Consider the following 144,179-nt stretch of genomic DNA (forward strand, 5'->3'; position numbering starts at 1 on the left):
TCTAAATTGTCTCAGGATTGTTCCACATTCATCCAACAAACCTAAAGTTACATGGCAGTTTACCATGGCCAGATATTACCAGATTTTAATGCAGTGTCAACACCACTCCTGCCTCATAATCAGGGACGCCGCTCGCAATTTTGGGCCCTATGACAAAATATGAGGTTGGGCCCCCCCCTACCACACAAAAGCAGATCTCTGGGGGCCACTAAAAGGCGTGGGCCCTTAGAATTGTCCTAACTTAGCGGCGCCCTTGCTCATAATCAATTAGATGTTTACAGCCAGTCAACTTCAATAAGTTGAATTCAAATAAGTGAATTGTTTAAGTTTGTAATTTTCAATTTCTATATTTATTATAGTATTCATCAAATCCTTGCTCCAACCTGATCTCATGAAGAAAATGTACCTGTGGGAAAGACGTGAAATACGTACCAATAAGTACAATTCACTGCAGTTTCCAACAGAACTAAACACTAGAGGGGGTAAAACAGTGAGCACTTGTAATCGTTTTCGTACATAGTTATGATTACAGCTCCATATGTTTCGCTTTCCAGACATAACAAGCTTCCAAAACACGAGTTTTTTTCAGGACCAATTGATTGTTTTTATCAATGATAATTGGCGCTTAAAGTAAAATTGGAGGCATAAGCATCAAGGATTATTCAGCAAACTGTTAATGCCTGCGTTCAGTGATCTTCACAGACTTTGAAAGGAGTCGCGTAATGCCGAACACCCACTGCCTCGTGCTCCGGTCGCCCACTTTGCCAACCGTCTGTCCCTCCCACCCTCCTCCATCACATCACACCGCACATCTCCTCACCCAGCCTTTCATGGGGGTACGATCCAATTAGTCCAGATTCATGAGGAAGCAATGTCAAGCGGCATTGCAACAAGAAGTCTACAAAGCCGAAGAAGGGGGAAGGGTGGGCAACAGCGGAAAACAGATAATGAAAAGAATGCACATGTAGGTGGCGGGTGACTCAGACGTGTCCTTAAAGCCTCAAACTTGGATGGAAGTCGTCCTCTATACGCTCAGATCTGAAAGCCATTCTTTATGTTGCTATGGCCACTGCTGTGCCGCTGTTTAGGCTTTGAATGCTGGTATCCAAACAGTTGATGATAGCCATTTTTTTTCCATACTATGGAAGTCAGTTGCTACCACTTTTTCACAAGACGAGAAATACGCACCAATAAGTACATATCACTGCAGTTTCAAAAAGAAATGAACACTAGAGGTGATAAAACAGTGAGTAATTGTAATCATTTTAGTACTCAGTTATGATTAGCTGTTATGATTTAATGGACATTTCAACTTTGAACTTCGGCGACACATGCCATTCTGCATCTACGTTCATCTTTTCCGGGGAAAAGACAGAGTTTGTACAAAGTGCTTAAAGTGCTTGAAGTACTTGAATTAGATTTTTTTTTAAATTTAAGGCCTGGAAAATAGCAATATTCCTGAAGAAGTACTTGAAATGTGCTTGAATTATTGAAAGACAATCTATGTATCTTAAATACATGTTTGATTTAGTCAAGAAGCACATATCTTCATGCAAAAATCACGAAATTCAAAAAACAGCATACCCTTTTCGTTTATTCCAGTTAATGTCAAAAAACAATTAAGCTAAGCAAGTATTACGGACAGTGGTGTGTAAACATGGCTAAAGACAGGAAAAGAGTAACAGGTGAACTGAATCAAGTTATTTACGCTGGAACTGCTCCGATTGATTCAAACTTGTGACTTCAATCATTAATTTCAAGCAATTCACTAGCAAAAACCAGATCAAAGCCATTCATTTTTTTAATTTTGTCTTCGCTTGTAACGATTTTAAAAAGCATGAACTTTTCGAAACTGAATCAGTTAAACCATTCATATTGTGAATCATTTGTTTCAGATCGGGACGTCACGTATCGTGAATCATTTGATTCAGATCGGAACTTCACGTATCGCGAATCATTTGATTTAGAATGGAACTTCACATATTGCAAATATTTTGCTTTATATCGGAACTTCGGAGCGGATCACGAATCATTTGATTGAGATCGGGACTTCAGTGCAGGTTTGTGGATCTGAGTGATTTTGTGAATCTTTTTTATGATTTTTTTTTTTACTTAAAACAGTAGAAAACATCTACTTTTACTCTTTACTATACACTGTAAAATGTTTTCACCTCAAGTTTAGCAGCTGCCTTAAAATTTTAAGTTAAATCAACTTAAGTCACTTAAAATCACAAGTTAAATCCACTCATTTTTATTGTAATAAGTTAAAATTACTTCTAGTTTTAAGCTGATTTAACTTAAAAACTTAAGGCAGCTGCTGAACTTAGGTTTTTAAGTTGAATCTGGTGAAAACTTTTTACAGTGTAGTAGTAATACTTTGCATGTGCTTTATTTTTGCCATTTTTATTACTATATTTTTATCTATTTCTCTTTTTTAGAATTTTTAAATAGAAGACATTGTTCGATAAGTAAGAGCTCTGATTAAAATCCTTGAAAATAAAAATAAAAATCAAGTAGAGCTTGAAAAGTCCTTGAAAGTCCTGGAATTTCATTTTACAGTAACTGTATGAACCCTAAAAAATAAAAAAAACTAACACTCTTTTAGCCCCACCCAGTGGACATTTCACATCAAAAATGTCACAAAATGCACATGGCACTACGTAGTTCGCGTCTTACCTTTTTTTGCCATGAGATCAGATTGTATTTGGAACAACTTGAGGGTGAGTAAATGAAGAAGAAAATTTCATTTTTGTGTGATGAAAAGTTCAAGAGTGAATCATCGGAGCAAAATTTAACATGCAAGTCACTTTGCTGCAACTCTAATACATGTGTATCTAAAAGAGGCATTCATGGTCTCAAATTGATCCATATTGCATGGACTAGAGCTGCAAATTACACTCCCAACTCCCTAACTGAATATATAATACAAAGAGGACCTCCTGGCGTCAGTGCGAATTTACAATTTCCTCTGCTGTGATGTTCTGACCTGAGAAAAACTCTCATATTGTGCAGATATTCAGGCTGTATCTCTCCCCTGTGGCCGTATCTCTAACCTTGACTACAAAGATTTCGTTTAAACATGCGTAACCATGGTTTCCTTTGCCCATTAGATCACGGGGCCTCTCTCGCGCCTAGCAATCAATAGTTTGCCGGTTTTAGGATATTTAGATGTGAGGGGGCTGCTTTCACATCACTCACACCGAACAACCCCCAGAACCTCTGAGCTCAGAGTTTTGCAGTTTCCATGGCAATGTGCATGTGACTGAAAAAAGAAAACAGATAGTAATGGAAGGAAGAGAGACGTTCTATATGCGTATACATGTGAGAGAAAGCAGCAGAAGAGATGAAAGCAAGAAAAAAAGAAAGTCTCCATGTGCTAAGGGGAAGGCAAGGTGAGGCCTGGATCATTCACTTGTCCTCACTATCGATGAAACACTGCTTCCTTCCATCAAACCTGTGGCAGACTGACACAGCATACTGATGGACTACAGATGACCCGTGGTCTTGAGAGAGTCTTCCAAAGTGGCTGAGAATGAATAATGTCTGCTGGGAATGTGGAGTGTGTACGACTGGAGTGAATGAATGTCATAGCAGTGGATAAAATATCCAAACCAAGTGGATTTATGTTATTTTTCATGCAACATTTCACAAAAAAAAGTTTGTTTTGGGATCCTTTAAATGATTAAAATATACAACTTATCCTCAAAAATGCAATGGCTACAAAAAAAAGGTCATAATGCATCTACCAGGACTGAAGAATTTGTGGATTTTTACTGACACTTTTTGCAGGTTTACATTGTCACACCAATAGATTATTTAAAAAAAATATCATTATGAGTGAGTCATGAATCATCACTTTACCAATTCCTTCAAAAATACTGATTCATTCAGTATGAAAAGAGCGACAGTACAAACAGATGCAAAACTGTCCCAGGTCTGAAAAAATGGCAAATCTCAGTGCCCTTAATGCATATACAGGTCCTTTTCAAAAAATTAGCATATTGTGATAAAGTTCATTATTTTCTGTAATGTACTGATAAACATTAGACTTTCATATATTTTAGATTCATTACACACAACTGAAGTAGTTCAAGCCTTTTATTGTTTTAATATTGATGATTTTGGCATACAGCTCATGAAAACCCCAAATTCCTGTCTCAAAAAATTAGCATATTTCATCCGACCAATAAAAGAAAAGTGTTTTTAATACAAAAAAAGTCAACCTTCAAATAATTATGCTCAGTTATGCACTCAATACTTGGTCGGGAATCCTTTTGCAGAAATGACTTCTTCAATGCGGCGTGGCATGGAGGCAATCAGCCTGTGGCACTGCTGAGGTGTTATGGAGGCCCAGGATGCTTCGATAGCGGCCTTAAGCTCATCCAGAGAGTTGGGTCTTGCGTCTCTCAACTTTCTCTTCATAATATCCCACAGATTCTCTATGGGGTTCAGGTCAGGAGAGTTGGCAGGCCAATTGAGCACAGTAATACCATGGTCAGTAAACCATTTACCAGTGGTTTTGGCACTGTGAGCAGGTGCCAGGTCGTGCTGAAAAATGAAATCTTCATCTCCATAAAGCTTTTCAGCAGATTTAAGCATGAAGTGCTCCAAACTCTCCTGATAGCTAGCTGCATTGACCCTGCCCTTGATAAAACACAGTGGACCAACACCAGCAGCTGACATGGCACCCCAGACCATCACTGACTGTGGGTACTTGACACTGGACTTCAGGCATTTTGGCATTTCCGGGGGTCTTCCTCCAGACTCTGGCACCTTGATTTCCGCATGACATGCAAAATTTGCTTTCATCCGAAAAAAGTACTTTGGACCACTGAGCAACAGTCCAGTGCTGCTTCTCTGTAGCCCAGGTCAGGCGCTTCTGCCGCTGTTTCTGGTTCAAAAATGGCTTGACCTGGCGCCTGTACACGGTGGCTCTGGATGTTTCTACTCCAGACTCAGTCCACTGCTTCCGCAGGTCCCCCAAGGTCTGGAATCGGTCCTTCTCCACAATCTTCCTCAGGGTCCGGTCACCTCTTCTCGTTGTGCAGCGTTTTCTGCCACACTTTTTCCTTCCCACAGACTTCCCACTGAGGTGCCTTGATACAGCACTCTGGGAACAGCCTATTCGTTCAGAAATTTCTTTCTGTGTCTTACCCTCTTGCTTGAGGGTGTCAATGATGGCCTTCTGGACAGCAGTCAGGTCGGCAGTCTTACCCATGATTGCGGTTTGAGTAATGAACCAGGCTGGGAGTTTTTAAAAGCCTCAGGAATCTTTTGCAGGTGTTTAGAGTTAATTAGTTGATTCAGATGATTAGGTTAATAGCTCGTTTAGAGAACCTTTTCATGATATGCTAATTTTTTGAGGTTTTCATGAGCTGTATGCCAAAATCATCAATATTAAAACAATAAAAGGCTTGAACTTCTTCAGTTGTGTGTAATGAATCTAAAATATATGAAAGTCTAATGTTTATCAGTACATTACAGAAAATAATTAACTTTATCACAATATGCTAATTTTTTGAAAAGGACCTGTACCTCCACACTGTTTCTAATACTGCATTGGGCTGGATTTGAGGCAAAGCATATCTCAACATTTATCATTATTTATTTATGTTCAGGAACTCACATGCCCCACAACTATAAACTAGCTAATTAGATATAATCTAATTAGATGTTACATAGAATTTTTGTCAAATGTAAAGTGTTGCACAATTTAAAGGAGTAAAGATGAGTATGTCTAGGTTGCTACCTGATCTCATGATGAAAACGTACCTGTGGGAACTTTTTCACAAGACGCGAAATACGTACCAATAAGTACATATCACTGCAGTTTCTAACAGAAATGAACACTAGATGTGGTAAAACAGCGAGCACTTAATCGTTTTCGTACACAGTTATGAGTACAGCTCCATATGTTTCACTTTCTGGTGTTGTGAATACTTACCCCTGCCAGATTTCTACCCCCCTAGTATTGGTAGGTTTAGGGTTAGGTGCGGGGTTGGGATTAGGCAATCATGTAACGATTTCAATGAGAGGAAGAAATAATTTGGCAGGGAGTCAAAAATGGCCACAACACTGTTTGTCGATGTGCAGCTCAAGAAGCTATCTGTGCTGCACGTCGGTTTTTGAAGTTAATGTGGAGGGGAAGGTCGGTTCATAACAATAAAATAAAAGTCTATCTACCGGCACCTTTTCCATTTTTTCTTGTTGTTCTTGTTGTTGTTATGGAAATAATAGCTAGCTACTCATTTGTTATTGGTCAGCTGTCAAAAAGGAGCTTGACGCGTCCTACGTGTTTTCTTCAGAAAAGTTAAACTTTTTTTCAACTTGAAAAGACGCTCTGAGCTGCAGAAAAAGACGTTGATGGTAACGTTTAAAAAAACAATCAGGTCTTTTTTGAAAACACGGTTTACTCTATAGGATTATAATGTAAAACAGACCATAGCAGTGTTAAAAAAGATGCCAAGTGTGAACATAGCTTAAGAGTTACAGCGTCACTCAACAGACATTTTAAGTTAGAACTGCGGTGACACGTACAAAACCAACGTCACATAAACATACCATTTGTATGTTCATCTGTTCCAGGGGGGCGGGGGGGGGGGGGGGGGGGAAGTCAGTGGACATTTCACATGAATTATGTCACAAAGCGTACATTACGCTACGTATTTCAGGTATTTCAGGTTCAGATCAGGTTGGTATTTTGTAAAATGTTTACAACACAATGTCGGTGTCGTACATAAAGACTACTAAATAGAAATTTAGAAGTTAAAGTATTAGTTCACTTCCAGAATAAAAATTCCATGGTAATTCCCTCACCCCCATGTCATCCAAAATGTTTCTTTCTTTCTACAGTCAAAAAAAAAATTAAGGTTTTTGAGGAAAACATTCCATGATTTTTCTCCATATAGTGGATTTCAATGGGAGCCAAAGGGTCTTATCTAGCAAAACGCAATTTGCCATTTAAAAAAAAAAATGTATATACTTTTTGTTCTGCCCTACCTTTTTGAAACAGAGTACACAGACAAAGAACTAACCTTGCGTGCCCTTTCCAACATTATTACATAATGTGTGAAGTTGTAGACGCACATTGTAGAGCTAGTGCAAGACGAGCATTTGTGGTTAAAAAGTATATACATTTTACTTTTTTTTAAAAGAAAATGGCCAATCATTTCGCTAGATAAGACCCTTATTCCTTGGCTGGGATTGTGTAGAGCCCTTTGAAGCTGCATTAAAACCGTAGTTTGGACATTCAACCCACTGGTCCCAGTCCTCCATATGGAGAAAAATTGTGGAATGTTTTCCTTGAAAACCTTAATTTCTTTTCGACTGAAGAAAGAAAGACATGAACTTCTAAGATGACATGAGGGTAAACTGTGGAATTGTACTGATCTATTAATTTTAAAGTGCAGTTTTTAAAGTATTACATATACAAAGTGTGAAAATAAAGCTCTGTGAAAGTTTACTTAAATTTTTACAGCACTACGTTACTACATGTAAGAAGATAACTAGTCAAGTGCAACCATAAGTGTGGGTATTGGGACAAGCCCTGTCTTTCATAAACATTCATTCAAGAACGCCTCTAGTGTTGTTCATTCTGCTGTGGCTTTGTTTGAAACTATTTGAGTAACAGTCTTAATATGAATGATTTGATTAATTAATCATTCAACCGATTTATTCAAAAACTGATTAATTTAGCAACACTGTGTTGTTCACAGACACTTGGTTCATTTTGTTGTTGGAACAATTTTCATTCCTGAAGCAAAAACAGACAAAGTGACTGCAACATTGTTTCTAAAATGTGAGAAAATACTAGAATCACATATCTGCTAGAATTGCATTCATTGAATCTGCTATTGTAATTTTTGACCCACAAAACCAGTCTTAAGTAGCACAGGTATATTTGTAGCAATAGCCAAAAATACATTGTATGGGTAAAAATTACCTAACTTTCTTTTATGCCAAAAATCAGACATCAGACATTAAGTAAAGATATTTTGTACATTTCCTACCATAAATATATCAAAACTTAATTTTTGGTTTGGTTTTTTTGGCACCCTAAAATTTCTGATTTTCAAATAGTTGTATCTCAGCCAAATATTGTCCTATGCTAACAAGCCATACATCAATGGAAAGCTTATTTATTCAGGGTCACATTTTCAGATAATCAATTCTAAATAGGCTACTTTTTGAGACCACTGTATGTACAGTATGCTACAAGAGAAAGCGTCTAGCTTAGATCACCAGCTTTTTGCACTTTGCTACTGTAGTGTGAGAATTACTGCCTTTCATGTAGGACATTTTAAAGAGTGCTTTAATATAGTTTTAAATGAACTACAGCATGTCACACCATAGGAGACTGCTGACACGGCTTGAAATTTCATGTCGACCACCCGCATGCATTGATAAAGACTTTTTCTCTTTAAAGAAGCTCAGAAGCGCATCCACGTACACACAGGAGACTTGGCTCGTTAATTCCATCCTCCCCTGTATCATCCTCTTAAAACAAATTGCTCGGGCTTATTTCAATATCGACAGCACTTTGCCTGCAGAGGACTTAGAGAGAGAGTGTGTGAGTCTGTATAAGCAGCGTGTTGTGCATGAGAGGTCAGAGGCGTTTCCGCTGCCTCTGCTCACAATTTACGGTCTGCCAGCTAATTCTGAACCAAGGTTATCAGGCGCTCGGTCTTAGGCGGCATTGATTTGAAGTAATGCTTTCCTCTCCTCCACACATAAGTCTTCATTAGCTGATCCTTCTGACCTGCACTAAACCCTATGTCATTACCCGCTAGCCATCATCAATATCCTCCCCCGTCCTAAAGGCAGGGCCCTGCTCTTCCACCTTCTGCCCAGCTTTAATCTCAGCCCTGTCAGGTGGCATTAACATTGGCCAAGCTCAATGCCATTCACAACACAGAATCCTCCCTTTCCCTCATGACGGCTCCACTTCCATTAGAGATGAAGTGTCCTTACTCGAAAGCAAGGGAATGGAGGGACATTTTGCTGCCGCCATTGTCATTTCACAATTACCAAGGTGACCAAGTGAAAAGAGATAAGAAAACAAAAGTAGGTAATATTAAAAAAACTAAAGAAACCATGAGTGGAATTTAAATAAATAGAAAAGTTCACATTTTTGCACAACCCAACCATTTATTCTTTTACTCAGCAACCTTGTTACTTTGAACTTTCTACTGAACTTTAAAAGAAAAACAGATCACAGAAAAATATGATATAGCACAACTGTTTTCAGCATGGATAATAAATGTTTGTTGAGCAACAAATTAGCATATTACAATGATTTCTGAAGGATACTCAAGACTGGAGTAACAATGATGGAAATTCAGCTTTGCCAACACAGGAATAAATTACATTTAAATACATACATAAGTTATTTTTCATTGTGCCTGCAATGCTAGGAGAGTATTAGGAAACTTCATGCGGCAGGTTTTAGGTTTAAAATAAATCACTGTTCTGATGTGCATCTCTAAAATAAAATAATTGTGCAATTTCATATTGATCTGCAATTGACACATCCAACCCCAATTTTCCTCAATCAAGAGCATCAAATTTATATAAGACACAGTGCAGTGCCTATGTTTTTTTTTTTAAGTTCTCCTCTTTTGAGCATTTACTAAAGAAATAGGCAATAGAGTTCATTTCCAGTTCAGTTAGAAAGTATAGGTAATTGCTGCAATTGCAAATGGATTCAACTTCAAATCATGTAGCTGAACTAAACTGGTTCAATGCAGAGCATTGGCTTTATGTTTGAATGTTCTGCTCAATACATATATTATTTTCAGGTCCAATTTTCAAAACCTGTTACAGTATAAGAAAATTACAGCTGTAATAGTTTTCCAACATAGGTGATACAAGACCCCATTCAGTCACCCTAAAACTCGCAATTATTTTGAGTTTTATGTTTGAAACTTCAAGAATGATCTTACCCTTCACAGGTCAACCAAAACAAATGGCTGCTGGAGCCTGAAATCTTAAAATCACCCATTCTCCAACATAATGTTATATGCAAATTATTCCAACTAAAGTGTCACACATGGTTTGAACTTGTAGACAAAAAGGCATAGCAGCCTTATGCCAATGGATAAACCAATGTTTGCGAATCATTCCTAAAGTCACCTTCTAAAGCATTAAAATATACATATACAGTGCAGAAACAAACTATGAATAAGAATTCAGCTTATTTTGTATATGGTTCCATGAAGAACCTTTAAAGGAGACCAATTATCCCCCTTTTACAATATGTAAGTCTCAGATATTCACAGAAAGTGTCTGTGAAGTCTTAGCTCAAAATACCCCACAGATAATTATGTCATTTTGAAAATGCCTATTTTGAGTGGAAACAGAAGCATGCTGTTTACATGCATGCCTCTTTAAATGCAAATGAGCTACAGCTCCCCGCCCCCTTTTTCAGAACAGGGCTGTGCCCTTGCAGCTCCTACCTCAGATACTAAAAACACCTGTTTGTTTTGATTATCATGTCTATCGCACTGAAATCATGTGTTTTAAAACATATCAGTTTGAACGTCTAATATTGGGTTTTCTGGGAGCACACATCCAAAGCACGCACACAGAAAGTGGCTGTCACACGCAGCAGCACACGTCAAATACACACAAGTTTATGGTAAAAACACACAAGTTACAAAAAAGACTATTTGTTGCAATTCTGATTTAGTTTCTTAGAGTTGTGACTTTATTTTTGAGAATTGCATTTATCAGAATTGTCAGTTTATTTCTCGCAATTCTAGCTATTTCTCAGAATAGCAACTTTATTTCACAGAATTGCGAGTTTATTTCTCAGAATTGTGGGTTTATTTCGTGTAATTCTAGCCATTTCTCAGAATTGCGACTTTATTTCTCATAATTGCAAGTTTATTTCTCACAATTCTGACTTTTCACGGAATCCTGACTTTGTTTCTCAAAATTGAGAGATATAAACTTGCAATTTTGAGGGAAAAAAAATCTGAATTATGAGTTTATATTTTGCAGTTCTGACTTTTTCTCAGAATGTGCTACAATTTCTCAGAATTGCGAGTTTATTTCTCTCAATTATGATTTAATTTCTCAGAATTGTAAGTTTATTTCTCAGAATTGCGAGTTTATTTCTCACAATTCTGACTTTTCATGGAATCCTGACTTTGTTTCTCAAAATTGAGATATAAACTTGCAATTTGGAGGGGGAAAAAAAATCTGAATTGTGAGTTTACATTTTGCAATTCTGACTTTGTAGCGAAATGGAAGAGGTCCATTTCAGCTTTTCATTTTTTCTAATGGGCGGAACCAAACCAATGAGGAAATTGAATATAAAAGAGCGCTAGAAACGGAAGTGAGAGGAGCGAGTAAAAACAAAACACGTGTAGGTTGTTATTGGAGTGGGACACACGCTACCTGAAGCTGAAGGTCGTAGGCTACTATTCTTTGCTGGAATCTCTGTGCATGCGCTGACTGGGTGCGATCGCCAAAGTGACGGAGAAATTGCTCTACTGCGTCTGCATGGTTCGTTCGCCTGCCTGGTGCAACATAATCCAGCCTGGTTTGCTCGCCTGCCTCAGGCACTAGTGATGATGTCCATCATCTTTTAACCTCACGTTAAGTCTCCAAACTCTTTCTCCGGCCCGGGATTTGCGGCCGCTACACAGACTGCTTCACGCAGCCCCCACCACACACACACATACACGCTCATTGCACACGCACACACCCATACACAAACACTCGTTTGGATTATTTATTTTTCTTTGTGGTTGTTTTTTACATGTTTCTTTTTGTTGAAAACTGAACACTAAAAACTGAGTTTGAAAAAAAAAAGAAGAAAAGAACGAACTTTAAGACATTACAGTGAATCAAGGACTCTCGTGATTTTGTTGTTGATTGTGTGTGAAATCTTGAACTGAAATTGAACGGCAATCTACTTGCTGTCTGTTTACTTTAGTTTTTTTATTTTTCATGTGAAGAAAAGGAAAAAAGAAATACAAACTCTGTGAAAATTTAACTTTGTAAAATTCTTTTTTGTGTGTGTTTGAAAAATGATTTCTATTCTATACTGTTCTATATTAATGTGGGTATTTGAAGGAATTTATTTTCATTTTTTTTGTGTAACCGTGGTTTGAGTTATCTTCGGGGAAATTGAACTTCATTATATGTAATTTTTTTTACTTGGCAATTTTTACTTGTCTGGCGCCCGAACAATTAAAAATTAAATTTATTCAGTCAAATTTGATTTGGGGGCAGCCACCGTTACAACTTTTTCTCATAATTGTGACAATTTCTCAGAATTGCAAGTTTATTTCTCTCAATTCTGATTTAATTTCTCAGAATTGTGAGTTTAATTCTCAGAATTGTGTTTATTTCTCACAATTCTGTCTTTTCACAGAATCCTGACTTTGTTTCTCAAAATTGAGAGATATAAACTTGCAATTTTGAGGGAAAAAAAAATCAGAATTGAGTTTATATTTTGCAATTCTGACTTTTTCTCATAATTGTAACAATTTCTCAGAATTGCAAGTTTATTTCTCTCAATTATGATTTAGTTCCTCAGAATTGTGAGTTTATTTCTCAGAATTCTGACTTTTCACAGAATCCTGACTTGTTCCTGTTTCTCAAGATTGAGAGATATAAACTTGCAATTCTGAGAAAAAAAATATATTTTTCTCAGAATTGCAAGATAGTTTCTCTCAATTATGATTTAATTTCTCAATTATGATTTAATTTCTCAGAATTGCAAGTTTATTTCTCAGAATTGTGTTTATTTTTCACAATTCTGACTTATATTAATAATATAAGACATTCCCTTCCTACATCACAGGGCGAGCAAAATCTGAGCAGCTCGTTTTTCACATGTTTGCAGAGACTGCTTACCAAAATTACTGGGTTGTTCTTTTTCATGTTTTCTGGATTGGTATATGCACAAGGGATGTGATTATAGCACTTAGACATGGGAAAAGTCAGATTTTAATGAAATGAAACCTTATCAATGCATAAAACTTTCTTAAGATTATAAAATGTTCCTCACACTAACAACAAAAAAAAAAAAAAACTCTTTTAGAACTTTTTTTTTTTTTAAGAGGGTGCTGCAGACATTCGTGACCCTGGACCACAAAACCAGCCAAAAGCAGCACAGGTATATTTGCAGCAATAGCCAACAATACACTGTATGGGACAAATTTATCAAATTTTCTTTTATGCCAAAGATCATTAGGATATATTCCATGAAGACATTTTGTAAATTTCCTACTGTAAATATATTAAAACTTAATTTTTGATTAGTAACATGCATTTCTAAGAACTTCATTTGGACAACTTTAAAGGCGATTTTTTCTCAATATTTTTATTTTTTTGCACCCGCAGATTACAGATTTTCAAATAGTTGTATCTCAGCTGAATATTGTCCTATCCTAACAAACCCAATAGGGTCTGGCTGCAGACATGCACCTCCACTGTCAGACCTGCACTCTCAGTCACCAAAACTTCCTCTGCAGGTGACGTCACTTGCAATCGACACCTGCACACTACGGTACCTGCGCTATTTGCAATCTGTGTGTAGTGGGACGTGTTGGATTGAGATTAACTTCTGAATTCTTTCAAGAATCATTGCTGTAAGTACATATGTGTATCTGTGTGTGTTTATTATACGTTTTATTAGATTGTATTCTGATATACAAAATTATGTTTGCCAACGTGTTCGCTGCTCACTGGTTGTGTTTAAAAAGTTGCATTAGCTAGGACTGTGCAATTAATCGAAATTAGATTTCGATTTCTGCTTCAAACGATCATGAAAATGCAGTAATCGAGATGAAACGATTATTGTTCCCCACTCCACCCCCTTTCCAGTGGTGCGCTTTCGCTCTTCCATAAAAGCCTAATTTCACATGCAAAACAGCAAAATCATGTAACGTGACTTTCATAAAACGGGACTTGCTTGATTTATTCATGTTTCTTTGATGTTATGTTTTTAATAGCGCGTAGGAAAAGTTGCGGTGTTTTTTGAATGCGCTCAAAGACGGAGCCGAACATGGACTTGTAAAGTTATATTTTAACTCAGGAGCGCGCCTAAACCGTCAAATACACGCAAAAATATTTGAAAATGAGGCGCTTGTTGATTATTCATGTAAACGCTTGTCAGTTATGTCTTAAATGACCATAAACAGTTGAGAATAAAAATACGTGTGTAACAGTAGCCTATATTGTGTCCTTGTGGTTAAGCGCAACACATAAGATTCCTTCTGCTGTCTGTGTTTAATATGAATAAAACTTAAAAATACAAAAAGAAAAATCAGTCACTGCTTTTGAATGAAGGACGTTTGTAGTTTTAATAAGAAACAAAGCTTTTTTAACTATTACAGTGAAGATGCTGTTTTATTTTATACTCAAATAATTACATTTAATTTCTGTAGTATTGTTAGACTACTTTAGACTTGCATAAAAGTATTCAGTATTTTTTTAAGCACTGTTATTCTTATTTTATTTTTTTGTATCTTTTTCGCTGTATTTAAATTAATTACTATAGAAAGTTTTGGACCCTGTCATAATCGTTTAAATAATCGTGATTACAATATTGACCAAAATAATCGTGATTATGATTTTTGCTGAAATCGTGCAGCCCTAAGCTGTATAGCCTAATTAGTCAACCACTCAGTCACTGACTTAAATACAGCTAAAGTAAGCTAAACTACTCAACAGAATGGTATATGCTTTCGTAAGTTAATTATATAGCTTACACGTAAACTACTGTATAGTTTAGTGGAAGTGATTGTTGTGTTACTGATATTATAAGTAGAATGAGACAATTAAATGTGGTGTTTATTTATTAGCAAAACAGGTAGTGTGAAACATTGTAAAGCACCACATTTGATGTTTTGTTCTGCTCCTACTCTTCTCAATTCAGATTACTTCATTTGAGTGACATTTTATATATTATAAATATATGTATGTGTGTGTATAACTGGTTTCTTCTATCCTGCTCTAAGGCAGATGAAGCAAGTATAGGTGTACTGATGGAATCATCACAAGAGGTACATTATTTTGTTACAGGACTGGTCACAAGTAATTGTTTCTTTTTTGCACAATACTGAATTAATGTTTTTGGTATCTTACCTTTGTATCTCTCTTGTTCTTTGTGTTATTTTATAGAATCAACTGATGGGAGATTTAAATAAAGCCAGCAAGTGGTGTTTGGAGCCGTTGATGTATGCCTCATTAGCGACTGTTTCTATGGGCCTTTATACATAAGCCGTCCGCCATTTTGCTGCGGTCCACTTGACGTCATTCACCCATAGATCTAGGTAAATCACCATAGTAATCACTGAATATTCGAAATATAAAAGTCCTTCACAGCCGTTGGTCTGCGAACCTACAGTATGGTGAATGACGTCAAGTGGACCGCTGTAATATGGCGGACGCATCTACGTGCTTGGAGCGGGCCAATGGGGTATCTATGTATATATGTTTGGAACAGCCAAGTGTGCTGCTTGGTTCTGTTCACCTGCCCAAAGTACTCTGCATGGAGGATGAAGATGTTGATGAGGCTAGGGACAAATTACAGAAGACTGAATTTTCAGAGGACAGACTTGTTGCTCTGGAACCTTTCAGCTTTATCTTTACTGCGATGAAGGACATGGACTTTTTCCTTGAACATGTAGTTGATGTTATGAATCTGAAAGTATTCTGTCAAACTGAAAAGGAAGGAAATGCATAATGTGCTTCTTTGCAGAAATAAAAGAAAAGACATAATTTGCCTCTTTGCATTCTTTCTGTTCTGTTTTTGTTTGTTATGGAAGTGTTTTAAGCTTTTACTTATTTTTATATTACTATTTAATAAAACTATTGCTAGTTTTCCAAATAATAGTAAATAGTCTGTCTCTTTGTAACTAGCTTACAATAAAAAAAAACTAAAATTAAAAATAGCATCTGCTTAATTTTTGTTAATGTTATAGTTTGGTAATGTAATATAGTTGTAGCCTACTTGAATGATAAAGTACAACATTATACTCCTATGATAAACAAGCAGCAAAAAATGGGGGCAAAGTTTCTGTCTGGTTATACTACTAAAGTACTTTAAACCATTTAACAGCAGCTTCTTTACTGGCAACGGGTACTTTAAACTATATAACCGCTTCAATACAGCGTCTTTGGCAACGCGAACGAACGACTGGAAACTTATTTCCGTTTTTTTTGTGTCGATTGCAAGTGACGTAGCAGGTACCGTAGTGTGCAGGTGTCGATTGCAGGTGACGTCACCTGCAGAGGAAGTTTGGGTGACTGAGAGTGCAGGTCTGAGAGTGTAGGTCTGACAGTGGAGGTGCATGTCTGCAGCCAGACCCTTCTCAACAAACCATACATCAGTGGAAAGCTATTTATGGCGCTTTTCCACTACACAGTACCAGCTCGCCTCGGCTCGACTCGGCTCTGTTTGGTTTTCCACTGTGTAAAAGTTGTACCTGTACCTCCACAATAGTACCTGGTTGTCATAGCGACGCTGCAAGAAACTGCCGTGACGTAATCTTCTACGCGACACACACCCGCTGTCTGCACCTCCTCGTTTGACCACGGCGTATTCTTCCGAGTTGCCATAATATGTAATGGATTGGATATGTCACGCAATCTCTGGCCAAACTTTTTAAAAATGGCGGGGTTATTCTGGATACTATTGCTGGCGCGTGCAATGATGACGCAGTGAATAGTGACGATTCTCTCTGACCAATCAGCAGTCTGCTGTGTTTTCACGTCACATTTTAGTATCGCCTCAGCTCGCTTGGAACCTCGCCGGAGGTGGTACGAAAAAAAGTACCTGGAAGCCGGTACAGGTACAACTTTTACACAGTGGAAAACCAAACAGAGCTGAGCCGAGTCGAGCCGAGGCGAGCTGGTACTGTGTAGTGGAAAAGCGCCATTATTCAGCTTTCAGATGATGTATAAGTCTCAATTTGAAAAAAATGACCTTTATGACTGGTCCAGGGTCACATTTAACACTTAATAAATCAAAATAAACAATTTATCATGCAGTCCTACCTAAACTGAACCAACTAACTTGAGCTAAATAATGACACTTGTCTTTTAGAGTCGCTTTACAGCACAATCTGAAATGTCTTCATAGTTGAGTTTCCATAATTTATTCTGCTATTTTCCTCTTTATCATTGTTAATCTGTTATGCCACAATCTGTATTCTATAAAGCACTATAAAAATAAAAGTGACTTGACATCTGCATGCATCATACAACCCGACAGTTGTGTGTTTTCACTGTAATTCACAGTGGTGTATTTACATTACAGCTACTATGACCTCATAACTGCCTCCCAGTAACTAGTGTGTGGCTTTACCGGCAAACACATCACTTCTTATTACCATGAAGCCAACCAGTAGCACAGGATTCTCCAAAAACTACTGTTTTTATCAAATTTACAGTAATAGGCCCCATTTTTAAACACATAAATGTGACTGAGAAATTTATTTTTTCTTTCAAATTTAGATAAATCCATGGAGTTGAAAACATTTGCCTAATTCACCACATGCCTTTATTACCTCTATTTTATTTAATCTCATGCAATGTCTGAATTCCATTGGAAATTTAATTTAAAAAAAACACACACACACACACACACACACACACACACACAAGCAGAAAGAGAAATTCATGAAAATTAAGACAGACAACTTAACTATAAAGTCAATTCGGCTTGTAGAAAGTTCCATATAAAACTTCACTATCCAAAGATGAAAAAAAAAAAAAAAAACACAACTGACTAATTTCGTAATTTTCTCATTATAAATGATCTGATCAACTGCAGGTGTTAACAGTTGTGATTGCAACTTTACTTCACATTAGAACACATTAATTTCCATGTGAAGCACATGGAGGAGCCACAGGCACAGGGGACAAATACAAACACGCATTGACAGACAGAATCTGTCACTGACCTGTCAATAAAAGGCCAGCAGCAGCAATGCAGAGGATGAGCTTTAATGAATTAACAGTAGAAAGATTTGCAGGGATGACTGGAAGCCATTTAGCGTAGCTGTATCAATTTATAGTGAGTGCACTATTAGTAAGTTTAAATGGGTTTCAGGTTAATAGCATTTGCAATTATTTACCATAGACCATAAATTCTGACCTCGCTTAGTCTGTATTCAGCCCGCTACTATTTCAAGGCTATTGAGAGCTTTTTTTCCTTCACATTTCATTTTAAATAATAAGGTCTTTTAATAGTGGGTTATTAAATACAGGTGTTCCCCGATAACAAGCACTCAATTAAAGGGAAATGACATTTACGAGCACACGTAATTTGTTAAATTCACGTAACAAGTTTAAAATTACCTTAATGAGAAACACCTGACAAAAAGAATATTTTCCAAACAACGTGAAGCATTGGCTAACACAAGTATGGAACTGTCACATCAGAATTTAATTAGCTAATAATTTCCTGGAATTAATTTTTGTCCTGAGACATGTAGGCTATACTGAATAAATGAAAGAATTTTATATATACTACCAGTCAAGTTTTTGTACAGTAAGATTTTATGTTTTTTTAAGAAGTCTCTTATTTGATCCAAAGTACAGGAAAAACTGCAAAATTCTGAAATATTTTTACTATTCAAAATAAATGTCTTCTATTTAAATATATATTAAAATGTAATTTATTCCTGTGATTTCAAAGCTGGATTTCTGCCTCCATATAATCTGATAAATTATTAAATGTGAACTCTTGTCTGACTGAACTGCACATGTTGGTGTCAAAGTTCATATTTTGTTGTCTAAGAAAGCAGGTGCTAATGTTTAAACCTGATTTCAGCTGTTTCATCGCAGATGCTTTTCACCATCTGCCTTTGCGAGACCCTCTGGAGGCTGCCAGTAACTCGGTTCAAGTGTTCTCCCCATCTTGCCAAACAAAATAAAGAGAAGCTTTTGACAAAAAATGCTGGAGGAAAAAATCATGGAAAAGTGTGAGTTATCAAGACTGAGTATATAAGTATAGACAGGTACTTATTACAGAACCTATATTAGAGTGGAAAAGTAGGAATTTCCTGTTTATAGAAGATTGTGGTAACCATTGTACCGGAGCAACGGATAGCTACTCTCAAAAAAACAAAAAAAGTTTCAAGGGCTCAGTTTGCATTTGAGCTTTTAGTTCGAACACTGGCAGCCCTGCATTTATGTGGGCTCTGTGTGTCATCAAAAGGAAGCTGAGTGACCATTGTGGTTTCTAAGAACATCTTGACATTGCTTCCTCCAAAAAATATTTTTTGATGACGTCCTGTCTAAAATGCACCACTCTTCTGACTTCGTGGGAATCAAGGACTGAGCATTAACAGGTTAAAAGCTTAAAATTGTCTGAAAACTATTTAATTGATAGTTCCATCCTCCAAGAAGCACAATTCAGGATAAATTGATTCGGTAAGTTAACGTTACCCCCAGATGCGCGGCCTACTGGCGATTTTCGGATGTAAACAACAGCATGGATTACACATAAGTTTTGAGAATGACACAAATATTAGTTTTCACAAAGTTTGCTGCTAAACTGCTTTTAGATCTTTGTTTCAGTTGTCTCTGTGATGTACGGAAGTATAATTACAAGCACTTCATACGTTTCAAAGGCTTTTATCGACAACTACATGACATTTATGCAAAGAGTCAGTATTTGCAGTGTTGGCCCTTCTTTTTCAGGACCTCTGCAATTCGACTGGGCATGCTCTCAATCAACTTCTGGGCCAAATCCTGACTGATAGCAACCCATTCTTTCATAATCACTTCTTGGAGTTTGTCGGAATTAGTGGGTTTTTGTTTGTCCACCCGCCTCTTGAGAATTGACCACAAGGTCTCAATGGGATTAAGATCTGGGGAGTTTCCAGGCCATGGACCCAAAATTTCAACGTTTTGATCCCCGAGCCACTTAGTTATCACTTTTGCCTTATGGCACGGTGCTCCATCGTGCTGGAAAATGCATTGTTCTTCACCAAACTGTTGTTGGATTGTTGGAAGAAGTTGCTGTTGGAGGGTGTTTTGGTACCATTCTTTATTCATGGCTGTGTTTTTAGGCAAAATTGTGAGTGAGCCCACTCCCTTGGATGAGAAGCAACCCCACACATGAATGGTCTCAGGATGCTTTACTGTTGGCATGACACAGGACTGATGGTAGCGCTCACCTTTTCTTCTCCGGACAAGCTTTTTCCAGATGCCCCAAACAATCGGAAAGAGGCTTCATCGGAGAATATGACTTTGCCCCAGTCCTCAGCAGTCCATTCGCCATACTTTTTGCAGAAGATCAATCTGTCCCTGATGTTTTTTTGGAGAGAAGTGGCTTCTTTGCTGCCCTTCTTGACACCAGGCCATCTTCCAAAAGTCTTGGCCTCACTGTGCGTGCAGATGCGCTCACACCTGCCTGCTGCCATTCCTGAGCAAGCTCTGCACTGGTGGCACTCCGATCCCGCAGCTGAATCCTCTTTAGGAGACGATCCTGGCGCTCACTGGACTTTCTTAGACCCCCTGAAGCCTTCTTAACAATGCAGTGGAAAGTTTTTTTCGGGATTAAGTAAATTTTCATGGCAAAGAAGGACTATGCAATTCATCTGATCACTCTTCATAACATTCTGGAGTATATGCAAATTGCTATTATAAAAACTTAAGCAGCAACTTTTCCAATTTCCAATATTTATGTAATTCTCAAAACTTTTGGCCACGACTGTATATATATATATATATATATATATATATATATATATATATATATATGGGATTACATAGTTAATGTACTACTGAATACTTGTTCTGCTAATTTATGCTGTATAAACCATTGAAAAAACGTGTGGAAGTTGCTAAATCATATAGTGAACGACTTAGTAAGCAGGAATGGACGCAATATTTTGACAAGCTAAAGATAATAAGGCGTAAAGATACTTACTAGCAGTACTAATTAAGATATTAGCCAAATATTTCACCTACCTGACCGGAAATAAGAAGAACAAACACAAATGTTGCCAAGATTCTTGCCCTGGAAATCCTGGTTCAGTTTGGGCACCCACAAACGAAACTATGTTCCTCAGACAGTTTTTGAACTCTTCTCCTCAATTTGTTATACATTTCGGCAGTCTATAATACTCCAAATGTTTTTTCCCGGTCCGATTGATTAGTAGAGCCTAAAACATGACAATAATTCATAATATATAATCGCAATAATCAGCAAAATATGCGAGTTTCGTTCTGTTCAATAGCATTTACTTTCATGCCGCCAAAATAGCCCATTGACGCGTTGTGATAACCCTATAGCGCTAAATAAACTGAATAATTACATTTTCTGCGTTATTCGCATTGATCTGTTCATAAACAGCAGAAAGGATTATTGAAAATTTACATTCTTTCTCTGGATTTCTCTTCTCATCGAAGCATTTCTGAAAACAGTCGGCTCTCTTCAGAAATTCATTCATGAAAAACACTCGCACCTTGTTTTGACTTTAAAATATGCAGCGCTAATATTTGATCAATGAAATCAGCCTTTTAAAGTTCAATCGTCACAATAATCCGTATTCTTGTCTTTCCGTCCCCAAATTTGAAATATAATTAATACTTTTCTTATACCATTGAAGGTATTTAAGACTTCTCGTGGCCTTAAATTTGATACAGCTACATTGAAGACTGTTTAAAGACCCACGGGAACTTCGCATTAAAGATAGCACGTCGGTCGGGGAGGGTAGTGATACATTTTGGTAGCCCTACTAGTCTGGAAGACACAATAAACCCGGAGTGCTTATAAAAATTACATTTCATATTGTTTCCTACTGCTTATGCTACATAATAATTAATCTTACCAATTCTTAGTTTTTACAGCAAAAACGTAAAAAAGTAGTGGTAGTGGTATAGTGTAGGCTATTCATAAAAAGTGACAGGAACTGTTAAACTGAAGCGCAGACTTCTTACAGTATTACCTTTAAAAATAGGTGCAACTAACACAAACATCAAACAGCTTCTTCTGCTGGCTTGTGGAGCAACGTCCTCGAAAAGTGTGGAAACAAGTGGGACTTCATCAATAATAGAACAAAAGCTGTAGCACCTCCGGCTTACCAACCTAAAACAAACACAATGAAAGTGTTCAAAGAAAGCTCCTAATGAGCCAACCCCGCTACTACTGCTTCTCAAATCAATGTCTTCTAAGCCTCCCACTCTCTCACACACACACATACCCAGATCAATGAGGCTTTAGGGAGAAATTCATCCCTCCATTATTGCAGATTTAAACACAGCTCATCACCTGTGAGGAGTCAAGTTAGCGAAACTCTAGATTAACCGGCAGGGAAATAAACTGGCCTTTAAATGAACTGAAATCATGGAGTAGGTTAAATCTGGGCAGTTGTCAATTCCATGAAATGAGGAAACTTTGTTGTGATATAATGAGAAAACTTCTCATTAATTCTGAATTGCACATTTTTGGAAGAAAAACATGGAATTTATGTCTATAGACACACAGGAAAGAGTCTTAGAAAATGTTTTTTCTGCAGTCAATAAAAGTTGCTATTAAAACTCCGACCGTTTAACCATTTGTATTACTCTGCTTAGGGTATTTCTCACAGCGAGTCATAGCCACTAAAATTATAAAAATAGTACTGTTTTTGTGTCACGGAATGTAGCTTTAAGAGTTTTTTTTTTTTTTTTTTTTTGAGCAAAAATGTAGTTGTTTTGACTTCAAATACGCAATTTGTTAATATAGATAACGTCTAAGCTCATGAATACACCGAGAGCAGCCTTACCTTGCTCAGATCTTCGGGAATTTGCTGCTGACTCTGATGTCTCTATAGTGGATAAACATGAGATATAATTTGTTTTGGATAAATCTAATGGACAGACTTTAGTCTCATTACCTATTATTTGTTCCACAGCAAACAGTTTTGGCTGAGGGCAAATTTCATTAAACACTCAAACTTATGTTTATTGTGAATATGAGATTGAGCTGAATAATAAATGCTGTATCAGATGCAGGTAATTGCTCTTGCTCAGTCTATCTCTCTCTCATAATACTCATAATACAGTGAGCTTTTAATACAGTAATACAATGTTTTCAATGAAGCAACTCAACTTTCTTTCATTAGTTTTAAAGTGAAATTTTAGAATTAGTAACAGAGGCTTGGGCTCAGCTGTTAAACTGTCAAAATAAGATTTGGATTTGTGGCGGAAGGAAGAAGTTCTCACAAAAGAGGGTTTTTAATGACACTCCGTTGTTGTCTGATGCATTAACACGCTCGTGCCGTCTAACTGTTATGCAATATCACATGAGTAGCTGTGCGATATGGCTGTATATCGGCACGCTGTAATTACCTACGACCGAATCACAGCCATGCCGATATACAGCCATATCACACTGCAATTATAGGAGCAATATCACATGAGTAGCAATGTCCCTGAAATAGGTCAGACTTTAAAAATATATCTATAATTTAGGTGCCTGAAACGACATAAGTCATGAGACCTCTGACTTACCTTTTTCTTTTAAAGATGAACATGAATTTATGTCATTAACCGTCTTTTACTTCAACAAGCAAAATCCTTCCCGATTCTATAAAATGGAATAATTTCCATCATCACAGGATACAGTATTTAATTACAAGGGCATAAAGTCTGTACTGCAATTACTATAATTCACCTGCAAAAGGTGACATGGAATGTATCTGGAGGTAGAAAAGGACATTAAAAACTAGAACTTTTTGCATTTTTAGTTTTCTTTTCATGCAGCTGGATTTTATTGGCACATTCCTCTTTGAAAGGCTGGGCACGTCGTGTTGTGTCAAAAGCTCATCGCTGCAATTACGACTCAAACTCTTTGCAATCATCCATCAGGGCGGCTGAAGTTCAAGAGTTTTATTGTCACGGTTTATCTGCTTTAATCACCTGAAGTGAAGTGGAAATAAATTTAAAAATACATTCTGTGAAGGCTAATGACTAGAGCGGGTAGCTTGTGGGTGGACGGCGGAGAGGTGGTGGGCGGCAAACGTCACGCAAACCCCAGTGTCACTCTACTATAGGGAACAGTGGGCTGAAATTAATGTCCAGCAGCAGACTCCCGGTGTAAACTGACAGGAAAGGGGGCAGCGTTACAACACGGTGCTCTAATTATAAATGTTACCATCCATATTTGACTAAAAGAACACAATGGACTGTACAAATTGACTGTTTTGATCCCTAAATTGCTCCTTTCCAATTTAACATGATTAGAGTGAGATTTTTGACTAAATTTTAAGAAAAAGAAAAATCTCAAGACTCCCCTGCTGATACAACTCCTGTTCCTGTTCATAAAATAAAACAGAGATATTGAGATGAGTAAGATACAGATAAAAATATAGCTGCAAGCAATGATTACCATGGTTTAGGCACTTTATGGCATTTAGGCACATAAAAAAGCACATGTAATGACCTAAATCAATGATTTAAAAAAAGCATTTTTAGCTAATCCAGGTCATTCATCATAGAAATATGATGTTTTTAACATGTATGACTGTTACAGCACCAGCTGTGTTCCCATCTCACTAAAACTTTGCATAGTTATTTAGAATCACCTGTTGCATGTGCTCACCAGGTTTTGTGAAGTTTTGAGTTTTCATTTAGGCTTTATAGGCTTTTGGCGATATATGGAAAGGCCCCTTTTCTATGGCCTTTTATAACGACCTTGTTATATCTTTTCAAATGGTAAATTTAAACTTTTATTTTCAATTATTGACTTAGAGAGTCCAGAGAATTTTACTGCAGTGTTTTTTCCAGATTGAGCCAAAAACTTAGGGCTAGTTCGCGAAAGTAGTTTTTTTTTTTTTTACATTTTCTCAATTATTTAACAAACTTCGAAAGAAGTTGAGAAGTTATAGCCATTTTATTAAAGTCCTGCCCTTTCGAACATTTTGAAGTCCCTTTTCAATGGAGAGTCGAAAGTTCAACTTTTTTTGAATAATTATTGATATTCACTGTCCAGAGAATAATTCTGCACTGGTTTGCTTCCGATCAGGTGAAAAACCTAGCACTATTTCTCAAAAAAATTTCAAAAAATGCGAAATACCAGAAAATTACGTTGCATTTGGACAAATCTGATTTTGATCCGGCGTGAGCCAAGGATTCCAACAACATAAGACACTTGAACCTGCGGCAAATGTTTTAGAAGTTTTGAGCGATTTCGTACTTTTGATCACTGTAGCGCCCCCAACAAGCTGATTGGGGCAAGCCTTGGTGACGTTGTAGATGGTGCGAGTACTACCATCCCTCCGAGTTTCAAGTCTATACAACTTACGGTTTGGTCTGCCCGATCAGTTTTACGTGGAAATTGCTGATTCTTGGCCATTCTAGCAATTACAATTGGGTTTCAGCTCCACTTACTACCCTACAAAAGTGTTTTTGAGGCTTTATAATTTCTTCTTGTCCTTCAGTTATGTCATACGCATTTATGCTGGAAATAGGATGGCACATCTCTCTCTGGAATGAGCATCTGAAAACCATAAAGCGGACACGATCCAATTTATTATCAAATTTTCGACATCCCTTTTCACACATTATTGACAGGTACATTGGGTTCCTCTCAGAAAATCACTGTTTGGTACGTGCTGATACACATAATATGCTTTTATACTGTACATGCTTAAATAAAATGACCTCTTTAATGGGAATTGAAACACCTATAAGATTTTGGTCTAGAAATGGGAAAAGATAACTCTAAAACCAATTGAATGGTACATTATAAATATTAAAATGAGCCACAGAAAATGTCATAAAAAGGAAAAAGATGACTCTTGACCATAGGATTATAGTTGGCTCAAGTTTAACTGCTTGTTCCTTGAAGAGCTTCAGCCATGAAAAGCTTGCCCAGGTTTTGAGACGTGAGCTCCTTGATGGTTTGGCAGTAGGTGTTGATTTGACCTAAAGTAGATGGAGAAAAAAAAATGTAAATATTGAAGAAGGTACAGAATACAAAGGTTGCGAAAGAAACAAAGAGCAACAGAGGCAGGGTGGGCTGCCCACTGAAGTGGCTCAGTTAATGTTCTCCATTATGTACTGAAGGCTGGCAGTCGAGCTCTCAGGTGATTGTCTTTCCGCTTGGCAGCGTTGCTGCTCATGCCACCAAGAAGTTTGGAATTTAAAAGACGTTAAGAGATGGTGAGAAATGAGGTGCTCCCCTCCACAGCACCTAAATGCATTTAATTCAGCCATAGACCTACCCATTACTCCACAGCACTACAAAGAGCTGCTCATGGAAACAAATAGTCTTACTTGATGCCATTTTGTCTGCATCTCTTCTGATCTTGATGTTAAATGTTACAGCTGGCTCCTATTAAGCTGGGATTGTTTTAGATCTGAGTTTGACTGTCTTGACCTACAGCAGAGTCATATATAATGCAAATATTAGATAGATAAATTAGATCCAACTTCTGATTGTCAGTGATTTATAGGGAAAAATGCCATTTTGTTTGATTGCAGAAATGTCCTCTAATATAATCAATTTCGAAGTGTGAACGATCAAAATTGGAAACCGCGTGTTGCTGAGTAAACAGCACGACTGTAAAGTTGCATAAGATAGAGTCCAGCAGTCTGAGGTACAAGATGACATGACAGACGTATCACCCTCCTCCAGCTATTTTCTCTCAGACAGCGGCTGATCTATAATATACTACCTCCATAACAAGTTAGAAACAATTGCTTTAAATCAATCTCTGGCAAGGCCTCTGTAATGTTCCTCATAAATTACCTCTCCTCCCTTCCTTCCTCCCTGCCATCTCAACTCCGCAGGACAGAAAACGGGACAAGTCCAAATCTTTTCAGATCCAAATGAGATGAAATGAGGAGGAGACGGTTAGCGCTGTGTTGGGAGACCTCACATCGCTCAAGAGCAGAGATTTGGCTTCCATTACTGAGCAGACACTAATCATCCACTTAAAGCTTGTAAACACAACTTGTAATGTGTAAACATTATATATTTCTACTTATAGTGTTAAAGCCTGACAAAGTGTTATGAAATAAGTTGAAAAATCTTTTTTTTTTCTCTCATATTTGTATGGAAGCCTGTTTCTGAATAAAAAAGGTAACTGCGACTTTATCTCACAACTTTTGACTTTTTTCATTGTAAGTTTAAATCTCACAATTCTGGCTTTTTTTTCTCAGAATTGTGCGATACAAATTCAGTTCTGACAAATAAAGTCAGAATTGCATTATACAAACTTGCAATTTGCTTTTTTTCTCAGAATTGCGTCATATAAACTCACAATTGCAAGTTATAAAGTCAGAATTGCGAGACAAAGTAGATATAAACTCATAATTCTGACTTTTTTCTAAGAATTGCAAATGTGTATCTTGCATTTCTGCCTTATAACACGCAATTGTGATTAAAGTTGGAATTGAGATAAAAACGAATAATTCTGATAATTTTTTTCCTCAAAATTGGACTTTATAACTTGCAATTGCGAGAAAAAGTCTGAAGTTTATATCATGCAATTTTGTGAAAAAAACTCGGAATTGTGACTATCGCAATTCTGACTTTATAACTCGCAATTTCCAGTTCTAAGTCAGAATTGTCAGTTCTGACTTTTTTTAAATCACACAAATTTGACTTACAAATGCAAGTTTATATCTCGCAATTCTGACTTTATTTCTCACAAATATGAGTTTAGATCTCACAATTCTGACTTTATTTCTCGCAATTGTGAGTTTATATCAGGCATTTCTAATTAAAAAATCTGAATTGTGAATATATCACAATTCTGACTTTATAACTCGCAAATGCAAGTTTATATCTTGCAATTCCGACTATTTCTCGCAATTGTGAGTTTTTATTTTGCAATTCTGACTTTATAACTCGCAAATGTGAGTTTATATTTAGCAATTCTGACTTTATTTCTTACAAATATGAGTTTAGGTCTCACAATTCTGACTTTATTTCTCGCAATTGTGAGTTTATATCAGGCATTTCTAATTAAAAAATCTGAATTGTGAATATATCACAATTCTGACTTTATAACTCGCAAATGCAAGTTTATATCTCGCAATTCCGACTATTTCTCGCAATTGTGAGTTTTTATTTTGCAATTCTGACTTTATAACTCGCAAATGTGAGTTTATATTTAGCAATTCTGACTTTATTTCTTACAAATATGAGTTTAGGTCTCACAATTCTGACTTTATTTCTCGCAATTGTGAGTTTATATCAGGCATTTCTGATTAAAAAATCTGAATTGTGAATATATCACAATTCTGACTTTATAACTCGCAAATGCAAGTTTATATCTCACAATTCTGACTATTTCTCGCAGTTGTGAGCTTATATCACACAATTCTGAGAAAAAGTCAGAATTGTGACTATATCGTAACTCTGACTTTAAAACTCGCAAATGTGAGTTTATATCTCGCAATTCTGACTTTATTTCTTACAATTGTGAGTTTACATCAGGTAATTCTGAGAAAAAAAGTCAGAATTGAGGCTATATTGTAATTCTGACTTTATTTCTTGCAAATGCAAGTTTATATCTCGCAATTCTGACTATTTCTCACAATTGTAAGTTTATATCACACAATTCTGAGAAAAAATGTCAGAATTGGGACTATATCGCAATTCTGACTCTGTAACTCACAAATATGAGTTTATATCTTGCAATTCTGAATTTATTTCTCACAATTGTGAGTTTATATCAGGCAATTCTGAGAAAAAAGTCAGAATTGTGACTATATCGTAACTCTGACTTTATTTCTCGCAACTATGAGTTTATATCACGCAATACTGAGGAAAAAAGTCAGAATTGTGACTTCATAACTCGAGTTTATATCTCGCATTAGTGAGCTTATAATCACACAATTTATATTTAGCAATTCTGACTATTTCTCGCAAATGTAAGTTTATATCACGCAATTCTACGAAAAAAAAGTCAGAACTGAGATTATATTGCAAATGCGAGTTTATATCTTGCAATTCTGACTTTTATTTCTCACAACTGTGAGTTTATCTGGCATTTTTCGCAGAATTGTGAGTTTGTATCACGCAATTATTTAAAATATAAATCAAAGTGCTTGCAGAAAAGATTACATACTAGCAATGAGCAGCGTGTCCATTCGTGGAGGCGGCTGAGGGGGCTTGAACATCTTGCTGAGGTCTTCCTCAGCAAGCGGAGGCTCCCCTCGGCTCTGTCTCTGCGCGTTCTCCTGCTGCCGTCTCTGAACGTACTGTAGAAGGATAGAGAACAAACGGTTAGTCTGAACTTGATGTCCCTATCTTTTGTTATTAACCTGCAGGGTGCCTGAATTAAAGCAAATCTTCTGAGAGCCATGACAGGCCAGGAGAGGTGGCAGAAAGGGAAGACTGAAGGTGTATTTAAAAAAAGGTGAAGATGACAGCTGGAACAATAGACACTGATGACTGTGTGGTGGAGAAGCTGTTTAAGATGGATGAAAAATGAAAAAGAAACCTAAACTGAATACTTCCCATACCATCAGAGTAAACATTCAACTAATCACTGATAATGCAAGTGCATTGTGTCCTTTGTGCTTTCTGGTAATCAATCACATTTTCTGCATCAGGTATTAGATGTAAAGAAATGAGTAAACTATGTCATTACGGTATCAGAGGAATTTGGGAGGTCACATGTACTTCAATCAATCACAAAGTTCAGGGCATCAGAGTCCAGCACCGAGGAAGGCCATTACCACCTCGACTCTCCTGTCTCATACAGACCTTGATACACAGCCATGCAATAAATCTCTTTTAACTTCACTGACTTTATAGAGTCGGTCGGGCTGATTCTGAACGATGCTAGTGATTGCCTTGGTTGGCTGCGTGGCACAAAAACCCTAGACACACTCACATGAATAGGAAGATTTGCAGCCTTATATTCGAAAATGAACAAAAACTCTTGAACTTGGATGAACCTCATGAAGAAACATCAAGGTCAGACTAAAACCTGGCACAGAGACTATAAAAACTATTTGTAGGACCATAAAGATTTCTTAGTAAAAATCAGCTTAATTTCAGTGCATGATGTATCCTTGCATGTGTACCAGCTTCTGAATAATACCATTCATATTTGGGGGTTTTTAAGAAAAAATATAAAATAATAATAATAATAAATACATTTGATATAAATATACATTTAAAATAATACATTTATAAAATTGTAATTTATAAAAACACATTGTTATATGATTAATCAAATTGTTACACTTACAGTATGCTCAGCAAGGCTCCATTTATATAAAAATACATTCAAATCTTTAATAGTGAAAACTTTTTGAAAATAAATTTAGATTTTTAAATGCAATTTATTTATTTATATTAATAATGGCAAAGTTGAATTTTTAGCAGCCATTATTCCAGTCTTCAATGTCACATGACCGAGACATCAGTCTAATATGCTGATTTGGTGCTCAGAAAACATTTATTATAAATGTATTAATTATTTATTATTATAATTTTTAGAAAGCAGGTCAATTATACACTACCAGTCAAAAGTTTTTAATGTTTCTTAAAGTCTCTTTTGCTCACTAAGCCTGCATTTATTTGATCCAAAGTACAGCAAAAACATTTAGAATTTTTTTACTATTTAAAATAATGTTTTTCTATATAAATGTATTTATTTATTTATCCTTTGATTTCAAAGCTGAATTGATCCTTCAAAAATCAATCTAATATTCTGACTATTGTGACAGGTTTCTTTAATGAATAGAAAGTTCAGAAGAACAGCGTTGATCTGAAATAGAAATGTTTTGTAACATTATAAATGTCTTTATCATCACTTTTGATCAATTTAAAGTGTCCTTGCTTAATCAAAGTACTAGTTTCTATCATTTCTTTCTGAAAAAAGAAAACTGACTCCAAGCTTTTGAATGGTATAGCGTATAATGTTACAAAAGCTTTTTATTTCAGATAAATGCTTTTCTTTGGATCTTTCTATTCATCGAAGAATCCTGAAAAAAATTACTCAACTGTTTGAAATATTGATAATAATAAATAATTCTTGAACAGCAAATCAGCATATTAGAATGATTCCTGAAGGATCATGTGACACTCAAGACTGAAGCAATGATGAAAATGTAGCTTTGATCACAGGAATAAATTACATTTTAAAATATATTCAAATAGAAAACAGTTATTTTAAATAGTAAAAATAGTTTACAATATTACTGCTTTTGCTGTATTTGGATCAAGTAAATGCAGGCTTGGTGAGAAACATTAAAAATCTTACTGTTCAAAAACTTTTGACTGGTAGTGTACATATACATTTTTTAATGTTTTAATGTTTAATTATTTTCCTTTCAGTTACATAAATTGTCTGTTTTTGCTTTTTGGAGTGAAATGTGATCTAAACATTTCTTGACAGTTCATGCTCATGAGAATCACACTTTCCTTTGTCTATACTGTGCATTAACAAATAAACACTGATTTAAGAGTAAGATCTTTAATTGCTAAAAACTGTACTAACCCTCCCAAGTGCACCCTGTGTTTTCGAAACAAAGCTTTGATTACAGCCTCAGAGCTAATTCCTGGGTTTCGAGTTGCACAGTTTCATCAATTACAACTGTATTATAATTATATCTTACAGAGCATAACATCAAGAGTGAAACATCAAGCCTCGTCAGACGCTCATTCAGCGCAAGCCCCTTATTGTGATCTTTGTGGTGACAACCTGTTTTCCCATGAGCACACATCACGCTAGCAAAGCTACCATTAACCGTAACTAGCATTTACATGCTCATGATAGCTCTCATCCCACCAGCACATCAAAGCATGTAAAAGTGTGCGTTCCCCCTATATCAGCGTCACAATCGTCCACAGCCCACTCCCACGTCCCTGAAATATTCTGCTCCCAAGATATCACTCTGTTCCTTTCTTAACTCCTTTCCACCGTCTGCTAAGTGAAAATCTGATCACTTGAAAGTAATAGCACACCTTTTCTGAACAAGCTGGATGATTTGAGGTATCATTCACGTCAGTGTAGGAGAGAGTGTGGGAAAATCTCGATATGAAAAGACAGGTGTAGCCGTTTGATGGATTACCTGATGTTTTTGTTGCTGTTGCTTGCTGAGACTGCGGCAGTAGTTGTTGTACTTGACAATGTCCTGACTCATGTCGTCCACACGGTCCATCAGCATTTGCAGGCTCTTCTCCAGATGAGAACTGCAGAGGAACGACAAGGTGAAGACATTTGAATACTGGAAATAATAAATGTGCATTTGATTGCTTGTTAATTAGTGAACGCTTCTTCTCCATAGTGTCTTACGGTACACTGAGTCTGAAATACATTTATTTTATGAACAACATGCTATGGAGAAATTCAGGTTAAACCAAAAGAGTATCTGGCTAACTCTTGTGTCCACAGTTCATCCATTTATGAAGTCGTCCCAAATTATTTAGCAAGGTCACAAGCATCCTAAATGTTTAATGTGGAGGGGCATTACAACAAAGAAAGAAAGAAAAGCAAACCTATGCTGAAAATCTTTTTTTTTTTTAAATATACATTAAGAAAATAACAACAGGCTTTTCTTAATCACAAATATACTACAATTTTAAATTTGAATGCTCACTATGTATTTATTTGATTAAAATATCTTAATGAAATATAGTTTAATTTTAATATATTTTTAAAAATTATTCTTGCGATGACAAAACTAAGGAAATATACTGAACCAAAATGTTAATTTCCCCCCTTGTTTTGAGCACAACCCTCACTTGGTGTGGAAAAATGAGCTAGAAAAAAGGAACTCACAATTGCAAGATATAAACTCGCAATTCTGAGGGAAAAAAAAATCACAATTGACTTTAGAACTGTGTTTATTTCTGATGTAATTCTGAGAAATAAGTCAGAGCTGCAAGCTTATATCTTGTAATTCTGACTTTATAACTCACAATTGCCAGTTTACATCTCAGTTCTGAGAAATTCCAACTGTATTTCTCAGAACTGTGACTTTATTTCTCAGAATTGTGACTTCTGGAATTCTTTGAAAAAAAGTCTGATTTATCTTGCAGAGTTTATATCTTGCAATTCTTACTTTATAACTTAGTTAATATCTAATTTATTTCTAACTTTATTTCTTAGAATTTCAACCTTTTCTCAGAATTGCAACTTTATATCTTGCAGTTCTGACTTTATATCTCTCAATTCTGAGAAAAAAAGTTTTTCTTACTTTCTTTCTTTATTTTTTAGAATTGCGACTAGTCAGGTTTGCAAATTCATTTCTTGCAATTCTGACTTTACAACTCAAAATTGCAAGTTTATATCTTACAATTCTAAGAAAAAAAGTTTACTACTTACATTATTTCTTAGAATTGTGAGTCTCAGAATTGCAACTTTTTCTCAGAATTAAGACTATTTCTTAGAATTAAGACTTCATATTATGCAATTCTTAGAAAAGTCATATTTACGAGTTTATATCTTGTAATTCTTACTTTATAACTCACAATTGCGAGTTTATATCTCAAAATTTAGAGAAAAAAGTTAATTGCTTTGTTTTTTATTTCTCAGAATTAAGACTTTTTCTCAGAATTAAGACTTTATATTATGCAGCTCTAAAAAAGTCAGATTTGCGAGTTTGTCTTGCAATTCTGACCTTATAACTCGCAATTGTGAGTTTATATCAAGCAATTCTGTGAAAAATATTTTTTTTCTTTATTTCTCAGAATTGCAACTAGTCAAAATTTGCGAGTTCATATGTTGCAATTCTGAATTTACAACTCAAAAAGTTTATATCTCAAAATTCAGAGAAAAAAGTTCATTTCTTTATTTTTTTTATTTCTCAGAATTAAGACTTTCTTAGAATTGCAACTTTATATCATGCAAATTCTAAAAAAGTCTGATTTGCGAGTTTGTCTTGCAATTCTGACTTTATAACTCACAATTGAGTTTATATCTCACAATTCTGAGGAAAAAAGATTATTTTAATACTTTGTCTTTATTTCTAAGAATTGCGATTTATATCTTGCAGTTCTGATTTTATCTCACAATTCTGAGAAAAAAAGTTTATTTTTTTATTTCTCAGAATTGCGACTATTTCTCAGAATTGCAACTAGTCAAGATTTGCGAGTTGATATCTTGCAATTCTGACTTTACAACTCACAATTGCGAGTTTATATCTCACAATTCTGAGAAAAGTTTATTTCATGCTTTATTTCTTTCTTGATTTCTCAGAATTGTGACTATTTCTCAAAATTAAGACTTTATTTATCAGAATTGCGACTTTATATCATGCAATTCTTAGAAAAAAGTTCAGACTTTATAGCTCACAATCGCCAGTTTAAATCTCACAAATCTGAGGAAAAAAGTCAGAATTGCAAGATATAAACTTGTAATTGTGAGATTTAAAAAAAAAAAAAATCATTATTGCCATATAATTTCTATGGCAATAATAATGATGTTTATTAAATGCTAAGGAATAGAAGGATTTTTGCTCACACCACATTTGTATTGAAATTTCAGTATGCTTGAATCTGAAATGTAAAACTCTTCCAGTATCTTAGATCAAAATCTTCTGGGAAAGTCAAATGATCAAAGCACCTCTTAACCATCAACAGAGTAACACAGAATTTGAAAAAAAGCAGATAACATAGATTCCTCATTAATAATTCATCATTCCGCATACATCAAGATCATTTGCATGTACCACACGATATGCAAAACAGGTCCCACTGTAACTGTAGTAGAATGATATCCATATTTTATAACAGGACAGCAGCCCATAGGAGCAAGGATTGGGAAAATGTCTTCAAAAGCAGTTTATCTGTTCTTGGTAAACCCCATTAACAACAAATTAGCCTCGCCAGCACGTTCCATTAATCTTGAAGAAAAATGTTGGACGTATGTGGGGAAGTGAGATCCCGGGGGTGCGGACAAACCAGGAGCAGCTCTCTATCATGCAAGAACATGTATACCCTGGTGAACATCCACACACAGATTTATGTTAACACCAAGTCATCTTGTAAGGTCTATGTGCACTATAAAGAAATCTCTCATTATCCCTCTAAAAATCCAGATAAAACCAGATTAGTCTTTTGGAACAAGATAGCTGGTTTACAACTTCTTCTCCAAGTTCACCAAGTCCAAGCTAGTAGATCTTGGACCAGAAACAAACCAGCTTTATGACCTGGTCAACAAGCCTGGAACAGCTAATGAACTCTTAAATAAAGTCGTTATTTTTGTTTTCTTTGCCCACAAAAAGTATTCTCATAGCTTAATAAATGTAAGGTTGAACCACTGATGTCATATGGACTATTTTAACAACTTAATGTAGGTAAAGGAAAAAAAATGTATGAGGAAGTATATTTAATATCCAATACCAACCAATACTAATAAATTAAAAACATTCCTACTACCAATGTGGACCATGCGGCTTTAGTATACACAGATCAGTTCAACAAATTCATGCCAAAATGGGTCTGTTAACAGGTGACGTGACAGGCAAACTTACTGCATCCTAAAATAAAATGTTTTACAAAGGCAAGCCTCTACTCCTGTTGATTTACAGTTGATATACGATGTTGTGACACTTCAGAAGTACAGCGGCAAACCGTAGACGCACCCTCAACTACATTTCCAAAACACAGAGAACAAGACCCAGAAGACTGTGGATTGCAGAGGAACACAAATTCAGATTAGAACTGATGACCATAAAAACGCCAGAGAACAAAAAAGACGACACAACTTCAGGGAATCTGCTCACTGTATATTTAAAGGGAAGAATGTACTGTAAACCACAGCTTAACTGACCTCCAAAGCAAAAAAAAAAATAAATAAAAAACACATACACAGATTTTTTTGTTTCTTTTAACTGCCCCTACAGGGCAAGTTATAGAGTTTGCTGGCTCTGCAAGTTTGGCAACAAAGCAAGCTTGTGGAGAGAAAAGAGAAAGAGGGAATGTGTGTGTGTGTGGCCCTGGAAGCAGTTTTTAATGTTTCTGAAGAGTCTTTCTGTGGAGGCGCGCCAGCTCTGATGAATGAGGGCAAGCATCCCTGTATGACCTCCATCTTTTACCATGCACCTCATTATTCAGAGTCCAATGAGCTCTATGGATCTTCCCCTCTCCCGCTATCTGAATCTTACACACACACACACACACACACACACACACACACACACACACACACACACACACACACACACACACACACACACACACTCTCTCTCTCTCTCTCTCTCTCACTGTATATGCCCACATACAACACACACCTGCAGTATGCATTTAAAAAGACACAACAATATACAGTAGGATCACTTACACACGCGCCTACAAGCCAAATTTGCTGTGCATAGTTATTTCTGCATTTTGAATTATTTGTATTACAAATATATTTTTGTTCCATTGACAATGGAATTACTTCTTCAGTTTTTTAATGCAAAGAGCAGACAATAATAGTTAACTTCATTACTATTAAAGCTAATTATAGTTTCAACAAACGAACCATGACCAATAATGTTCAGTAACTTAAAGGACTAATTCACTCCAGACTAGACTTCTAAATTTCTAGAATTAAAATTTACTCACTCCCACGTCATCCAAGATGTTCATGTCTTTCTTTCCTCAGTCGAATAGAAACTAGGGTTTTTGAGGAAAACATTCACAATTTTTCTCAATATAGTGGACTTCAATGGGGATCATGGGTCCAAATTGCAGTTTCAATGCAACTTTAAACTTTAAAATATGGTTCTTATCTCGTGAAATGATTAGTCATTTTTTACTAAATAAATAAAAATACAAATTTAGGGTGTGTTCACACTTGTCATGTTTGGTGTGGTTGTCATGCTGTTAGTGTGGTTTGAGTAAGTGTGAACGCTGCCATCAGAACCCTGGTGTGCACCAAACAAGCAGACTGAGACCGCTAAAAAGATGAGTCTCGGTCAGCTTCCAAACAAACTCTGGTGCGGTTCGAATGAAATGTGAATGCAACATGGACCAAATACTTAAAAACAAACCAAAAACAGGAAGTAATTAAAAGATTCGATGCTATGCAACATGATTTCACGAAGGGAACATGAAACGTGAAGCAATGAGGAGGTAAAGTGCCTTTAATGAGCTCTTTGTAAATTCGCAGATGGCATTAGGTGTATTCGACTTAAAGCGGCGTTTTAAGTTGAATGAACTGTTCCCTTTTGTTTGGAGTGTTTTGGTAAGTTCTGCCACAAAATATACGTCATTCACCCCAACCAGAACCAAATGTATTGTTTTCCTTTTTGGTCCAGGCCAAATGAACCAAACAAACCAAACTATAAGTGTGAACACAACCTTAGATACTTTTCAACCACAAATGCTTATGTTGCACTAGCTCGACTTACGTAAACACGCCGGAAAAGTCATGTGCGACGTAGAAATGGAAAAACTTTATCTCATTGGATACTCCAACAAAATTGTCTGAAATCATTGTTTTACCTTTTTTTGTAAAGGGCGTTTGACTTTCTTTGCACATTTGCTTTGAAAACACTGGGTCGGCACTTTTGTCTACTACTGTAATTTGTAAAGTCATGGACACAGAGCTAGTGCAAGATGAGCATTTGTGGTTAAAATGTAACTACATTAAAAAAGATTTTTAGAAAATGACTGATCATTTTGCTAGATAAGACCCTTATTCCTCATCTGGGTTTGTGTAGAGCCCTTTAAAACTGCATTGAAACTGCAATTTGGACATTTAACCCTTTGATCTCCATTGCATACAGTGGGGAAAATAATTATTTGATCCAATGACAAAGAAATCAGTCTATAATTTTAATGGTAGGTTTATTTGAACAGTGAGAGACAGAATAACAACAAAAGTATCCATAAAAATGCAATTCAAAAAAGTTAAAAATTTATTTGCATTTTACTGAGTGAACTAAGTATAAGTAGGAGCACTCTCTTAAAGGGAGACCTGTCCACCGAACAATCAATCAATCAGATTTCAAACTCTCCACCATGGCCAAGACCAAAGAGCTGTCCAAGGATGTAAGGGACAAGATTGTAGACCTACACAAGGCTGGAATGGGCTACAAGACCATCATCAAGCAGCTTGGTGAGAAAGTGACAACAGCTGGTGCGATTATTCGCAAATGGAAGAAACACAAAATAACTGTCTGGGGCTCACCTCGTAAAGTTTCAATGATCGTGAGAACGGTGAGGAATCAGCCCACAACTACACGGGAGGATCTTGTCAATGGTCTCAAGGCAGCTGGGACCATAGTCACCAAGAAAACAATTGGTAACACTCTACGCCATGAAGGACTGAAATCCTGCAGCACCTGCAAGGTCCCTCTGCTCAAGAAAGCACATGTACAGGCCCAATGAACATCTGAATGATTCAGAGGAGAACTGGGTGAAAGTGCTGTGGTCAGATGAGACCAAAATCAAGCTCTTTGGCATCAACTCAACTCACTGTGTTTGGAGGAGGAGAAATGCTGCCTATGACCCAAAGAACACCATCCCCACCGTCAAACAAGGAGATGGAAACATTATGCTTTAGGGGTGTTTTTCTGCTAAGGTGATAGGACAACCGCACCACATCAAACGGACGATGAATGAGGCCATGTACCATCAAATCTTGGGTAAGAACCTCCTTCCCTCAATAAAAATGGGTCATGGATGGGTATTCCAGCATGGCAATGATCCAAAACACATGAAAAAGGCAACAAAGGAGTGGCTCAAGAAGAAGCACATTAAGGTCCTGGAGTGGCCTAGCCAGTCTTCAGACCTTAATCCCATAGAAAATTTGTGAAGGGAGCTAAAGTTTCGAGTTGCCAAACGTCAGCCTCGAAACCTTAATGACTTAGAGAGGATCTGCAAAGAGGAGTGGGGCAAAATCCTGCCTGAGATGTGTGCAAACCTGGTGACCAACTACAAGAAACGTCTGACCTCTGCGATTGCCAAATTGCCACCAAGTACTAAGTCATGTTTTGTGAAGGGGTCGAATACTTATTGCGTTTAACTTTTTAACTTTTTTTTTTTATTTATTCTGTCTCTCACTGTTCAAATAAACCTACCATTAAAATTATAGAATGATAATTTCTAAAATCAGCAAGGGATCAAATAATTATTTTCCCAACTGTAGATAAAAATCCTGGAATGTTTGGAATTTCCTCAAAAACCTTAATTTTTTATTGTTGCCCTTAAATTACAGCTAAGTAAAGCCACAAACACAGCAAAAGCTCAGTAACACAGAGACACTTACATCCCTATCTGCATCTCCTGGCTTTCATTAGCATATTTAATAACATTTCACCATTTCAGTTTCTCGCTCTGTCTGAAACACACACAAACAAATCAAAACAAAACTCTGCCGATCTAAAATGGGCTTCATGAATAAACCGGCAGTGACTGTAGTCTCAAATGACTCAGTGGATATTAACATCCCCTAAAAAAGACGGTTGGAAGTTGTTTATCTATTATTTGATTAGGAAAGAAAACACCATCCATGACAGTAAGTGGAACCTGTCAGTGACGGAGTCGCATGAGGTGAGCGTCAGACTGGTGAACGTGGTGTCCCAGTAAAAGCTGAACCGCAGGAGAAAGGTGACTCATTAAAATCACACCGTCCTATTTCAGAGCACTATTGACGGAAGGTTTAGGTCATCTGGAGTCATCGCAAACCGCGACAGCATAACGCAGCACACGCTGGCCAAAACACACATTGAACCAGTGCAAGTCAGTCTAAACCACTTATCTTAACACATGACAGTAATGTGTCACAGACAATGAGAGATACTGATCAACCGTGAAAACTTGTACTTTGGGAAAACAATTACAACAAAGCAACGGATTTCAAAAAGAGAGTTGACACAATATCCAGACGCGACATGACAAGTAATTTGTCTGTCCGCAATGAAACAGACAATTTATCCTAACAAGACAAGACGAGCGTCACATAATTTGTCTGTCTATACTAAAAGAAACAATATATTAAGGCATGGTTTATCCCAACAAAATAAAACTCATATTTACTCAACCTAACATTGTTCCAGACCTGTATGACTAAATTTCTTTTATAGAACCCAGAGCATTTTTAAATAATATATTGGTTACTTCTCTACAATATAAAAAAAGCTACTAAATAAAAAAAATAAAAAGGGTAATCGCAACTTTTTATTCTCAGAATTGCATGATATAAACTCACAATTGTGAGTTATAAAGTCAGAATTGCAAGTTATAAGTCAGAATTGTGACTGAAATTGCAATTATGAGAACATATCAGTTTTTTCCCCCTCAGAATTGGACTTTATAACTCGCAATTGCAAGTTTTTCAAAAAAGGTTAGAATTGCGAGAAAAAAAGATTCGCTGACACTCAATTCATTGTAGTTGCATGAAAAAAAAAAATCAACCAGTATCTTTTTCAGAATTTTTCACTTTTTTAAAATTAAATATCAGATGAATAAAATAAAAAAAATAATAATCAAAATAAATATTTTATGGCATTTGGTGTCTATTTTGAAGTATATTAATCATAACTAAATAATAGGTGAATAAAGAAAATAAAATTTAAAGCTTGTTAAGCTTGAACCACTCTTGTGTGATCCACTGTAATTGCATTTAAAAGGAACCAGTATATTATTAAGAACATCAGGTAAATAAAATAAAATAAAATAAAAAATAAAAATAAATAATAAAAGAAAAGAAAAGAAAAGAAAAGATAAAATTTAAAATAAAATAAAATGTGGTGTCCTTTTTGAAGCATGAACCATTTCTGCGTGATTCGCTGTAATTGCATAGGAAAAAGATATATAAGATATACATTATTCAGAACTAAATATTAGGTGAATAAAATAAAATACAATAATAAAAAATTAAATAACTGAAAAAATTAAACTAAATAATAAAAATAAAATAACTGAAAAAATAATACTAAATAATAAAATTAAATAAAAGATAAAATTAAAAATTAAAAATAAAATTCAATTTGATGTCCTTTTTGAAGCATGAACCATTTCTGTGTGATTAAAATAAAATAAAATATTAATCAAAATAAATATTTCATGGCATTTGGTGTCTATTTTGAAGATTATTATTTAGAACTTAATATTAGGTGAATAAATAAAATTTAAAAAATTTAATAAAATTTGGTGTCCTTTTTGAAGCTTGAACCATTCTAGTGTGATCCACTGTAATTGCATGGAAAAAACACAACCAGCATATTATTTAGAATTCTCAGTGTGTGATTCACAAACTAAACTAAACTAAACAAAAAAACAAAAAAAAAATAAATAAATACAAATAAAATGAAATGAAAATTCAAATCAAATTTGGTGTCCTTTTTAAAGTTTGAACCATTCCTGTGTGATTCACTGTAATTGAAAAAAATATATATTAATCAGAACTAAATATTAGGTGAATAAAATTAAATTAAATAAAATAACTGAAAAAATAATAGTAATAAATAATAATAAAAAAAAAATACTGTTCTTTTTGAAGCTTAAACCATTCCTGTGTGATTTACTGTAATTGCATGAAAAAAAGCAGTATATTATACTATTCAGAATTTGTCATTGTGTGATTCACAAAAGAAAATAAATCATACGGGTGACTAACAAAACAGGCTGAATAAGACAGCACCACAGATAAAAACTAAACAGATACCTTTTATCACTCACTGCGTTATGGCGTCATGTCTGGTTAGGGTAAGTACAAAAAAAACCCTGGGCTCACAGACACCCCTCTTATTCTACAAAAGCAACATCGATCTTGCATTACTGGAATCTACCAGAGTGACGACTGGTTGAATTTATGTGGAGGAAATGATCAGAGGCGCCCGCTCTCATTCCTGGCCAATTAAAGAGAGACTCGAGGCCAAACAGATTCCAATGATGTGTCCAGATCATTGAGTAGAGTCAATGAAGTCCACCCCGAGTGCTCTGGGATAGTGGATCATGGAGTTTAGTGGTTTGGGAAGCCACATTCAGGCCAGATGGAAGTCTAACACCACTCTATTGACAGCCATGATGGATTTGGCGCAACCCAAAGGGGCTGATTTTGTTTTCAGATTAAGTAACTCCTGCCCATGAGCCCCATCCTGAGTATCCAAGCTTTGTGCAACAACAAAGATATATATCTGGGAGGTGATATATGGCAACTAAAGACATTGATGTGGATCTGGGCTGCAACACACACAAACACACACTATTTACAGGAGCCAGAGAATCAGGGTGCCAAGAAAAGGTAGAGAAAAAGAAGAAAATAATAAAAGGAATTCGAGAAGGGTTAGCACTGGACCCACCAGAGGGTTGAGCTCATTTTAAATTGGGGCTGTTGCCGCCCCAGACTTACAGATTCTCACACACCCACCCAAATCACAACCTCAAGCCAAAATACTGTAAAACTCATAATTCTTTTTTCATTTAGCTAAAAAAAAAGAAAAGAAATGCAATTCAATTTCACCCCCAGATGAGGAGTGAGCCTGCTGGGAAGGATGGGAGAGAGCAAGAGAAGGAGAGAGAGAGGAAAGACAGGGAGGTATTGTGTTAGTAAGGCTGCAGTGGTTCAGTGTTTGCTTTAGTTTCTAGGGTAACACCAGACTGCAAAGAGATAACTTAAACAGATGTGGAGAACCCGACGGAGGGAGGGAGAAAAAGACCAAAAAAGAAATCAGGAAAAATAAGGAAACAGAAAAGCCACAGATAAATCCGCCTTGTCTGTGAGTGTCTCTGGTATTTTGGTGTTTAAAGAAAGAGCAAATCATGTCCAGAGAGAGAGAGAAACCAGAGAGATTAAAAGAAAAGACTGAGGGGGAAAAAACTGGAGAAAAAAAAATCATACGAAAATAAAATTTGGTGTCCTTACTAAGTAAAAAAAAGGGGGAAAATTGTGTTTATGAACATTGATGGTAGGGATGCAGGTTGTTGAGCTAGTCACATCAGATAAAAACATTTAAAAATATTTTATAAAACTTAAATAAAATCAAATAAAATTTGGTGTACTTAGTTTTTTTTGGTTTGTTTTTTTAATGGGCAAAAAATCATTAAATTCAACAAACCATTAAAAAAATATAAATATATATATAATATTTTAATAAAATAAATACAAAAGTAATAATAAAATAAAGTAAAAGCTGGTGTCCTTATTGTTTTTTTTTGTAAAGAAAAAAGTTGTTTATGAACATTGATGGTAGGCATGCAGGTTGTTGACACTGTCACAGCAGATAAAAACATTTCAAAATATTTAATAAAATAAAAAATAAAAATTTGTAGTTATTACTGATTTAAAAAAAAAACAGGGAATATTGTGTTTAAAAACATTGATGGTAGGCATGCAGGAGCTTGTAACAGCGGGAAAAAAAATTTGCATAACATTTTAATAAAAGTACAAAAGTAATAATAAAGTAAAAGCTGGTGTTCTTACTGTTTTTTGGGTTTTTTAAGTAACAATTTGTTTATAAAAATGTATGTAGGCATGCAGGTTGTTGACACTGTCACAGCAGATAAAAACATTTCAAAATATTTTAATAAAAAAAATTTGGTTTTCTTATTGATTTAAAAAAACAGGAAATATTGTGTTTAAAAACATTAGCGGTAAGCATGCAGGTTGTTGAGCTTGTCATTGCGGATAAAAACATTTAAAAACATTTTAATAAAATATATACAAAAGTAATATTAAAATAAAGCAAAATAAAAGCTGGTGTCTTTAATGATTTTTTAAGGAAAAATTGTGTTTATAAACATTGATGGTAGGCATGCAGGTTGTTGAGCCTATCACAGCCGATAATTTTTAACTATATCTTTATAAAATTTAAATAAAATAAAAATTGGTGTACTTACTGTTAAAAAAGGGCAAAAAAATCAGTTCAAAACATTAATGGTAGGCATGCAGGTTGTTGAGCCTGTCAGGGCAGATAAAAACATTTTAAATATTTTTATAAAATGTTAATAAAAAATAAAATAAAATAAAATAAAATAATCTAAAATTAATTTTGGCGTCTTTATGGATTAAAAAGAGGGGAAAAACTGTTTATAAACACTGATATTTGGCATGCAGGTTGTTGACACTGTCACAGCAGATAAAAACACTTTTTGAAAAATTTAATGAAAGAAAAGAAAAGATAAATAAAAAAAATTGGCATCCTTACTGAAAAAAAAAGGAAAAATTGTGTTTACAAACATGGATGGTAGGCATGCAGGTCGTTGACACTGTGACAGCAGATAAAAACATTTAAAAATATATTTGTATCAAATCTTAACAAAATAAAATAACAAAATTAAATTAAATTTGGTGTCTTTACGATTTAAATTTTACAGTTAGCGCTGTCAGAATTTTGAAATCATGCTACAATTAATAAAGATTACACAAAAAACAGTCTACTTTGTATATGTTGCCTGCAGTATGAGTGTAGTACACACTGATGATTTCCTTTAAAAAAAAGTAAACATAAAAAAATTGTTGATACAACAGGAATGTAATATTCCAAATAATTAATAATTGATTTATTTTAATGTTATAAATACTATTATATAAAATATCAGTAAAATAAAATAAAAAAGACAACCTGGAATATGTGCACTTGTAAAAAAGTAGAATGTAAAAACATTAATAAGTGCAAAATAAGTGCATTGGATCAAATGAATAATTAAAATGTAAGTACATAGTTGTTAAGGCCACCTAATATAAAGTGGGACCCTTTTTCTTGCTGGTAGATGTTTTTTTTTTTTTGTGAGTGCTTATCCATCTGTGTGTATGCACGTGTGAACCTCTAGTTTCAGAGAGGGAGGTAATTATGAATGTATTCTTTCAAGTCCTCAGCAGTGTGACGAAGGTTTCTCCTTTCATCTGGAAAAACCAAATCTGGCAGGCCGAATTACGAGAGACAAATTAAAAAGATAAAATTCCCTTTCTAGTCAGCTGAGAGAGACCTTCAAACCCCTCTTGGACCTCTGACAATTCAAAAAGCACCAGCAAAAATGAATGTTTCTGTCCCAAAAAGCATCATCTCAACCATAGCTGCTCCGAAAATAATTAATAGATTAAAATGATAATTGGAAACTCAAACCTTCCTCACACATCTGTACAAGCTGTACATGGCAAGCGAATTTAAATTAAGAAAAAATGAGAGTGAAAAGAAATGAAATAATAAAAGTGTGTGAAATATTGATAGCGTCTGATGTATTGTCTCATCTACGAGATCACTGAGGGTCGACCGTGACAAACAGGGGAATTGAAGAAGAAAATTGACCAACACAATGATCTATAGAAAACGATCATTCATAAAGCGAGCTGGCTCCTCTTCAAAGCGCTCATATTAACATCTATTTCTCAACATTGTATTTCACTCTTTTCCCCAGAAAAGAGCTGTTTATATGGAGCAAAGCAGAACGAAACAAGCCTCACTAAAAACCGCTCAAATCGATGTAAGATCAAGGCAACCATGCAAAATAGGAGTTAAAATGGTGTTGCTTGCATCTCATGTATCTTTCCCAAAACCTGAGTAGATTATAACTGTCATTTTATCATTTAAACTAATTTAGACTATATTTAAAGTGTCAATTATTATTCCCAAACCGAGTGCTTGTTTTAGCCGTCTGACCTCATGCGCACTGATTCAACAAGCGCTGCGAGATTGCCCTTTGTTATGACCTATGCAAAACAGCGCTTATCTGTTTACACAAGAATACTCAAACCAAGCATCATTAAACCCTCAATGTCAAGAGTCACAGAAAAGTGCAGGGTCTACAAATACATCTAGCATTAAGGTTAAAATAACAGACAGGTTCTTCACGACAACCATCTCTTTGAGGGTCAGAGGAAACTCATTTAAATTTTTTTCTAGAATATTCTTTGCCAAAGCTAAGCTATCTTGATGTTTTTCAATGAATTTTGATGTTTTGGTCCTATCTTATGCTCACCAAAGATTCATTTATTTGTTAAAAATACAGTGAGATTTTACTAAATATTAAACAGTAATATTGGAAAATATACAGTCAAGTCCGAAATTATTCATACCCCTGGCAAATTTTGACTTAAAGTTACTTTTATTCAACCAGCAAGTTTTTTTTTTTTTTTTTTTTTGGACCGGAAATGACACAGGCTTCTCGAAAAAGATAATAATACGATGTACAAGAGGCATCATTGTGGAAAAAAATATTTCTCAGCTTTTATTTACATTTGAACAAAAAGTGGCATGTCCAAAATTATTCATACCCTTTGCAAACTGTCAGAGTCTATGGGAAAAATCCAAAGTTCTATACCATTCTAAATAGTCCAAGCTGTTCTAAAGCATCCTAATTACCCTGATCCATTGGGAGAGATTCAACAGACACTGCACACCGCTGGGTTCCACGGACGCTAGAGATGCTCCGATCAGCATTTTTGGGGCCGATCACCAATTACCGATCACCAAGATCATGATCTGCCGATCGCCGATCACTGCCGATCACAGAATGGCAGGGGAATGGGAATCTTTTATCTATAATCTAGCAGAGTTTGCACCATTCGTAGAAATGAAACTCTAAATTAACTATATTGAAGAAAAAAAACAACTGTAGAAATAGGCTACAGTCAAGATCTTGAAGAACCACCAAGTTAGGGTTGTAGACGATAGACGATAGTATCGTGTATCGACCATAGTTAGAGATAACACATAGTTAGTGTTTTTTAAAGTGCACCTCGCACTAGACTAGGCAACACTAGTTAGTGATGAAGTTTTGAAGTTTGCAAATGCTCATCTGGATAAAGAAGACTTTTGGTCTTCTGTTTTATGGTCAGATGAAACAAAAATTGAATTATTTGGCCACAATGATGTAGTCGTCATTTGGTGTAAAAAAGGAGAAGCCTTCAATCCTAAGAACACCATCCCCACTGTCAAACATGGTGGTGGGAACCTAATGTTTTGGGGGTGTTTTTCAGCTGGTGGACCAGGGAACCTAATCACAGTAAACGGCACCATGAAAAAGGAGCAATACATCAAAATTCTCAACAACAACATCAGGCAGTCTGCAGAGAAACTTGGCCTTTGGCACCAGTGGACATTTCTGCATGATGACGACCCAAAACACACAGCAAAAGTGGTGAAGAAATGGTTAGCAACGTTTTGCAGTGGCCCAGCCAGGGTCCTGACTTAAATCCAATTGAGAATCTATGGAGGGAGCTGAAGATCAGGGTGATGGCAAGGAGACCCTCCAACCTGAAAGAGTTGGAGCTCATCGCTAAAGATGAATGAGCAAAAGTAACAGTGGAGACATGCAAAAATCTGGTCAGCAATTATAGGAAGCGTTTGATTGCTGTAATAGCCAATAAAGTCATTTTTAACAATAAAAAAAAAAAACTTGCTGGGTGAATTAAAGTAAGTGTTTTTGCAGAGCTGATTTTGGCAAGGTAAAAATTGTGTTTTTTATACTACCATTGAGAAATTTTAACCAAAGTATGTTATAGACTTTTCATTAAGACCCATAAAGAATCATACCAACTTGTGGAAAATTAGCATCTGATGACCCCTTTAATAATTAATTGCAGAAATCTATCACAGCCCACACAAACACAAGAACAGGAGCACTGCAAAACATGATTTAACAACCATCAGTAAACGTTTTCAGATGTTATTGTTGAAGACAGAGAATGTGCTGCAATTGACATTTTGGTGGCTGCAGCGGTGCTGAAAAAGGAATGAATTTAGAGAAAAAGAAGGTTTTAGTGTACGGTAAAAACCTAGAAATTGTGTCTTTAAATTCATCCCCACATTTGTTCTGTCAGATAAAGGTAAGAGATGTCTAGCTTCTGTCAGAGTGAAGAGTAAAGCTGCTTGTGAACTGTCATATTTGAATGCTCACTTCAAGTTCAAGAGGTAAAAAGTCTGAGGACTGTCTAATGAACACTTTCACTGTTAGCAAAAGCCTTTTATTTTAGATAGTCTAGCATGAAAGCCATTAAAAGCCCACATCCTTTAGGAGCAAATCACCTGGGCGGCACTGACCTATTCATTAGTCCTCATCAGAGATGAGTTACTGCTAATGTGAGCAAGCATCATTAGGGATATCTCAGCACTAGTAAAAACTTACACACATCCTCATACGCGTTAGAAAATACTTTACTTGTATAGTAATGTGTGTGTGTGTGTGTGTGTGTGTGTGGTCAGACCTGCTGGAAAGGTTCAAGAGCTCATGTTTGTCTACAGCAGTGGATTTGTCCTCCAGCTCCCACAGCAGAACGTTGGTGAGATGAGAGTTCTTGATGACAATAGGCACCTCCTCAAACATGTTCTCATAGCCCACGCTAGCCTTCTTCAGCCTGCACACACAGAAAAGTCATTTCAGAGGTCATTGCCAGAATCTGGAAGTGACAATGTCAAAGATTGGACATCACATTTTTGATAACAGTAAACAGCTACTTAGGCACAACATGTCAAGTTTCGAGCTATTTGTCAGCTCATATTGAAAGTGAAATGCCAGTGCGATTTGACATAATCATAGCCAGTCAATAGGACAAGGATTATGGCCCAATCAGATTTTGAAGTAACCAGGGCCACCCAGCTTGACACTGAAATAAACAGAAACCAATCAATAGACTAAATGTTCTGTTGTTTGTTGTGTATAAAGACAAAACAACACTAAAATGCTTTCTCTTGCTACCTTTCTTTTGAACCCCCGTCTACTTCCTTCCACTCTTTCCCAATCAGTTTCTGGCTTTATCCCCCTCATTAAGATCTGCTTGTGGTCGAGTCTCATGCAATGTGGGAGTGAGAGGCACTATGTGAACGGATCACTAATTAAATGATTGGATGATTTCAACTCTTCTCCATTACTAATCGCTCCATTAGACAAGCACTCTAGGCTGATTAGTCAACTGATTTCAAAAGGCAGTTTTTGTTTTGATCTTTTTTTTCAGATTATACTTTTAAGAGAATATCTTAAGCCAAATTACAAGGCAGACTGAAGTAAACAAAGGAACGAACCCTTTAGACTCCCGGCGAACCCATCATTCACCAATACAAAAATGCTAGATTTTGTCTGCAACACTATATAACTTAAAAGTAAAATTCTTGGAAGAATATATAATAATAAATAAAAAATAGCCTTTTAAAGAAAATTCTATATTTATTAATAAATAGTCAAATAATGCAAAAAGAGATCAAATATATAAATAAATATGTGATTTCTAAAATAGTGCATCTGTACAATGTCACTAACTCATTCAAGTACCCCCAGAAAGGCTGGTCATCCATGGAAGATAAGGACAGGATAATTGGAGACTAAATGGGGAATCGGTTCAGCACTGCAGCTGGAATTGCTATTAGAAATACATTTAGAAATAATATACAATAATAAGTAGTCTTGAGTAGGACGGGTATGTTTGCAGCAATAGCCAAAATGTTCCATAAAGATATTTTGTACATTTCCTACCATAAATATATCAAAACTTATTTTTTGATTAGTAATATGCATTGCTAAGAACTTCATTTGGACAAGTTTAATAGCAATTTTCTCAAATTTATTATTTTTTTTTTGCATCCTCAGATTCCAGATTTTCAGCAAAAAATTTACCTTTATGACTGGTGTTGTGGTCCAGGGTAACATATAATTTAATATGTAATGCACTATTGTATTTATTGCTGTCAAATCAATTAACCTACCATTTCAATTATCAAATCAATTATCAATTAACAAATCAATTATCCTACCATAAATATATATATAATATATCAATTATCAAATCAATTATCAATTATCGAATCAATTATCCTACCATAAATATATCAAAACTTATTTTTTGATTAGTAATATGCATTGCTAAGAACTTCATTTGGACAAGTTTAATAGCAATTTTCTCAAATTTTTTTTTTTTTTTTTGCATCCTCAGATTCCAGATTTTCAGCAAAAAATTTACCTTTATGACTGGTGTTGTGGTCCAGGGTAACATATAATTTAATATGTAATGCACTATTGTATTTATTGCTGTCAAATCAATTAAAAATATATATATATATAATTACATTTTTCTGAAATTACTCATGATTAATCCCATCTAACATTAAAGTTTTTAAATATACTTTTATATTGCAATAATTTCAATTCAATTCAGTCTTGAAATGAATGTAGAAACAACAGAAACAGTATCTTTTCTATCACTGATACCAATATCACTGATGTCCCTAGAAAATTGTTATTTTTTCCCTAAACTTCAAAAATAACTTCTAATTTAATAGAACTTAAAACAATCTTCACATAAACCCATTATAATAAATGTCATATTTACCTGTGCCCTTCAGCAAGTAGGAAATACACAGATATTGAATAAAGTTATCAAACAGGAACATTGAGGAACATTTGTTTTTACTGACATACTAATTATATTTTATTATACATTTAAAATGTAAAATATAATTTAAGAAAATTTTATATGTAATATCAGTCCAACTGCAATAAAAACACCACACACACACACACACACACACACACACACACACACACACACACACACACACAGTTCGTCTGTATTAACTTCATTGAGTCCCATGGATTTAAAGGCTTACCCCTCTGCTGAGAAGTCCTTCTCCTTACAGATCTCCATGAGTTTGGGGGTCAACCTGTAGGCTTTCAAACACAAAGAACCCTGGGCTGTCTTGATGGGATCTACAGAGAAAAAGAACCAAAGAGAAAACATGGATGGCCTTTCTGAAGATAGCAAACAAACCAAAGTGTTCCGACTTGCTCAACACAGGGGACTATCTATAAACTTCAAAAAAGATAAACATCTTTGGCAAGACCAAAAAACAAAGGCAGTAAAGGCTGTTACGACAACTGTATGAAAGATAAAACTGAAGATATGAAGTTTGAAAAGATGCAGTATATGTTAATCTACCAGGGGAACACAACTGTCAGCCTGTCAGAGTGGATTAATCTCACTGTCAGAAGGCTGACATTTTGAGCTAAAAAAAAAAAAAATCATTAATGTTCTGTTGAAGATGGGCAAAACTTGCCAGTCAGCTGTGCCCGTTATCCATTATCCAAAGACAAGATTTATAGCACAGTTCTGTTCTGATTTTAGATGCATTTAGACACCGTGGAAAGATGATCATCTGTCTTTTCATACTGCCTTGAAACTTCCCCAATGACAACCTAAAACAACTCAGGGAGATCTCAAGATTTGCTCAGACACAAGTACTATTCAGTTAGTCTTCTTCAAGTACCTGTTGAAATGGAGTGGACTGAATCAATATCAGGTTTGAGGATGTATTTATGCACCACTTCTAAATGCATTTACAATGCCATTTGCAACAGCAGTGTACACAACTTGAAATGATAAAACAAAACACAAATACAGAACTGCATGCTAATGTAATGTTGCTGTGATGCTCAAAGAGGTTTTTATTGTGTTGCATTGTGCTTTCTAAGGTGTTGAGTGGTTTTTAGTCTATTGCTAAGTAGTTGCTAGAGTGCTGCTACACTGATAAAATGATTCTGTGGTAAAGTAAATACTACAGAAAAATAAATGTAATTATTACATGAAAAAGATAGTTCAGGCAATAATAAAAAAGTAGATTCTATATTAGTACTTAATTTAAGCTTTATAAAATTCAGTAAAATCTACTCAACATTTCTGATACTCGTGTTCCCATCAGGTTGAATTTTTTTTTTTTTTTTTTTTTTTTGCTGTTTTTCAGCTATTTACATTGTTTTATCATTGCTTTTGCTGTAAGGTTTGGTAACTTGCAATTTTGTTACATCTAGAGTTAATTTTCTACTCAAAATGACACATTCATACTCAAAAACGAACCACAGAATGTTACCATCATGATCATATTCATCATACCATCATGATTTCGGTCGGAAGTAAGTTGAAAGATTGAAAGAAGAAGAAAAAAATGAGGGAACGAAGTTGTTCATTCGGAAGGAAGGAAGTTGTTTATTCAGAAAGAAGGAAGTCTGAAAGGAAGTTCATTCGTTCGTTCTTTTGGAAGGAAGGAAAGAAGGTTTGGAAAGAAGAAAGGAATAAAAGTAGTTCATTCAAAAGGAAGTTGTTTGCTCGAAAGGAAGGAAGGAAGGAAGTTGTTCATTCGGAAGGAAGGAAGTTTGGAAAGAAGTCCATTCTTTCTTTCGTTCGTTCAATCAGAAGGAAGTTTTGGAAGGAAGGAAGATTGTTAGAAAGGAAGCTTGAAAGGAAGGAAGAACGTAAGGAATGAGTTGTTCATTTGAAGGAAGACAGTAAGTTGTTCATTTGGAAGGAAAAAATGAAATTAGTTCGGAAGGAAGTTCTTACGTTCGTTCTTTTGGAAGAAAGGAATAAAAGTAGTTCATTCAAAAGGAAGTTGTTTGTTCGAAAGGAAGGAAGGAAGTTGTTCATTCGGAAGGAAGGAAGTTTGAAAAGAAGTCCACTGGTTCGTTATTTCGGAAGAAAGAAAGGAAATTTTGGAAAGGAGGAAGGAATAAAAGAAGTTGTTAGTTTGAAAAAGTTTGTTCGTTCATTCAGAAGGAAGAAAGTAACGAAGGAAGTTTGAAAGGAGGAAGGAAGTTGTTCATTTGAAAGAAAAGAAGTCCATTCTTTCGTTCGTTCAATCAGAAGGAAGTTTCGGAAGGAAGGAAGTTTGTTAGAAAGGAAGCTTGAAAGGAAAGAAGAACGTAAGGAATGAGTTGTTCATCTGAAGGAAGGAAGGAAGTTGTTCATTCGGAAGGAAGGAAGTTTGAAAAGAAGTCCACTGGTTCGTTATTTCGGAAGAAAGAAAGGAAATTTTGGAAAGGAGGAAGGAATAAAAGAAGTTGTTAGTTTGAAAAAGTTTGTTCGTTCATTCAGAAGGAAGAAAGTAACGAAGGAAGTTCGAAAGGAGGAAGTAAGTTGTTCATTTGAAAGAAAAGAAGTCCATTCTTTCTTTCGTTCGTTCAATCAGAAGGAAGTTTTGGAAGGAAGGAAGTTTGTTAGAAAGGAAGCTTGAAAGGAAGGAAGAACGTAAGGAATGAGTTGTTCTTTTGAAGAAAGAAAGTAAGTTGTTCATTTGGAAGGAAAAAATTAAGTTCATACGTTTGTTCGTTCATCTGTTCGTTCATTTATTCGTTCATTTGGAAGTTTGGAAGGAAGAAGGGAAGTTTGTTTAGTTTATTCGAAAGAAAGTTAATTCGTTCGTTCTGAAGGAAGGAAGGAAGTTGTTTGTTCAAAAGGAAGAAAGTTGTTCATTCCAAATAAAAGGAGGAAAGGAAGGAAGGAAGTTTGTTCAGAAGGAAGGAAGGAATATTAATTTAGAAAAAGGGCAAAACAGAAGCTTTTTCTACTGGTGGTTCACTGGTGGACTTTTGACCCACCAATACTAAAATGTGTTTGATACACACACACACACACTTACACAAATCTTAAATATACACAAAACTTGGGACCAAAAATTTGATTTGACACTTTGACCTGACAATGTTTTTTTATACCTTTCTTTCAAAGTTCAAAACTGACACAGTTTAACATTTGAGTTCTTGTTATATTTTATTACCATTTTCTAAACTATAACGAATAAACTGATAATGTGAGAAATTTTAAAGGTGTCTGAATACATTTTGGTTTGACTGTATATACTATAAATACTAGGAACTGCATAATGAATGACATAAATGTGTGATAATGTGTGAATGTGTGATGACACATTTGATAATTAGTCAGAAACATTTCACTAGTGATCTCAACCCCACCACATGTCCATTTGTACACCCAAACCCTAGTATCTGACAGCCAGAAGAAAATATGAAACCACGTCTATCGAGTCTCACAGTTTGTGGACCCATCGGCCCTCTGAATGCTTTCATTGTTCATGTGGAGAGTGCGTTTGGTGCAGGGTGGGGTTTCTGGCAGCTGCTAGGTGTCTGATATATTTTTAGTGAGGAGCGCCTGCTTGCCACCACAAGGAGGAGACTGAACAAACACTCTGATAGGGATCCACATCTGGCCTAAGAGGGAAGTCTGAGGAAAGTTACAGACAGCGTGGACCACGGACCACGAGACCAAGAACAGGACAGGACAGGGGGCGTGAATGAAGGAGGGTTGAGAAGAACAGTTAAAGTTGTGTGTTTACATTTTCCTCCAGATCCGCGCTGGAATCAGAGCGTGTTTACGGCACGGCTGTCCCAGTTAGGTGGGCGAGTGGAGGTGTACAACATTTGTTTGTGCGAGTTTAGGGAAACAGATCTGTTGTTAATGCAGCTTCTCTGAAGGTTCCTCCGCCCTCGTGCCGCCATCGGCCCATCGACATCTGGGATGGGTGGCGTCTGTGCCGGTGGATAAGGGGGTGTCCGGGTCCTGAATCCACTCCTGAAGGTACACATCAGCTCTGCGATAGCAGGCTAAATAAACAGAGGGGAGGAAACCCTGTCTAGACGAGGCTGCTGCCGGGCCTGCTACGCACACCAGCCTCCTGTTTACACAAGGGGGGAATGCTGTCCACAGCCAAGAAACGATGGGGTAGTGAGACGGAGAGAGAAAGAAGGGAAAGTGGTCGAGTAAAGCAGTGCAGTAGGAAAGAAGTGTGTGTGTGTGTGTGTGTGTGTGTGTGTGTTTGAGTGAGGGGTGCTGAAACATGCTACTCTCTCTCTCTCTCTCTCTCTGTGTGCACAAGCATGTACAACAGAAAAATAGATAGAGAAGTCCAGAGAGAGAGAGAGAGAGAGAGAGAAAAAAAAGAAAAGAGCAAGGTGATACCAGAAAGGACAGCTAAATGCCTCAGACACCATGTTTATATAGGCACATCATTTTTTCCATTAAGGTCCATTTTCTGGTTACGCCTTTTATTCAGAAGATATTTACATGCTTCACAGCTATTGGAATATTTATATATACATGTAATCAGCATAATCTGAATAAACTACATTTTCTTCTGGAAAAGTTCTTAACATTTTAGTCATTTTGGACAGTAAATGTAATCATGTCCACCTATAAAATGAAAGCATGCAAAGAATTATAAAAGTAGGTAATAAAATTCTTAGAAATGTCTTGGAACGACCAAGAGACTTTTTCAATGTTTGGTAAAAGTTAGTAGAAAACTAATTTGAGTGTCTTTCTCCGTTCAAATGTGTTTCTCGTCAATAAAATTGACTTTTCACAGCTGATGTAATATCACTAAGAATTACCTTTGTTTCAGTATCACATGCCCCTTCAGAACTTAGTAAGTTCTACTGTTAATAAAGGGCTAAAGAAATCTTTCTTGATATTAGTTGTTATTATTATAATAGAAACAGTGCTGCTTAAAGGAGCAGTTCACTTTCCGAACAAAAATGTACAGATAATGTACTCACCCCCTTGTCATCCAAGATGTTCATGTCTTTCTTTCTTCAGTCGTAAGGAAATTATGTTTATTGAGGAAAACATTTTAGGATTTCTCTCCATATAATGGACTCCTATGGTGCCCCCGAGTTTGAACTTCCAAAATGCAGCTTCAAAGGGCTCTAAACGATCACAGCCGAGGAAAGAAGGGTCTTATCTAGCAAAACGATCGGTTATTTTCTAAAAAATAAAAATAAAAATTACAATTTATATACTATTTGACCTTAAAATGCTTAGCTTGTCTAGCTCTGTGTGTACTCTGTGTAGATGTTTTTAGAAAATAACCGATTGTTTTGCTAGATAAGACCCTTCTTCCTCGACTGGGATCATTTAGAGCACTTTGAAGCTGCATTTAAACTGCATTTTGGAAGTTCAAACTCGGGGGCACCATAGAAGTCCATTATATGGAGAGAAATCCTGAAATGTTTACCTCAAAAAACATCATTTCTTAACAAATGAAGAAAGAAAGGCAAGAACATCTTGGATGACAAGTGTGAGTTGAAGATTATTTTATTAATAGAAAGTTTTAAAGAATATTTCACTTCCAGAACAAAAATTTACAGATAATGTACTCACCTCATTGTCATCCAACATATTTGTGTCTTTCTTTCTTCAGTCGTAAAGAAATTATGTTTTTTAAGGAAAACATTTCAGGAATTATCTCAATATCGTGGACTTCTATGGTGCCCGTGAGTTTGAAATTTTAAAATGCAGCTTTAAAGCGCTCTAAATGATCCCAGCGGAGGAATAAGGGTCTTATCTAGTGAAACAATCGGTAATTTTCTAAAAAAAAATTATGCAACTTCAAAATCGTCCTACATCACCATTTTACCTTTTTTTGTAAAGGGTGTTTGACCTTCTTTGCACTATGTAAACACTGGACTGGTACTTCTGCAGCGTGTAGGACAATTTTGAAGTTGGAGGAGAAAATGAGATGGGAGTTTTTCAACATACCCTAACTATATTGAACCTGATTACACAGAGTGTGCATCGCAGAGGAGAGCATTTTAGGTTAAAAAGTATCAAATTTTTTTTTAAATGACCAATCGTTTCGCTAGATAAGACCCTTATTCCTCGGCTGGGATCGTTTAGAGCTGCATTTAAACTGCATTTTGGAAGTTAAAACTCGTGGGCACCATATAAGTCCACTATATGAAGAAATATCCTAAAATGTTTTCCTCAAAAAACAATTTTTTTCATGACTGAAGAAAGATGAAGATGAAAAGATGAAAGATGTCATCTTCAATGACAAGGGGATGAGTACATTACTTGTAAATTTTTGTTCTGGAAATGAACTACTTATTTAGAGCTAGTAATGCACTGATAATACAGCAAAAATGATTTGATAATACAGCTAATAATGCAGTCTAATGCAGTTATTTGAGAGAGAAAGATTAATTTATAGCTGTTTGAAGCTTGTGTGAATTACCTGAATCTGAGCATCTCTCAACAATGTTCGGTAGCAGTGTCTCTATTAATAGCGAAACGGTAAGTTTAACTGCTTCAAAAACAGCACTTTACCACTAAGAGCTGCTTTTCAGCTGTGGAACTATTTTATTGACAAGGTTGTGGGGAAGAGTTGACAGTGTGTTTGTATGAGGGAAAGAGCAGGAAAAAGAGAGTATGCTTTCTGTGAATAATAAAGTATAATTTAGTGGGAAAAAACATGGAAATAGTTTGTCATTTTTAACCTATAGTTTGTTTTATTGGTCAGTTTCATTGTGGGTTTTGGTTCTTTTGATGTTGTAGGACCTTTAAAATACAAATCATTTGGCAAAGTCATATGGACAAACGTTTTATATGCACATGCTAAGTGTGAAACCTACCATATATTAGCACAACTGACTCCTCAATGGCATGCTGGTAGCTGAACTGAGAGTCCAGAAGCGCCCGGCTGACAAAAGAGCCATAGAAGGTTGACTGGTACCAACCCACGTGAAGATGATCAATGTTTACATGGCGCAAACTTCTCATCATCTCCATCTGATACTGAACTACAAAAGAAAAGAGAGGAAAAGGGAATCAGGGTGAGAGAAAAGGCATGTGGTGATTTCTCAATGGCGCATTTTGCTTGACGATTATTGTCCCTCTCATTATGTGGAGCTCTGAGCAGCTATTCACCTGAAGAATAGGTCACAGCAAACAGCAAGGACATGCAAAGTTCCTTGAGAGGGAAAATATCTTACAGATAAAATCATGTTTGCCTTGTTTCATTGTCATTTACAGTGCCGTTAAGGGTTATACTTCGCCTGTTCTACAGTCTAGGGACCAATATTGAACCTATAGGGGGTTTTAGCTGCGAACATCAATATTTCTTAAGTGAAGATGATGTTTTGCTTAATATGCAATTGCTATGAAAATAAAAAAATGCAAAAACAAATACTAGAACTCTAAAATAAAGAATACTCCATTATACACACACACACCATTTAAACATAAAGCTGATATGCGCTTTGTTCTCACAGTGCAAAACATATTTTTCTTAATTGACATCCTTTGTCCTGTTTTCCAAAAAAACTATCTAAAAAAATTATATTAACATGCATTAAACATGCTTAAAAGATACATTTATATTTTAAGCATAAATTAGGGTTGTGCCCATAGACGATAGTATCGTGTATTGACGATAGTCAAAGATATCGCCTGTTGCTGACGCCTTTGACGATAGTAAGACGATTATTATTATTATTATGAGTCAAAAAGGCATCTAACTTTAGCGATGCAGCGCGGAGAGTCGGTTCTAGGATGCCTCAGAAACTTGCCGCAGTATAAACACAAGCATAGAGTAGATAGCGCCGCAAATGTGTACAGTGAAAATGGGTAAGAGATTTATTCATCATACAGTGTACATAGATTAAGTGTAGACTTGTGTAGACAGTCATTAGGATAAAGGTAGTAAAATGTGGTTTAGGCTGAATTAAATACGATATATGAGAATCCGTCTGTATATAGTAAACATAAACATTCACCTCAGTAACATCTGTATGCGTTAACTAGAATTACGATGCGATCAAATGGTGCTAAACATATGCACGTGAATTACACGCACATCGCTTCTCGACAATCAATATGAACTGAACTACAACATGAACTGATGACAAAGATCAGACATACAGCGGTAAAATTATCGCAATATGACGGGTATAGAAAGATACATTCATTTACATTCACGCACGCACATTTACCGCTCCCTGAAGATAGCAGAGAATGAAACCGAAAGTAAACTTGAACCTCTCCGACAGAACTACCTTCAGCGCTCTGTACACGCACAACTGTGTCACAAGTCACATGCACTACCCTTACAAAACGAATAAGGACTTTATTACATATTGACATATTTACATATTATTAAATAAATTAGCACGATAGTATCGTGTATCGGCGATCTCACAGGCTGATGATATGAAACTTGAGCATATCGCCCAACACTAGCATAAATACTGTCAGACATTCAGAAAATACATAGATTTAATCTTTGCTGTCTGCCTGTAGTCACTGTATGCCTCAGCGGTATAAAAAAAGCAGCATCAATATCCTTTTAAACTTATATTCACAATTTAGCACAATATCATCTGGATATCCTAATATTCAAAAGGATTTTAGGATAAAGTTAGGATAACTGAGGACAACCAAAGTAAGATCAAGGTAATCTTTTTTGAATCCATAAATGATTAAACAGCAGTCTGTTCATGGCATGCTCAGTGCATAAAGCGTCTGTGCTTCAGTTCCATGTAAAAACGCATCATTTTCTTTTCTAGCATATGCACTAAGACCTTATGAGCGAAAAACCCTTTCTGACAGAACTCAGACAACCTTGATGGGGATTTTAATGTTTAAATGAGATGGATTCTAAGCCTTGGATATTCAAGACTTCTGTTAGCAGTCCAAGCACATGCTATAGTATTGCCAGTTAGCACCGTTTACTACTGTAGCTTAGTGAATTGATATTAAACACTGCATTTCTATCTGGATGAAAAAGTTACACTCTGTAATTAAACTCTACAGCTTATACAGTACGTGGTCAAATGATCAACAAAGTGGAAAAAAAAGCCTGTGTAAAGCTTCTAAACACATTATAAATGTTAGAAATGTACTGCTGAAAACACATTACAAAGACTGTGAACTACGTAGTGCTGAATTGTGGAGTTAGACCATTAAACAGTTTTTACTTTAGTGACATACTGAAGCATGAAATAAAGGTTGAAATAAAGATGCTAATTAAACCTTTGTAATTTATATAGTATTAGACACAATTTTCTATGAAATACATAGGCCTACACTTTATTGGCTGAATAATATTTACCTTTTGAATGTTGAGCGTTATTAACTGTTGAATAAATGCTGACGCGGGACAAAATGCCCGATTTCCCAACACGTTGAACTGAGCAATGCCATTGTACCATTTTAAAAGGCTACTTCTAAACGCATATAGCTCAGTAATGTCAGCTTTATGTATTTTCTGAGAGGGGGTGGGATTTTTGTTGGGAAAGTCGGGGGAGAGACGCACACTTCGATTAGACTGGATAAACACATGCCGCAATCTTAATTGTTAAGAAAATGGTATTCCTAATAAATGTCTCGAATATTTTGATTATGTCCAATGCTTCTCTTTCTTTTTGGAATTATTAGACACATTTCACTATATCTTTTCAAATGCCTAGGTCTGTTTAATTTCCTTAATTATAACATTTTTAGCACTATTTTTAAACGTTTATTCAAGCAATAATATATAAATTATCTCATGTATATGCTTGTTTAAAACCAGGGATTAAAAACAAATTCCAAGTAAAAACGGTATTTTTTCTTTACATTTCCAGAGAGCGAACCGAACGAAATTAAACATTATTTAATAAATTCAAGGCACTATAATTTCCTCATTTGCCTCATTCCTCATTCCATCATTTGATACAACTATTATAGCTAAACAATTAACATATATATAAAATAATATTATTTTCTCATATTCGTGATTCCTGAATTTATATATGAAAACTTCGTTTTGAAGTGCATTCGTTATGTTTGTATAAGAAAATTTGTTAACCTAGCCTATTAAGTTGATTTAATATTCTTGATAATTTTTAGAAGTTAAAAGTTAAGAAAAAAGGAATTAGCTTGTAGTCTATATATATATATATATATATATATATATATATATATATATATATATATATATATAGACTACAAGAATATTATCAAGAATATTAAATCAACTTAATAGGCTAGGTTAACAAATTTTCTTATACAAACATAACGAATGCACTTCAAAACGAAGTTTTCATGTATAAATTCAGGAATCACGAATATGACAAAATAATATTATTTTATCTATATATATTAATTGTTTAGCTATAATAGTTGTATCAAATGAAGGAATGAGGAATGAGGCAAATGAGGAAATTATAGTATATATATATTTAGGGCTATAGGCTAATCTTTTTTTAACTTTTATTACACTGTAGATCGAAATAAAATAATTCTTGATCATATTTAACATCAGAGAATCACTGATATTTTAGAGTACTTCGAAAACGAAACTATTTAAATCTGTATAAAGGAAAGACAAAATAAATCACAACAAGAACAATATGTATTTTTATTGTAATCAAGAACATTTCTTTTGACAAAATTACCTAATTAATGCTGAATGATGTTTGACAGTGAACGCATCTCCTCCAATGCATAGCCGCATATAATCGCTGGTGTCAGTCGCAAATATTAAACATGCGGGTCGGGTACAATATTTTCTTTCTTTTTTGCGGTCTGAGTTGCAGGCGGGTTAGTTGAAAACGTCGGTCGGGTTCGGGTTGTTTATACATTGACCCGCGCATCACTGGGGGAGACTGTCTTGACTATCTTGGAGGTAATATGTGTGATATTAGTGAGTTTGACTGATGGCCTGTTGACAATTGGACAAAGATTGTCACTGATGTGTCCTTTGAAGTGTTTTTGAAGTGAATTTTGCAACTTAAACAGTTATCAGAACAAATGACACTGAATTAAGATTTGTACAGAATACCCAAACCCTTCCCTAAACATTAGCCTACTCTCAAGCTGTGTGGTTTCTCATTCTTCTGCATGGACCTGTGACAAGCTGCTCTGACACTGACAGTACCGGTCAACCTGTCTTTGTTTGAAACTGGTGGACAAGAAGATACAGCATTCAGTCATCACATTTGTCATTATTCTAACAATGTTTTACTATTGTGAAACACCTAAGAACAGCAGTCTACCTAAACATTAGACCTAACTTAGTCAGATGGATTACCTAACATAAAAGGTTGACTAGTAGTATAAACACATAGGACATCGTAGTAATTGGTACTATAACAACATCGCTAAAATGCAGTCTTCATTTGATTGTTTTAATCGTCTGCGAGCAAAAAGGAAAGGCTAAAGTACTGATAACATACAAGTCTAAACTAACTAACGTTAACGCTATAACGTCATCGCCGGGTGCCATTAGAAAAAGCTATACTACATACCTTCATAATTATGAATAAATAAGGAGGCGTAAAACTTAAATCCCTTATCTAACAGTACTTGGGGCTCTGGACGTCCGTTTGGTTATACGGTGTACATCCGAAATTGTTATTTGTGCTAGCTCCTGTAAACACCATAACTTGGCCATAACTTTGCTGTACCAGTAGCGGACGGCCGGAAGTAGTTAAGGCTGTTTTGTAGAACCCGGAAGAATGTTACGCATAACCGTCATTTAAAACAGCTTAGAACGCGGCTTAACCAATCAGAATCAAGGACCGGAACTATCCATTTTATAAAGTCCCAATCTAAATCAAATTATTCGTTATACACGCTTTTGTCCCAATCTGAATCAAATGATTCACAATACGTGATTCGATTGGAACGCTTCAAAAGAGTAAATCATTTTGCGATGCAATGGTTTAACTGATTCAGAGTTTTGAAAAGCTCAGTTTTACCCATCACTTTTTAAAATTGGTAAAGAGATGTTGAAATTCGAAAATGATTTTAATTTGAACTGGTTTTTGCTAGTAAATCACTTAAAATGAATGATCGCGTAACGAGTTGGAATCAATCGGAGTGATTCCAGAGTAAATGACTCAACTGATTCGGTTTGTCTGTTCAGCTCGCCAGTTTAATGACATTAACTGAAATTTGCAAACCGGCTCCGACGTTCCGATCTAAGGTGAAAATCAAATGATTTGCTTACCACTCTTTGAAAAACTATCATTTCATATCAGGACTGCATAACGCAAATCATTTGACTTTAATTGGACCTTTGCGTATCGCAAATATTTAATTTAGATCGGGACTTCAAATTGCATATCGCAATCATATCATGAAATGATTCACAAACCTGCTATGATCTAAATCAAATGCTTCACCATACACATTCCAAAGTCCCGATCTAAATCAAATTACTTGCTATATGCCCTTTGAAGTCCCAATCTAAATCAAATGATTTGCAATAAGTGATTCGATTAGAACGCTTAAAAAGAGTAAATAATTTTGTGACGCAAAGGTTTAACTGATTCTGAGTTTCGAAAAGCTCAGTTTTACCCATTACTACATGCTTTTGTAAATCATTACAAGCGGTGTTGAAATTTAAAAATGAACAGCTTTTATTTGGATCTGGTTTTTGCTAGTGAATCACTTGAAATGAATGATCGAGTCACGAGTTTGAATCGGTTCCAGCATAAATGAGTCAACCGATTCAGTTTGTCTTTTTAGTTAAATGTTAAATGAAATTAGGTGAAATAAGTTAAAAGGGTTATTGACAAAATTAAACACTTATTTCAAGCATTTATATTCAAGCAGGAATATTGCTATTTTCAAGGGTTTTCCAGGCCTTACATTTTAAAAAGTCAAATTTACTTTTAAGAACGTTAAGCACCTTGTACGAATCCTGTGGTTCGCGCCATTTACCGTTACTACAGCCTACAGTTTGCTAGCTAGCTATGCCTTTGTCGTAAATCTATGTTACCAGGTTGTGATAATTTACAAAACAGCTTGGTCATCCATCCAGGTTGTAGCGGTATTTGGCAGTTAAGAGAGGTGGCAGCTTTCCTGCAAGAGGGCATTGTTTTCTGCACAGACAGCATTTGAGCGCAAAGAATACAGCTTATTTTTTTCAAAATTTTGAGAACGTATTTACTTGGCTTTTTATTAGCATTCAAAATTGGCTGGGTGGTTAATAATACATTTTTCTGTGGTGTGACAAACTCAGAACACATATTTAATATTGTTTTACTAAGACTTTACAGAAGATGCACAACAGGTCAATGTTACTAAAAAGAAGATATTGGTAAGCTGATATACTGCCGGGCCCAAGAGTCTCAAAACACTCTTGCAAAGGGCATGTTGTAGAGGGCTAGGAAACAACTAACACTGCTATATAAAGCTGAAAAGGATTTCTTGGTACTCATATTAGTGCTTCCCTAGTACATAGTATGATCACAGGGGTATCTGTGCAAGTACAGTACATAAAAACTTTCAGGACAGACATGCATTTCTGCAGAGTGCACTTATGTCAACCCTGGAAACTTCGACCCAAACACAGCCAGATTTGGTACTACAGATAGCGATAAATGTACGAACACAGACACATTAACTCCTCGGCTTAGCTGGACAACAATTTCCACTCTTGTGTGCCAAGCCAGAATCCTGATGTCCCGAAAATACCCCCTCTGACAATTCAAAGGCCATTCGGTTTTATCCCGAATGCAAAAGGGAGATAGCAGGATTATTAACAGAGGAAACAAGTCGAGGACGAACATAACAAGGGTCTTCATTTTATTAAAACAGCCAGAGAGTCTCACAAGGTACATTAAATAAGAAGTGGTCCGCTCTCATGAGAAAACATCTGCGATGTGAAAACTAGCCGTAGGATGGAAGGCAACAGTAACTCAAAAAAAAAAAAAAAATTAAACTAATCAAATGGTTGATCCTTTGGGGGGAGCACATCTCTGAGAGGAAATGTGAGAGAAAAGAGGGTTGGAGGGGACGAAAACAAATGACTCTTTTAGAGTGGATACAAAACGGACTTCAAAAGCAGTGAAAAATGTGTGCATTCCAGTACACGGCACAGTTTTGAAACCACAAACCAGATTTTGCAAGGACAAATGAGTTGCATGAGAATAAAGAAAAAAGAACAGAAAAGATGTAAAAAAAGAAAAAAAAGAGAGACAAAATGAACAAACCCAAACCCCCTAAAACACTTGAAACAACAACACAGAAAACAAGATAATGAGAGTCTAGCTGATGGCATCCTGTAATTAAATGGATTTTCATACGGAAAAAACACCACCCTAAAAAAATATAAAAACAAGGCCAAACCCACCAGATTTTTTGCATGGAAGTTTTTTTTTTTTTTTTACGATCCTAGACCTCGCATTAACTTTTTGACTTCTTCTGTGGACACTTCAAATGTTGTGGTTTACAAACAGAAAAACAAGAAGGCCTAAAAATTGCAGATCTGCATAGCAAAGTTGCCGCCTCGATTTCAAATGTTAATGTCAAAGTAGTACCAAAAAAAGAAATGATCAAAGACTTAAAATTAAACAGTCATCACTCTTTATCACCCCAAGGTCAAAGGCTGAGTGTATTTTGGGTCGTGTAAATATAATAGCCATTGGTTTTGCCTGTACTTACAACGTACAATTTTCACCTAGCAAACCATAAATCAGAACAAAAACTCAAGAATATGATATTCTCCACGTTAGGGTGTGCAAACAACCACTCAACACGCTAGCAACATGATAAAAACCACTCAAAACATGTTTGCAATCCAACAGAAACGCCCTGGCAACTATATAATAGTGGTGATTTCCTTGCGAAAAATATAAAAATATAAATTTATATGTTTTCTATCCAAATTAACCAAAAGGAAACCGAGAAGTACTTTCCGTTCCAGAATCGCACTTTCACAGGAACAGTCTATATCATTTACAACTCCAGTCATCTAAAAGTAACCGTAACACAACCTCAAACTAAATTTAACCCTAATACTAATGACTCAACATGACAGCTCTCCATGTGACTTTTCTCAATCCTTTCAGTGGCATGCAGAGGACGGGCGTAAAGGCGTATATATATTAAAAACAGGCCTGTGTTGTGTTAATCGGCTCAGTCTGTCCCTTACATGAGACACTGGGGCCATTGGTTTATGGAAAGGGTTCAGGTTTGTGAGCTCACATAGGCTCCGTCCCAAATGGCAATCGAGTCTACACTTTGAAACATGGCCTACTGGGTAATAGTCCACTGTGAAGACCACACCACTGCAAAAGGGCACGTTGTGCCGTTTGTGAGCACCTTAAAATGTCAAACGGGACACCCCATGGCCGCAAACCACATCAAGTGCGGCATTCGGGACAGGGGCCACAGTCTTTCTGGGATATGATTAATGTAGATACTGATGGAAAGTATCATTATGTCAAAATCTGTAAGTAAAATAGAACATTTCGCATGATAAATAGTGATTTAAAAAAAATCTGTGATTAACAACGGAATAATAATTTTAAATACAACATTTGTTGGCTGGATGAAATGTTCAAAATGTCCAAAACAAACATGTTTTTCCTCAATAAAACAGAATATGTTAAAGGATAATTGGTGATAAATATTCCCTCATTATCAACAAATGAATGATGATTATTAAAACCTTTATTTGCTGAATACCACGTGCAAAATGGAGGTTTTTTTATTTATTTTTTGCTCCACAGATGTGTTCTTTTATCGCGTCCCAGATAAATAAGGACAGGATCACAGGTGACACATGTCATCTGCAGGCAAGTCCATGCATTTTTTTCCACAGGCTGAAACCGGCACCTGGAGTGCTAATGCGAGGCGCCATCTCACTCTTGTTCCGTCTATGCACCCGTCTCGATCTCTTGGTCCTTTTCTTCATTTCTTTCCCCGCCTTTTCTGATACAAGGCTCCTGTCTCACCGACTTGTTAGATAAATTCAGACAGTGACAGCTTGTCAGGTCTATGCGACAGGGTAGGATAGCCCAGAAAAATGTGTGAAGATCTACGTCCTCAGCCGAAAGGCATGCAAATTCAAGATCTCAGCACGCTTAAAGCGACAGATCAACCAAAATGAAAATTTCAAGGGATACCAATATTATTTTTGCAATAATGGATCACAAACCCAGTCAAAAGGGTCATTTTTATCATCTGAAAGCTGAATAAATAAGCTTCCCATTGATGTATGGTTTGTTAGAATAGGACAATATTTGGCCGAGATACAACTATTTGAAAATAATTCCATACTGAGGGTGCAAAAAAATCAGAATACTGAGAAAATTGCCTTTAAAGTTGTCTAAATGAAGTACTGCATATGCATATTACTAATCAAAAAATAAATTCAGATATACTTACGGTAGAAAATGTACAAAATATCTTCATGGAACATGATCTTAACTTAATATCCTAATGATTTTTGGCATAAAAGAAAAATCAATCATTTTGACCCATAGAAATGTATTTTGGCTATTGCTACAAATATGCTACTTAAGATTGGTTTTGTGGTCCATGGTGACATACAATATAGTAAAATTCAATACTACTTTGAATAAATAAATACAAAATAAAATACATATAAAATACTACAAATAAATATAGACTACTGTTCAAAAGCTTGGGTTGGTAAGATTTTTTATTTATTTAGTTAGTTTAGGTAAATTAGTAGTCTAGCATAAGATGCATTTATTTAATCAAAAGTATATTAAGTAAAGACCATGTTCCATGAAGACATTTTGAAAATTTCAAAATTTGAACATATCAAAACTTAATTTCTGATTAGTAATATGCATTGCTAAGAAGTTAATTTAGACAACTTTAAAGGCGATTTTCTCAAATTTCTGATTTTCTTTGCACCCTCAGATTCCAGATTTCGAAATAAAAAATAAAATACATATAAAATACTACAAATAAAAATAGACTACTGTTCAAAAGCTTGAGGTTGGTAAAAAAAAATTTTTTATTTAGTTTAGGTAAATTGGTAGTCTCGCAAAAGCTGCATTTATTTAATAAGTACAGTAGAAAATGCTGATTTGGTGCTCAAGTAATTTTTTATTATCAAAGTTTAAAATTATTTTGCTTAATTTTTTTCTGAATTCTTCATGAATAGAAAACTCAAAATAAAAGCAATTATTTGATTTTACATCAAACCATACTGTTTTATTTTGAATCAACTTAAGTGTTAGAAGACAGCTAAAGTAAATGTAAAAAGATACCCAATAAATTAAAAAACATCCAATATCAATAAACAGTATGTTGTTCATGAGTTGTTGTTTAAAACCTGTAGGACTTACTTTCTTCTGTGGAACACAAAAGGTAATGTTATGAACAATGTTCACAATGGCATTCAAGCTGAAAAAAATCCTTTTTACATATGAGCTGTTTAATAATGAACATCATATCTCATAGTTTATAAATTAAGTTCATATACTCATTCATATGAGACTATATGTGACCTTGGACCACAAAACCAGTCATAAGTAGCATGGGTATATTTGTAGCAATAGCCAAAAATACACTGTACAAGTCAAAAATGATTGATTTTTCTTTCATGCCAAAAATCATTAGTATATTAAGTAAAGGTCATGTTCCTTGAAGACATTTTGAAAATTTCCATAAACATATCAAAACTTGTTTGATTAACATATCAAAAAAATGTTTGATTAGTAATATGCATTGCTAAGAAGTTCATTTAAACTAATTTAAAGGCGATTTTCTCAATATTTAGATTTTTTTGCACCCTCAGATTCCAGATTTTCAAATAGTTGTATCTCAGCCAAATACATCAATGGAAAGCTTATTTATTCAGCTTTCAGATTATGTATGAATAATTGACCCTTATGACTGGTTTTGTGTTCCAGGTTCACATATATGACCCTGGACCACAAAACCAGTCTTAAGTCGCTGGGGTATATTTGTAGCAATAGCCAAAAATACATTGCATGGGTCAAAATTTTTGATTTTTCTTTTATGCCAAAAATCATTAAGAAATTAAGTAAAGTTCATGTTCCATGAAGATTTTTTGTAAAATTCCAACTGTAAACATATCAAAATGTAATTTTTCATTTGTAATATGCATTGTTAAGAACCTAATTTGGACAACTTTAAAGGTGATTTTCTCAGTCTTTTTGATTTTTTTGCATCCTCAGATTTCTGATTTCAAATAGATGTATCTCAGCCAAATATTGTCCTATCCTAACAAACCATACATCAATAGAAAGCTTATTTATTGAGCTTTCATATGATGTATAAATCTCAGTTTTGTCAAATTTAACCTTATGACTGGTTTTGTGGTCCAGGGTCACATATGTTCCTATACGGATGTCGCAAAATCATTCGAATCAACAGGAATGGGTTTCTGATTTCATACTATGAACTTTAGCTTTATTTGGTCTTCAAATCAGCAATAAACATATCCTCAGAGCTCAAAAACCTTGACCTTTTCTTCTTTCACACACTTTTCCCGTTTCTTAAGCCTACAATTCCGTCGTTAACGTCACAGCAGCCGTCAAGCGTTGACTGTCTACTATGTTCTTCTACATTCGTCCTTTTGATAAGAACATTCGGGAGCAGAAATAGCAGACCTGTCAAAGCTGAGGTCATACTTGCACTCTGTACTGATCTAAACAAGGATGTGAAGCATTAAAGACACTATTCATGCTTTTAAAAAAAGCACAGGCCCATCATAGAAAGCCAGCGTTTGGCTAAAGAGCTATGGCGCCATCTAGAGTAAGCACTTTTTCTGATCACGTTCTGAATAAATCAGAAGCTCTACTTGCAAATCGGTATGATCTGCAGGCAATCACCGACACACATGTAAACACACAAACAAGCAAGTAATCAGCAGGGCAAATAAAACAAACAAGCATGCTACTGGTTTCCATAATTCATAAAATACGGTATAAATTGAATCTAAATCAAACAGGAGACATCCCTGGCTGTTTGGCTAAGGTCTTAAGCTTGACACGGCCCGTACGCGTCCCGCAACAAAGACACAGTGTCAATACGTCCCGACGCTTAATAGCATCATGTCCTGAGGCCTTTCTCTCTGCTAGGCAGGCTGAACTAAGCTGTTGTAACCCCTTCAGCTAGCTGACCGCCTCAGTGCACGCTATCCCCTTCGGGAAACGAGAGGTGTATCTGTCTCTCTCTCTCTCTCCCTGTTACTCCATGGTCCCTGCCTCCTAATTACACCAGAGGAATCATCTACACCACATCACAAGCTCATGCCGATCTGTCAATCATATTTCCGCTGAGCAGCTTCTACCCTCAAGAGATGGAGAAGGAAAGAGAGCTAAAGGAGATCGACACTCCCTGGTGAGCTCCGTAAACTCGGGTGGAAGAGGTGCGTGTCTGTGTGTTCGTACAACCCTCTTTGTGTCTCAAATTACTGCTGTTGTTTGATCTAGCTTTATTTATTATTTTGATTCAATATCATACTCATAAATCAGAGGGTGGGAGCACTGTGATGGAAAGAAGAACAAAGAGACACATCAGTCAATGAGATGTGCAGAAATTCAGCAAATATACATGTGACAGCTACTGATTAAAACCAGTGATGTTAGAAGGTTAAAGGTCATCATACAATCAAACCTTCCTGGGTCAATGAGATGTTAATTTTTTTCTTATGCATTAATTTATTTAAAGTACAATCCATATGCTATCGTGCGAGTTTGCATATTTTAGTATTTTTGAAAGAAAGTCTCATATGCTCACCAAGGAAGCATTTATTTGATCAAAAAATACAGTAAAAATAATATTTTGTTTATTATTTAAATAATTTCTAATATTATAAATGTCTTAACTGTAACTTTAATGATCAATCCATCCATGATTAATAAAAGTATGAACTAGGGGTGTGCAATATTTATCATCTGCAATAATATATTAATTGTTGTTTTAATGATATGCGAGTTGACATTATTGAGTATGTCACTCACTTAACAAAAAAAAAAAAATAATAATTCAAAAGCATTCACTGTGTGATGAAGCCTATTAATGCAGTTAATGCCCCTATAATTCAAGGCTACGTTTACACGACAACGATGTAGTCAAAAACTGTAAAGTTTAACATATACACAATAACTTTTTTAAAACAATTTGCGTTTACACATCCGCAAAAACTGCCAAAAATGCTGTATTACGAATGCCAGGCCAGTTGTTGGCACGCTGTTTGTTTGCGCTGGCCTTTAAAATCGACATATACTGTGCATGTCTACATACATACACCGTTTTCAAAGTTCGCCGTATTGGGTGTTTCCACGGAAACAATAACAGTGCCGTTTTAAAAAACGTGCACTTTCAAAATTATGCGTTTTCAGTCCCCAAATGCTGTTGTCGTATAAATAAACAGGCATAAAAAAGTATTTAAAAAAACGCATAAAAAGTTTCAGTTTTTGGCTGAAAACGTTGTCGTGTAAACAACCCCCTAAGTTAATAAAAGCCAAAAATATCCCTGCATGGGTTTTTATTTGTCTATTTATATAGTTAAGTAGCCTATTATCTCTCACACACACACACACACACACACACACACACACACACACACATATTTCGTTCCAGAATAAATCTGTTTTTGAACAAATCATTCGAGTCAATGATTCAATGATCCATTCATAAAGGCAGCCACTTGCTTAGTTTCTAAATGAATAAGCCATTTTGAATGAATCGTTTGAACGAATGATTTAATGAATCACTCATTAAGACAGGGATTTGCCGCCATCTGTTTAAAGGTCATTGCACACTGAGTGAAATTTTCGAAAGTTAAAAAAAAAAAAATACGACCTCACATTGTGTCAATCGCATTTACACACTGCCTTCAAAACTTTCGTCCGTCATAACAAAAAATTTGGATCGGGTTTGAATTTCTGTGTTTTGCATCAATAGCAAGCATTTTAATTAACTAATTAAAAAAATAAAAGACAAAACTCATACAAAAATTTCGGACCTAGTGTGCAATCCTATGAGCAGCATGTAGAAACATGTACAAAAAAATAAACATAAAACAGCAAATTATCAAGTAAATTGTCAAGTAGGAGTGGGTGATATGACCAAAATTTTATATCATGATATGAGTAATGAGTAATTTAACGGTAACAATATAGTTATTTTGGCTTTAAAAAAGGTCTTTATGATATACATTTTTTGATACCATAAAAAGGTCGGAATTCTTGTCACCATTGTCAATATCACAAAAAACTAATACTAGCTTAAATCAAAACTCAAACTCACTAAAGACAAGTAAACACTCAATTATTAAATAAGACTAAGAAACTAATTACAAGCAATAGAAAAACAACAAAAAAACTACAGTAGAACAAATAAATAACAAATGTTACATATATTGTATAAAGCAATTAAATGTATAAAAAAATGCATATTGTACAATTTTGTAAATTAGATATAGATTTCTTCTTATTAAATTTACAAAAGCGATTTAGTTAAAAGCAGTGAGAGAATTCCTATCTTTTGTTATTTGATTAACATGAATGACAGACAGCAGGAATATTAGACTGCTGTCACTTTAGGTCCTACCCAGACCCAATATACTGTTACACACATGTTTTCTTTCTTAGCTGTTTGCTTTCACCTAAGACCCAAGTTACTGTTTACAAGGATACTTGCAAAGACGGGCATTTTGAAATACAAGTGTAAGTAACTATTTAAGGCCTATAACTCTGCAAAAATAGCGTTCAATACTCCCGCACTTTACTTTTACAATATGAGTTCTTTCGCTGCTGATTGCATTTCGATGCAATCACTTGTTTTTAAACCGCAACGTTAAAAAACACATTCAAACAACACGTTTTTGTGACTACGTACAGCAATAGTCCAAAATCTCTACCGGTTAACCACGTCTTACAGTATATCGCCCACACATAGTCTCAAGGTCAAGAAGTTGCTTAAAATTTGCAGGTTGCAAATTGTCATGTAGTGTGACTCCTCATATTTATAAATGAATAAATTAATGACATCTGTAAAAACTAGGGCTGTCAATCGATTATTATTATTTTTTAATCGCGATTAATCGCATGGTTGTCATGAGTTAACTTGCGATTAATCGCACATTTTTATCTGTTCTAAATGTACCAGGGTTAAATTAATACTTTTTAAAGTTTTTAATACTCTAATCAACATTGGCATGGACAAATATGGATGGTTTAAGCAAATATGTGTTTATTATCAGTGAAACCATACTTGACATAGAGCATGAAGACTAACTTGTTTCAAATGTCATAGATGTTTTTCAAATAACTTGTTCATGTCTATTAGACACATGAAAAAAAGAACATAGAAACACCAGGTTCCCATTACTGCTCTTTCTTTGCACTGAGCAATTTACTTACACAAGCCTGTTTACATTATTTGCAAGACGGAGCAGCTCACTTCTTCTGAACATGCAAAATGTACATTTATTATTACATTTGTTTGCTTCTCGGTGCCCACATACTGTCATTTGATGCAGCCAAGTTCTCAACAAAACTGTTTCCATTGTTATAATTTAGTATTTCTGTTATCAGACAACCAAAGTAATATGAAATAATAACTGAAAAAAATCCTGAATTATGATCATGATTCAATCACTGAAAAGAATCATTTACCGGCATCTGGACATAAGTCACTATTCCCTGCATTATTATCGTTGTTTTTAACTTCCTGTTTGAATGCCTTATGGATCCTTTGACTTTTTAGGAGTTTAGCCATTTAAAGTTATGTGATCCCAAAAACCTGCTTCTTTTATTTTTTAATGTATTGTTTTGGTTATAATGTACTGATTGGAGAGCCTGGTCTCATGAAAATGCGCACTAGCACGACTTTCTGTTTCTATTTGGCGTGCTATTAATAAGCTGTTTTCGCTGTTTACACCGTTTTCGCGTGCACACTCGCATGTGGCTTTACTCATCAACCCCACAGCACCAATCCTAACGTAGGCCGACTCCGCTTGCATTCATTAAATATGCCAGAAGTGCCGGTACGCACGAAAAAGTGCAAGTACGCAAAAGGATAAAATACAGTTGTGCCTGCGTACTGGGCCACTTCAAGCACTGGAAGCAACATAATATCCGGTTTAACTGAAAGCGCTGCTCCACTGCCGCTCGCTGAACAGAGCAGACGCAGATATAAAGAGAGGGAGGTGCGCGCGCATTGGGAGACCTCACGCACATTCAGCAAAACCGAAGAGCCTCAGAAACTATATTAGGTTTGTCCGATTATGTGTTTATGTATTGTTGCTAGACACTTTTCGCTAGGTTGGCAACATTGTGCATCCATTTCTTTAACTATGGGCTAGGTAGTACACCTGTGCAATTAATCGTTAAAAGATCGCGATCTCGATTCGACCCCCCTCACGATCTTAATCCAGCATTTATACGATTCTGCCAATTATATTTTATTTATATTTTACAAAACTTTTGCTAGCCTAATTACTGCACAGACTGCTGTGAGCTGATGCAGTGACAGGTTCGCCGTTCTCTTCAACATTACATTACCATTTAAACTTCATCATCAGCGCACATTCTGTCAGATGCAATCCATGGCGCCTCTGTCTCAATATACTGTACAATGCGGCATTCATTCACATCAGATGATAACTCTGTTAAACACTTGTTAAAGTAATGTCTTGTATTGTAGAATGCACGCTCAGCGCCGTCGAGAGTTTCGCGGGATCGTTAAAACGAAACCAAAAATAAAAAAGTTCTCCAGAATCGTGAGAGAATTGTGATCTTTATTCTGAGCAAAAAAAACGTGATTCCCATTTTATTCAGAATCGTGCAGCTCTACTAGGTAGTGGGTCAAACAGAAAATGCGCGCTGCGTTAATCGCACGTTAATAAAATTAGTGCCGTTAAAATGAATTTGCGTTAACGCGCTATAACGCGTTAATTTTGACAGCCCTAGTAAAAACACATAATTTTTTTTACATTATAAAAAAAAAAAAATTAACCTTGAGGAAAAAAAGGAGTAATTTCAACTGACTTGTCACAAAAGTTTTTCAAAACCATATGAAACCAAAATGAATACAAAAAGTACATTTCTAAAAAGATAACAGTGGGGGATAAAAAGACAGAACTAAAATGGGAAGACGAGAGATCCAGGCTGTAAGGGAGACATATGAAGGATGTCTGATTCCCCGATGTTAAAGAGATAACCTGGTGCTGATGTCTTGCCGAGCATGACCAAAGCGAGCCTCCGCGAGAAGCTCATATCCATCACTTAGTTGCCGCTTTCTGTCAGGCGCCGAGAAAGACGCCCTATTTTATGACACAAGGGGTCCCACAAAAATAAAACGTGAATCACACACAGCACACAGTGTTCTGATGCTAGCGAAAGGCCTGTGGTGAGAAAGGCAGGGAGGGGCCCCTGTGGCGATAAGCCCGTTTCTTTGGAGAACTCTGCGCCCTTCAAGTCAGCCAACTCACGTTGAGTACAGCCAATGAGACAAGACCAACAAAGTCAGTGAGGAGAACTCAAACTAGGGTTGGGTAGACGCAAGTGTGCCCCAGAAACAGGGCGTGTTATTGCCAGGAATCACTAGAATGTTCCCAGAACAACCAATAAGCTATTAAAGCCTTAAATAAAGTCTTGGAATGCATATGAACTACAAAAAAACTAATATATTTCCAAAACTAGCTGTGGATGAGATTTCATTTGTTCATAAAAGACTTTGTGATTAACTGAAGTAGTCAAACTGAAAGTACAAAAGGTCTTTGTCTCAAAAATGTTGGTCTGGATCTGGTCTTTTGGATCAGGATTCTGGTCTTGAAACATCTAGTCAGACAACAATGCAAGTTACTGCACACCGTGTCTAATTCTTCACATACAGAGCGTAATACATTAAGCCCTAGATCCACAAACCAACCCAAAAATGGACTAGTGTTTGTACACTCCATCTGCTGAAGCATCTGCTCTGGCTGCTTCAACTCTGCAATGTCTTGACAGAATCACAGACCCACACAGTCCTGTAAATCCCCATTTTCCACAAATGATCCCCTGGTAGAATAGCATAAGGCCCATTTCTACTACTAGTACCACTGCGGCTTGAGCTACTGTGATCAAACGCTTATGCATTATTAAAGCCGTATATATTTCTTGAAATTTTAGGATCTTGAGCTATTCTCTTTTTTCATTGTTATGAGTATGTTGGTTATTAGCAGCTCATTGAGAACTCAGGCTATTAGATTCTACCAAAGAGCTAGCATTTACAAGTCTCTACAGTACAAAGTCGTTCTGCTAATGCTAATTAGCTCCATTAACACTGCAGGTTTAGTTTCAGCAGCTAAGCCAACTGAAACTATAGCTGCCAATAACCAGAGTATATTTATAGATTTAGATTGTTTTTAGATTTAAATTTAGACTACATAAACAGAAATACATCAACAATATGTGACCCAAACCAGGCATAAGTAGCACAGTTATACTTGTAGCAATAACCAAGTTCATGTTCCATGAAGACATTTTGTAAATTTCTTATCATAAATATATCAAAAACTTAATTTTTAATTAGTAATATACATTGCTAAGAACTTAATTTAGAGATCTTTAAAGTCAATATTTAGTTTTTATTGCACCCTCAGATTCCAGATTTTCAAATAATTGTATCTTGGACAAATATTGTCCTATTCTAACAAACCATACACCAATGGATATCAATGGATGAAAAAAGGCCCTTATGGCTGGTTTTGTGTTTCAGGGTCACATATAAGTCATTTCCATTTGGGAGTATTGGCTTTGATATAGTAGGTCCAAAAACAAAACACAAAAAAGTAAAAAGTAAAGTCTGACAAATCTGAGGTATTCAATTGTTTCTTTAGAACAAATTAGTCTAAAAATATATATTCTTCAGTGTCCTCCAGCTAATGTCCATGCACATTCGAGCTGACAAACCATATGATCACTTGAGAAAAAAAATGATTGGTTCGTTTAACTGAGAGGTGGGGCTCAATTTCTTTCGCTCATTTTTCTAAAATGCAACCTTTACCCTTGGTTGAGCATAACCTGCGGTAAGGAGCCCTCTAAAATGATGGGAAAAGCATTTCGGTCTTTTATATCTTCTTTCACCCCAATTTCTCCAAAGCAAATGGGTTTACCTTTGAAAAAAGCCCTTGAACCATTAATGTCAGTTGTCAAATGGTAAGTGCAAGGGCATTAAAGGTAAGGGCCAGCTGTCGCATGGAAGTCATTTCATCCAATGATTGCTCTTCATGATCATATAATGACTAAGGAACATAAGGTTGTTTTACAAGAGCAGGTGCACCATATGTCACAATCATGGTTAGATCATGATGTTGCCATATTCAATATGATAATGACCTCATAAGCACATGCTAAATGTCAATAATGTAATGAACACCTTGTATGGTTTCCTCAATCACCAGATCTATAACTGCTAAACATTTAGGTGCCATTTCTAGTTACACACTACATGTGAAAGGCTCTGGCATTTTGAATAGGAAGTCGCAATAAGCCAATTGAAAGCAAAATATATAAGTTTTTGTATTCAAACAATAAATGGCATTTTGACGCTCTTTATTGTGGTGTGACAAAACTCTAAAACTACCTCAGTTCAAACACAACCAATCATCCAGTCATTTAAACAGGAATTCACAAGATTGGGAATTTTGTGAAAAAATGATTTGTACTGACTAACAAAAGCTGGTTGAAATTGAGTTATTTTTCTCAGAATTGCCTGATATAAAGTCAGAATTATGAGTTAAAAAGTCAGAATTGCAGGAAATAAACTAGCAATTACGAGTTATAATTTCAGTTCTGAGTGGAAAAAAAAATATTTTCTCAGAATTGTGAGTTTATCTCTCACAATTCTGATTTCTGAACTCGCAATTCTTTTTTTTTTAGAATTGCAAGATATAAACCTGCTATTGCGAGTTCTGAAATCAGAATTGTGAGATATAAACTCAAAACCGCGAGAAATAAATGTGCAATTCTGACCTAATAACTTGCAATTGTATTTTTTTTATTCTCAGAACTGCATGATATAGACTTGCTATTTCAAGTTATAAAGTCGAAATTCTCAAATATAAACTCAAAATTGTGAGTTATAAAGTCAGAATTGTGAGATTTAAACTCGAAATTGCAATATATAAAATCAGAATTGCGAGAAATAATATCAGAATTGCAATATAAATTCGCAGTTCTGACCTAATAACTCCCAATTAAATTTTTTTTTCTCAGAATTGCATGATATAAACTTGCTGTTGCAAATTATAAAGTCAGAATTGTGAGATATAAACTCAAAACTGCGAGAAATAAATTTGCAATTCTGACCAAATAACTCGCAATTGTATTTTTTTTATTATCAGAATTGCATAATATAAACTTGCTATTGTGAGTTATAAAGTCGAAATTGTGAGATATAAATATGCAATTCTGACCTAATAGCTAGCAATTCATTCCTCAAAATTGCGTGATATAAACTTGCTATTGTGTTATAAAGTCAGAATTGTGAGATATAAACTCAAAATAGTGAGAAATAAAGTCAGAATTCGCAATTGTGACCTAATAACTCGCTATTATAATTTTTTTTTGTCAAATTGCGTGATATAAACTTGCTATTGCGAGTTATAGTCAAAATTGTGAGAAATAAACTCAAAATTGCAGGTTAAAAAGTCAGAATTGTGAGATATAAACTCGAAAATTGCGAGAAATATCAGAATCACAGTTCTGACCTAATAACTCGCAATTCAATTTTTTTTTCTCAGAATTGCATGACATAAACTTATATACACTTGACCTTATAATTCGCATTTGGGAGTTTATATCAAAATTCTGAGAAAAAAAGTCAGAATTGCAAGTTTGTATTCCACAATTCTCACTTTATAACTCACAATTGTTAGTTTATACTTCTCAATTCTGAGAAAAAAAAATCAGAATTGAGAGTTTATATCACGCAATTCTGAGAAAAAAGTCAGAATTGCAAGAAGTGAACTCGCAATTACGAGAAAAGTCAGAATTGCGAGATAAAAAGTCTTAATTATCTTTATTTTTTATTCAGTGGGACAAACAGGACTCCATATATATCAACTATATAATAAATACACCATATTTTACCTGGTAAGTAAATAAAATATATAATTTTGAAAAAAAAATAAAAAATAAAAAATACAAAAAAATATGGCATTTATGACAGCCGCTATTGATATGATTATATCTTGATGACATCTAAAGTAGAAACATAATAATTACATAAGAAGAAAACACTGATATCCATTTAGTGCATAAAACTCCAGTTGTGTTTTTGGGTTAAAATGTCTCAAAATGAAGGCTCAGGTCACATATAGCAAATTTATTTAACATTTCAAGACAACTTTTTCAACTTGAAACCAGCATACAGGGCACTGCATCACTTCAATTATCCCCAACTCAAAGCGTCACCTCTTGTCCTCAATCCTCCCTCTGGCGCTCACCTTTGTCTCGGTTGCCGTGCCTACAAGCTGCACGGAGCGGGGGATGTGGAGGAGGAGGAGGATAAGGAGGTGGTGTCAGGCAAGAAGCGAGTCATTAGCAGCATTAGCGTTTTCATCCACTTTGTCGCTGCTGCGCGAAACAAACCCTTTTAGTATCCCGCACCACACCGCCTCCACTTTACCACACAGAGTTCCGGCGTCGCTCTCCACTCCGGAGTCTGCGTGAAGGATGGAGCCGACCCAGTGTGTGCCCGACACAGATAACTTTATCTCCCGACACAGACATGCGCACCCATTGAAACGCTCAAATCACAAGCCTGCCAAACACCTTGGCCCAGACATCTCCTTACTCTCACCGAAGCCACGCAAATGCAAGAGGTGAGACATCAATTTGGGCACTATGTGAATAACACTTGTGCGGGGATCGGGAACAGCTGCAGAGCCGCGCAGTAGGCGCTACATGCACCCCCTCACTCTACAAAACAAACTAATATGTCGTCCGAAGCAAGGAGGCCAAGGGCGCCACTTCTAATCTGATAAAACGAGCCTATGAGATAGAGGCAGAAGTCAATACTGTGACCTTACCTTTACACTTTACTACTAGTTATACATTGAAAAAAAACATGAAAGCACATCAGAGGGTATGTTGAGTGTATTAATAGGAAGTCAGCTACAAAAAGAGTCAATTACATCAAGACAGTAAACTGACTCAAGACAGTAAAGGGTTTGACCACTGTTGTTTACACTGTGGCAGCTTTGTAGTTGTTTTTTGTTTAATGCAGTAAATATTAAAGGCATAGTTCATCAGAAAATTACAATTCTGTCATTACTCACCCTCATGTCGTTCCAAACCTGTAAAACCTTTGTTCGTCTTTGGAACAGAAATTAAGGTATTTTTAATGAAAGCAACACAAATGACCATAAAGGCACAGAAAGGTAGTGTTGGGGAAAGTTATTTTTAAAAGTAAAGCATTACAATAATGCCTTACTCCCTGAAAAAGTAACTAATTACGTTACTTAGTTACTTTTTATGGAAAGTAATGTGTTACATAATATTAAAAGTTTGATTCTTAGCAAATGTAAAAGCCCTTTCACACCAAAAAAGGTAAATTCACGTCAGTATAAAAACTCTACTCTACTACTCTACACTGTTCAAAACTCGCGTTTGAATAGTCAGTACTGCATTCTTTAAATATGAAAACGTACTTACAGGCCGTCAGTCAGAAGTGTAGACTGTCCTTGCAACATTGGAATTGCCCCACTTTATAGCCTCAACCCTTTGTGTACAGCTGCCATTGTAAGCTGCTCTCTTAGGTTCAGGAAACAGTCCTCCGTGAAATGGGCATCACCCACTCGAATATTTGCACTAGTTCCAGAACAGTGTTGTAAATATAACTTAAACACTGATTTCTAGTTGTATCCTCATTTGGAATGAAAACAAAGTACTTTCGCTTTTGCTTTCGGAGTGAAACACACTGCGTCTCCTCAACATGGCAGCTGCAACACTACTACAGCTGGTAAACATTACGCATTCTTTCTCTCCATATACATATGGGCGGTGTTATATTAATCTACTCACCCCGTGACGTGGGCCAGTGGGGGTGTGTTTAAATAAGCTGTTTTAGGGGGGTGTGGCTGAGTCTTAACTTTACTTTTATAATAAATATCTCTTTGGTTTTGAGACTTTAAGCTTTGTAACTTTACAGATCTCATTTATGCACAAACAGCTTGTAACACTCCAAAGACAAGAAACCACATCATATGACCCCTTTACTATTTATAAATAACAACCCCTTTTTCAAATCAAGCAATTCTAAGCTCTTTTCGGTGTGATGTCACACAAACCAAGGTTGCTCCCACAATAGCTGATTGAGATGGCATTTCAAGGTAACGCCATCTATAAACTGAACTAATTTAAACACGCACACTGTTTTAATTAAGGGAATTTAAGGCTTTGTTTTGGAAAAAGAATATATATGTAATATGGACTGCAATCTTTTATTCTATTCTTGACCCTGTTCTGATGAAAATGTACATGTGTATGTGATGTAAATGTGATATTAAATTGAGTCACTGAGTCAATTCACTCGACTCCTGCAATAGACAACAGACAGAGTTGCAGTAAACTACAAAAATCCTGTAATCGATCACCTATAGTTTGAACTGCAAAAAGACGTAAATAAAAAGGCCTGGTAACAACATGTCACCTGGTGATACATTTGCCTCAGGAAAATCAGTCAAAGTGTGTAGCTTGTAGGGGTGGAGCCGAACCCGAATACGGTATTCGGAAAGGCACAAATAGCGTGTTTTTTACGAATACTTATTTCGAACAAATACTTTAAAAAAATATTTGTATTCGGGAACAAGAAAAACTTTATATCAAAAAGCTGCGTTTCCTCATGAGACCGCAGTCAGTGCATGCCCGCGTGAGTGAGTGGCATTCAGGAGTCGGGGGGTGGGGTTAAAAGAGGTGACTGACACAGGCTGCTACACACAGCAACAGAGAAGACTCGGCTGGGTGAAAAAAGACTTCACTGCATCACTGTTTTTGTTGAATAGATTTTTGTACCTTAACTGGGTTCTGGAAGCAGTTTATAGCTTTTGGGAAGCAGAGTTTGATCGGGAGATTATTCCATTAGGGGTCGTTCACATGCACGCTCGAGTTCGTTGTTCCACATGTAGACGCGCGGTCTAGCTTTGCATGAACTGTGTGTATTCCTGTTTATGACAGTTAGGGTAGGTCGAAAAAAATCCCATCTATTTTTTTTTCACTCCAACTTCAAGATCGTCCTACATCGCTGTTTTAACCTTTTTTTGTAAAGGGTGTTTGACCTTCTTGTTCACTTTGTAAACACTGGGTCGGTACTTCTGTAGCAATGTAGGGTGATTTTGAAGTTGGAGAAGAAAATGAGACGGGAGTTTTTCAACATAGCCTAAGTGTCATAAACAGGAATACACACAGTTCTTGCAGAGCTAGACCAAGATTAGCATTTGCAGTAAAAAAGCATATAAATCGTCTTTTTTTTTTTTTTTTTTAGAAAATAACTGATTGGAATTTTGGAAGATCAAACTCAGGGGCACCATAGATATCCATAATATGGAGAGAAATCCTGAAAGGTTTTAATCAAAAAAAAAAAAAAAAACATTTCTTTATGACTGAAGAACATCTTGGATGACAAGGGATTGAGTATTTATCAGTACTTAGCATTATCTGTAATTTATTTGTTCTGGAAGTAAACTACTCCTTTAAAGGGTCAGATCACCCAAAAATGAAAATCCTGTCATTAATTACTTACCAAAACCCATAAACCTGTTATTAACACAAATTCAGATATTTTTTATGAAATACAAGAGCTTGCTGAACCTGCATAGACAGCCATGCAACTGACATGATTTTATGAAGCTATGCACAAAACCCCCCCAAAAATAATGACTTTATTTAACAATTTCTTCTCTTCCCAGTCAGTCTTCGATTCTGGCGTTCTGACGCAGAACCTGGGTGCTCTGCACCTTATTTGCAAGCAGAGGAATGTACATCCTTGTGTCGTGGTACTGTAATGAACGTGTGTCGAGGAGTGATAGGGAGAAGAAGAAATTGTTGAATAAAGTCATTATTATTTGTTTTCTTAGCTTAAAAAAATAAGATTGAATCATTGATGTTACATGGACTATTTTAACAACGTTCCTACCACCTTTCGAGGCCTTGAACATTTCAGTTGCGTTGCTGTCTATGCAGGGTCAGAAAGCTCTCAGATTTCATCAAAAATATCTTCATATGTATTCCAAAAATTAACAAAGGTCTTACAGGTTTGGAATGACATGAGGGTGAGTAATTAATGACAGAATTTTCATTTTTGGGTGAACTATGCTTTTAAATATACGAACTATTTTCTAGATTTTGTATTTTAAACTATCTGTTGTCCAAAAAATGACTGGAATCTTTAGAGGGCATGTTTTAAAAAAATATTTCTGTCGGTCACTATTTAAATTATTATATCTTGACCATGCCTGAAGTAGAAACATAATTATATAATTAGAAACTTAATTTAGAAAATAAACCTAACATGTTTATGGGTGAAAATGACTCAAAATGATGGAGCAGGTCACGGATAACAGGTACAGATCGGAACAGTTGCAGAGGCGCAAACTGAACGCTACAAAGGCCCTCGACTGCGCAAAACAACTAATATTTTGTCCAAAGTGAGGGGGCCGCAGGCGTAAAGTCTAATCTGATATGCTGAGCCCACAAGGAGAGGCAGAAGTCATTTCTGTGATGCTGACCGCCTAATGAAAACAAATCACAGGAAATAAACACTAGTCAATGAGCGATGCGCAATAACGCAAGCTGAAATACGCTAATGGGAGTATCAAAATATATCTCCGGGTGAAATTTACAAATGAAAAGATGGAAATGGACTTGAGCGCAGTCTTTCGTGCCATTAGTGGACAAACATACCCAAACATCTGCCACAAACACACATGCTTTCCACTGACCCTGACCTGAATTAGGTTCACCTCGGGGTGAGATTCAGCCCGGTGAGACGGGATGGGCCTTCTGGGCACTCATTACCAACCTAGATCTATCCTCCAGGACAGACAGAGAAGACATGCGGAGAAGTGAGGGAGAAACAAGGAGGAGGAGGAGAGGAAAGTTGCTGGAAGGGGGAAAATGAAAAATAAGGGTTTGTTATGGTGGAGACAAGCTGCGGAGCAATGCATTTCAAAGCAAATATTTCTAGGCTCGCGCTGGGAGAGCGAGGGTGGTGAACGGTGCCCAGGGGGGCAGTGAAGCGGCACTCGCCTGATCTGATCTAACCGGAGATTAACCGCGGCTCTAATCCTCGCCACGGGCTGCGGTGGAGACGTGACGGGCCACGCTCCGCCCTCGACAGGGCAAATGACAGAGCCACATGATCTCGCTCTGATGAGCAAAAACTCATTAGGCCGTGCTGTAAACTTCACAACACTGCTTACCGTCCCTGCAAGCGACACTTAACCTCGCCCGCTCTGAGACAACAAGTGAGCGCATGCAATGGGGTATTCAAGCGGAGTGCACATTTGGGATGTCAACTCAACAGGAAGGGCTCCAAAATAGGGTTTGTGTACACTAGAAGACAGATATGTAAGAGATGAAACAGCTTCAGAGAAGAACTGGGTAAACATGAAAAAAAGGACACATGAAAAGAAGATGGGCCATTCTATTAAGGAAGCAAAAATGTTAAGCATTAATTTTAAGCATTAGTTGCTGCTCTAAAGTTTGTGGGTGGTAAGATTTTTACAATGTTTTTGAAAGAAGTCTCTTATGCTCACCAAGGCTGCGTTTTAACTGAGTTTAAACAGAAATATTATTAAAATTTAAAATAAGTGTTTTCTATTGTACTATATTTTAAACTAATTTATTCCTGTGATAGCAAAGGTGAATTTTCAGTGTCACATGATCCTTCAGAAATCATTCTAATATGCCGATTTGCTGCTCAATAAACATTTCTTATTATAAGAAATGTTGACAACAGTTGTGCTGCTTAATATTATTTTTAAACTATTTTTCCACAGAAAACCAAAACATTTAGATATTTATTTTGGATTCTTTGACAAATAGAAAGTTAATAAAAAAACTGCATTTTCAAATACAAATCTTTTGTTGCATTACACATGTCTTTGCTGTCACTTTTGATTAGCTTTTAATGCACTTTTAATGCGTCCTTACTGAAAATATTTAATATTTTTTTAAAGTTTCTGACCCCAAACTATCAAATGGTATTATATACACTACCAGTCAGAAGTTTTTGAACAGTAAGATTTGTTATGTTTTTTAAAGAAGTCTCTTTTGCTCACTAAGCCTGCATTTATTTGAGCCAGAGTACAGCAAAAACAGTACCGTTTTGAAATGTATTACTATTTAAAATAGCTTTTTTTCTATTTGACCATAATTTAAAATGTAATTTATTCCTGTGATTTAAAAGTTTAATTTTTAGCATCATTATTCGAGTCGCATGATCCTTCAGAAATCATTCTAATATTCTGATATGCTGCTCAAATTTTTATATTATAATTATTATTGTTAAAAAAGGCTGACTAATTTGTTTTAAGTTACTTTGATTAATAGAAAATTCAGAAGAACAGCATTTATCTGAAAAAAACTTTTGTAACATTATAAATGTCTTTATTATAACTTTTAATACTGCTTTAAATTGTTGTTGTTTTTCCAAATAAATATTAAAATGTTTTCTGTTTATTTTTGTTTTTCTGAGCAAAAAATAAATATCATAAATTTTTCGCTAATTAACAGAAGACACCCACTAAAATGGCATTTAGTGTGACAATCTTGTCAGGCATATTTACAACAAAAATCAGTTTATGACATATTAAAAGATTAATTACTTTCACCCCAAATACTAATTAATTGTAATTCTATATATTTTTTTAAATTAGCCACTATCCTAGGTTTTGCCCATTTCTCAGTTAAGATTTTTTACTCATTTAAAACACAATACATTTTAATATGTTCCCTTATTCTTTTACACATTTTAATATGCACAAGTCGGAATAAGCATGTTGTTTGAATTTTTAAGAAATATATTGTTACACTAAATGACAGTGTAACATTTTTTCAACCAAATTTTGACATTTTATTCTCCAAACACTTATTTGAAACCTTAAAAGTAGACACTTTATTTACATTTAATGTGCTTTCTATGAACATATAATCACTTTTGTAAATTTCTTTTGACATGGACATTTTAACATCTTTGACCCTTATACTGACTTGCTGAAAATTTAGCTTTGATCACAGGAATAAATCACATTTTAAAATATACTCAAACAGAAAACAGTTATTTTAAATAGTAATAATTTTTCAAAATTTTACTGTTTTCACTATACAAAAAAGCAAAAAAAAAAAAAAAAAAAAAACATTAAAAACCTTACTGTTCAAAAACTTTTGATTGTTAGTGTATAATGGCAAAATTACTTCTAAATGTGTTTACAGTTTATCAAAAACAAAAACTACATCCAATTAAAAGTGTGAAGACTTAAACTTTTTTATTATAAATGTTGAAAACAGTTTTTGCAGAAACCAACAGTTTTTTTCCATAGAAAACCAAAATCTTTGATAATTTTGAGGATCCTTTAGATAAATAGAAAGTTCACAAAAACAGCATTTTAGAAGTACAAATCTTTTGTTAGATTATAAATGTCGTTCCTGTCAATTCTGATTAGTTTTTAATGCACTTTTAATGCATCCTTAGTGAAAAGAATAATTGTATAAAATTTACTGACCCCAAACTAGCATATATAATGAAAAATGTACTCCTAAATTTGTTTAGTTTATCAAGAACAAAAACTACATCCAATTAAAAGTGTGATGTCGTCGCATGCTAGTGCTTACAGAGGCGACCTGAGTTTGAACCCGATTTGAGGCAGACAGTGGATCAGTTGTTAATAGAAACAGCTCATAATCGTCAGCTTGTCATCCAACAACTGACTATTCAGTTAGTGAAGTTATTTAGTTAATCTAGATTTTTTCAAAGCATATTGAGTTGTAACTTTTTGTTACAGTTTGCATGATAAAACCCTCTCTGAGAAGCTGTCTCTTTAAATTAATCTCAGTTGAAGCATCAAAAAAACAAAACCACTGTATTATGTTCCATCTCATACTGTCTACCTGTTTTTGAATGCAAAAGCACAGCTTACATTAATTCCCCTAAGAAGCAAGACTGATCCGGATCAGGTAAACCCAAAACCAGCCTAATTATACAGCACTCGCTTAAGACCAATTAATCAACTAGTTGATTTTAAAAGTATGTAGGTCTCCATATCCTTACTTGCTAAGCAGCCACAAGAGACAAAACCAGCCTGCCAAAAAAGCAGTCCAACAGGATTAACAATTCTGGAAAATCAGCAAATAGCCTATTTGTGGTTAATTCTTCAAATGCGGAAAAGTGAAATATAAAGACTGCAATTCATTTGCTTGGCATTGTGAGTGGGCAGGTGGTTGATGATACAGGTTGTTAAGATTTAGACTGTACTGGCATGTGCCTGTATCTGTTTCCCATGTTTAACTCCAGCTGTGTCAAAAGACTGAGTGCCAGACCAACCTGATTAATAAATTACTGCATTTAAATAATCAATGGTACAAGAGAGGCACCTATAGGCTTCATGACAGCTCCCCATCAGCAGTCCATCATTTTCACTTCCCTCAGTCACTGCTTGTCATGTCTGCACACTCCCCTGAAAAATCTTAAACCTGGATCGGCTGGTTTGAGCTGGTTTAATCTAGCCCCCCGGAAATCACAGAGTTAAAGATGTTGTTTTCAGCAGGGTCTGCAGTTTTATAACATCAAATTCAGGAAAATGAAGAAGATAAAAAATAAAAATCACAGCCCAAGCGTATTAGGATGCCGGGCACGGCACTTGACTGACGACATCCCTGAAAGCGTTCATTTTTCTTCGTCCGTGCGCTGTTAACTGTGGCACACACCTCTCCTCCCCTCCTCTGTCACAAACCTGAAATCAACTTAAAAATATATCACTCCTCCCACGGAGGTGAGGTCGTAATGCTCCGTTCATGTGCAAAATACAAACTTACAAACAGCCTAAATGGATAATCCATTCTCAGTGCACCTCTGCCTGAAACCGAGTTAATCTACAAGATCATTTCCACAATGAATACTCAATTTTTCTGCCAGGAAATATGGGCTGTGGATTACCTCCGACAGCACAGAGCTGCAATCTTTAAGTCATACACAGTTTTATTTATGCATTTATCAGATAAAACCCCCACCCAGTTGGAGTCACTGAGCTCACGCGCAGAGGCATCTTTGACAAGTCCCATACTGCCACCTTCTGGTGAAAAAAATGCTGGTATCTTTATTTGCAAGGATGGAAACCTAAAAAATGCTTCCTTTGCAGATAATTTATGTGGGTATGAAGGTGCTAAAAGGCGTTTACATATAGTCCACAAGATAAAATAATAGTTGAATTTATAAAAATGACCCTGTTCAAGTTTACATACGCTTGATTCTTGATTGTGTTGTTAGCAAATTATGTTTTTTGATAGTTGTTTATGAGTTCCTTGTTTGTCCTGAACAGTTAAACTGCCCACTGTTCTTCAGAAAAACACTTCAGGTCCCACAAATTCTTCAGCATTTTTGTGTATTTTAACCCTTTCCAATAATGACTGTATGATTTTGAGATCCATCTTTTCACACTGAGGACAACTGAGAGACTCATATGAAACCTTTACAGAAGGTTCAAATGCTCACTGATGCTCCAGAAGGAAAAATTATGCATTAACAACCAGGGGTGTAAACTTTTGAACAGAATAAGGATGTGTACATTTTGCTTATTTTGCGTAAATATCATATTTTTTTCTTTTAGTACTGCCCTTCAGAAGCTACAGAAGTATACTTACATTTTCCCCAGAAGACAAAATAAGTTTACCCTGATCTTCAAATTCAAAAAGGCTCTTGATGCATCATTTTTCCCTCTGAAGCATCAGTGAGCATTTGAACCTTTTGTAATAGTTGCTGAGTCCCTCAGTTGTGCTCAGTGTGAAAAGATGGATCTTAAAATCAAAGTCATTGTTGAAAAGGGTTCAAATACACAAAAATGCTGAAAAATCAATGAATCTGTTAGACCTGAAGGATTTTTCTGAAGGATAGCGGGCAGTTTAACCGTTCAGGATGAGTATTAAGAATCAAGTGTATGTAAACTTTTGAACAGGGTTATTTTTATAAATTCAACTATTATTTTCTTTTGTAGACTATACGTAAACATGTTTTATGTGAAATATCTTTTTCAGGTCAGTACTAAGTGAAAAATAACATGCATTTTTTACAATCCCTCTTATTTTGGTAAAATAATTAACATTTTGAAGATTCTACAACGTGTATGTAAACTTTTGACTTCAACTGTATACAGTCGTGGCCAAAAGTTTTGAGAATTACATAAATATTGGAAATTAGAAAAGTTGCTGCTTAAGTTTTTATAATAGCAATTTGCATATACTCCAGAATGTTATGAAGAGTGATCAGATGAATTGCATAGTCCTTCTTTGCCATGAAAATTAACTTAATCCCGAAAAAACTTTCCACTGCATTGTTAAGAAGGCTTCAGGGCGTCCAAGAAAGTCCAGCAAGCGCCAGGATCATCTCCTAAAGAGGATTTTTGGGGCAAAGTCATATTCTCCGATGAAGCCTCTTTCCGATTGTTTGGGGCATCTGGAAAAAGGCTTGTCCGGAGAAGAAAAGGTGAGCGCTACCATCAGTCCTGTGTCATGCCAACAGTAAAGCATCCTGAGACCATTCTTGTGTGGGGTTGCTTCTCATCCAAGGGAGTGGACTCACTCACAATTTTGCCCAAAAACACAGCCATGAATAAAGAATGGTACCAAAACACCCTCCAACAGCAACTTCTTCCAACAATCCAACAACAGTTTGGTGAAGAACAATGCATTTTCCAGCACGATGGAGCACCGTGCCATAAGGCAAAAGTGATAACTAAGTGGCTCGGGGACCAAAACGTTGAAATTTTGGGTCCATGGCCTGGAAACTCCAAAGATCTTAAAACTTGTGGTCAATCCTCAAGAGGCGGGTGGACAAACAAAAACCCACTAATTCTGACAAACTCCAAGAAGTGATTATGAAAGAATGGGTTGCTATCAGTCAGGATTTGGCCCAGAAGTTGATTGAGAGCATGCCCAGTCGAATTGCAGAGGTCCTGAAAAAGAAGGGCCAACACTGCAAATACTGACTCTTTGCATAAATGTCATGTAATTGTCGATAAAAGCCTTTGAAACGTATGAAGTGCTTGTAATTATATTTCAGTACATCACAGAAACAACTGAAACAAAGATCTAAAAGCAGTTGAGCAGCAAACTTTGTGAAAACTAATATTTGTGTCATTCTCAAAACTTTTGGCCACAACTGTACATTCATTCTTAAAGCAATAGTCTACCCAAAAATGAAAATTCTGTCATTGATTACTCACCCTCATGTCATTCCAAGCCCGTAATAAATTTGTTCATCTTTAGAACACAAATAAAGATATTTTTGATGAAATCCAAGAGCTTTCTGACGCTGCATAGACAGCAAAGCAACTGACACATTCAAGATGCAGAAAGGTAGTAAGGACAAAATAGTCCATGTGACATCAGTGGATCAACCTTAATTTTATGAAGCTACGAGAATACTTTTTGGCCACGTACACACTGCAAGTTTCAGGAGTGACAACCGCATTTAAAATGCGGGAGTGAGTCCTGTAAATAATCGTTCCATGTGTGTGCGGAACAGCAGTCACTCCAATAAACACTGCATAGAATTTCTGTAAATGTGGTTGTCACTACCTGTATTTTTCATGAGTTAATGTGTTGTCGAATGTGGTTGTCACTCCCGTATTTAAGTGAATTATGCGTGTACAGAATGCGATTGAGGTGTAAAAGGTGAACTGACAACCAAATTTAGCGGCAGTGTGTACGTGGCCTTTGTGCGTTAAGAAAACAAAAATAGGGACTTTATTCAACACTTTCTTCCATGTCAGTCTTCGATGCATGGTCCTGAGTACCACAATGCATACATGTGGTGCTGCTGACACAGGAGCTTGCGTTCTGACAAAGAACATCCATTGTCTGTATATTCTGGTTCAAATTATTAAGGCTGGGCAATAAATTGCAAATCATCCTCTGTCAAAATCTTCACACGTTTACAAAGACGTAGTTTTATGTACAGTGTGTGTCGTCTTCTGCTTGCAAAAAGGCGCTGCATATACGGGTTCTACGTCAAAACACTGGCACCTGCCAAATTTGTCAAAAATACATATATAATAATGCTCATCCATTTTTCTATACACACACAACAAGCAAAAAAAAAGTACTTTTAAATAATTCCATGCAAATCTGTCTTTTGGCTTTAACCAGCCAATATGTTCAGACTGGCTGTAATTGTGCGGTGTCACACAGCATTTTCACTCTCAGTGTGGACTGACAAATTACTTGATGCTGGAAATGTATCGTGTCGCGCCTGGTTAGGACACTGTGTAAAGCTCAGTTGAATTTGTTCTAGATCATTAAACATGACTTTATGGCGCTTTGGAAGCTTGTCTGCAGAGGTACTTTCATAGAAAAACGCTGTCTGTTCAGTTACAAACTGACTGTAGGACTCCAAACTCTCCACATTTCTGATCTCTCGCTTTTTTAACAAGCCTAATTCTACTGATTAACCCATTAGCGAATGCTCTGTGACCTGAATTATGTGTATCAAATAACGGGGACACGCAAAATGTGCAGTATTAGAGGCCACCAGATCTAAAATTTAGGAGTAATGCACAAGGATAATGAGATGTAAATGTACCCGGACCACAAAACCAGAGATTGATACATCATGTGAAAGCTAAATAAATCTTTCCATTCTAAACTTTCCATTAATGTATGGTTTGTTAAGATAGGACAATATTTGGCTGAGATACAACTATTTGAAAATCTGGAATCTAAGGGTGCAAAAAAAAAAAAAAAATCAAAATACTGAGAAAATTGCCTTTAAAGTTGTCCAAATGAAGTTCTTAGCAATGCATATTACTAATCAAAAAAATTTTATATATTTAAGGTAGGAAATTTACAAAATATCTTAATGGAACATGATCTTTACTTAATATTCAAATGATTTTTGGAATAAAAGAAAAATTGATCATTTTGACCCATACCATGTATTTTCGTCTATTGCTACAAATATGGTCCAGAGTCACAAATAGGCATGACTGGTCAGAAATTGTGTAAATGTGAATGGAAAATCTAAATGCTGGTAGCAGACTGTAATGTGTACAAACACTACAGACACATAGTTGCAGTAAAATGGGAGAGGAAAAAGCAAAATGGATACACAGTCATGTTGAAAGCACTAACGGAGAAGACAAAACACACAGAATGACAATGTATCATGATGCATTCATGTGGGACAGGGGTTGAGGTAACAGCTGGCGTTATCTCATTGACTGCTTTAGCGTCGACCTGGAACATGGTGAAAAGGCGCATCTTGTTAGAGCAAAAAACAGCACAAAACGCACGACAGTTCAACGCAGCAGTAAACCTTTAAATATGTATGCGTAAATGTAATTAACCCTGACAAACGTGCAAAGACTCATTATACCAGCTGCTAAAGATACCTCTGCCTGCTATGTACCATTATTTTGGTGCATATATATGACAATAATTAAATAGCATTCTTGCTTGTGCTCATTTAGTGGAAAACAGAAAGAAAAGCGTATTTTACTTTTACAGAGCGAATCTAATCTAACCGGCTACAATGGCTGTTTTGAAAAATATTTTAAGAAAAATAAAGTACACTACCAGTCAAATGTTTTGAAGAGTAAGATTTTAAATGTTTTTTAAAGAAGTGTCTTCTTAGTTAAAACAACAGTTTTCTATTTGAATATATATTAAAAAATAATAATTTATTCATGTGATCAAAGCTACATTTCCAGCATCATTACTCCAGTCTTCAGTGTAACATGAGATTCTAATATGCTGAGATTTTTTCAGGATTCTTCTATTCTGATGACTAGAAAGGTCCAAAGATCAGCATTTATCTGAAATAAAAAGATTTTGTAATATTATACACTATATCATTCAAAAGTTTGGAGTCTTTTTATTATTTAGCAAGGATGCCTTAAATTGATCAAAAGTGATGATAAAAACATTTATAATGTTACAACAGATTTCTATCTCAAATAAACGCTGTTCTTCTGAACTTTCTTTCATTAAAGAAACCTGAAAAAATTCTAATAGCCATTTTCAACATAATAATAATAATTAAAAATGTTTTTTAAGCAGCAAATCAATATTAGAAGGATTTCTAAAGAATCATGTGACTGGAGTAATGATGCTAAAAATTCAGCTTTAAAAATCACAGGGATAAATTATATTTGAAAATATATTCAAATAGAAAACAGTTATTTTAAATAGTAAAAATATATTTTAAAATTTTACTGTTTTGCTTTACTTTGAATCAAATAAATGCAGGCTTGGTGAGCAGAAGAAACTTCTTAAAAAAAAAAAAAAAAAAAACATCTTACACAAAATCTTACTGTTCAAAAAATTTGACTAGTAGTGTATATTCTTTTAAATATTAAAATATCGCTCAAAAGGCTAAAAATGTGACTGCTGACCATGTGAAAACAACATCCATATTAAATACTACACTGAGAGTAAATACAGACCGGCAGATTAGGAAAAAAAACAGCCAACACATTTGTAACAAACTGATTGAAAGTCTAAGACCGAAAGCAATGGTGCTGGTCACGATTAGTTTGGATTCAGTGCAGTAAACACCGTGATTTAAGTGGTGTTTATACTAGTTAGTCTTCCTATAGCAGCAGGGGCTGCAGTCTCTCTGGCTGAAGCCATAGAAACAAACTCCAAAACAACACAAACAGCGACAGGCAAATTTGTATGCTACCAACGTTTGAGTTTTCCATTCACGTTTACAAATTTCTACAGAATCATGCCCGTGAAATCAAATCATGGCTGTGTCAAAGTATGTACACAGAAACAATACCCTGAGGCGATATCATTGACATTATCATAACATTAGTGCGACTTACGTAATGCCACTACACAAAATAACGTTTTGCGACTTGTGTATAAAGTTCAGGGTAGGATGACTTTATCTTAAAGGGTTAGTTTACACAAAAATGAAAGTTCATTAATCACTCACAGTCATGTCATTCCAAACCTGTAAGGCCTTCATTCGGAACACAAATTAAGACATTTTTGATGAAATCTGAAAGCTTTCTGACCCCTGTATAGAGTAACCCAAATGTTTAAGGCCCAGAAAGGTAGTAAGGACATTGTTAAAATAGTCCATGTGGCATGTGACATCAGTGGTTTAACCTTAATTTTAAAAAGCTAGGAGAAAAGCATTCATTAACATGGATTCAATAAATATGCAGAGCTGAATGTAATGTTCTTTTTATGGTCTGTTTAAGACTCTGAAAGTGGAAGGTCACAGGCAAAGCTTATCTTGGCTGGGACGGTCTGTTTGTATTACGCTCTTTAGGTGTTCCACCCTCCTGTTTCAGTCTCTCCAAAGCAAACCTGCACTCCTCCATCAGATAAGACTCAATCCAACCACCTGAAAGACTTCTACTCTGTTTGAGGCAGTCAAACACCAGGTAAAAAAAGAGTGAAGTGATGGAAGTCACCTCAGGTCACTGGCAGGTTTTCATAGTGGACAAAAATGAAAACGCCCATGGAAAAAAAAAAAAAAAACACACACACACACACATACACACACAAGGAGGTAAAGAAATAAGGCTGACTTAAACTCAGCTAGTAATAAATAAAGCAATTGCCTTGCAGGAAAAACAAGCAAAGGAGTCGCGACTGCTCATTAACGAGTGAATTTACACCTTTCTGCAGCCTGTACAGTTCAAGGATCCTTGTTTTGCATATGAAGGGTGTTTAAATATCCATTAGACCTAATAATTTGTCAGGCACAGCCCTACAGACCAAAGACAGGGAGAAAAACATGCTGTGATGGGAAGGGTGGGAGAGGGTCACCCAAACACACATTGTCATATGTACACACCCTGTAGCAGAGGAGGAGAATAAATTAACCGCGAGGATACCACAGGCAATGTCAGAGTCGCTGAGTTAATGTATACTTGGAGAAGCGATGCACTACGCTTGAGGCTGAAATACTTCCCATTTAAAATTAGTACCAACTCAACTCTTCTTTATAAATGTATTGTAAGTCATTACAGTCAGTTGTGGATTCAAAGGTGCTCATGTTGTCCCCTCTAATGCCTTCAAAACAGACTCAAATGTTAAAATATATATTTTTAAATCCAAGCCTGCACCACACTAAGAAGCAGACGGTATGATCAAAATCTTATAACATGGCATGAATACTTTTATATCACAGTAACTAAACAGTGTGTATTTTTATTTTATAGATAGATGGATTGATAGATGAAATGATAAAAAGATATATAGAACGATATAACAATACATTGATAAATAGAACGGTAGATGATAGAATGATAGATGGATAGATGCAACGATAGATAAATAGAGCGATAGATCGATAGGTAGATAGATAGAACAATAGAGCAATAGATAGACAGATAGAACGATAGATGGAATGATAGAACAATAGAACAAAATGATGGAACGATGGAACAATAGATAGAACGATAGATTGAGAATGAATGAACGAATGAACAAACAAACGAACGAACGAACGATCGATCGATAGATAGAACAAAATGATGGAATGTCAAAACAATAGATAGAAATGAGAATGATAAAATAATAGACAGATACATAGACGATAGATAGGACGATAGAACGATAGATAGGACACTAGAATAATAGATGGATAGATGCAACGATAGAGTGACAGGTCAATAAATAGAGCGATAGATCGATAGAGCAAAAGATAGACAGATAGAACGATAGATAGAATGATAGAGCGATAGATATACAGAACGATAGATGGAATGATAGAACAACAGAACAAAATGATGGAACGATGGAACAATAGATAGAACGATAGATTGAGAATGAATGAACGAATGAACAAACAAACAAACGAACGGACGAACGATCGATCGATAGATAGAACAAAATGATGGAACGTCAAAACAATAGATAGAAATGAGAATGATAAAATAATAGACAGATACATAGACGATAGATAGGCGATAGAACGATAGATAGGACACTAGAATAATAGATGGATAGATGCAACGATAGAGTGACAGGTCAATAAATAGAGCGATAGATCGATAGAGCAAAAGATAGACAGATAGAACGATAGATAGAATGATAGAGCGATAGATATACAGAACGATAGATGGAATGATAGAACAACAGAACAAAATGATGGAACGATGGAACAATAGATAGAACGATAGATTGAGAATGAATGAACGAATGAACAAACAAACAAACGAACGGACGAACGATCGATCGATAGAACAAAATGATGGAACGTCAAAACAATAGATAGAAATGAGAATGATAAAATAATAGACAGATACATAGACGATAGATAGGACACTAGAATAATAGATGGATAGATGCAACGATAGATAGAGTGACAGGTCAATAAATAGAGCGATAGATCGATAGAGCAATAGATAGACAGATAGAACGATAGATAGAATGATAGAGCGATAGATATACAGAACGATAGATGGAATGATAGAACAATATAACAAAATGATGGAACGACGTAACAATAGATAGAACGATACATTAAGAATGACAGAATGATAGAACGATAGAACAAAATGATGGAAAGACGGAACAATAGATAGAACGATAGATTGAGACTGATAGAATTATAGAAAGATAGATACATGGATAGACAGAATGATAGAATGATACATGGATGGATGGATGGATGGATGGATGGATGGATGGATGGATGGATGGATGGATGGATGGATGGATGGATGGATGACAGAATGATACATAGATTGAACGATAGATGGAATGATAGAACGATAGAACAAAACGATTGAACGACGGAACAATAGATAGAATGATAGAATGATAGATATTATAATATATAATAGATCATATTTATAATACATTTTGTTGTAATGTGTTATATAATATATCATTAGGTACTGTATTTTTATTTTCGTGACAGTGAATATTACATACCAACATATTTTATTATTACTATATTATTAGTATAAACAATTTATATTATTATTATTATTTTTTATAAATAATAATTAAGTTACATAAGTGCATAGTCATATAATGCATGTTTTTATTCCAGTGACTAAAATACTTTAATATTTCATTTTAGAACTTCATTGACGAACACCAAAAGGCAAAAGATTACTCAGATGACAGATGAATTATAAATGGCCCTGGGCTGGTTTTTGTTTTGCTTTTTTGGATCAGATTTTTTAAATCATGCCATCTCACAGTATAAACAGTATAACAAAATATTTTCTAGCATTTTAGTATATACAGTCATATCACCCCAGCCCTATTTTGGTGTTTTGGTGGCCCACAACACAACACCCTACCCTAGTCAATTTTGGGTCCTTTGCTGCTTCCATTTCTGAGCCTCTACAGCCCATTACACATTTAATAATGCAACCCTGCCTCATTCTCCCTCCCATGATGCACAGCCCATCTCACCGACTACACCTGTGATCTCACAGGCTGTAAAAGCAAATAAACAACTCGCGGTCTCTCACTCTATGCTGAAACCACACCATTCTCATTCTCACTTCTCTCCAGGCTGAGCTTGATGAGGCGTTCTGGCTAGCAGTCTCTGGAGAAGCCCTATAAAAGCTGAGTCCCAAACCTTCACTCCAATACAGGTTTCTGTTGAATTACACTGCAATTTACTTCACCGTTTACTAGCAGGACTATCGACGATGACGTTTTTCTGCCTTAGTGATCACTGACGAGCTGGCAGGTAGTAAACGGAGGCTGGCAGGCCAGATACAGTGTGATAAAATACTAAAGCTTACACTCGTGGGGGAGTTTAATGTGTGACAAAATGCAAGGATGAGCAATAAAAGTAAAAACCTCCTGGTGCAATTTAAATCAATGTTGCTTAATTTTAAATTTAACAGTAAACAACAGTAAATAAACAATATACGACAATTTTTTAGTTGGTTAAACAATAATTTGAATACTAGCATCATCTTACATTTGTAAACTTTGGCTAACTGTAGAATAGTAAATTGGCAGATTAACAGTTAAAAAGGTTGGTGGTTAAATTTTCTTAATGATGGATAATACATCTACTTATTCGGCTTTCCTATTTTGTGTGTATGTGTGTACTGAAAAAGCTGAGAAGGGCGAAGGATTACAAAATGAACAAGGGAAAGAAACCTGCATAGCAAAGGTGTGTTTCTAATCAAATGGCTGCTTATAAAATCTGAAAGTTGTTGACACAGTCTTATCAGGCACAGTTTAAAGCAGAACGATCTAAATTGCATTTGGAATAGCAGGATCGCTATCTAGCAGCGAACACATTTATAATGTTTCCAGGAATCTTATTTGTGTATATTCTCTATCTGCACTCCATCAGTACTTAATGTAGCACATCTCAACATCCATGTCACTAAATCATTCGCTTTCTCCTCAAAGCAGCTTATAATGATTTCAATATTTCTTCAGGGAGCCCGAAATATATTCAGTAGAGATTTCATTTTTGAGAAAGTCAACTGGGTGGCATCAGTGATGGGTATTACTTAGTGCACTGATACAATGAGAACCAAAATGAAGCTAAATTTGATCCGTGAGAATTTTTTTTATTTTAAATAATCGAAACAGTAATGATGGCAGATGGCCTAAACTCTACCTCAAATGTCATTTAGAAAATGAATCCTGTCTGAATAGTGCTAACAAATGATTATGGCAATCAGCACAACTTACCTTCATCAAAGTCAGCATCGTCCTCTGTGTGTTGAGGAAAAGGGAAGCAGTTGGTGATCTCCAGCCTGTCCTCCACCACCAGCCCCAGCAGCACCCCCTGCACCACCTCACTGCCCTGACCTTCCTCCTGGTAATGCTTGATGATCTTCATCACCACCTAAAACACAAAAAGACAAGCTTGAAGATCCGCTAACACTCAGACTTGACTGAATTTCTGTTTTACAAACTTACTTTTACATGTTGTTTACATATAAATGTGTGGACACAACCACCCTACAATGATAAAAATCCATTCACTCCTTTTAATCCCCAAAAAACCTAAACATTCTCAATCAATGGCTGCTTAAAAATACAAAGTAAGTTTTTTTTAAGGAAAATTAATACTTTTATTCAGCAGAGATGCATTAACTCATGGTGGAATGACGTACCCAATTCAGAGCCCTTAGCCATCTTCAAGAATTGGCTAAAAACATATCATGTTCTCTATTTGACTCCAGCACTCTCTATTCTATTTCTATTCTTAAAACTATTCTTTTTATATCTTCTATCTTTTTTCTTTTTATTTATTATACAATTAACAAAGAAAACACTAGCTTGCTCTATTCTTCTCCTATTCTATCCGTTTTCTTTTTATTTACTCTATAACGTTGCTTCCATTGTCCTCATTTGTAAGTTGCTTTGGATGAAAGCATCTGCTAAATGAGTAAATGTAAATGTAAATGTAATATCACAAAAGATTTATATTCCCTATAGAGCAATTCAGGAAATATAGTAGAAAATATAAACTTGGACTTGTGAGAAAAAAAGTCAGAACTGTAAGATAAAATAGGTAAATGTTGTGTAAAATGTTTTAGGCTTAAATAGTTCTTCATGCTGTAACTGTAGGGCTAATATAAAATTACCCCTATAGAGACAGAGCGCATTTAGGCCATGTCCACACTGGAGGGGAAAACAATCCAACACTCTCCATTGACTTTTTGTATTGTGGGAAGCTGACTCCGTCATTTTTGAAATCAAAAATCAAAACAATGTCTAAAAGCTGCTATGAGACAAGGTGTACAGTAAACAAGCTAAAAAACACAGAAATACGTTTTTATAAGCTATTGACCCAAAAAATGAGTGTTTAAGGACACAAATAGTTGTAGATGTTAGGGCATTTCACATTGGGCCATTCAGTTGGATCATTTTTCTAACAAAATGAAGGTAAGGAAAAGGAGAACTGACATAGATCAATAAAATGTAGTTTCTTAATATATCTCCTTCTTCCAGGGTGGTGAAATAATCCTTTGACATGGTTAAAAATAATGAATGTTTACTGTCGAAAGTAATAAGACACGTTGTGCTCTACTTTGTGTCCTTTGTGTTTGTTTAACTTGTTTACTGTACACCTCGTCACACAGCAGCTTTTAGACATTGTTCTGATTTTTGTTATAAGCCAGAAATGACAAGGAGGCAGCAATAGCAATAGCCAAAAATACATTGTATTGGTCAAAATTATTGATTTTTCTTTTATGCCAAAAATCATTAGGGTTTATTAACTAAAGATCATGTTCCATGAAGATATTTTTTTAAATTTCCTACCACAAATATATCAAAACTTAATTTCTGATTAGTAATATGCATTGCTAAGAACTCATTTGGACAACTTTAAAGGCGATTCTCTCAGCATTTAGATTTTTTCGCACCCTCACATTCCAGATTGTTAAATAGTTGTATTTCAGCCAAATATTGTCCTATCCTAATAAACCATACATCAGTGGAAAATTATTCATTCAGCTTTCAGATAAAATAGGAATCTCAATTTTTTAAAAAAAATGTCCATTATGACTGGTTTTGTAGTCCCGGGTCACATATCTGCTTTAAAAGAAAAATTCTAAAGCTATTTTCATGCATTTATGAAACAAACTTAGCCTTAGTCTTGGTGGTGTGCTTATATAGTCTGAATAGGTATATAGTCTGAATAGTCCAATGGAAAGCATGGTCTGGAACTATAAATGATTAAGGATGGACAGTTGGACAGTCAGGATTCCTGGAAAGGTGATGAAAGGAATTTGGTAGTAAGTGGATTTGGAACAAAATAGAGCTTAATCTTTAATCCGTAAACTTGAATACAGATCATAACCATTCGGAATTAGAAATGTCCCCTATAGATAACAGATGAGGACAGATAGAGAATGGGAAAATCCGAGAAGGCATGGGAGTGGGGCAGCGGTAATAACAGTGGATTAAATACCACAGGTGAAGAGTAAAGCATCCCACACGGCAGCGATAAGCTCAATGGCAGAGCGAAGCTCCGCGTTTTTATAGAAAAATCTAATTCATCTTCAGCCGAGCAGAGCAGGGGCTCGAATCTGTCAACAAAGCAGTATCGATCCTTGGGTCTAGGAGGCCTGGCATCTAACACAATAATAGATTTTCAATTGTGACCAACAGCAAGCACAACCGTATTTAAATCCTAACAACAAAAAAATGTCATATGTTAAAGCCTCAAAGGTTTCAAATAAAAATAGGTGAGAGATACACTGATAAACCTGTGCACTGCATTCACTGGACCAGTACTGAAAGGTCAGTGGGGCACAAAGAATAGACATGGTTAACAAGATCTTGGTTCAGAAACCTTTGACATAGGTCTGTGCTTAGATCTCCCAATGCTTAACCAGGATTAAGGAACCAATGTGGGGGAAGAAAAATCAATACAACACACCATCCATTCATCTTCAAAGCCTGATCCTCATCCAGAGCTTGTGCTTGGAAGCAATTTCTATAAGAGTTGAAAAGACTTTTACAAGCAGAATCTAGAGTTCTCATAGTGGAAGATCCAAAATACCCTCCTGCCTTTCACAAGGTAGGTCCAAATGCCATAGACATTCACATTTCGAAAATAAAATTAAATTAAATACTTTCCATTCCAAATACATATTTCAGCATTTAAATGACCCAATACTACTTACTTTCTACTCCAGGTGGTCCAGAAGAAAAGCTGTCAGAGTTGACAAATTTGTCCAAACTATTTTATTACTGAAATTAACTATCTTCACTGTTACTTATAGAATGTACATCATTAAAACCTCAAAAACCTGACAGCAAATATTCATGCCCATAATGCCTTAAATAAGAGGCAGAGGTATGACTGATCGTAAGCTGGCAGGGGTCTAGAATTCCTGTTTGTCAGCTGATGGCTGTATTGGTGGCTTGCCATCTGATTATCAATAAAACTGACAGCTTTTGAATAAGCAAGCACTTAGGCCATTAGGCAGGACTCCAGCAGGCCAAAGAGCCAGCAGTAGCTTTAGTCACATTAAACCAGGCCTCCTATGCCTTCAAATTTCACGATTTGGATTCGGATTCACAAGCATGCGATTTGATTCCATTTCCGATTCGATTCGATGTTGATTATTTTGGATATTATATATACAGTAGATGCCAAATTTTCAAGGAAAAAAAAATCTCTCAACTAATGAAATAGTGAAATATACATTTAAATCAATTGGTACTACATTACTAAAATCCTGAAAGTTAAAATGAACTGATTTGTACCCAAACATAACAGTAAATAAAACATAATGAATGTGTCATATAGTACATATATTTAACAAAATGCTCGTTTCTAGAGTTCATTTTTCTATCTGACTAATCAGTTTATGGTCACTAAATATGTTTTTTTTTCTGAGGTAAATGTGATGTCACGTGACATATTGTTTACAAGCCGTTATATTGACGTCTTTATGCAGTTGAAACACTCATTGAGTCATTACATGAGACAGGATACAGATTTTGGTAAGTTGTACTCTTTCTTTTAAGTTCTTTTGAAGTTCATTCATGTTTATTTAGTGCTGTAACTTGTAATAAAGCGGGGGAGATTCATCTTCTCCTAAACTGATGTGCCAAAGTGACGTCACTCCACATTAAACAGCGGCAAAACTATCAAAAACAACAAAGTACAAAACTTACTGCAATTTGTTGGATATGAAGCTACAATGTTTCATTTATTAATGAAAACAGGCTAGACTAATCGATTTTTGGGATTTAAGAATCAATATTGTTTCATAAAAATGAGAATCAATTAAAGTTGAGAAATCAATATGTTTACCCAGCCCTAAAAACAATATGATTGCTTCAAATAATCCAACTAAAATCCAACTAAAATCAATGACTAACCCACCGGAGTGGCAGAGGTTGAAACAGAGCAGTGAATGAATCTGAATAGGCCTACTTTATGAATAAACTTTCTACAACGCACTAAACAATAAATGGACTATTAATAATTAAAGCATAAAGAATAAAGAACTCACAATATTTTATTCTAACAGTGTACTCAATGTTTTTAGGGGAGCAGGTTTTTTGTTAAAGGTTTACAATAATATCTAAACATTTAAATATTTGCAAAATGAATGTAAAAAAAAATAACAATGACCATGCAGTAAACCCAGATGGATGTGCAACCTACGGTAGTAGTAAATATATGTGCTTGTAAACTAAAAGGTTACAGAATCAGCATAGTGTCAATTCACAAAATCTCTCTATTGTTTAAAAATAATAACTTTCTGGATGATTCCAATCTAGTTCATATTGGATAACGCTATATTGTAGCTATTCACGAAAGATTCTGGCAGAAAGATTTAAAAACACAGCAAAGAAACAGCCAGTGTGGAAGACAAAAAGTTCACAGTGTGTACGTCTGGATGTGTCAAGTTTCGACAAAGCCCTTGCTCATTGTCTTAGTGGGACAAGGTGACTGGGAGAGCTACAGAGCAAGTGGCATTCACAGGTCGAAAAGAGAGTGATTTCTAACACAAGCCGAAGTCACCAGGGATCCAGAGTGAGAATGAGGAAGGCATTGAGTGCTAGTCCCTATAGTCCATCTGTCAAGCACATTGAAACTCAGACACCGCAAAGTCACAAGGAAGAGAAGCAAGAGTCTTCAGCAAGGTGCACACCAATCAGCTTCTCCGAAAAATTTAACATATGACCTCAGGTGAGTTTCAAGCAGATGGACATCTACTTTGTGTCAGAACTAAGAGTGTAGAAGCTATATAAATGCTGGTTTAAAAGATGCTTAAAACTTTTTGGAGTTATGAAATGGTGAAAAAATGTCTTTTGGACACCACAACACAAAAGAAGAAAAGCGGCTTTGAATCAGAGTGGTGGTAGACTCCTGTTGGCACTTTGACCTTAGCCGGAAAATGGCACAGTGGGCAATTGTGAGGAATGCTGAAGGACAAATACAAAATCAAGATTCGTTGCTAGCCAGAGTCTTATTGTGTGCCCTCTGAACCAACTCAGCTATCAATTTTTTACGCTTGCTGTAGAAGTGCTCTAGGTTTACGGCGAATCAACTTCTTCTCTCAGCCTGTTAATCTGCACTTCACAGCCCGCCGTCACTGTGCTATCACCTCGCGAAGGGCCCTCAAGGGCCGTATATAAGCTCACTCGCACTCACCTTCTGTCACGATCTGAAGCCACCAAAAGGTTGTTGAGAGAGTGAATTACTGTGTCTACATATTTTAAAGACAACTAAACACATTTATAAAAAGCACTGGAGGACAGATACCTAACACGCCACCAACAGCGTGGAATTTATCCATTTGTATGATGGGAACTAGGGCTGGGCGATATGGCCTAAAAATAAAATCCCCGATTTTTTTCACCAAAAATCCGATTTACGATTTAAATCGATCCCCCCCCCCCCCTACTACTTTTAGCATGTAAAGAAACCCCAGCTTTTCCACAATATATATGGGCACCATATATTTTGCAATATACATTGCAAATCAGTGATCGCTTTCCACCAGGCCCCATTCTTATCATACCAGACACAGTAAATGTTTGTAAGACAAATAAATATAAGATGGGAGGAAAATATATATTGCCATGCTTTTCTCTTGCACTTATATCGTATACAAAAATATACAATTTTGAACAGAAATATTAAATGATTTAAAAAACTGAAACGATCTGCCAGCAGGTGGTGGTAAGACACTGATTTAATTACTGAATCATATCATTCATTTGATTCGTTCGAACGGATGGTTCATTCAGGAATAAAGCAAGTGACTCTTTATGAATGGGAAATTGAATCATTTCACTAGATTCGTTTAAAAACGCGCGTTCATTCATAAACGAAACACCGCTGTGTTTGAGTGGAGATGCGCAGCGGCTCAGCTGTGACTTGTTTCAGACCACTTTTGACGACGAAATAGAGCAAAATCAGGCAATAGTGTTATAGTCAGACAATGTAAGTCACTTAATAATTAATAACTTCTTGTTTATTTAACTGTTATAATAAATCAATATCTCGTTTACAAACTCCCTTAAAAATGATTAAAAGCTGTCACTCATCTTAGTTCGCAATATCACAAAGCTCTATTATAATAAAAGAAGCTAATGCCCATTCAGTCTCTTATTTACACTTTCTCTACACTTGAGATACATTAGTCAACGTGCAAAACACAGAGAAACCTTTGAAGCTCCACTCAGCGCAAATACAAATATGCTGGTCGGGTCAGTTGCACATGGTGCTCCTAAATATTTTTTTCATAGTCGTACGCAGTAGTTTTTTTTGCCCTTGAACTGCTAAGATTCTTTTTAGTCGCACCATTGAGAAATTAGGTCGCACTCTAGAGCCCTGATATGCAAATAATTCGCCATTGTCTTCAATCATCTCTCTACTCCGTTTATGTGGTAAGCAGGGGCGCTGCTAAGGGGGGGAAAGTTAGGACAATTCTAAGGGCCCATGCTCTTTAGGGGCCCCCAGAGTCCTGCTTCGGTGTGGTAGGGGGGGGCCCAACCTCATATTTTTTCATAGGGCCCAAAATTGCGAGCGGCGCCCCTGGTGGTAAGTGAAATTGTATGTACTGTAATGTAACAGGCTAACTTGCTAACAAGCAGCTAATCATGTCCCCTTAAGGGGGTCGCACACCGGACGAGAAACGCAGCGCAACGTCGCATCGCGCCGAGGACAGCTGGAGGTATCGCACACCGGACGCGCACATTCTATATGCGCCAGCTCATTTTTCAGTGAAGTTCTGAACTGCAAGTGACGGTTGTGACCTTGTAAATCCAGTAGGTGGCAGTCAAAGACAGTAAATTTAATAACGACAAGCAAATGTTACATAGGACTTTAGATTTTGCGTATGTAAAAATGTCTCGAGAAAATAAAATATGAATTAACTATATAGGTTTACATTTTTTTCAAGCTGTAAACCTAATGTAAGTAGTATTTTGCAGCAGTGGAATCTTGTTTTTTTAATCTAATAGGACGATTTGAGACAAATATGATGTTATTTAATATTGTAACAAGTGGGACGACTGAGAGTGAGGATCCAAATGCAAGGCTTTATTAACAGACGTGGTCATACAGGCAAGGTCAAAAAACACCAGCAAACAAAAGGGTCAAAAATCCAGGAGGGCCATCCAAAGTGACAAATGAAAAGAAACAGAGAAAACAAGGCAAAACAGGAACAGGAAACAAAACCAGGAATAAACTAGGAAACTATGAAAACACGGAGACTAGGAAACTGGGAAAACGCTTGGTATGGTTAGCTAGAGCAAAACACAATACTTTGCAATGTGTGTGTGCTGAGCTTGCTTTTATGGCTGACAAACAGGAAGTAACCAGCGAAGCAGCAGAGGGAGCAGTAACAGTCAGTGAGGGGCAAGGCTCCCTCTGCTGGCCTGGTGTAACAAATATAAAACTATGCAGATGGCGCGGCACAAATTTAAAACAGCTTCCTGAGTCGTAGCTGGGCGCAGCGGACAGACGCCGAATGGCGCCGCCGGTGTGCGTATACTCATAGAAAACTATGTGTTTGAATTTTAAAGACGTGGCGCGACGTGACGTGGCGCTGTGTTTCTTGTCCGGTGTGCGACCCCCTTTAGTGACTCGTGTTATTTTACCAGAACACGTTATTTGTTTTCCGTTCTGAATACAGCGGTTAATTAGGCGCGCCATCATGTGGTCGGACAATATTGCCTAATTATTCTGCCATTGGTGCAATTACAATGTATCTAATATTTTTATAAAAAAAAAATTGCGATACCTCAATTTAATAAAAAATTTAATCATCTTAAAACGTAAATTCGAATTAATCGAAAAAATCTAAAGAATCGCCCAGCCCTAATGGGAACCAGCAATTTTCATATTCAAAGCCTAAACCAGATACATTCTTCTGCTCAGTTTACATATTTAAAGGTTTAGTTCACCCAAAAATAAAAAATTATGTCTTTAATTACTCACCCTCACGTCGTTTCAAACCCTTAAGACCTTCGTTCATCTTCGGAGCACAAATTTCTGACCCTGCATAGACATCAATGCAACTACCATGTTCAAGGCCCAGAGAGATAGGACATCGATAAAATAATCCATGTGACATAAGTGGTTCAACCGTAATGTTTTGAAGCTACAGTTGAGGTCAAAAGTTTACACCCCCCTTTCAGAATCTGCAAAATGTTAATTATTTGACCAAAATGAGAGGGATCATACAAAATGCATGTTATTGTTTATTTAGTACTGACCTGAATAAGATATTTCACATAAAAGACATTTAGGCTACATATAGTCCACGAGAGAAAATAATAGTTGAATTTATAAAAATGACCCTGTTCAGAAGTTTACATACACTTGATTCTTAATACTGTCTTGTTATTTGAATGATCCACAGGGTGTTTTTTTGTTTACTGATAGTTAAGTGATAGTTGTTCAACTGTTCTTCAGAAAAATCCTCTAGGTCCCACTCATATGCAACTATTACAGAAGGTAAACACATTGTATTAAGAGCCAGGGGTGTAAACTTTTAAATAGAATGGAGATGTGTACATTTCTCTTATTTTGCCCAATATTTTTTCATTTAGTACTGCCCTTCAGAGGCTACAGAAGATGTACATGTACATGCTTCCCAGAAGACAAAGTAAGTTACATTTACCCAGATCTTCAAATTCAAAAAGTTTACCCCTGGCTCTTAATGCATAATTTTTCCTTCTGGGGCATCAGTGAGTGTTTGAACCTCATGTTATAGTTGCATGTGAGTCCCTCAGTTGACCTGAGCGTGAAAAGATGGATCTCAAAATCATACATTCATAGTTGGAAAGGGTTCAAATACACAAAAATGCTGAAAAAAAAAACCGGTGCAACCAGTAGTTCGAGGGCAAAAAAAAACACAGACACACATTAGAATAGGCCCGTCAGATAAACAGAGTGGATGTAGCCGCGGATGATGAGAGAAGATGAAAAGAACGATTGACAACTTTTTCATTAAGAATGTTAAGTTAAGGCCTGATCCGTCTAAAAATCATAACCAATGCACTGACATAGAGCCATCAACCTCCCAGGCTGTCAAGCCCTGGTCTGGAGACGGCATTAGATAATGAGCCACATACGATCGATTCCGAGCACCAACACTTTTTCAATAAGTTACCTTTTTTTGTAGAATTGTGCTTCAAATAAAGAACTTTACAAGATTGTTAGTTAATCATTTACAAGTCAAAATTGCCTATATGGACAGCGATTTAAAAAAAAAGTGAAGCTGTAAAACTGCGATGTAAATGCGATGCGGTCGAAAACTTGGGTGCACCTAAGAAAAAAAGTTAGGCGCACAAGTGCAACCAGTTAGTCTAGAGCCCTGGGTTTGGAATGACATGAGGGTGAGTAAAAAATGACTACATTTTCATTTTTGGGTGAACTTAGGGCTGGGCGATTTGGCCTAAAATCAAAATCTCGATTAATTGAACATTTTAACTCGATTACGATTAATGAACGATTATTTTATTTATTAATAAAATTATATTTAATTATATTTATATAATATTTATTTTTTTGCCCTCATAGTTCACTCACTGACAAGTAGGGATGCACCGAAATGAAAATTCTTGGCCGAAACCGAAAAAGAGGAAACCAAGGCCAAAAACCGAAACACCGAAAGAATTATGCCAATTATTAGTACCATTCCATTTATGGCTATGACTGTGTACTAATCTTACTAGAATCAAGGCATTGCAATTGCATACATTAATATTAAAGTTTCAAAGAATAAATCAATTATATTAATTTAAACAATTATTATCAATCAAGTATTTTATTACTTGACATATACATATATTTTACTGCCTTTGTTTAAATTGTTTAATCGTTTAAATTTTTATAACATCTGGATCCATCACATCATAGACTGTAAAAAAATTCACATTTACAAGTCTACGCGTTTCTCTTCCAGCAGGAGGCGCTGTCAGACTGGTATACAAAGCAGCGCAACAAATGACTTTAAAACGTGCAGCGCTCAGATTTATTCAATGGATAGCCTTTTGAAGTTTCATCATTTCTTGTCTTTCAGTCCCCACATTTAACACCTGAAATCATAATTAATACTTTCTTAACCCCTAATAACACTGCAGTTTTCAATTAAAATTAAGAGCTTTATTTCAAGAACCGATTTTCTGAAACAAACCTTGCACAATATACGTTTCTTTTTATACGTTTCCCACCATATTCAGGGCACAAGGAAAATATTAGGGGACTAAATTAATATCAGCATGTGAAGTATAATCGTCTCTCGTTGTCTCTGAGAGAATGCACGTCAGATGCTGAAAATCAGTTTTCACTTTCATTTTAACATTGCACAGTTTTCACGTTGCTTGTGTGATCTCCATTGGCTCACCTCCATGGTTTAAAACATAAATATTAATAAAAATACAGTATGAAAAGACATATCTTTAAAATATTGTGACGTAACACTAACGTAAAGCTAATGTTTTTCACTCACTGAAAGCTACATCTGTCTCGATCTCTGCTCTTATCACTGCACACACGACTGCAGACACAACCCCTCTAGAAATTTCGGCAAAACAAGTTTTGCAAATCGCTATCCGTGGGTCTTTCTCAGATATACTGAAAAACGTCCACACCGCAGACGTGTTGCTTCAGACAAGCACGTGCAGGCTGCGGTTTCTGTTTGTGTCAACATACTGTTTCGGTGATAAAAGTCTTTCGGCTGAAAACCGAAAATGCACTTTCAAAGTAGAAAATAAGCACTGTCTTCTAAACGAAATTACTCTTGTATATCCTGTAAATTTTTTAAGCTCTCCATGGACATGTCGGCGGAATAACGTAATGTAACGGAGCGGGGTCACGTGACTCCACACGCGGTACTGTTTTTAAAGGGAAAGTAATCGAAATAATCGACCTGGAAAAATTTGATCGATTATAGGTTCTGAATGTCGATTTCGATTATTTTTCGATTAATCGCCCAGCCCTAGGTGAACTATCCCTTTAACTAGGAAAAAGACAAGATAACTTAATAATTTATTTCTACATGAGCATGTATTTCAACTTTATGCAGGCAAAAACAAAATCAAAATCAAGCACATGTGGGACTAGGGTTGCACGGTATACCGGTACCACGGTAGTATCGCGATACTAAAGCTTAAAATTACCGGTAGTACCATAAGATATGTTGTATGCACGGCAGGAACACTGTTTAAAACGTTCATTTGAACATGCACGCCAGCAGAAACATTACAAGTTGATTGGCAAAATGTCTTTCTGCTGTGCTTTGTGTAGTAAAGGCTGTCTCTACGCTTTATATTCGGTGTGTCCAGACACTTCAGTTGGGTTTGAAATGAGAAGTTGCACGCGCACGTCGTTGTTCACGCTGCAGTTTATCAGAAGAGAGGGTCTTCAGACCGTCTGTTATTTAAAAAATAGCAGCTCAAGAATCAATTATTCAACATCAAAATATTTTACAAGAAAGTATTTTAGTATTTCTATTAATTTGCCCACTTTTAGAACAAGTGTAATAATTCGTTTCTGGAAGCATCTTTGCGATCACGAATGCAATTCCATTCATTAACATAGGGACTTTGCACTTGGTTCTTCTTATCAATCATATATATGTATTTATATATATTTTCACATTATAAATGAATACGTTTTAATATACAAGCTGCTAACTTGCCAATTTCAAGATATGGCAACAAAATGCTCCTGACAGTTTAGCAATATGACAAGAGCTAAATGTTTTTGTTTCGTTTCTGTGTTCGAATCCGCGTTGGTTTGGGCGAATCACTGATTCACTAAGCCATTCATAAATACAGGCATTTGATTCGTTCCTGAATGATTCGTTTTGAAAGAATCGTTTGAGCGACTCAGTGATTCAATCGTGAACACTGTTGCCATCTGCTGGCGGTTTTAAGTTTCCCATCATATTACATTCTTTTCCAACATATTTCTGTATTCAGAGTTTTGTATTTAAAACATTAATCTTATAACTTTATTGATAAGTACAGTTTAAATGTATAAATACCACATCTAAATGTCACTTCATGACACTTCTGTGCAGTGCTAAGATGTGTTTTGTTGACATGATTTCATGGATAACAATAGCCAGTCATTCATTCACATTAATGAAGTATTCAGAGAAAAATCTTGTCTGTTTTCATTTACATCTTTTTGTATTCATTTTGATTCATTTTGTAGAATTTAATTTTAAATGAACAGAATACTGCATGGTATCGTGATACTTCAGCTGGTATAGTATCGTAAGTCATTTTTATGGTATCATGACAACCCTATGTGGGACAGAGTGCCACAAGTGCAGAACTTTGCATCACAAGGACTGAAAGTTCACTGCAATGACTTCTATAAGAGCGGTTTAAGTAAAAGTGAAATCAAAATTTCTTATGACACATTCCCAGTCCTACTGAGCATCATTCATTAGTGTGCAAAGTTGTCAAAGAAATAATGTTTGTCACTATAATCTTAAAAGAAAACATAATCTATCAAAATTTGCTAAGACTTGATGTAATTAAATGTAATGTTTGATGTAAATTATTGATAATTATACATAGAAAGTTATTGATTACTAAAAGGATTTCTGAACGATTATGTGACATAAGACTGGAGTAATGACTGCTGAATAAAAATTACATTTTAAAATGTATTAAAAATACAAAATAGTTACTTTAAACTGTAATAAATTTTCACTGTATTTTTTACTGTTTTACTGTATTTTTATAAAATAAATGCATCCTTGGTATACATGAGACTTTTCAAAAACTTAAATCTTAATGAATTGTATACCGGTATAGATATATATATATACACACACACACACACACACACACACACACACACACACACACACATATATATACTACAAAGCAGAATACATGAAAGTTGAATACTCCAAAGCCCTGCCTGCTTAGTAGGCAATGGCACTTGATGCTTCATTATTGCTCTCACCCTTCAGTGTTCAAAAAGACACTGACAACGCAACGTCACCATTTGAGAAGATGTAAGGTAGTACTGATGTGTATGAACTGAGTGACACAGTTCAGTGATTTCAGTGGATCACTGCTGCCCCCTGTTGACCATCCTATTTACCCTGGATGATTCAAAAATCTACTATATTAGATTTACTAATTCAGAGAATAAAGCCTTGACAAAAGCAGAGACAGAAAGTGAATTTGTTGCATATTACCTGGAGAAAGACATGGGGACAGCATCCTACAGTAAGATGTCAAACCATAAAAATCGCAGGTGCTTTAAAAGTAGCACACAATTTTTCAACTGCATATATAGCAAGCATTTATATTTTACCATAAAAAAAGGAAAAACTCCTGAGGGAATCAGAAATCATAAATGATTTAAACATTGCCCTGCTATGATTCTCATGCATAAGCAGACCTTATTTCACACTGCTTAAAAAGTGCTTAGCTTTTGCCTGAAAGGTCAAAAATAAAGAGTTTCATATAACGGCATGAGAGAGAGAAAGAGAGAGAGCTGAGAAGATACATATCCCTGGAAGGGATTTGTAGAGCTCTCCGTTTAAGCTGCTTACCCACCCTGAAGCAGTCGCCTCTAATCCACCTGCTTTATACATTTAGCTTATTTGTATTCATCTAGAAACTCTGTGAACAGCAGGTCTACAAAATGGAGCACAGCAACAATGCCTGATGCTCAGGTGGCTGAACCAAAAGGGAAAATACAGCAGATGGTTAATATCAGGGTCTTCCTCTATCCCTTCTCATAACTCACTGGTTTGCTCACAGGGGAGGATTAACAAGAAAACTAGCATATCAATAACACCCACCCACATCAGATGCATTCCCAGTGACCTGCAAATGCTTTTGCCTTGTGGAATAAAATGCAACTGGATCTGGTGACTTCACTAAGAGCCCAAAAATGCAAAAAAAAAAAAAAGATTTTGATTATTAAAAATAATGAAGATGGACAGACATTACAGCGCTCTAGGGGCTCCACAGAGAGACACTGTCAATTAATATTGTCAGTAGTACCCATCATAATCATTTGTCACCAAATGACAAACCAAGATTGATTATGGCATTTATTAAAGTTTACATGATTGTGCGCAAAATTGCCTAATTGTTTGTTTCATAGGGATGGGGTTGATTATAAGGCTATGAGAAAGTGACAGCAACAATCAATCATGCTTCAAAAGTTTTCAGCCTTGAAACATTTAAATTTAATTTTTATAACAATTCTAAACATCACACATACTATTTATTTTATATTATAGCAAGTGACTGTGTGTGTGTGTGTGTGTGTGTGTGTGTGTGTATATATATGTGTATATATATATAACATGCACTGCATGTTTTTAGGCCTGAGTTACAGAAAAGAGACAACTAAACTACTGGTCATAAGTTTAATTTAATTGAAAAAAAAAACGTTCATTTAAAAAAAATCCTATTTTAATATATTTTAGACTTGTAGGCCCGGTTTCACAGACAGGGCTTAGACTAAGCCAGGATTAGCAGATAGTTCAATTAGGATATGTAAGTAATTTTTATAAACATGCTTAGAAAAAAACACTACTGGTGTGCATCTTGAGACAAAACAAAGACACCGATATATTTTAAGATCGGTCAGTGCAAGTTTCTCTCAGTTCAAACAGCTCAGACTTACATTTTAGTCTAGGACTGTGAAACCGGGCCTTAATGTATTCCTGTTTTGGCTAAGCTGAATGTCACATGATCCTTCAGAAATCAATTTAATATGCTGATCTGGTGCTCAAAAAACTTTTTTTCTTTCAAACTTGAAAACAGTTGTGCAGATAAGCATTTGGAAATCATTATAATTATATATTTTTTAGGATTCTCTGATAAATAGAATGTTCACTGGAAAATAGTATTTGGAAATAGTATTTGGCATCACTTTTTTATCAATTAAACACATCCTTGGTGAATAAAAGTATACATTTCTTTAAAAAATCAACTTTTAAATTGCAGTTTATATTGTTACAAAAGATTTAAATAAGATTAAATGCTGTAATTTTTTAACTTTTTATTCATTAAAGAATCACCGGTTTTAACAAAAATATTAAGCTGCACAACCGTTTTCAACATTTATAATAAATCACCATATTTGTATGATTTCTGAAGGACCATGTGACACTGAAGACTGAAGTCATGATGCTGAATATTCAGCTTTGCATCTCAGAAAAAAAAATAGATTGTAAAATATATTAACAGAAAATTGTTATTTTACATAAAAATAATATTTCACAATATTACAGTATTTTGTATCTGGATTTTCTATCAAATAAATGCAGATTTGATGAGCATAAGAAAATTTAAAAAAAATGTTTGTTTGTTTTTTTAAACAATAAAAATCATACTAATCGCAAACTTAAACTGCAGTGTATATAATAAATATGTATCAAGTAAATTTAGACAGTACACACACACATATTATGTAAAGATAAAGTTTTATTTTGGTTGCAATTAATCTAAATAAATTAATTTGACAGCCCTAAATCTCCCTAAATAATATTAGAAATTACTTTAATGCCACTTTTAATTGAAGTTATTCTTCCTGAGTAAAAATATTTATCTGACTGACTTTTGAACTATAGTGTATGTTTGCTAAAAGTACATTATGACAACTTTTTGGAATGCACTTGCATTCAAACAAGATCTAAAAGTCACAAAACTTTTGATTGTTTTTATCTTCCGGGTAAACATACAAAAGAGGAAAGTGGTGTTATTCTAAACCCATCATCCATGTCTCCACACATTTTTCTGCAGCACAGAGCTGGAAAGACAATGAATGATGAAGTCTGCAAATAATACTGAACAAAACACAAAACGAACAAAACTCCCAGCGATGCATGCATGAGGGACGAAAGAAAAACCTTAGTCAGTAAAATCGTGGGAGAGACAAAACCAACTAAACAAACAAAGAAAATAACCTTCAGGAAGCCCAAAATGTTTCCTCAAAAGCATCATTCCAACTCAGAATGTGCAAAAAGGGACATGAACTGTCAGCATCTTTAAGTTTGAGCATCAAGACACTGCAGAGAAGCCCATGGCACAAAATAAAAAAATAAAATAAAATCATTCAAACAGCTCCAACCAACAGCAAACAGGGAGCTGAGTTTTAGTAAAGCCCAAAAACAGGCTGTGAGGCAAGTGGATAGAAAATCATTGAAATCATCGATGGCAGCTTTGCTTGAGGCACCTTGACAGGAAAAAGCTTTTCTTGGGCTGCAGCCTAAAAACTAAAAAAGTGGAACACTGAGCACGATGGTTTTCAAGAAACAAAGCAAAAACTAACATTTCTGTGTATTCACAACATTTGTCTCTCATTCCCTCAGCAGTGGGGAGTGAGACAGGAAAGTAAAATGAGTTAGAAGCTTCCATATAAGCACCATTAAGTTTAATTAGGTTCAGTGAATTTATTGAATTAATTACAGATTAACTACAAAAATGCAGCAAAAAAATATTTTACTTCTGTTCAGGTCTGTAAAACTGAATCAATGATCTACAATCTGATGGAACTAATTCTATTAAATTACATATGTATAAAAAGAAAATAGCTGCTTGGCAAATGAGGGTTTACAATAAGACATTGCAGTTTACGTATTAATAATTTAAAAAAACCAAGGACTCTCAGTTAAACTCAGGGTGACTGCGATCAAAAATTAGCTCATGTGTTGATGAGTACATCTCCAATTTCTGATAAAGCCAAAGTGAATGCCATCATACTGTCTAAAGCTAAAAACTGTCTAAAGCTAAAACACCCTGTATGCATGTATCCAAACATTAATTACAAAACAGCTACTTAAAATCTAACAATATAATGTCCTGTCAACTTCACAATGTGAAATAAAGCAAATATAAAATGCAGGTGATTAATATGGGGCATCAATGTCTATGTTCACTAATAAAAAGCGTATTGTATAAAAAAAAAATAATAATAATAAAAAAAGGCTATTGCGACTTTTCATCTCACAATTCTGACTTTTTTCTCAAATTTGCATGATATAAGCTCACAATTGCAAGATATAAAATCAGAATTGTGTGATATAAATGGAAAATTACAAATCAGAATTTAGTTTTATTAATGTCATACTTTTTTATCAGAAATGTTAGTTTGTATCTTGCAATTCTGACTTTTTTTTATTTTCTTAGAATTTTGAGACCTCACAGTTGTTGAATTATAAAGTCCAATTCTGAGGAGGAAAATACTAATATGGTGTCAGAATTGCAAGATATAAACTCACAACTCTGAGAATTTTTTTTTTTTTAATTTAAAAGTTATTTTAAATTTTTACATTTTATTTATATCTCACAATTTTGACTTTATAACTTGCAATCGCGAGATTATATAACACATTTCTGAGAAAAAAAGTCAGAATTGCAAGTTTTTAGTCTCTCAATCCTGACTTTATAACTCGCAGTGCAAGTTTATATCACACAATTCTTTTTGTAATCTTTCTTTAACCTCTTTTTAAAATTTTTATCTCACAATTCTAAGAAAAAAGTTTGTATAACGTAATAATTGTAAGAAATAAAGGCAGAATTACGTGACATAAACTCGCAATTGCGAGTTATAAAGTCAGAATTGTGAGAAATAATGACAATTCTTTGTTTCCCTCAAGAGTTGAGTTTATATCTCGCCTTTTGTTCATGAGCGAGTTTATATAATCCAATTCTGAGAAAAAAAGTGAGAATTCTGAGAAAATAGTCAGCATTGCGAGATCTAAACATGCAATTGTGAGGATAAAAAAGTCAGAATTGTGAGATAAAGGCAAGATATAAAAAAAATATTTCTCAGAATTTCAAGTTTACATTTACAATTCTGACAAAAAGTCTCCGTATTGTGAGTTTGTATCATGCAATTCTGAGGAGGGAAAAAAAAGGTCAGCATTGCGAGATCTAAACATGCAATTGTGAGAAAAGAAGTCAGAATTGTGAGATAAAAAGTCACAATTACCTTTTTTTATTTTTGGACAAGACAATGAAACAAACTACATGCCTGTTCAAATATTCTCAACAGTTAATACATTTTTTATGGACCTTTTACACTCTCAGTGGACCATCTTCTCTCAGAGGGGCAAATTGGAATTAAACAGTTCTAGTCGAGTTACTATTTACACCAGCCATGTACATGTTTACATATGTTACATGTTTAAATTAAAACAGTCTGCACTTCATAGATGACAACTCTGTAGAAAAGTCGTCTCTATTTAGACAACTCAAACATAAAAGTAAATGTTGCTAGTATGACATGTGGGATAACAATAAACAAACCCCTAAATGGGCAACAATATACAGTGCCCTTGGTCATACGTGGATCAAAACATTTAAAATATTATACTTTGTAAAGTAATTTCGGAAATTAATCAATTACATTTCTCTACGTTCTACTAATTGCATTTGTAACTAGCATTTGGGAAAATATTACTATTTTTAGTTTGGCACATTCTCATCACATCAGTCTACACAGTGATCTGCAGAGGAAATATCCAAAGCTTCGGTTCACAGAGACGTTTTAACACCCAAGTTCACTCTGTGGACTCAACTACATTATTTCTGTTAAACGTGGTCTTACCAATCCATCGATCTGGATTTGTTTGACAGGAGAATCCAGGGTTTTTCCAGAAGGGGTACCGTTATCTTTATGGGATGCCATCTTCATGCGCGCCGGGTATACAAGATCGTTAAACCGGTGCCTTCCGGTGAACCTGATAGAGGGGAATGAATGAATCATTTATTGGAATCGGATCTTTTTAATGCATGACTTAAACCGGTTTAAGAAACTACACAAAAGCGATTACAAAAATCGCCGAAACATGTACAACTCATATATATGCATGTCGTATTGCTTATTGTAAATTCTTAATCTATTTGTGTTCTAAATATTATTACAAATGTATCACGGCTGCAATAAACTGAACCGAGGACCGCAAAACTCCAACAAACAGCCATAAAAACCCGTAATAAAGCGAACTATGTGACAATATTCGCAACATTATGGTGGTTTTGAACTGGTCACCTGCAATGAAATGAACTGTTCAAAAGAATCGATTCGCAAAAATGGTTCAGACTTGCCTTCACTAGAATGTGCAGCTGTGATAGTGGTCGAAAGCAACAGTAACTACTGTGAACTGTTCCTACAGTGAGTTAACTAATTTCTGAAAGTGTTTATGTAATAACAAATAATTAAACATATGATTTTAATTGTAGTTATTATTAATTTATTCCTATTATTATTTATTAGGTTAACGAGGTGTTTTACCGACAGCCTCTTGCTGTTTTCTACCCGATACTCATTTACTGTAACCACGCTGGTGCCATGCTGTTAATGTTAGAGATTGGCGTGAGCTGCGTTAGACAGTTTTACTGATATATTTACTCAAATAGAGCGTATTAGTCCGACAACATTCGGATTTATAGATGTTATTCTTCCATGTTGTTTAGATAATCTATTTGTTTAAACTGTCTGGGCTTTACGCGCAATAATTCACCATGAAGATAAAACGTCAGAAACACGCTAAGAAGACCATCAGTTTTTACAAGTACAACTTTTGCTTTAGGGAACCTTTCCAAGTATTGATTGACGGGACGTTTTGTCAGTCGGCGTTAAAGAATAAGATTCAAATCAAAGAGCAATTGCCAAAGTATTTCATGGGAGAAGTTCAGCTCTGTACGACAAAGTAAGTTAATGCTATTCTTACTTTTAGTTTTTACACTACCTGACAAAAGTTTTTTTCTAAGATTTTTTTTTGTAAGAATTCTCTTATGTACTGATCCCAAAGTTTTGAATATATATATATATATATATATATATATGTATATGTATGTATGTATTGAACACTTGCAATAATTTCAGTAATATTTCACAATATTACCGTTTTTTTCTGTATTTTTGATCAAATAAATTCAGCCTTAAAGCCATTAAAAATATAAAAGTACTAATCCCAAGGTTTTTAATATATATATATATAATTTTTTTATTGTTATTAATATTAATTGTTTTATTTACAAATTACTCATGTTTTAATGGACAATTTTTTATTTAATAGTCAGAATTTAATCAGATGAGGTATAATTTGAGGTATTATGTTTGATAAATGAGTGTTTTTATTAAACATGGGGTTTTTTGTGGATGTTTAAGTTATAATTAATAATTTGAGGAAAGATGTGGTTGGCTTTGTGTTTTAAAGCAAAAAAAAATATAGGTACAAACATTGAAATCTATAATTATATAATACGCTGCAAAAAGTATTAAGAAGTTATATTTATGTTAGATATTGCTGAAAACGTTCAAATATGATTAATAATAAATTAATAAATTTAACAAAGTAATGCAGTTTTAATAATATTATTTAATAACAGTTAATAATAAATGCCCACCAAGCCTTCATTTATTTGATCCAAAGTACAGCAAAAGCAGTAACATTGTGAAATATTTTTGTTATTTAAAATAACTGCTTTTCTATTTGAATATATCTAATATGTAATTTATTCCTGTGATCAAAGTTAAATTTTCAGCATCATAACACCAATCTTCAGTGTCACAAGATCCTTCAGAAATCATTCTAATATGCTGATTTGCTGTTCGAGAAACATGTATTATTATTATTATTATTTAAAACAGTTCATTTTAGAATTTTTTTAATGAATCAAAAGATCCAAAGATCAGCATTTATCTGAAATAAAAAAACTTTTGTAACATTATACCCTATACCATTCAGAAGTTAGAGTTAGTATATATATTTTTGAAAGAAATTATAGAAGTTAATACTTTTATTAGAGTGATTTCTAAATGATGCTAAAAATTCAGCTTTGAAATCACAGGAATAAATTCCATTTTAAAATATATTCAAATAGAAAACAGTTATTTGAAATAGGACAAAAGAAATCTGTGTGTTTTAGAGTTCTTGTATAATAACATATGTTTTGTTCTTTGCAGCTGCGTAATGAAGGAACTTGAATCTCTTCCAAAACACTTCTTTGGAATAAAACTCATCTTACAGAGATTTCAGATCAGAAAATGCAAACACACAACAGATCCAGTACCTGCATCAGAGTGCTTGCTTTCAATGCTTGAGGAGACAAATCCACACCACTACTTCATTGCAACTCAGGTAAGTGCTCTTAAACTGGACAAAAAAAAAGTAATTTGATAAAATAAAAAATAAAGCAAAATAATAATAATAATGTAATGATCCTAGGATCGAGAGTTGACAACGGCCGTGAAGAAGATCCCTGGGGTTCCTCTGATCTACATTATCCTCAACACCATGGTGTTAGACAAGCCATCTGAATGTTCACTGAAGCACGTTGAAGCAGTTCAGCTGGGTGAGTTGGTGAGCCCGTCACAACAGTCAAGTATCCAAACCCTGAAAGAGAAGGAAGGCCTCAGCAAAGACAGTAATGATAAGAGAGGCAAAAAACGGAAGAGGAAACCTAGCAATCCCAACCCACTTAGCTGCCTAAAGAAAAAGAAGAAACCAATGCCTCAGCAGCCCAAAAAGACAGACGGAGAGAAAAAGAAGCGGAGTAGACAAAGGAAGCGAAGGCCTGCTGGGGGAGAGGAAGCAGCAGCCAGCTCCAAGCCCACAACTGCCTAGAGACAAGTCCCGCTTCTACAAGAGTACTGTTTATTTAGTTTGTTTCTCAGCATTTTTTGTGACCTTTTTCCAGACCGTGCATTTGTGCCAGCAAACCGCTTGTTTTGTCTAATAAACATGTTTCTTTTATCATCAATACCTGTAGTTTTTGGGTGTGTTTTTAGGGTTTAATTATTAGACTTTCTATTTTAATATACTTTAAAATAGAATTTATTCCTGTGAAGCAAAGCTGAATTTTCAGCATCATTACTCCAGTCTTCATTGTCACATGATCCTTCAGAAATCATTCTAATATGCTGATTTATAATCAGTGTTGAAAACGGTTGTGCTGCTTAATATTTTTTAGGACTTGAAATACTTCTTTCAGGATTCTTTGATAAATAAAATGTTAAAAAGAACAGTGTTTAATTCCAGATAGAAATTTTGTGTAAAAATATAAACTACCATTTAAAAGTTTGAGGTCTTTGAGGTTTTTTTTTTTTTTTTTTAGGAAATACTTTTGTTCAGCAAGGATGTGTTAAATTGATTAAAAAAAAGTAAAACTGAAGACATATATTGTTAGAAAAGATTTCTATTTTGAATAAATGCTGTTCTTTTTAACTTTTTTTATTCATCAAAGAATCAAAGAAAAAGTTTTAGGCAACACAACCGTTTCAACACTGATCATAAAATCAGCATTGCATCACAGAGATAAATTATATTTTAAAGTATGTTAAAATAGGAAACCGATATGTAAAATTATAATAATAATTTACAATATTTTTTTCTGTATTTTTGATCAAATAAATATTGCCTTAAAGCCTATTAAAGATTAAGAAATTTTACTAATCCCAAAGTTTTGAAGATATATATTTTTTTTAAAAACTTGGTAATCCCAGTTTTTAATATTCCCAAAAAATATTAAGCATAAGTAATTTTTAAAATGTTTTAATTGACAGAATATTTTATTTAATAGTCAATTTAATCAGATGAGGTATAATTTGAGGTACTGAATGTTTAATAAATTTTATTAAACATGTTTTTTTGTGGATGTTTAAGTTATAAGTAATTATTTGAGGAAAGATGTGGTTGGCTTTGTGTTTTAAAATAAGAAATATAGGTACAAACATTGAAATCTATAATTATATAATACGATGCAAAAAGTATTGAGAAGTTATATTTATGTTAGATATTGCTGAAAATGTTCAAATATGATTAATAATAAATTAATAATATAAATTTAACAAAGTAATGCCGTGTTAATAATATTATTTAATAACTGTTAATTAAATTAAATATAAGTCAGAATTTGAGGTATCAGTTGAGGGCAGATGAGATTTTTTTTTACCACAAGGGGGTGGTATAGCCTCCAAAAGCCAATTAGGCTTGTTCTTACGTCCAATTATTGTGATCTTGGGAGCATTGTTCACAGAAATTAATATTTATTAATATTACATTACATTAAAGGGATAGTTCACCCAAAAAAATGATTTCTCACCCACACTCTTAAAAATAAAAGTTCTTTATTGGCAATAATGGTTCCATGAAGAACCTTGATCATCCATGGAATCTTTCAAATGCAGAAAAGGTTCTTTATAGTGGAAAGGGGTTCTTTAGATTGTTCTTCAAAATGTTTATTTAAAAAAATCAGTGAAAGGTTCTTTGGGGAACCAAAAATGGTTCTCATATGGCAAAAACACCTCATTGGAGCCTTTATTTTTAAGAGTGCACGTTGTTCCAAACCGGTAAGACCTTCGTTCATTTTCGGAACACAAATTAAGATATTTTTGATGAAATCCGAGAGCTTTCTGACCCTGCATAGACAGTAATGCAACTACCACGTTCAAGGCCCAGAAAGGTAGATAGGACATCAATAAAATAGTCCATGTGACATCAGTGGTTCAACCGTAATATTATGAAGCATTTGCATGTGAATTTACCACACGGACACTTGTTTTAATGTAAGTAATTTTGTCAAATTGACTGAACATTTTGTAGGACACTAGATTTTAAGTCTGGTGAATCATGCATGCCAGAGCTTCTGAAGGAGAAACGAAAGGCTAGACTCTCTTTTCATGGATAAAGAGAACTTGGTCCCATTCTGTCTCTTTGAATGTCTCTAATGTCAAAGACTTTGTTGGTTTGATCTATTGGGTTTAAATATAGCCTCAATTGTGTCTTCACTATTTTTGTCCCAAGTTGGGATGCATTGCTTATTTGTGCAGGTTGCTTGGGAAACACAGAGAGGACGTAACAGCATGTGACTCCACATAGCCATGTTCGTCAGCAGTTCACAACCATTGACTTTAGATCCATGAGGATCAACATCAGCTATTGTGAGAAGAAAAGACATTAGTTAATACTATAATACTGATATCTGCATGGCATCAGAATCAAAGCTATGACCTGAAAATGTGATTTGTAATCTATTCAGTCCGCAGAGGTCCACATTTACCATCCTGGCACTGCCAAGGACATTCCAGTCAACTTCACAAGTACTTCCCACAAAGCCATAGCAACTCCACATCCACACGTCATCTATTCAACTGCATTAAACATTTACAAAGCTACACTACACTACAGACGAGGTTGACGTCTTTCTACGTCAGTCCTTCACACATAAACAGACTTATGTCGCATACAAAATGAGCATGTGTTTATGGCGTGGCAGGGGGTGAAGAGAGGGGGTGTTTTAAGTGTCCATCCCAGAACGGACTCACCAGTAGTGGACAGAGCGACAGAGAGATAAACCACTGAGTTGTGTTTCAGTGACAGAGCTGTATCTACAGCTGACAAAAAGAAAACTCAGAGAGCTCTCCGCTCCTCATCAGCGCTTCTAGTAACAATGGAAGTAGTTCTTACCAGACTGAGAGATTTCTCCTGTAAAGAAACCTCTTTTGACCACTGTACAGCAGCAGTGATGTGCAGAGACCATTCCTCATCGCAGGAGGTGTGCAGAGGGACGCGTATGACTGGAGAGGGGGACGCAGGCCAGCTGGACATTGAGAGTGCACTGGCCTGGTTGAGGAAAGAGCTGGTAAGATTGAATTTAGTACAGTTTAATACATTTTCAGTCATTTTGACACAAATATGAGGCAGTCTGATTTCCCTCGATAACATTTTGCCTTTAGCATTGGCATAGATCCCAGGGGATTTTTAGGAAAACCAACTTTAGGAAAATATTGAAGTATAATATATATGAGACCCTGGACCACAAATTTTACAAAACTGAGATATATACATCACATGAAAGCTCTATAAATAAGCTTTCTATTGATGTATAGTTTGTTAGGATAGGACAATTTTTGGCCGAGATACATCTATTTGAAAATCTGGAATCTAAGGGTGCAAAAAAAAAAAAAAAAATACTGAGAAAATCACCTGTAAAGTTGTCCAAATTAAGTTCTTAACAATGCATATTACTAATCAAAAATTACATTTTGATTGGTTTACAGTAGGAATTTTACAAAAAAATCTTAATGTAACATGATCTTTAATTTCCTAATGATTTTTGGCATAAAAGAAAAATCAATAATTTTGACCCATACAATGTATTTTTGGCTATTGCTACAAATATACCCCAGCGACTTAAGACTGGTTTTGTGGTCCAGGGTCATGTATAATAATATAAGGTTATTACTTTTTATTAGATATAAGTCTTACTTTTTCAGTTAGTTGTTATTGTTCAGAGTTTTTTTTTTTTTTTTTCATGTGAAAAATAATCTATGATTAACCTTTTTTTACAAATCTTAAATTCAAAATGTTTCTATTTGAATTTATTTTAAAATGTAACTTATTCTTGTGATTTCAAAGCGTCATTAATCCTGTCACATGATCCTTCAGAAGTCATTGTAATATTCTGATTTGCTGTTAAAAAACATTTATTACTAATAATTTTTTCAGGTTTCTTTGATGAATAGAAAGTTCAAAAGAACAGAATCTATCTAAAATAGAAAAGCTTTTGTAACATTATAAATGTCTTTATCATCACTTTTGATCAATTTAAAGCATATTTGCTAAATTAAAGTATTAATGTCTATAATTTCTTTCCCAAACAAAAAAATAAAATAAAAATTATACTGACTCCAAGCTTTTGAATGATATAGTGTATAATGTTACAAAAACTTTATATGTGACCCTGGACCACAAAACCAGTCTTAAGTCGCTGGGGTATATTTGTAGCAATAGCAAAAAATACATGGTATGGGTCAAAATTTTAGATTTTTCTTTTATGCCAAAAATCATGAGGAAATTAAGTAAAGATCATTTTCAATGAAGATTTTTTTGTACTATAAATTTATCAAAATGTAATTTTTGATTAGTAATATGCATTGTTAAGAACTTAATTTGGTCAACTTTAAAGGTGATTTTCTCAGTATTTTGATTTTTTTGCCCCCTTAAATTCCAAATATTGTCCTATCCTAACAAACAATACATCAATAGGAAGCTTATTTATTGAGCTTTCATATGATGTATACATATCAGTTTTGTAAAATGTAACCTTATGACTGGTTTTGTGGTCCAGGGTCACATATTTCAGATAAATGCTGATCATTGGATCTTTCTATTCATCAAAGAATCTTGAAAAAAATGCACTCAACTTTTTTAAATATTGATGATAATAATGATAATAATAATAATAATAATAAAAAGATTTCTTAAACAGCAAATCAGCATGATATAATAAATGATTTCAGAATGAAAAATCATTATATAATATATTCAAATAGAAAACAGTTATTTTAAATAGTACAAATATTTCAAAATGTTACTGTTTTTGTCATACTTTGGTTCAAATAAATGCAGGCTTGGTGAGCAAAAGAGACTTCTTTAAAAAACACTTAAAATCTTACTGTATAAATTCTTATAAATTCAAGTGCATAAATTTAATATTTTATTGTCTTATATTTTTCATTTAATATTAAATCATTCTTATATTAGAATGCCCAAATTTATAATTTATAAAATGTACATACAGAAATTATAGCTACAAAGAGTAGGGTCAGTAAGATTTTTGTTTTTTAAATTAATACTTTTGTCAAAATTGACAGTTTTTGTATAACGTTACGAAGGACTTCTGTTTTAAATAAATGTTTTTTCAACTTTCCGTTCATCAACAGAATTCAGAAAAAACTCTAATAAGAATAAATGTTTCTTGAGCATGTAATCAGCATATTCTTTTAAAATATATAAAAACAGAAAAAGGTTATTTTAAATTGTAATGAAATTTCATAGTATTTCTGTTTTTACTGTATTTTTGATCATATAAATGCAGCCTTATTGGTGAAGAGACTTAATATAAGAAATGTACAATTTTTTATTCATTTTATTTTATTTTGAGTTTTTCCTTCTCCATGCTTATAGTGGTGGTCCTGGGTGGTCTAAGCATTTCATGTCTGTCTATTGTTGTAGACATAGGTCATGTTGTTTCAAACTCGAGTAAAATCAAAGGTCAGCTTGCATCTTTACTCCTCATGAGTAAAAAATTACGACCGTCTCGTCATTAACATTCATGTTGCGACCCTTACAACGACCCGGGGGTTAAATTCTGAGCGGGCCTATTCTCAGTAAATATATTGCTTAGCATTTACAGCCTCTGTACCCGTGATTTGTCATGGCAACCTTTCACACAAAAGACACCACAGAAAGAGGAGCTAATATTATGTCCCATTGCTCTATATTTATCACCTCAGATCGAAATCATGAACGATGTTTATTATTCTGGTCGCAATTCCTTTAGTGACATTTTAACTGTAAGGGATTTAGAACATGTTTTTGACTATGAGAATAAGAACGGATATTCAGAATTGTTCAAAACTTAATTCTGGAGTCAGGTGAATTCAGGTCACGACTTGTTATTCCACATTCTATATTCTGCTCATTAATTCTAGCATTCACATTATTGTTCTTTTCCAGCCTTAACACAGTCCTAATGACTCCGACAAGTTCCAGTGTTCACTTCCAGTCAGCATTTATGCCCATTCACTCAGCTGCCCACATAAATAGCGTTGTTTTGTGCTTTCTCCTATAGGAAATCAGGTTTAAATTGAGTTCCATTAAATGTGCTTCAGTGAAAGAGTGAAAACACATAAACACACTCTTATACATGAGCGGTTCAGTCCCCAGGAAGGGTTTCACCTGCTCCCAACATAGTTCATGTCCTTTGCTTTGATTAAATCTTTCAAAGCAGGTTCCATTATTACTCTGCCAGTGTAATTAATTCAGTTTTTCGGCGGGAACACCTTTTGTTTCTCCTTTCTGCAGTCAGAATCAGGCTCATGAATTGTACTGGAATGCAGGATATTATTTCCTCTCAAAGCATCCAATTAGACTGCCATGGGCACCAATAAAAAGAGCAGAAAGGGGGAAAAGACATTTGCATCTGAAAAAGACACTGCCTGTCTGAAATACTTTCAACTCCCGCTGTTGAATACAAGGATAAGAACTTACTCAGCATAGTAACACCTTAACCTTGACCTCATCATTCTGGTATGAATATGTGAATTTGTTAGGACTGTAATGTTTGCTCTGGTCAGTCTTTTCAGAGGTTCTGAATGTCAGAGCTTTCCCAGTGTCTCACAGTGTGTATTTTCTGGGTTTTACATTAGAAAGATGTTCTATCTAGATAAAGAGCAAAATGTAAATTGAGGATTTTAAAACGTTTCCCAGAGTGAGGTTTGAATATTGATTTGAATGTTTTCGATTAAAGATTTTGATGATTTATGATTTGGAAATGCAAAGACTTACCTCAGCTTTTTTTAGACCAGTGTGGGAATTGTAAAAAGCCTGCGAGGGGGTCGCCTTTGTAGAGAAATTCCTGGCAGTTTTAGGCACGTTTGATCCATTACCCAGCAAACACAGAACGTTCTGGGAACGTTCCCATATGGTTCCCATTTGGTTATTTTTTTCGGGAACCAAATGAGAACGTTCCCAGAATGTTCCCTGTAGGTTCTCTTTTTAATAACCTATGAAGAACGTTCTCAGAACGTTCCCTGCAGGTTATTTTTTGTTTTCATTTTATAACATAAAAAGAACCTTCCCAGAACGTTCCCTGCAGGTTATTTTTAGCTTTTAATTTTATAACCTACAGAGAACGTTCCCAGAACGTTCCCTGTAGGTTATTTTTTATATTTTTTAACCTACAGAGAACGTTCCCAGAACGTTCCCTGCAGGTTATTTTTAGTTTTTATTTTTTAACCTAAAAAGAACCTTCCCAGAACCTTCCCTGCAGGTTATTTTTTTAAGCTTTGTTCTCAGAACCTTCCCTGCAGGTTATTTTTTTAAGTTTTATCTTTATAACCTAGAGAGAACGTTCTCAGAATGTTCCCTGCAGGTTATTTTTAGTAGTCATTACCATGTAAACGAATTAAAACTTTGCAGATGATTCTGATTTTTCTATGTATATTTTTTCATCATAAACAAACTAGAATCTCATGTCCGAAATAAGCTTTTAATAAATGACATCAAAGTGGTCAAACCGCATTATAATGATAATATAATTTTAATTTTATAGCTAAAATAAACCAAGGTTAAGTGTCTGAAAATTATATTATAAACACTTTTTATTTCTTTACTCCAGCACGCGTTTTCTCCATCACGCGCTTTCTCCTGTCCTTAAGCGGCGCGCTTGCTTAATTTAAAAAATAACGGTCATTTCGTTTTACTGACTGACTAAAGTTTGTTGTTTGATCTCTTTAATGGATAATTACTTATAACTAATACATATACGAGAGTAAATATTGTTATTTTAGTCATGTTATTTGGTGCTTTAATAAACATAAAATCTGGGTTGTTTGTATGGTACTTCTACATCTTACATTAACGAAATCTAACATAGTATAGCATAATTTAGTCTCATTTAATGGTCCTTATGATGGTTAAATGTGCTCTGATTATCTGTAATGATTAAACAATTGTTTAAAACAAGACATGGTGTGTAGTAGTGATTACTGAGATTCACATCCGTCCGCCTTCCATGCCGCTTACTCCGGGACACAGGAGTGCTGACGTGCAGAAGCGGTACCGGAGTGAAGAGGTTAGGAGAACGTTCTGGGAACCATCAGAGAACTTTCAGGGAACCTTCTAGGCACATAAATAGAAGGTTCCCTATTGGTTAGCCAGGAAAGTTTTCTTTACGTAACTAGAACGTTCCCTTAAGGTCAGGGGAACATTCTGGGAACCTATGGGGAATGTTCCCAGTAGGTTCTCAGAATGTTCCCCTAACCTAAAAAGAACGTTGCGGGAACGTTCCCGGAACATTCCCAGTAGGTTCCCGGAACGTTCTTTTTAGGTTAGGGGAACGTTCCCCATAGGTTCCCAGAATGTTTCCCTAACCTTAAGGGAACATTCTAGTTACGTAAAGAAAACTTTCCTGGCTAACCAATAGGGAATGTTTTTGGGAATGTTCCGGGAACTATCTAGGAACCAAAAACTAACGTTCCCAGAACTTTCTGGGAACCAAAAATTATTAGCTGGGTAGTTTGTCTTAAAAGCGTCTTTAAGACAAGACTTTAGTTGATTTTATTTGTGATATTTAAATTTATAATACTGGTTTAGAAAGTTTTATCGGTTTCTTCCGTGGCTTACTGCTGCTAGTTTCCTCCTGAACACAACTTCATATACCGTGTAATTTGGGTTAAATTTCGCGGGCAAAAAGGGTCCATTAATTGTCGACATTGTATGGATGCATAAAGCACCGCAGGCACATAAGTTACTTTCAAACAAGCAGGTTTTTGTTCGTCAACGCAGCGAATTGGCGAGACTAACTTGAACACAAACGAAAATTTTGATTGTTTTTTTTTTCGCCGTGACGCGAAACGTTTTATTTCCTATAGAGGGTTTGCACTTGCGTCACGGTTTGGTCAGTTACCCAGATTCGCTGCCATATTGGCGATACTCGGATGTAAATAACAGCATTTATTGCATGGTTAACACACTACTGAATACATTGTTATGCTAATTTATGCTGTCTAAACTGCGGGAAAAAAATGTGGGGAAACACCTAATTCATAGAGCAGTATTAATTAAGATATTAGCCTAATATTTCACCTACCTGACTGGAAATGATAAGAACAACCAGGAATGTTGTCAAGATGTTTGCCCTGGAAATCCTGATTCAGTTTGGCCAACCACAAATGGCTTTTATTCCTCAGACAGTTTTTTGCACTCTTCTCCTTGATTTGATATAACTTTTGCCGGTCTATAGTACTGCAACTGTTTTCCAGGTTCGACCGATTAGTAAGGCCTAAAACAATGACAATAATTGACCATTTTCAGCAGTTTTGTCCAGTTCAGTGCCGCCAATATGGCCGACTGATGACGCATTGTGAAAACACTATTTGGGTTTTATTTTTTTAAAATTAAGGCGTTGTTAGATGCCAGTGTCTTAGCTATGCATATTTGATTTCTAAAACAGTATCATAGCTATTAAACTATATTTTATGATTTTTTAAATCTGTATTTAACCTTAGAACGATCTCAAAGTAAAACGAGGTGCTAAAGTCTGATTTTGTGGCCACTGTGTTTTAAATTAATTCATTATTATCTTAATTCAAGTGATGAAGGATGTTGAAAGTCTGACAGTAATTAGTGTTGAGTACTGGAAGGTACTCTTTTAGAAAAAAAAATTAAAATTTAGAAAAGTAATCAAACAGTAATCAAATGTAATCAGTTACAATAATAAAGTGATTGAAATAGTTACACTACTTAATAAATTTTAAATAGAGTAACATGTAATCTGTAACCCATTACATTTCCAAAGTAACCTTCCCAACACTGGCATTTAACTTCAGCCTACATATGTCAAAAATTCTGGTTTGACTTCCTTACCAACTTATATTCAATGCGACTGATTCAACCTACATTAAAAAAAATAAAATATTATATATAAAATATATATATATATATATAGTCAAGCCCTGGCAAATTCTGACTTAAAGTTACTTATATTCAACCAGCAAAGTTTTTTTTACCAGAATAATTTTGGACATGCTACTTTTTGTTTAAATGTAAATAAAATTTGAGAAATTTTTTTTCCTACAATGATGCCTCGTGTAGATCGTTTTATCTTTTGGGAGAAGCCTGTGTCATTTCCGGTCAAAAAAAAACTTGCTATTTGAATAAAAGTAACTTTAAGTCAGAATTTGCCAGGGGTATGAATAATTTCGGGCTTGACTGTAAATACACAGCATTCATTCTATTTGCTCAGTGTACTGACTTTGATGTGTTCATCTAAAAATAATTGAATAAAAGCATAAGCCCAAGTAAAAACTTTTCTCTGCATTGTAGATGGAGATGCGTTCTCAAGACCAAGCTTTGATTCGCCAGCTGATGGATCTCCATGACGGCATTCAGGAACTGAAGCAGGAGTGTGCAAAAGCCATAGAAGATGAGGAAGAGGAGGAGGAAGAACCGTGTTGGGACTCTGGGAGTGAGGGTGGGGCAAGCAGCATATCCTCCTTCTCAGGAGAAATGAGCTTTTACCCTTCCATCTACTCTTTTAGCACATGTATGAGCCCCCCTCCTCTTGCAACCTACCTGCCCAAACGGGCCTTTAGTAGACGCAGTTCTGTGCCCTGAAACCTCCAGATCAGATCACATGTGCTTGATTAATACAACATGTTCCAACATGCATGTTACATTAGTTATGAGTCTCACAGAACAACAATTTTTAAATTACTTATGTGAGAAATTTCATAATGCAACAACCGGAGTAACACAACTGCCTTACATTCAGAGCATACTTTAAAGTGAAAAAGTAAAATGTTTTACACTGTGAGAAACTTGACAAAGTCTTTGGTGATAGGCTACTATTCTACCTGAATGCACTAACAGAGATTTCACAAAACTGAAGTGCCTAAACTTCAAACTAAGTGCATGACACTGACAGCAAAAGAAAGTTACCAGAATGGTGTTATTTTGATCAAGATGTGAACGTGTATTCACTGATAATCAAATTTTTCTGAGACAAATATCAACTAATGATATGCTATGACATGCTTTGACACCATACTACTATCACAAGTATGATAATAAAAATCTACAAACGTGATCAATGATGAGAGTAATCATTTCAAGATGCAATAAGGAGTTTAAATCATCAAGACATTTTAATAAACAGATGATGACATGCTTTATGCACCAATTGCATATACTATGCTAATTATTCCCAATGTTCAAAGCTGGACAAACATCAACACTTGGTTTTTCAGTCATACAGCAGATGGTCACAATCTCATTAACAGTTAGAACAGATATGAGCTACATCTTCTATAGACAATCATAGAAATTGCATCTATGCCAAGCATGCTATTTAAAAAAGTCTAATGGCCCTCTTAAGGCTAGTTCCCTTTACATCTGGTATTAACATGTGTTTTGTATCTGAATAGTATTATATAAGGATATTTTAGCAGAATTGCATTTATACTTTCATTCAAATGCATCACTGTGTGGTCGTCACAGAAATCCAATAAAGTCGGAGGTCAAAATCCATTCTAGACTGATTTGGTTTTAGTGAAATCTCAATGTATCTTAAGTGCATTTACACCCGTGATCAAGTGCTTTCCAATTGTGATTCGATCACCAAAAAAATGTACGTTAATGCCATGTGTAAAGGGGGGTTTACATATTTTTGAGTACAGGTCTCAGCACCCAGTTTGACTGATATTTGGTCAAGTTTACACATGCTTTCATGTTACAATGCTTTCAATGTTTTTTCACAACAAGAAATCTGAACAAAGTGCCAGCAAAGTGCACTCCAGGAGAGGAGATCACGCATCTGCTCTCCAGTGCATTGTTCTCTCATTAGGTCCCGCTCTTCTCTTTGGGGTCACAGGTGGTCAGTGCTGTCAGCGTCCAGGAGCAGAGATCCATTCTCCCGTCTGAGCCTCTGAATCTCCTTATTGAGTCCTAGCAGAGTCTGAGCCAGCTGACGGTCCTGAGAGCGCATCTCCAGCTGCATGACAATCACAGCAACAGATCAGACACTTTCACACATACACAGACACATCTATCTCTCCGTCCATCTATCTGTTTTTTCTGTAAATTCATCCACCCATCCATCCATCTATAATTCATCCATCTTTCCATCTAATATCCATACTTCCCTCTGTCTATCCATCCATTTTTCTGTCCGTCCATCCATCCATCCATTTTCCGTCTATCTATCCATCCATCTTTCCATCTGTCTATTCATCCATCTATCTATTCATCAATCCATCCATTCTTCTATCTATCTGTCCATCCATCCGTCTTTATATCTATCCATCTAATATCCATCTATTCATCCATTCATCTAATAGCCATGCTTCTGTCCATCCATCCATCTGTCAATCCATCATCTGTCTATATATCTATCCATCATCCATCCATCCAATATCCATGCTTCTATCTGTCCATCCATCTATCTATCTATCATCCATCCATCTAATATCCATGCTTCTTTCTGTCCATCTGTCTATATATCTAATATCCATCTATTCATCCATCCATCCATCCATTCATCCATCTAATATCCATGCTTCTATCCGTCCATCCATCTATCCATCCATCCGTCTATCCATCCGTCTATATATCTATCCATCATCCATCCATCCAATATCCATGCTTCTATCTGTCCATCCATCTATCATCCATCCAATATCCATGCTTCTTTCTGTCCATCTGTCTATATATATATAGACAGATGGACAGAATATAGATGGATATTAGATGGATATATATATATATATATATATATATATATATATATATATCCATCTAATATCCATCTATTCATCCATCCATCCAATATCCATGCTTCTATCTGTCCATCCATCTATCCATCTCTGTCCATCCATCCGTCTATCCAACAAAAAAATATTCAACAACCCATTCTCAATTGTTATCTAATATTTATCTATTAATCTATTAATCTATTCATCCATCCGTCCGTCTGTCTATATATTTATCTATCCATCCATTGTCCATCTATTCATCCATCCATCTAATATCCGTCCATCCATCCATCCATCCAACGAAAAACAAAAATAAAACAATCCAGCAACCCATTCTCAATTGTCACATAGGATTTTAAAGTATCAGTGGTTTCTAAACTTACCAGCTCTGATCTTAACCAAGTTATGGCTCCATCTATTTTGGCTCTCCGCAGCTCTTCGTTTACTTGGAAACTTTTTCCGATCAGATGAACAGTTGTCTCAGGAGAGCTTCTCGGCTCTGCTGATGTTCTGAAAGCATGCAACAGCCTGTTCTTGATGTTCTCCAGAACCATGATGGACACAGAGTCCTCATACTGAGTGTCAGCGTTCATTGTGATATCCTGTCAAGCAATAACCGCCAGCACAACTGAGTCCTGGTCCAAACGTGCCTCAGAAAGGATTGAGAGCTTTTATACCACTCCAGTATTTTTCATCGCCTTTTCTTCTACCCAACTGAAGCATGCATCCATCCTTTCACATAAGTCTTCCTCCTTCTTTGGCACACTGTCTCTTCTAGCTAAATTGCAGAGATTGATACAGAGATTCCGTCCCGGATTTGAAGCATGTTTTTGTGTGTCTCTCTTGCTCTGGGACCAGCTTGTTTTGTCACTGTTACTATGGCAATCCGGCCCCTCCACCCCGTCCCCGTCAGTTACCCCAATAAGAATGGAGGGACATTGTAGACAAAGACTATTGTTGCATTTGAAGACCTGAAAAGGTTCCCCTCCCCTTCCCCTTCATTCTGCTCCTCTAAGCCCCCATTCAAGCATTGTGTGAGAAACAGGGTGTGAGAAAGATCTCAGTCTCGTCTTTGTGAGGCATCACTGTCTCTGTTTTACAGCACGTTTTCTCTGACCTTTAGACTGGTTTTAGCAGCTGAAAGATCTCCCTTTCAGCGCCGTAAACAAATGAGTGGTTGGAAAGTCGGACACCGTGTTACTCAACAGTTTGTTGAGAGCGAGAACGTTTATCACTTTTGCCGATAAAGAGATGGAATTCTCTGAGGAATGGAGAATCCACGTCGTTTTGGCAGGCCGAGAACAATCTTTTCGTTCTCTAGAGAAACACGAACAGAAGTCTAGTGTTCTGCCTTCTGTTGTGTACAATGACTGCGACAAGGGAGTAAGTGAGAAAAAGAAGGAGGGAACGTATTCAAAGACATGACTGACCAAATCCTATCAGCTCTTAAAGGATCTTTTATACAGCTCCTAAAGGAGAGACACAATATGTGCACAGTAGAGAGAAAATGCAAGCACATATGCATTTCCTTCAGTTATTTGTAGGCTTTAGATTAGATCTTGAACTTAATGAAGTCTCAGTGCATCCATAAATGTGATATGCAAACGATATATTAACAATCCCTGGATGTGCTGGTGGAAATAATGCAACCTTTACGCCGTGGTTAGTGGACCACACAAAAAATGAAATTAAGTTTTCCGGCCATAGAGCACAGCACAACATGACAATATTATAAGGAAAGGAGGTGAAGTGAGGCCAAGTATGGTGACCCATACTAGGAATTTGTGCTCTGCATTTAACCCATCCAAGTGCACACACACAGTAGTGAACACACACCGTGAACACACACCCGGAGCAGTGGGCAGCCTTTAACTTAGAAAAGACAGCCTCTGTTTCAATACTGAATGAAAATCTGTACAAAAACATGTTCTTGTGTCCAAGTGTTAGAGGGGGGTGATATATGTTTCAATTAAAAATAATTTTTTTTTTGGTATTTTATTTTATAAACTTCATATTAAGTGTACAAAAAATAATAAAAAATAATAAAAAAATAATATAAAAATGCTAAAAATTAATTATTATTATTATATATACCCCTAAGTAGGTTTACAAATTATTCTGAATTACTCTTAGCATTAAAAAACAATTTAAATAAAATAAAATAATTTGTGGGGAACATATACACACTACCAGTCAAAAGTGTTTAATGTTTTTTTTTTTTTTTTTTTTTTAAAGAAGTCTCTTCTGCTCACCAAACCTGTATTTATTTAATCCAAAGTACAGCAAATCAGTAACATTTAAAAATACTTTTACTATTTAAAATAACTGCTTTCTATTTGAATACATTTTAAAACACAATTTTTACCTATGATTTTAAAGCTGAATTTTTAGCACCATTACTCCAGCCACATGATCCTTCATTTTAATCATTTTAATATTCTGATTTGCTGCTCAAAAAACATTTAATATTATTATGTCAAAAATAGCTGAGTGCAATTTTTTTAGGTTTCTTTGATTGATAGAAATTCAGAAGAACAGCACTTATCTGAAACAGAAATTAAATAAATAAAAAAATAAAAATAAATATGTTTATTATCATTTTGATCAATTTAAAACATCCTTGCTAAATAAAAGTATTAATTTCTATCATCCCCCCCCCCCCCCTTGGTTTCAAACCAAGGTTATTATAGTTCTGCTTTTTTTTTTATTGCGTTTATTTTAATAGAGTTTTCAAATTTCGTTTTCATTAGATTCATTAATGATTTTGTTCGTTTTAGCTTTGTTTTTATTTTATAAGTACATTCATATTTAGTTTTTATACAGTTTAGCTTTAGTTTTAGTTTTTTAGAGATCAAGAGCGGACGGGTGACTGTTAAGGGCTTAAACTCACCAAACTTTGCATGCTTTCCACCCGTCCGCTCTACTGCACTTCCACTCTCTACCACCCTTTTGCCTAATAATGAATGGCTTATTTGGATTTAATTTGGAAACATTTAAACAACTTTAAAAGTTCCCATGATCAAACACGTGCTACACACTGAATTTGTTGAAATTTTTCAAAGCTTTAGCCTTTTGTTTTACACAGCTTGCAAATCATACATAGCGGCTTATTTAATTTTACAGAGACTTGAGTTGTTAAAGGTAGAACTTCAGCAAATGGTTCCAAGTGACACAACATTATACACAATTTTATGAAGTTGCACTACATGGGATTCGAACCCACTACCTCCAGGTCAAGTGCTTGTCATCCATCTTGTTGTGCCACTGAGGAGACGGGTACCCAGAAAGCAATAGTCGTCATTTCACTGTCTGGGTTAACTATAAACCCGATATAGTCCGGCTATGTGTAACCCACTTCCAGCCCAAATAATCTTGAATTTGGTTGCATGCCATTTTTTGGCAAAATAACTAGTTAGATGTATGATATTCCATCCTGTAAGCAAACTCAGCAGCGTTTACAAGGTTTTATGGTTTAATTTTTGTAATTTTAATTTGTCATTTTTAAATTGATGACTAGTCTAATACTGGGATATTTGTAGATGTCTATTAAATTTTCACTGACAGCCCAAATACAAACTTGTTTTAGCCTAGACGTCTGGGCTGTGTTTTCACGGCTAATAGACGTCTTTTAGACCAAAAAATGCTTGCTGGGGTAGTGACGCAGATGCTGCTGTTCAGAAGTTTAAATGAGAATTAATTCAAAAGGAATGAATTTGTACATAAATGAACTGTGATATTTAATAGATTGAAAAGAGAACATCTTTGGAAAGGCACACCGCCTGCAACAGAAGCAATTTCTGCGTCATTTCTTGCCACAGTACCTCTTGCGGTCTGGGCATGCTACACACTGAGAGGCGAACCTGCGACGTTTTGAATGGCAGATCCGTGGTGTAACACATTGAGCTAGTTGCTCATGTTTGTTCCCCAGATTACTGAGGAGAGATGTCAGTTTGAGAATGAGCTCACAAAAGCATGATTTAAGTTTGTAGACAGATTAGCATGCTAACTATCTTAATAATAAAGTAGCTTATGGTTAACCTGATAGCTAAAGAGCCCCATTAAAACGAATGGCAACTAATTAGCCTGCTAACCAATTTGCATGCTATGCTAACTAGCATAAATCAACAAACACGGGCACGGTCAATTTTGGAGAGGTATTTCTCAGGAACGGTAATGAATATCAAAAATCTGTTTAGTTATTTCTGTGCATCTCGGTCCAAAGATCATATGACCAGATTTTGGACAAAATTGGGACAAATTTGCAGAAGGAGTAAGGGAAAAACAGTTTTTCATTCACTTCAATATGGCTGACAGTCACATTTCTGGAAAATGACAAATGAGACATTGTCAGAATCGGCATAATCCAGGGAATAAAACGATATAAAAATTACAAAATTCAGACAATGTTTTCAGAAGTTCTAAGCGTTTTTGTAAGAATCGTTATATCTCTGAAACAGTAGGTGGCGCTGTCTTTAAACTTCTGAGGTCCCTGTGTTGATGATGCTTAGTGATTTTGTGCAAATATATCAAATGGTTTAAAAGATATTGCAATTTATGTGAAATTTCAAAATGGCGGACACATGATTCAGTGGATCCTGGCATAATTGATATCCTCAGATTCGGCATGACCCAAGGAATCCACAGACACCAATATATTGATTTTCTGACTAACCATTCAAAATTATAAGCTATTATATGCTTTTTGGCTTATCTCATGACCCATAGGTGGCGCTGTTTCTTTGGCATGGACCCTCAGACCATGCTGCTGATGAAGCATACCAAGTTTCATTTCAATTGATCAAAGTTTGGCTGAGATATAGCCTTTGAACCAATTTTGGGTCAACCTCGTTAACTTTGCGACATCATAACTTTTGAACAGAGATGAATAAAAAAAAACATTGGTTTAGTTTTTGTCTGTTCAGCTCAGTCCAGAGATCATCTGAGCCAAATTTGAGAAGAATTGGGTCAACTTTGAAGGAGCAGTAGCAAAATGACTGATTACAGTACTTTTCAAAATGGCCGCTACTGTAATGGGTGGGGTCTTAATGTAAGGTATTGAATGTGATCAGCATGATGAGAGGAATCATGTCTACTAAGTTTCATTTTTCTAGATTTAGGGGTTCAGGAGTTATTAGCATTTTAATGTTGAATTTTTGGACTAGTGGTGACGCTATAGAGTTGGCCCTAGGGACTCCAAATTTGGTCAGATTATTATTTATGGTCATGACTACAATTGTGCCAATTTTCATCATTTTCCTATATTGCGTTCATAGGGCTGCCATAGACTCCCATTGGGAAGAAGAAGAAGAAGAAGAAAGAACGCCTCCAGATACAATAGGGGCTACAGCCCTTTCAGGGCTTGGCCCCTAATAATAATAACAGTAATAATAACAATACGTGTTTCTTCAACAGCAAATCCTCATATTAGAATGATTTCTGAAGCATCATGTGACACTGAAGACTTGAGTAATGATGCTGAAATATTAGCTTTGATTACAGGAATTAAATTACATTTTAAAATATTATTCAAATAGAAAGCAGTTATTTAAAATAGTAAAAATATTTCACAATATCAATGTTTTTGCTGTATTTTGGATCAAATAAATGCAGGCTTGGTGAGCAGAAGAGAATTCTTTAAAAAAACAATAAAAATCTTTTGACTGGTAGTGTATATTAGTAAAACATTTTACTGATTTACATGTGGATAGATATTTTGAAAGCTGATTCATTTCCCAGTGAATCAGAAAATAAATAATAAATGCTTTTACTTATTATTTATCAAAACACGCTTTAAACTGTTTACTTAAAAACTAAAAAAATAATTCTTATATAAATGATTTGAGGGCTCTTTGAGTTTGTTTTTTTAATAAAATGGTCATTCATATTTACAAAAACTGTTAAAAGCACAAATTTATCATGACATTATAAAACGCATATAATATCATATACAGTAAGAAAATATTACATGGTGAATTAGGTTAACATTTATGAACATATGTAATAGCTCTCCTTTTGGTATAAACAACTCTTAGTTGTGTAGTTTTATAATAGCATAAAAATCAAAACAACTGCAAAAAAGGCAAAAGGCAAAGACACAGTACTTCTCTGTAATGGGGTTAACCGTAAGCGTATTTATCTGATGCAGCTCTGTCATTTGGTGTGATCTGTCCACTCAACTTCATCAGCAGCTTGACGATAAGGCCAGCCTAGAGAAAAAACACAAAGATGATTAACTCGGGTTTCACATTGTCACAATGAATGCCAAGATGCAAGGAAGACACATACCTGTTTGGTGTGTACAATAAAGTTCTTCTTGTTCTCTAGACTGTGTATCTGGACATACTGGTCGGCCTGACCCAACTGCCACATAAATGTCCCATACTCCATACTGAGATGAAGCACCTAATTAATAAAACACACAGAAGATTTAAAAGGAAAATAATATATGTAAAAGCATCTGCCCATATGATATAAAGTGACTAAAATCTCACTTTTGTCTCCATGTTCATTAGATGCAGGCCTTTGGTGTTCACACCCACATACACTCGAATAACCTTGTGGGTACTGGAGCTAGCCTTGGTGAACACCTGTCCTATGAAGAAAGCCGCCCCATAGGTGGGGATATCCCAGCAGTTTTGCAGAAAGAGTCTCTGGAGGTGATGCATCTCTTTACTCACACCCTCACTGGTGCTCAAACTCTACACACACAGAGAATGGAGAAATTCAGAGAAAATCAAGAAGTTGCAGAACTTTTTTTTAAACTTTCTGATGGTTTCTACAAAACTATTAAGCAGAGCAACATCTATAACGTGGTTACACGTTCATGTAACACGTGCTACGTGGTCATGAAACGTAATGTTTGCATGCGTTTTCAAGCCTTGTGGTTTAAAAATGAGTGATTTTAAGCCATTGAAATGCAATCAGCAGTGAGAAAAGAGAGAAAATCTCTCACTGCTCTTGACTAAATCACTTTTGTAACTTTAATAACAAGAAATATATTTAATTCACAGTGAAGTGTTTTTATACATTTGATTACTTTTTATAATGTATGTAGCATTTCTTTAGATTTTTTGTCCTATTGCTTGTAATTTTGTCCTATTGCTTGTTTTCTTTAATCGCTGAATGGACTGTTTTACTTGTCGTCAGTGAGCCTGATTTTTTTTTTTTTTTTTATGATTCTGACACTGGTGACAAGAATTATATTGTTTTTATGGTACCAAACATTTTGAAATCTCAAATTGTTTTAAAGGGGTCATCCAGTGCCACATGCACTTTCAAGCAGTTTGAACTGAAATGTGTGTTGGGAGTGTGTGTACACAACCACCCTAGAATGACAAAGATCCACCCAGTAGTTTTCTTTTAATTAAGTGAAATAATTTGCCTCTTCTCATAACGAGCCGTTCTCAGATGCCTGTCGTTGTGGCGACGACAGAGGCCGCTCCTGTGATAGTTGATAGACAGCAGTGTTTTAGCATAGACCTGCCCGAGTGTAGACTGACAGCACTGAGGGAATGTGACCACCGATCTACCTAAATGGGTTCATGTTTACGTGAATCATTTCTCACCATACTGCTTTATAAACAAGGGTCAGTATAAAGCTTAGCTTTGTAACGCTAGATGGTTTAAAATGGTGTCTGTTAATGATTAAGATGTAACGTTAACGCAATACCTGCAAACGTGTTTACAGCCCACAACTGCATATGAGTAAAGACTATAACACTCACATTTATGTATTTCAATATAAGGACAGGGTAAGTTATGTTAACCGATCACTTTTTTGCTCTTGTTCAATCAGCTATACCTCAGTAAACACACTGCGTTCATCTCTATACCACAGTAAACACACCGCGTTCGTCTCTGTACAGTAAACATCTGATGACCCCTTTGAGCAAAAATAGCTACAAAGTTTTTTTAAGTTTTAATGTTTTTTAAAGTTTTTTAATGTTTTAAGTTTGAATGACTTTTAATGTTTTTTAAAGAATTCTCTTCTGCTCCTCAAGCCTGCATTTATTTGATCCAAAATACAGCAAAAGCTGTAAAATTGTTAAATATTTTTAGTATTAAAAATAAACCCTTTCTATTTGAAGATATTTTAAAATGTAATTTATTTCTGTGATCAAAGCTAAATTTTCAGCATTATTACTCCAGTCTTCAGTGTCACATGATCCTTTAGAAATCTAATTTGCTGTTCAAGAAACATTTATTATTTTTATAAATATTTAAAACAGCTAGGTACATTTTCTTTGATGCATAAAAAAGATCCAAAGATCAGCATTTATCTGACATAAAAAGCTTTTGTAACATTATACACAATACCATTTTTTTTTGGAAAGAAATCATAGAAATGAATACTTTCATTTTAGCAAGGATGTTTTAAATTGGTCAAAAGTGATGATGAAGACATTTATAATGTTACAAAATGCTGTTCTTCTGAACTTTCGATTCACCAAAGAAACCTGAAAAAAATCTACTCAGCAGTTTTTAACATAATAATAATAATAATTGTATTTTGAGCAGCAAATCAGAATATTGAGTTATTTTGAAGGATCATGTGACTAAAGTAATGATGCTAAAAATTCAGCTTTGAAATAACAGGAATAAATTGCATTTTAAAATATATTCAAATAGAAAACAGTTCTTTTAAATAGTACAAATAAATCCTACTGTTCAAAACCTTTGACTGGTAGTGTATATCGTGATATATATTGTTAATGTGAAACAAAATTACTCACATTGTGGCCATATCACCCAGCCCTACACCAGCATTTAAAAACAAATGATCTGAATTGACACACCTTGTACTCGTGAAGTATCCTGTTAGTCCAGTGATGTGCTTTGCTCTTGACCTTTGAGATTGGAACTATGGATCTGAGGTTTTCCTCACTGCATGGAACAAGAAATATTTATATGTCTTTGATATGTGTAATTGTCAATACAAGGCAATCGATGAGGAATGAGCTACATACTTCAAAAAGCCCTGTTTGTGCTTCTTGCTGTCGTAGTTTCCATAAATGATCTGCAGGAGGAGGCTGGCAAGAGTAATTAGCTTGTTGTCTGACGCTGATAGGAAGCCTTTGAGGAGGCAGTGACGAGCTTCATCGAACAACATAAGAATAGACTTTGGATCTTCAACCTAGTAAAGAAATGTACATGAATTTCACAGCAGGATGTAGAAGGAGACTCTAAACCATTGTTTTCAAAACACCAATGTGGATTAGGTGGTATTATTGAGCAAAAACAGACTGAGCAAAGATAATGTGGCAGACACCTTTTTTTCTATTTCTAAGGGCAGCCGAACATTTCTGCGCAGGAACAGTTGTGGAGTTTCCCTTTGGGGATCCAGAGCTGTGAGATCAGTAACTATCTCGCTCCAGTTCCCTAAGTGCTGCAAGGGCATATGGTATGGCTTCAGCTGGAGAGCTGTAAAACACCACAGGGCCAGATTTGTCTCAATCCAAATCAAATAAAAAAGAATGAAGAAAAAAAAAGTGAAGGTGATATATGAGTTGTGGATGTGTTATTAGTCTTACTGAGGTTCTCTGAGCAGATCCAGATGGTGAAGTACTGTTGTGTCTCCTGCGATAGTCTCATGCCCTCCATGATCTGCTGCACTGTTGTGTTGTTCCCATGTTTCAGTTCCACAGTCCTATATGATCCATCCATGCGATAAATTCTCACCTTCTCATACTGAAACACAAACAAACATGCTATTCAGAATCTACACAACTTCACAATGCCGATACAGAACTTCAACTCTGTGGAGCAGAAGCATTGTGTAGTTACAACATAGTGGTTTCACACTCACTGGTTTATTGTTGGCTTGCTGAAGGAGTTTCACCGTCTCCTCCCAGTTGTTCTGCTTGCTCTCTTCACATACTTGAAGGGGGGATCGTTTCTGTTGGTCCTCAATGTGCTTAAAATGAGAAGTTAAGTAATAAGTAATTTGTTGGTTTAGAATTCAGCATCATGTCAGCTAGAATGGCTATATTTATGGCAAGAGATAAAAAAAAATAAACAATCTTAACTACAGTTGAGGTCAAAAGTTTACATACACCTTGCAGAATCTGCAAAATGTTAATTATTTTACCAAAATAAGAGGGATCATACAAAATGCATGTTATTTTTTATTAAGACATTTCACATAAAATATGTTTACATATAGTCCACAAGAGAAAATAGTAGTTGAATTTATAAAAATGACCCCGTTCAAAAGTTGACATACACTTGATTCTTAATACTGTGTTGTTACCTGAATGTTCCACAGCTGTTTTTTTTTTTTTTTTTTTTTTTTTCCCCGATTTAGTTCATGAGTCCCTTGTTTGTCCTGAACCATTAAACTGCCTACTGTTCGTTAGAAAAATCCTTCAGGTCCCACACATTCTTTGTTTTTTCAGCATTTTTGTGTATTCTGAGATGCATCTTTTCACACTGAGGACAACTGAGGGACTATTAGAAAAGGTTCAAATGCTCACTGAGGCTCCAGATGAAAAAAATATGCATTGAGATTCAGGAGTGTAAACTTTTGAACAGAATGAAGTTGTGTACATTTTTTCTTATTTTGCTTAAACATTATCTTTTTTCATTGAGTACTGCCCTTCAGAAGCTACAGATGATACTGACATGTTTCCCAGAAGACAAAATAAGTTAATTTACCCTGATCTTCATATTCAAAATGTTTTTACCCACCCGGCATTTTGCATTTTGTTTCCTTATGAAGCATCAGAACATTCATTTGAACCTTCTGTAATAGTTGCATATGAGTCCCACAGTTGTCCTCAGTATAAAAAGATGGATCTCACAATCATTCAGTCATTGTATGATTGTATCAAATGCAAAAAGAATCAAATCTATGTAACCTTTTGAACGGGGCCATTTTTATAAATTCAACAATTATTTTTTCTTGTGGACTATATGTAAATGTATTTTATGTGAAATATTTTATTCAGGTCAGTACTAAATTACAAATAACATGCATTTTGTACAATCTCTCTTATTTAAGTAAAATAATTAATAATTAACATTTTGCAGATTCCCAACTCTATATATATTAGTGGTGGGCCGTTATCGGCGTTAACGTGCTGCGTTAACGTGAGACTCTTATCGGGCGATAAAAAAAAATATCGCCGTTAATCTATTCTCAAAGTTGGGTTGGGAGCTTGGTCTAAACTACGTAAGCTGTGATGACTTTCACCGTGATTTTTTGGCGCGGATGACGTATTCCTAGTCGAATTGCACTGTAGGGGGCGAGAACGAGTCCTCAACTTCTGTGAAATTACCACATCAAATGAGACGTGCAAACATGGATGCAGTTATGAAGCCGCTTCAGGGCAGGTGCGTGCGTTGCTAGACCCTTTTTACTGGGGCACGTGCCCCAGTGAAAATCTGCTGTGCCCCAGTAAAATCTCAAATTTGAGTTATAATTTACTTTCATAATCCCGAAATAAAGACATTAAACTATATGCAATAACTGAATTGACGCTTCTAAAAGCAACGCAGTTTAATCGAAGACTATGCACGCAGATAGGCCATCCATTCCCGTGCGCGTCTGTGTATTTAACGGCAACGCGCACGTTGTGCAGCCTTTTGCGCAGAAGTACTTGGTTACACAAGTTTGTATAGGTAATTATGTTG

General features: G+C 35.4%; 5 protein-coding genes across 5 annotated transcripts in view; 2 read left to right on the top strand and 3 right to left on the bottom strand.

Moving 5' to 3' along the window:
- Positions 1-25,468: 25,468 nt before the first annotated feature.
- eif3hb (eukaryotic translation initiation factor 3, subunit H, b) lies at positions 25,469-116,953 on the bottom strand. The gene is made up of 8 exons (XM_073822279.1): positions 116,832-116,953; positions 97,985-98,141; positions 56,987-57,154; positions 50,401-50,500; positions 48,009-48,158; positions 31,999-32,119; positions 29,040-29,172; positions 25,469-25,884 (listed from the first exon to the last, which is right to left on the bottom strand). The coding sequence occupies exons 1-8, from the start codon at positions 116,916-116,918 to the stop codon at positions 25,787-25,789; spliced, it is 1,014 nt and encodes a 337-aa protein (XP_073678380.1). The 5' UTR covers positions 116,919-116,953; the 3' UTR covers positions 25,469-25,786.
- Positions 116,954-117,582: 629 nt separating this feature from the next.
- Positions 117,583-119,994, top strand: utp23 (UTP23 small subunit processome component). Its single transcript, XM_073822365.1, has 3 exons — positions 117,583-117,936; positions 119,196-119,370; positions 119,458-119,994. Exons 1-3 carry the CDS (start codon positions 117,749-117,751, stop codon positions 119,854-119,856), a joined length of 762 nt encoding a protein of 253 aa, XP_073678466.1. The 5' UTR covers positions 117,583-117,748; the 3' UTR covers positions 119,857-119,994.
- A 2,556-nt stretch (positions 119,995-122,550) lies between these two features.
- On the top strand, positions 122,551-130,856 carry LOC141290113 (uncharacterized). The gene is made up of 2 exons (XM_073822307.1): positions 122,551-122,872; positions 130,123-130,856. Exons 1-2 carry the CDS (start codon positions 122,681-122,683, stop codon positions 130,411-130,413), a joined length of 483 nt encoding a protein of 160 aa, XP_073678408.1. The 5' UTR covers positions 122,551-122,680; the 3' UTR covers positions 130,414-130,856.
- A 107-nt stretch (positions 130,857-130,963) lies between these two features.
- aard (alanine and arginine rich domain containing protein) lies at positions 130,964-134,083 on the bottom strand. The gene is made up of 2 exons (XM_073822308.1): positions 132,932-134,083; positions 130,964-131,788 (listed from the first exon to the last, which is right to left on the bottom strand). The coding sequence occupies exons 1-2, from the start codon at positions 133,139-133,141 to the stop codon at positions 131,663-131,665; spliced, it is 336 nt and encodes a 111-aa protein (XP_073678409.1). The 5' UTR covers positions 133,142-134,083; the 3' UTR covers positions 130,964-131,662.
- A 4,318-nt stretch (positions 134,084-138,401) lies between these two features.
- krit1 (KRIT1 ankyrin repeat containing) overlaps positions 138,402-144,179 on the bottom strand; it is an 11,290-nt gene continuing 5,512 nt past the window's right edge. Inside the window, exons 10-17 of the mRNA XM_073822150.1 lie at positions 142,354-142,461; positions 142,079-142,235; positions 141,817-141,968; positions 141,515-141,681; positions 141,344-141,431; positions 139,040-139,246; positions 138,834-138,950; positions 138,402-138,754 (exon numbers count right to left, since the gene is read on the bottom strand). Coding sequence (XP_073678251.1) covers positions 138,665-138,754; positions 138,834-138,950; positions 139,040-139,246; positions 141,344-141,431; positions 141,515-141,681; positions 141,817-141,968; positions 142,079-142,235; positions 142,354-142,461 — 1,086 coding nt within the window. The 3' untranslated portion in view covers positions 138,402-138,664. The remainder of the gene's footprint in view (positions 138,755-138,833; positions 138,951-139,039; positions 139,247-141,343; positions 141,432-141,514; positions 141,682-141,816; positions 141,969-142,078; positions 142,236-142,353; positions 142,462-144,179) is intronic.

Source organism: Garra rufa, chromosome 17 (assembly GCF_049309525.1).
Source record: "Garra rufa chromosome 17, GarRuf1.0, whole genome shotgun sequence".
Classification (NCBI taxonomy): Eukaryota; Metazoa; Chordata; class Actinopteri; order Cypriniformes; family Cyprinidae; genus Garra; species Garra rufa.

Excerpts from the sequence above, each read along its gene's own strand:
- eif3hb (XM_073822279.1), bottom strand. The coding sequence starts at position 116,918 with ATGAAGATGGCATCCCATAAAGATAACGGTACCCCTTCTGGAAAAACC. Across the intron at positions 32,120-48,008 it reads CTCTTGAACCTTTCCAGCAG|TTCTCATCTGGAGAAGAGCC; the intron begins GTCTGACCACAC and ends GTTCCTCTGCAG. Across the intron at positions 25,885-29,039 it reads GGACACGCTGCTCATTGCTA|GTCAAATCAACACCTACTGC; the intron begins GTATGTAATCTT and ends CATCTACTTTAG.
- utp23 (XM_073822365.1), top strand. The coding sequence starts at position 117,749 with ATGAAGATAAAACGTCAGAAACACGCTAAGAAGACCATCAGTTTTTAC. Across the intron at positions 117,937-119,195 it reads GTTCAGCTCTGTACGACAAA|CTGCGTAATGAAGGAACTTG; the intron begins GTAAGTTAATGC and ends TGTTCTTTGCAG. Across the intron at positions 119,371-119,457 it reads ACTACTTCATTGCAACTCAG|GATCGAGAGTTGACAACGGC; the intron begins GTAAGTGCTCTT and ends TAATGATCCTAG.
- LOC141290113 (XM_073822307.1), top strand. The coding sequence starts at position 122,681 with ATGGAAGTAGTTCTTACCAGACTGAGAGATTTCTCCTGTAAAGAAACC. Across the intron at positions 122,873-130,122 it reads CCTGGTTGAGGAAAGAGCTG|ATGGAGATGCGTTCTCAAGA; the intron begins GTAAGATTGAAT and ends TCTGCATTGTAG.
- aard (XM_073822308.1), bottom strand. The coding sequence starts at position 133,141 with ATGAACGCTGACACTCAGTATGAGGACTCTGTGTCCATCATGGTTCTG. Across the intron at positions 131,789-132,931 it reads CTTGGTTAAGATCAGAGCTG|CTGGAGATGCGCTCTCAGGA; the intron begins GTAAGTTTAGAA and ends ATTGTCATGCAG.